This window comes from Meriones unguiculatus, chromosome 3 (genome assembly GCF_030254825.1).
Source record: "Meriones unguiculatus strain TT.TT164.6M chromosome 3, Bangor_MerUng_6.1, whole genome shotgun sequence".
NCBI lineage: Eukaryota > Metazoa > Chordata > Mammalia > Rodentia > Muridae > Meriones > Meriones unguiculatus.
In genome coordinates this window covers 167,028,452-167,172,630 of record NC_083351.1, presented here as the reverse complement: position 1 = coordinate 167,172,630, position 144,179 = coordinate 167,028,452, and the positions used below count along the sequence as shown (strand labels likewise).

At 40.9% G+C, this 144,179-nt stretch overlaps 4 protein-coding genes and 1 pseudogene across 4 annotated transcripts in view; 1 reads left to right on the top strand and 4 right to left on the bottom strand.

Moving 5' to 3' along the window:
* LOC110543893 (PRAME family member 12-like) overlaps positions 1-3,654 on the bottom strand; it is a 5,045-nt gene extending 1,391 nt beyond the window's left edge. The window contains exons 1-2 of the mRNA XM_060378843.1: positions 3,368-3,654; positions 2,338-2,931 (exon numbers count right to left, since the gene is read on the bottom strand). Of these exons, the coding sequence (XP_060234826.1) occupies positions 2,338-2,931; positions 3,368-3,654 (881 nt within the window). The remainder of the gene's footprint in view (positions 1-2,337; positions 2,932-3,367) is intronic.
* Positions 3,655-12,858: 9,204 nt separating this feature from the next.
* On the bottom strand, positions 12,859-30,946 carry LOC110543458 (PRAME family member 12-like). Its single transcript, XM_060378842.1, has 5 exons — positions 30,660-30,946; positions 25,937-26,503; positions 14,703-14,877; positions 13,662-14,251; positions 12,859-12,898 (listed from the first exon to the last, which is right to left on the bottom strand). Exons 1-5 carry the CDS (start codon positions 30,944-30,946, stop codon positions 12,859-12,861), a joined length of 1,659 nt encoding a protein of 552 aa, XP_060234825.1.
* Positions 30,947-55,568: 24,622 nt separating this feature from the next.
* LOC132652902 (PRAME family member 12-like) lies at positions 55,569-58,246 on the top strand. The gene is made up of 3 exons (XM_060378841.1): positions 55,569-55,855; positions 56,310-56,900; positions 57,670-58,246. The coding sequence occupies exons 1-3, from the start codon at positions 55,569-55,571 to the stop codon at positions 58,244-58,246; spliced, it is 1,455 nt and encodes a 484-aa protein (XP_060234824.1).
* Positions 58,247-64,515: 6,269 nt separating this feature from the next.
* On the bottom strand, positions 64,516-104,011 carry LOC132652901 (PRAME family member 12-like). Its single transcript, XM_060378840.1, is given in 6 exon segments — positions 64,516-64,644; positions 80,872-81,148; positions 94,467-95,033; positions 98,179-98,772; positions 99,208-99,503; positions 103,985-104,011. Coding segments are annotated over 6 exon segments (1,890 nt in total).
* Positions 104,012-108,140: 4,129 nt separating this feature from the next.
* Positions 108,141-110,784, bottom strand: LOC132652900 (PRAME family member 12-like; annotated as a pseudogene).
* Between the last annotated feature and the right edge of the window lie 33,395 nt (positions 110,785-144,179).

The window sequence follows — 144,179 nt, the reverse complement described above, 5'->3', positions numbered from 1 at the left end:
TTTTGACAAAGAAAAACCATACAATCGAAAAAAAGACAGCATCTTCAACAAATGATGCTGGTCTTACTGGATGTCTACATGTAGAAAAATGGAAATAGATTCATATTTATCACCCTGAACAAAACTCAAGTCTAAGTAGATCAAATACCTCAACATGAAACCAGACACACTAAATCTATAGGAAGGAATATTGGGGAAGAGCTTTGAACTCAATGACACAGGAGATATCTTCCTGAACAGAATACCAATAGCTCATGCTATAAGATCAACAATCAATAAATGGGATCTCATGAAACTAAAAAGTTCTGTAAGGCAAAGAACATTGTCAACAGAACAAACAGCAGACAACAGACAGGGAAACAATCTTCACCAACCCTACATCTTACCAAGGGCTAATGTCTAGAATCTATAAAGAACTTAAGAACTTAAGCACCAAGAATCCAAACAAAAAGTAGAAATGGGGTACAGGGCTAAGCAGAATTCTCAACAGAGAAATACTGAATGGTGGAGAAACATTTAAAGAAATGCTCCACATCTTTAGTAATCAGGAAAATGAAACTTCAAATGACTCTGAGATTTCATCTCATACATGTCATATATGGCTAAGATAAAAAACTCAAGTAACAGCACATGCTGGAGAGGATGTGGAGAATGGAGAACTCCCCTCCCCTCAATTGCTCATGAGAGCACAAATGTGTATATCCACTTTGGAAATCAATCTGGCACTGTCTTAGAAAAGTGAAAATAGCCCTTCCTCAAGAACCAGTGATACCACTCCTGGGCATACACCTGAAAGATGCTCCACCACACAAAGGCCTTTGATCAACTATGTCTATGTTTATAACAGCTTTATTTGTAATAAACACAATCTGCAAACAACCTAGATGTCCGCCAACCAAAGAATGGATAGAGAAATTACAAAATTTGCAAGCAAGTGGATGGACTGGAAAAGGTCATCCTGACTGGGGTAACCCAGAAGAAGAAAGACACTCATGGTATATACTCACTTATAAGCAGATATTAGCTATGTAATACAAATAAACATACTAAAATCTACAGACCTAAAGAAGATAAACAAGGAGGAACCTAGTGAGGATGCTTAAATCTCACCCAGAAGGGCAAAAAGATAGAGACTGGAAGCAGTTGAAGAAAGAAAGAGGAAGGGAGGCTACCATAAATGTCCTCTGAAAGACTCCACTCACCATAGGATCAAAGCAGATGTAGAAACACACAGCCTCTATTTGGGCAGACAGCAGGGAGTCTTTTGCAAGAAGATGGGATAGACTCAGATGGCACAGACGCCCAGGGAAGAAAACAACAAATCGCAAAACTGTTGGGCCAGGGGAGCCTACAGAGATTGATGCACTAGACAAGGACCATTCATAAAGAAGAACTAGACCCCCTGCTCAGATGTAGCCAACATACTGATCAGTCTCCAAGTGAGTCCACTAATAAGAAGAGCAGGAGCCGCCACTGACATGAACTTGGTTGCCTGTTGTTTGATCATTTTGCCCTGGCAGGGTGGCTTTACCAGGCCACAGAGGAAAAGGATCCATGCATTCCTGAGGAGACTTGATAAGCTAGGGTCTTATAGGAGGGGAGGAGTCCCTTTTTCAAGGTACTAGAAGAACGGGATGGTAAGAAAGAAAGATGGAGGGTGAGATTCAAGAGAGATGAGAGAGGATACTGCAAACAGGATACAAACTGAATGTATAAAGTGTAAATGATAATAATAATAATAATAATAATAATAATAATAATAATAATAATAATAATAATAGAAGATAAAGAGAGGAATTTCCAACCCATGAAAGTCCTGGCCGGCTCTAGGGATACTTTTTGTGAGCTCACTGCACTCTGCATTCCATCAATGCCTCTGCACAGTCACTCTTAATAACATTCAAATCCCACATTAGACACATTGTTCCATGCACTCAGCTCTACTTGAGCTCAAAGCATTTAAACCATGTGAAATTTGGGACAGACTGAGGCTGCTCTCACAGATCTGAGCACAAAGCTCGCTTCCACACTGTGTTGGTGAGTCCACTGAATCCTGACTACATTCTTCCCTTCCTGTTTCATTTCCATTGGATTGGTGGGCATGATTCCAATAAGAATTACAATCCATCCTTACTAGATCTGACCTTCAGGCCTTTGATTCATGACTGGGCATTTGACACCATGATTCATTATACATGGAAATAATACATGACCTTCATATTCTAATGTGGCCTAAATATTCTACCCAGTGACAGGCAGGCATCATGTACCACTAATCCTTAAAATTATGAAGAAATGTCTGCTCTGGCAGCTGACCCAGCCCTCATACTTACTTACCCAAGAACCTGTTTCAGGTGGTCTCTAAGAAAGTACATGCCATTCATGGAGAGGTACTGGAGACAGTTGAGTTGGGAAAACTGAGAAATGATATTCCTGACACATTTCTCTTCTCTGTATGTTGTTCTGTTGCCAATCAGGAACAAAATCTTGAAGATGGAGGCCAGCAAGAGTTTGCAAAGATTTCTCATTTGGCCCAGGTAGGGAGTAAGTTGTAACAGCTTTAACAAATCCCAACTGAGCATGTTCAGTTCCAATTCCTCAATGTACTCCGGATGGAAGACATTCAAGACCTCTCGGATAACATAGACAGGCAGAGCCCAGATCTTCATCTCCACACAGCAGAACTGTATGGAGCCCTTTCTCTGGTGGGCCCACTGAAAGAAGCATGCTTGCTTTTCATTCAAACAATACATAAGCCAAAGGTCAGCTACCACCTTCAGGCGCTGCCTCAGTGCATATCTGGGAAGGACCTTCACTACTTGCTGCTCAACCAGGGTCTCTGCTGAGCAGTCACCATCCTCTGCATCAGCCCATATGCTCCAGAATTCATGGTGCTTCTTCTGCATGTCAAGAACCCGAAGTTTTCCCCTCCTGTAAGAAGACATGAGAACTGTAGGCTACATGTCAAGATTGAACATTGACTCAGCATTTCCTCCTCTAAACTCAGCTCTAAATCTTCCACATTTATTGTGATTATCAGCAGACAGTGTCCAGCCTGCATTAACTTTCCCTGAGCTGCACAGGTAGTCCTGATAACTTTCTTTCCTCAAATTGACTCGATTTCTCCTTAGTCCCAGTACTAATGATTGTGGGAAGACCAGGGAAGCATCATTTCACTGTCTGAATGCATCTCCAAACTCTGATCATAGTCAACCTTCCTTAGGACAAGCGAAGAACAGCTTGCAAGGGCCCTGCATCTCTATCTAGTGGTCTATCAGAAGCCTCATGTCGAAGCCATATCCATAAACCCACAATCTCTTCCCTCTTATCTATGGGCTCCATTCTACAGTACTTGCTTATTGCTTACCTGGAGTGAAACTTTCTTTGCAGCCACGTGTCTACTCCTGCTAGAACTGCCTGCAAGGTTTCCAAGTCAGCAGTCTTCATCAATGCCCCCACAGGGAGACAGGGGAAAGGCCAGGCTGCCACCATTGCCTTCACAGTTGTAGTGTGTCTGCCAGTCAAGGCCTCCTTGAACAGTGCTGGCAAGAGCTCCATGGGCAGTTTGTCCAGAGCTGACATGTCCAAGGTCTCATCTCTCAGCAGAGCCTGCCTTGCCAGCTTCAGGAGTGTGGGTGGTTTCTGAGCACTCATCCTGGAAGGTCTTCAGTCAGAAGGATCCTGGGAAGGAATGTAGGGGAGAATATATTCTCAACATCAAGTTTAGAAAATCCCCTCACCATCACAGGAACCACTCAAGGTCAGAGTTACTGTTCTGGCAGTGGTGGAGACATCAGTTTAATCCATTGTCCTCAGTGGAGGTCTCACAACCAACTCCCTCACTGATAGCAACAGGAGCCTCTTACAAGGACACCCAGGGTTACACATTCCCCAGCGTTCCTTCCAACCCTAAACAAAGCCCCAGTCAATCCCATCACCACTGGGCAGCAGCAGTCTGAAAGATGAGTACCATCTTTGTGTGTCAATCACACATAGATTGTGTCACAAGTCCCCAAACTCAAAGCATGGGAAATTCACACACACAACCTACCCATAATTTTTCTAAAACATGGAACCTGTCTGGGAAAAACTGAGATGATCCTGGAAATTATGGTTAGTACTCCATCCTGTATTACATAAAGTAAAGTTAAAAACCTGATTTTAAATCCAATCTGTGTCTTCAGGAGTTTCATCTGAAGACACAGGAATGAACAATCCTGTCACAGAAAGCCATCAAAGGGAACTGTTAACATTATGATAAAGATGCAGAAGGGTAGAAGGGTAGCCCTCAGAAGGGTGGGGGGTGGGCGGCAGGTGGGAAAAGACTAATGTTTCTTTAAGAGGCTTGCCACTTGAAGTTTTATCATGTTCCAGTGAGAGTATGGGCCACAGAAAATGAATATTTTTTTGTTGGTGGTGTTGGTGGGACTTGGGGAGGTTGACCTGTGTGAACTGGGAAGTGAGTGTGCTCAGGGTTCAATGATGTGAAATTGCCCAATAATCAATAAAAATATTGCAAATTTAAAAATAGTTTTAAATACTATACATCCAGAAAAAAGCCTTTAGAAACTTAAGTAAGTAAAAAAAATAAACATATCAATAAATAAATGACTTTCCCATCTTGGACCTACCCTCTCTATTTCAGGGGTCCTGTGTCCTTTGGATTAATGTGACTTACCTCTTCTGAGCACTGATGAGCACAGGGTCTCTGGATCCCAATAGAGCCAGGCTGTCACCACAGTGTTCAAGTCCCTGAGGGAATGACTCCTCTGCCTCCACTGAAGCCTTTATATACCACCCTGCTCAGCCCCTCCCTATTGCAGCCCCACCTGTAAACCTCAAGCTGCCACCTGCTTGCACCTGCTTGGAGTCCAGACACTTAATCCCACCTTGGGTTTTTCCATTCTCTAGATTGAATCAAGCATTCAGTGTCAATGCAAACACAATAAAAACAGAACAGGATGAAAATCATGAGTCCATTTATTGACTATTTCACTCACCTTGAATTTTATGGTTTGATTGCTTATTCACTTACTACTTGTTCTTTTTGTATTTGGATTGTGTTCTGACAACATTGTTCTGTAGGTAAGGTTAATTTAGAATTCCAATTCATATGGACCCTCCTGCCTCAGCCTTCCTGCAGGGAGGATTACTATGTGAGCCAACTCTCCTGGCTGTGTTTACACATTTGTAACCACCATGGTTCAGTGTATGATGCTGTAGGGTGTAGGATTAACCTGTTCCTGAAAATATACACTTATTTGTCTATTCGGGAATCAAGAGCTGAGCTTCATGCTTTTCCAAACTTCTTGTATGGCAGATACTCACCGTTGAGGCAGGAGGATAGTGTACTTTCGTTAATAATGTTATTAATTCAGGAATAACACAGAGTAAGCATTACAACACCAGACTCAGATTAATAAAAGTTTGTTGAATAATGAACAAGATTCTAACCTGAACAAGGGCTATAATCCAGGCTCCAGAGCCACACTATGATGTCACTCTCTCTCTCTTAGGCAGTCATTTCATTAGAGAAAAGAAAAAAAAAGAAAAGAAAAGGAACCAGGTAATCAGGTGAATGAAGCAATTGGTGCACAGCATTACAGCATTTTGAGCAGTGAAAACTAATCTGTTTTGTTCCAAGTATATCTAGGAGGGTAGACAAAGCACTTTTAGCTAACTAGCAGGTATTTAGTATAGCTCTTGAGGGTTTTTCAACTTTCAGAGAGTAAGAAACATACCAGGCTGTTGTGATCTTTAACACAAGCAGAACATGCATTTGTCATCTATTTTTGATTCTAAACAGCAAGTAGGAACTGCTGAATTGTATTCTGGTGTCAGGCATGGAGTGCCTGAGAACGTGGTCTTAATTTCACCTTACAATCAAAATGGAGATTTAAAGACAACATGGCTTCTGATATGCTAAAGGTGACAGCAAGTGTTAACAGAGGAGACACAGTCATGCTATCAACGAGGGTAGGTTTCTAGAGAGGGGCTATAGAGTTCAAGCAGGTCATAACAATATTTGACAGAGCTTTCTATAGCTGGAACTCAGGTAGTGCAATCCTTGCTTGGCATTCACAAAACCATAGGTGACATCGAGACATGATCTATACTTGTTGGAACATGCCTGTATTCCCAGAATGTGAGAGTTTGAGTAGAAAATGGTTCAGAAGTTCAGTGTCAACTTCAGCTACAATACGAAGTTTGAAGCAGCCTGGATTGGACTATACTTTCTCACAACATTTCACAGGTGTATCAGGGAGGGAAATGCCACAGGACGTTTTCAGGAAGTTGGGTTTGATTTCATAAAGGGAGGATCACTGGACAGGGAGAGATGTTCAGAGGTTAGGGGAACACCCTGGTATTGCAGAATGCCCAAGATCAGTGTCCAGCACATATGGTGGTAAGTTGAAATTTCAACAACTTGAATGCTGACTTTTCCTGGATTTAATGAGCAATATTACATTCATGTGAACAGGCACACAAGCACACACACACACACATACAACACAAATGGAGAGAGAAAGATGAAGATAGAAAGAGGAAATCTTGACATACTCTGTAATAATTGGACATCTGTGTCAAATCCTCTCCTCAGGGATCAGGTAACCCTGTGGAAGAGGAGGAAGAAAGACTGTGAGAACCAGATGGAATGGAAGACACCAAGGAAACCAGGCCTTCTTAAACCCAGAAGAAGAATGCACATATGAATCCAGAGAGACTGAGGCAGCATGCACAGGGCCTGCATGGGTCTATACCACATGAGGTGTCAATGTGGAGAGGAGTGGACAGAAGCTCCCATCCCTAACCCAGAAGCTAGAGATAAGCTATTGCAAATGGGAATTGAGTTCCCTCAAATGGAGTCTCCCTGAGGATATAAACCCCACTCTGATCAACAGGCCCAGTGACCAAATATTGATGCCTACACAAAATGAACGCAATGGCATCGTTGGAGGTAGTTGGTCTCATAATGTTTTCTCAGAATTTTTCTTTACTTTTTATATTATTGGACCTTTGCTTGTTAGTTTGTCTACCAAGTCTGTGGGTGTTTTTTGTTGTTGTTGCTGTTGTTTTATTTTTTATTTCTTTATTTAGTTTGTTTTTGAGTAAGGAGTGGAAAGGGGAAGAAGAGTGAGAAGAAAGAAGAAATAGGAGCATGGCAGGTGGCCTCCTTAAAAAGAAATATCAGAGATGAAGGAAGGGGAAAAAAACTGAAGCAGAGAAAGCCAATTTTGTGTTATTTGGGGATTCATGGTGTGTGTGTGTGTGTGTGTGTGTGTGTGTGTGTCTGTGTGTAAGTGTCCTGCACCTACATGTATATGACTCATGCTTTTTTGTTTTCTTTGTTTTTCAAGACAGGGCTGCTTTTGTATACCCTTTTCTGTCCTGGACTCAGGCTGGCCTCAAACTCACAGAGAACTGCCTGGCTCTGCACCCCTGAGTGCTGGGATTACAGAAGAGTACCACCTCCTCGTGCTTTATCCTTGGATTATGTGTTTGTTGGTTTCTTCCTATTCTCCTATTCTGATTTGTTTTTGTTTTATTTTCTTATATTTCTATTCCTGTTAGTGTGTTTGTGTGTTGGTGTTTCAAGACATGGTTTCTCTGTGTAACTCTAGGTTTCCTGGAACTCACTTTGTAGACCATACTCCACTCAATTTACAGAGATCTCCTGAATCTGCATCCTAAGTGCTGGGATTAAAGGTGTGTACCACCAAACCTGATCTCTCTCTCTCTCCCTTTTTGAAGATTGAATTATTTTATGTATGTGAGTGCTCCTCTGCATGTACATCTGCATGAGAGAAGAGGACATCAGATCACCTTATACATGTGGTTGCTGGGAATTGAACCCAGGACCTCTGGAAGAACAAACAGTGCTCTTAACCACTGAGCCATCTCTCCAACCCCCTGGATCCTTCGTCTTCTTAGGGAAAAGAAGAGAGTATTGATTGGAATGAAAGAGAATGTAGGGAGAGTCACAGAAGAGCTGGTGGACAAAAAGCCATAACCAGAATGTAGTGTACTAAAAAATTATCTATTTCCAATAAATGAAGAGCAGTGAAAAAGGCCTGGAGCAATGACTAAGTGGTCTAGAGCACTGACAGCTATTACAGAGGAGCCAGGTCCATTTCCCAGCATCCACATGGCAGCTCTCAAATGACTGCAACCCCATTTTCTGAAGCTAAGTTTTCACCTCCAGAAGACACATATAATTCTCCATGGTGCACAGACAATAACTGTTTGTTTTGTCTTTTTTTTCCTCTAATTTTTTTGTGTTTTGTTTGACACAGGGTTTCCTCTGTAGACCAAGCTATTCTCAGTCTCACAGAAATCTGTTTACCTTTGCCTCTCCCAGTGCTGGGATTAAAGGCATGAGCCATCATACCAACTTAAAGCTGTTATAAAGAAATAGTTTAAACATTACAAAAATATGTTTTTGAATTTTTGATATAACTAATTACCTTGTATTTTGTGTGCATTGGTGTTTTGCCAGTATGTATGTCTCTGTGGAAGTGTTGGATCCCCTGGAACTGGATCACAGACAGTTCTGGGCTGTCTTCCTTGTGCTGGGAAGTGAACCCGGGGCCTCTAGAAGAGCAGCTAGTGCCCTTAAGTGCTGAGCTATTACTCCAGCCTCTACTATGTAAACCTTAAGAAGAAATTAGGAAGGACTAGCGTGGCACATTGTCTAGACATGATGCCACCAAGAATGGGAGCTTGACAGGGAGAAGCTTCATACTACAAAAGGAGACAGGAGGCTGGAGAGATGACTCAGTGGTTAAGAGCACTGAATGCTCTTGCAGAGGACCTGAGTTCAATTCACTGCACTCATAGGACAGCTGACAACTGTCTGTAACTCCTGTTCCAGAATCCAACACCTTCACACAGACATACATGCAGTCAAAACAGCAATCTCACAAAATAAACATAAATAACTTCTATGGAAAAAAAAAACGAAAAACATATTCTGCCTTGGCATGATTAACACAGTAAGAGTGGCCATCTTTCCAAAAGCAAACTAGAGATTCAATGCAATTCCCATCAAATTACCAACACAATTCTTTACAAACCTTGAAAGAAAAATTCTCAAATTGACATAGAATAGCAAGAAAAGCAGAATAAAAAAAAAAGTTCCTCTACAATAAAAGAGTGTCTGGAGGTATCTCTATCCATGATCCTGACCTATACTGTAGGACATAAGAAATAAAAACTGCATGGTGCTGACAGAGAAAGATTGGAGGATCAATGGAATGGAATAAAAGGCTCAGAGACAAACCCACATACTTATGGACACCTGATTTTTGACAAAGATGCAAAATCCATGCAAAGGAAAAAGACAGCGTCTTCAACACATGGTGCTGTCTTACCTGGATGTCTGCAGGCAGAAAAATAAAAATAGATCCATATATATCACCATGCACAAAACTAAAGTTGAAGTGGATCAAAGACTTCAACCTAAAACCAGACACACTAAATCAGTTACAAGAAAAGTGGGGAAGAGCCTAGAACTCATTGGCACAGGAGACAACTCCCTGAACAGAACACAAACAGCACAGGCTCTAAGACCAACAATCAATAAATGGGACCTCATGATATTGAAAAGCTGCTGTAAAGCAAAGGATACTGTCATCATAACAAAATGACAGCCTACAGATTGGGAAAAGATTTTCACCAACCTTAAATCTGACAGAGGGCTAGTATCCAGAATATATAAAGAACTCAAGAAGTTAAACAGCAAACAATCAAGTAATCCAATTATGAAATGGGGTACAGAGCTAAACAGAGAATTCTCAATAGAGGAATACCGAATGGCAGAGAAACACTTAAAGAAATGCTCGACATCCTTAGTCTTCAGGGAAATGCAAATCAAAACGACCCTGAGAGTTCACCTTACACCCATCAGAATAGTTCAGATGAAAAACTCAAGTGAGAACACATGCGGGAGACTTGTACAACCATTTTGGAAATCAACCTGGTGCTTTCTCAGACAATTGGGAATAGTGCTACCTGAAGGACATTTAGATTTATTTGTAATAGTCAGAATTTGGAAACAACCCCAATGCCCCTCAGTTGAGGAATGGATACAGATATTGTGGTATATTTACACAATGGAATACTACCCAGCAATTAAAAACAAGGAAATCAAGAAATATGGTGGGAACTAGAAAAGATCATCCTGAGTGAACTATCCCAGTAGCAGAAAGACACACATGGTATATACTTACTTATAAGTGGATAATAGACATATAATATAAGATAATCATACTAAAATCTGTACACCTAAAGAAGGTAACGAAGGAGGACCCTAGGAAAGATGATTAATCCTCATTTAGAAAGGCAAATTGGATTGAAATTGGAAGAGGGAGGAAAAAGGGAACAGGACAGGAGTGTTCCACAGAGGGCCTCTGAAAGATTCTACACAGCAGGGTATTAAAGAGATGCTGAGACTCATAGCCAAACTTTGGGCAGAGTGAATGGGATTTTATGAATGAAGGGGGAGATAGAAAGACCTGGAGGGGACTGGTGCTCCACAAGGAGAGCAACAGAACCACAAAATCTGGGCCCAGAGGGCTTTTCTGAGACTTATACTCCAACCACAAACCATTCATGGAGATAATCTTAGAACCCTTGCACAGATGTAGTCCATGGCATCTCATTCTTCAAATGGGCCTCCTAGTAAGAGGAACAAGGGCTGTCTCTGACATAAACTTAGTACCTAACTCTGTGAATACCTCCCTTTCTGGGTAGGGGGGCAGCCATACTAGGCCACAGAGGAAGAAAATGCTGGCAGTCCTGATGAGACCTAATAGGCTAGGGTCAGGTGGAAGGGGAGGCAGACCTCCCCTATCAGTGGACTAGGGAATGGGCAAGACAGGAGAAGAGGCAGGGAGGGCAGGATTGTGAGAGGACAAGGGGGAGGGCTACAGCTGGGATACAAAGTGAATAAATTGTAATAAATTAAAAAGTAATATAGAAAAGGGGGAAATATGGTTCCTATCATTCTGAGAAATAATCCATTGTATTTTGTTTGACTTTCTTCTATAAATTCTTATGGTTAACTATGGTAATAATTTTGAAAGGCATCCCTGACTCTGAAATAATTACAAACACATCATAGGTAAAACCACCTCAGAGTTCACTACCCACAATTCTTTTTCAACTATGGTTTTAATAAATGTTTGTTGCTGACAACAACAACAACAGAAAAAAAAAACATGTTCTAGGTGTTCAATAAATAATTCAATGGAGAAGAAAACAATTCAGAAATAAATCATTTTATTGATATCTTATTATACAGAAAAAGGGCATATAATGGCTAGGACAAGGGAGATTTTTCTTCTTATATACATCAATATAGAGACCACCACCGAAGACATAAAATAAACATCTTTTGTAAATAAAATATTTTCTGCAGGACAGGGACTTATGTGGTATCAGACACCTTTATATACACTATGGCTACTTCATAGAGTTTGGGAGTCCACAGGAATATGGTCCTAGAGACATGTGGCATGTGGGATGGATGTATTGGTTTATGGTTATAGTCTCACCCAAACAAGATCAAGGTTATCCCTGAGTACATGAGGCTTTCACCTAAAAAGGAAACTAGGTTTTAAGACTGGAAGGAAAATAAGCATTGAAAAGCCTGTTCACTCTTCCCTGTGTTGTCTTCTCCTTCTCTTCAGTCACCACTCATGGGTCCACGGTGCCTTGTGGCCTGAGTGTACTGGATATTAATTGTCTGTGATCCATTAATATCCCCTTCATATTCACAGGAGCTGTGTCTATGTTGCTCACTTTAGCTTTAAGTTTTAGAGCATGGGAAAGAACCACACAAGACATTTGTAACTATTGTGCAGGCAGGAAAAGGACATGAATGAAAGAAGTGTCACCAAAATTGTCATTTTTATGGATGCCAAATTGGCCAGGACCTTTGTCTCACTCAATATATATATCAGTGTTTTTCCATCCATTGTGTCATGGAACCCTCCAGATCATGGCAATGAGGGTGATAACTGAAACAATAGCCAGGAGGTAGAACATCCAGGTTTACAGTTGCAGGACAAGGCCGCTGGCTACCCTGTCCTGACAGAACTTACTTATAAAGGCAAAACTTTCTTTCTGACTCATCAAAACCCCTGTTCAGAAAGTCCCATTGTTCTCAATGTTACCTGCTGTCTCCTATATCCAACTCAGCAAACATCATTTGGATTCTAAACTTGAACAGACCCTGAAGCCACAAGCTCTGGACATCCAAAATGAGAGATGTGTCCCAAGCCTTCCATTGCTTCAAATGCCGAAGTTAGGTTTCTCTATTCACCGCTGCCTCCTCTGGCAAAGACACAGTCAGAATCCTACGCCATAGACACAGCACTCTCCACATCTAGGGCACATATGTGTAGCAAAGGAGATGCACTTGGGCTACCTTATGGCCCTGAGTCTATCTATTTGCTCACCACATAGTTGGGCAAATCTTTCTGTGGAGACATAACTGAACTCATCATAGCACTCAAGAGGGGCAGGGTACTTTTCCACATTCATCTTGCTCAAGTTGGATGTGTGCTGCAAAAGGTTCCTCAGGATGGGCATGGAGAAGTCATTGCAATAGGAATTGACCATGGCCAGCTGGGAGCTCTTCCTGAGGGCAGGTATGAGCAAAGTGAGATGAGAGTCCTTCATCCTACAACATTTCATGTCCAGGGACTGCGAAGTGTCTGCCACCTTCTCTAGGAAGACTCGGAGAGGCATAAGTTCCAAAGCCTTTAAGGGCACACCTTTCATGTCCAGATGTTTCAGCTCTAAGAGGTTTGAACACTCAGAGAAGTAGTTCAGGTCTACCTGTGAAATGTCACATTAAGTCATGGACAGGGTCTCCAACGGGGTCATCAGGCATCTAGGGATATAGACCAGGAGGTTAGTTCTGGAAAATGATGTTGGAGAGTATAGGATGGGATTTACAGAGGTAGAAGCAGCCCAGTGACCCAAGGTAGATTCAAGGGCATCATTTTAGATGCTTCCTGTTGGAATCTCCTCTATCAAAACAAACTGACATTTCTTCTCTTGGCCTTACTCTCAAGCACAAAACCATTTCAGCCCATAAGCCCTGAAAACACACATACGGAGTTCCAAACCATAAAAATCCTGGCAGGCTCTAGGGACACTTCTTGTGTGCTCACTGCACTCTATATTCCATCAATCTGCACAGTCACACTTGTAGTAATTTAACATCCTCACTATCCCCATTGTCCCAGGCACTCATCTCTACTTAAGCTCAAAACCTGTCACCCATGGGAAATTTGGGGAGGCTGATGCTGATCTTACAGACCTGAGTTCACAGCTCACCTCAACCACTGTGCTTGTGAGTCCACCAATTCCTCACTACATTCTCCCCTTCCTGTTCCCTTTCCATTGGATTGGGTGAGCACCATTCCAAGAATTACATCCCATCCTTACTGAAGCTGACCTTCAGTCTTCTGATTCTTGATAGCTTACTTGACACACTGATTCAATATACATAGAAACAACATGTATCTTGTGTATTCTAGAGGCCTAAGTGTTTGTTCCCACTGATGTGCAGGCCTCATAAATGACTAATCCTTAAAACTAAATAGAAAGGTCAGCTCTGGTAGCTGACACAGCTCTCTATCCTTCCTTACCTGAGGAGCTGATTGATGCGGTCTCTGAGAAAGTAGACACTCTTTAAGGAGAGGTGCTGAAGACAGTTGAATCTGGAGAACTGAGAAATGAACTTGTGGATACACTTGTCTTCCCTGTCTGTTGTCCTGTTGCTAATCTTGAAGACATTCTTGGAGATGGGTGCCAGTAAGAGTTTGTGAAGATTTCTCATCTGGCCCAGGCAAGGAGCAAAGTCTGCCAGCATAAACACATTCCAGTGTGTGTTCAGTTCGAATTCTCGGATATGCTCTGGATGAAAAACATTCAGGACCTCTTTAATAACGTGGATAGGCTGAGCCCAGATAGTCATTTGTGGACAGCAGAACTGGATGGAGTCCTTTCTCTGCTGGGCCCACTGCAAGAAGCATGTTTGTTCTTCATCTACACGTGGCCTGAGGCAAAGGTCAGCTACCACCTTCAGGCACCGCCTCAGTGCATATCTGGGAAGGACCTTCACTACTTGCTGCTCATCTGGGGTCTCTGCTGAGCAGTCACCATCCTCTTCACCAGTCCATATGCTCCAGAATTCGTGGTGCTTTTTCCTCAGGTCAAGAACCTGAAGTTTCCCCTCCTGTGGGTAAAACATGTCAAGTGTCAGCTACATTACAAGACCCCACACTGACTCAGCATTTCCTCCACATCACTAAACTCAGCTCTAACTCCTGCCAAGGTGGGTGCTTTTTCATCAGCCACTTCCCACCCTGCAGAAGCTTTCCCTTTGCTGCACAGATAGCCCTGGAAACTTTCCTTGCTAGAAGTAACTCAGTTTCCCCTTAGTCCCTTTATTACTGATTGGGGCAGGCCAGGAATTGCTCATTTTCCTGTGTGGCTACATCTGCTCCAAGCTCTGATATAGGCAACAGTACTTAGCACAAGCAAAGAACAGCTTCCAAAGGCCCTGTATCTCTATCCAATGATCAATCAGGGGCCTCTGATACTCTCAAGAAGCCATTCTCCCTGACCCCACAATATCTTCCCTCTTATCCATAGGCTCCATTCCACAGAACTTGCTTATTGCTTACCTGGGGTGAAACTTTCTTTGCAGCCATGTATCTACTCCTGATAGAACTGCCTTGAAGGTTTCCAAGTAAGGGGTCTTCATCAGTGCCCCCACAGGGAGACAGGGGAAAGGCCAGGCTGCCATCATTGCCTTCACAGTTGTAGTGTGTCTGCCAGTCAAGGCCTCCTTGCACAGTGCTGGCAAGAACACCATGGGCAGTTTGTCCAGAGCTGACATGTACAAGGTCTCATCTCTCAGCAGAGCCTGCCTTGCCACCTTCAGGAGTGTGGGTGGTGTCTGAGCACTCATCCTGGAAGGTCTTCAGTCAGAAGGATCCTGGGGAGGCATTTAGGGGAGAATACATTGTCACAATCCAGTTTAGAAAAGCCCCTCACCATTAGAAAAAACACTCAAAGTCACAGTTACTGCTTTGATAATGGTGGAGACATCAGCTTAAGCCATTGTCCTCATAGGAGGTCTCAAAGTGAAACTCCCTCACTAAGAAGCACACCCAAGATTACACATTACCCAGTGTTCCATCCAACCCTTACCAATGCCCCACTCAATCACATCCCCATTGGGCAGGGGTCCCCTGTAGTCAGAAAGCTGAATACCATCTTTGTGTGCAAAACAGACATAGATCATGTCTCAAGTCCTGGAACAACAGAACATGGGAAGTTGACACACCCATCCTACCCATAATTTTTCTAAAACATGGAAACTGCCTGTGAAAAAACTGAGAAGATCCTGGAAATGGGGTTGATACTCCATCCTGTATTAATTAAAGTTGTGTCAAGAACCTGAATTTAAATCTAAACCTTGTCTTTAGTAGGTTCATATGAGGAGACAGGAATGAAAAATACTATCACAAAAAGCCATCAAAGAGAACTTTTCAACATTGCATGGTAAGGATGCAGAAGTTTAACACTCTTCAGTGGATGGTTCCTGACTGGGGGCAGGTAGGGACGAACTTGTGATTCTTCAAGAGGCTGGCCACCTAAACTTTGAGCATGTTCCAGTGAGTGTATTGGCCACACAAAGGGATTTTTTTTGATTGGTGGGACTTGGGGAGGTTGACCTGTGTGAACTGGGAAGTGAGTGTGCTCAAGGTTCAATGATGTGATATTGCCCAATAATCAATAAAAATATTGCAAATTTTAAAAGTAGTTTTAAATCATATACATCCAGAAAAAAGGCTTTAGAAACTTAAGTAAGTAAATAAATAAACAAATGAATAAATAAATGACTTCCCCATCTTGGGCCTAACCTCTCTGTTTCAGGAGCCCTGGTCCTTTGGATCAAAGTGACTTACCTCTTCTGAGCACTGATAAGCATAGGGTCTCTGGATCCCAGCAGAGCCAGGCTGTCAGAACATTCTTCAAGTCACTGAGGGAATGACTCCTCTGTCTCCCATGAAGCCTTTATATACCACCCTGCCAGCCCCTCCCTATTTCAGCCCCACCTACCAACCACAAGCTGCCATCTGCTGGCATATTTGAGTCCACACACTTAATCCCACCTTGGGTTTTCCCATTCTCTAGATTGAATCAAGCATTCAGTGTCAATGCAAACACAACCAAGAATAGGATAAAAATTATGAGAACACTTACTAATTCCTGAACCTTGAATTTTGATTTGCTTGCTTATTCATTTACTCTTCTATTTGCTCTAGTTGTCCTTGTTTTTGAATTGTGTTCTGACAACATTGTTCTGTAGGTAAGGTTAATTTAGAATTCCAATTCACAGGGATCCTCCTGCCTCAGCCTTCCTGCTGGGAGAATTACTATATGAGCCAACTACCCTGGCTCTGTTTATACATTTGTGACCAGCATGGTTCAGAGTGGGAGTCAGCAGGGTGCAGGAAGTGTTAACCTGTTCCTAAAATATACACTTACTTGTCTACTCTGCAATCAAGAGCTGAGCTTCATGCTTTGCCAATCTTTTTGTTTGGTAGCTACTCAGAAACTTACATCAATTAATAATGTTATTATTTCAGAAATAGCCACACAGTGACCATTCCAACACCACACTCAGATTACATCATTTTAACCAGCTAAACATAATCAATTATGTTCCAAGTGTATGGCATTGTATCTAGGAGGCTAGGCAAATCACTTTAAGCTAATTGGCTAGGATTAGGGTAGGGAATCTCATAGGTGCTTTCCAGCTATGTGGAAATAAGGAATATAGCAAAATTTTGTGATCTTTAACACAAACAGAACATGCATTTGTCATCTATTGTTTGATTCTAAACAGCAAGTAGGAACTATTGAATTGTATTCTGGTGTCAAGCATGGAGGGATTGAGAATTTGGTTGTAATTTCACCTTACAATCAAAATGGAGACTTGAAGACAAAATGGCTCCTGATATGCTGAGAGACCAAAAGATTAAAAATTAGCAGCTATTATTAATATTTAAGACCTGAACTAAGTGGGTGGAGAGGTGTAGTAATACCTGCCTTACTGCATTCTTTTCCCACTCACTAGAGATACAATTGCTAGGAAAATGGCCCATCCCCCTAGGGAGGGACACCAGATCATTAATGGTTTGGGGACCTTCCTATAGCTAATCAATTCAAAATACAGCATTTTGACCAATAGATGCTTGCCAGACAAGAATCACCCCTGCCTTGGGCATTCTGGGAGGAACCAGAATCTTTAAATCACCCAACTATCCTGAGCCCAGACTCTTGGCTCTCACCACTATGGTGGTGGGGGGTGTGAGCCCAAGCTGAAGCTTGTAATGATTTGTAATTTAAAAGATCCTCATGTGGTATCAATGGACTCGGCTCCTGGTGGTGGTCTTACAGGATATCAAGATTCTGACAAAACAGTGTGAAAGGTGACAGCAAGAGTTAACTGAGGAGCCACAATCATGCTAAGGACTAAAGTAGGTCTCTGCAGAGGGGCTTTAGAGTGTAAGCAGGTCATAACAATATTTGGCAGGGCGTTCTGTGCCAGGAATTCAGGTAGCACAATCCTTGCTTGGCATTCACAAAACCATAGGTGATATCTCGACTTGAACTACACAGGTTGGAACAAGCCTATCCTCTGAGAATGTGAGAGTTTAAGTGTACAGGGCTCAAAAGTTCAATGGCTTCATTGACTATAATTGGAAATTTGGTGGTGCACTTCACTTTCTCACAACATTTCACAAAGTGAAACAGGGGGGGAGATGCCATCAGTGGTTCTGAGGAAGTTGGGTGCTATTTCAGAAAGGGAGGATCACTAGACATGGAGAGATGCTCCATGGTTAGGAGAGCACTCGGCCATTATAGAATGTCCAATTCAGTGCCCAGCATGTATGGTGGTGCCTTGAAATATACTATAACTTGAGTGCAAAGGAATCTTCTGCCTTTTCCTGGACTTAATGGGCACAATTATGTTCATGTGGACATGCACACAAGCACACACACACACACACATACAAACACAAATGGAAAGAGAATTATGAGCCTGGAAAGAGAGAGAGACTTTGACACACTCTGTACTAATTGGAACATCTCTGTCAAATCCTCCCCTCAGGGATCAGGGAACCCTGTGAAAGAGGAGGAAGAAAGACTGTGAGAACCAGATGGAATGGAGGACACCAAGGAAACTAGGCTTTCTTAAACCAAGAAGAAGAATGCACATATGAACCAAGAGAGAATGAGGCAGCATGCACAGGACCTGCAAGGGTCTGTACCACATGGGGTGTCTGTGTGGAGAGGAGTGGATGGCAGCTTCCATACCTAACCTAGAAGCAAGGGATAACCTATTGCAAATGGGAATTGAGTTCTTTCAAATGGAGTCTCCCCAAGAATACAAACCCCACTCTGACCAGCAGGCCCAGTGACAAACTATTGATGCCAACACAAAATGAACTAAGTGGCATCTTTGGAGTTTCTTGGTCTCATAATGGTTTATCAGGAATTTCCTTTAATTTTTATATTACATTCCTTGTATATTATGTCTACCAATTTTGTGGTTTTCTGTTATTGTTGTTTATTGTTATTTATTTATTTATTTATTGTTTTTGTATAAGGAGAAGAATTGGGAAGAAGAGTGAGTGGAGAGGAGAAATGGGAGAATGGTATGGTGCCCCACCCCCTGAGAGATAAACAACAAAGAGGAGGGAGGTGGAAAGAAACTGATGCAGAGAAAGCCAGTTTTATGTTTTCATGGGATTTGTTTATGTGCAAAAGTGTCCTCTATCTGCATCTATGTGACTCATACTTTTTTTTTGAAGACACGGTTTCTCTGTGTAGCCTTGACTGCCCTGGATCAGACTGGCTTTAAACTCACATGGATCTGCATGTCTCTTTCTCCCTAAGGGCTAGGATTACAAAAGAATATCACTGTGCCCACCTCCTCAAGCTCTATCCTAGAATTTTTTCCTTTGTTCGTTTGTTTATTTTCTCCTATTCCAATTTGTTTGTTTTTGTTTTATTTTCTTATAATTCTTTTTCTGTTTTTATGTTTTTTGTTGGACTTTCAAAACATGGTTTCTCTCTGTAACTCTGGCTTTCCTGGAACTCACTTTGTAGCACATGCTGGACTCAACTCAGAGATCTCCTGACTCTGCCTCCTGAGTGCTGGGATTAAAGGTGTGTATCACCACACCTGGCTCCCTCACTCTCTCTCCATTTTTTAAGATTTAATTATTGCATCTGTGAGTGCATCTCTGCATGTACAACTGCATGATAGAAGAGGACAGCAGATCACATTATACATGTGTTGGCTGGAAATTGAACCCAGGACCACTGGATAAACATACAGTGCTCTTAACCAGTGAGCCATCTCTCCTTTGACCTGGATCCTTATTATTATTCTTCAAATACCTGTTTTTCTACTTAGGGAAGAAAAGAGAGTGCAAATTGGGATGGAGGGAAGGTGGGGAAGATCACAGAGGACCTGGTTGACAAGAGGCCATAATCAGAATGTATTGTATGAAAAAAATCTATTTTCAATATATGAAGAGCACTGAAAATACCTGAGGCAATGACTGAGCAGTCAAGAGCACTGGCTTTCTTAACAATGAGCCATTTCCATTTCCCAGCATCCACATGGCAGCTCTCAAATAGCTTCAAATCCATTTTTTGAAGAAAACTTCTGACCTCCAGAAGACACATATAATACTCCAAGGTGTACAGACAAAATTTTTTTGTTTTGCTTTGTTTTCATTCTTTGTCTCTTTCTTTCTTTCTTTCTTTCTTTCTTTCTTTCTTTCTTTCTTTCTTTTTTTTTTTTTTTTAGACATGGTTTCTCTGTTTAGCCTCTGCAGACCAGGCTAGGCTCAAACTCTCAGAGATCTGTCCAGCTTTGCCTCCTCCACTGCTGGGATTAAAGGTACATGCCATCATGCCCAGCTTAAATTTGTCAAAAATGAACTAGTTTAATCATTACATAAATCTATTTTGGAATTCTTATGTAATTTCCTACCATGTACTTTATGTGCATTGGTGTTTTGCCTGTGTGTATGTTTGTGTGAAAGTGTTGGATCCCCTGGAACTGAATCACAGACATTTTTAGGCTATCATTTTTGTGTTGGATACTGAGCCTGGGTCCTCTGGAAGAGCAGCTAGTGCTTTTAAGTGCTGAGCCATGTCTTCAACCTCTAGTATGTAAATATTTTCTACTATGTAAAAATTGTCTAGAGATGATGCCACCAAGAAAGGGAACCAGACAGGGAGAAGCTTCATACTACAAGAGGAGGTAAAAGCTTTGATAGATTGCTGAGCAGTTAAAAGCACTGAATGTTCTTGCAGAGAACCCGAGTTCTATTCATCATACCCACATGGCAGCTCACAACTGTCTGTAACTCCTGTTCCAGAAAAACTGACATTCTCACACAGACATGCATGCAGTCAAAACACCAATGTATACAAAATAAAAATAAATAATTTCTTTAAATTAAAAAAAATGAAGTCAGAAACTGGATCATCTGTAGTTTGAGTCTAGCCTGGGTTATAGATTGAAACTATTTCATCTAGCAAGTATAAACACTCCTTCCTCGGTTCAATAACAGAGTATCAATATACAGCCTTGAGACTTGAGATAGTACAGGTCTAGAAATTTTGAAGGTGGGAGCCATAGTACCCTGAAGTGAAAGAGAGCAAGAAACATGGAGAAGCCCAGTGACTTATTAAATTCAGCCACATTCTTTTGGAAAGTTTGTTTTAGGTAAAGAATATCTTAGAGCCAGGTGTGGTGGTACAGGCTTTTAATACCGAACTATGATGGTAAAATATCGTGTAGAAGGAAACACCCACATTTAAAAGTGAAGTCTAACTAAGTGTCAAAATGAGGTGAAAATCAGAGAAGAATTTGAGGCAATAGAATATTCCCAACTCTCATGAGAAGAGAGAGGAAAGGGAAGCTCCTCAAGGGAGCAGCACAGAGAATGAGGGAGAGGAAGCAGTTTTACTGGGAAAGATTCACAGAGAAATGTTACAGACAATAACCTGGACACAGGTGATAACAGAACCAGCTAGGAAAGGAAAAGGAACTGGATTAGAAGAGATTGTAGAGGCCAAGAGAAAAAACAAAATGAACAGGTCAGATGTGGGAGGATTTTGAGCCAGAAAAGCTGAGTTGAACCAGCTAGGAAGGGTAAGCTTAGGCAGCAGTAAGTCTCCAAGGCTGAAAACATTCTAAGCCTAGATTAGATTGTACAGAGGCTATAAGCTTCCAGGCTGAGTTTAGTTTAGCAGATGGAGGCAGTGAGCCTCCAACTCTACAATGGCATCTGGTGAATTAAAGTTACATTTATAGTAGATAGATATATCATACGTAGGTAGGTAGGTATATAGATGATAGGTAGGTAGATAGATAGTTTCAGAATCAGGGTTTCTACTACTGAGATGAAACACAATGACCAAAGCACCAGTTGGGGAGGAAAGGCTTTATTTGGCTCCTACTTCCAGATCCATAGTCCATCACTGGATGAAGTCAAGACAGAAATTCAAGCAGGGTTGGAACCTAGAGGGAGGAGCTGATGTAGAGGCCATGGAAGAGTGCTGCTTACTGTTCCTCATGGCCTCTTCACCCTACCTTCTCATAGAACCCAGGACCATCACCTCAGGGATGGTACCACCCACAAAGCCCAGGTCCTCACCAGGCAATTGAACACTAATTGAGAAAATACATTACAGCTGAATCTCATGGAGGCATTCCCTCAAATGAAGTTCCTTCCTCTCTGAGGACTGTAGTTTCTGTCGACATGCAAAAGCAGCCAATACAGATAGATAGATAGATAGATAGATAGATAGATAGATAGATAGATACATTTGTACATACATATATATATACATACATACATATTTAATAGATGAAAGAAAAATTAAATAGGTAGGTAGATTGATAGATACATAGATACTTAGATAGATGATACATAGATAGAGATAGAACATGCATAGATAAAAAGATTGATGCTTAGATAGATAATACATAGATAAAATGGTGCAGACATACATATATAAACAGATAAAAAAGATAGATTAAATGGAAAAGTAGATTGATAGATACAAAGATAGTGCATACTTAGGTACATAGGTAGATAGATGATCCTTAGATAAAGAGAACATTCATAGATAAATACATAGATACATATGTACATACATAGATTGGTAGAGAGATGGTAGATAGAGATAGAGAAATAGAGAAAGAAAGACATACAAACATAGAGACATTAGATAAATATAGATACATTCATAGATAGATGATTAATACATACATATATACATACATAAAGATAGGTAGATTGATACAAAGATAGATCGATAGAAAGAGACATAGATAGATAGACAGACAAAGAAATGATAGACATAATAAATGTGAGGGAAAAACATTTCAGATCCAAATATTAGGCTGCAATTGTGTCTCTCTAGGTATAAGACTTTTTGTTCAATCTTAAGTGAACCTTTTCTTGGGAGACATGAATAAAATTCCTCCCACCCCAGAGAGAGTGCCAACAAAACACTACAGCTATGATTCCAACCTTGAATTAGCAATCAGACTTGCTAAATCCCTGGGTGTATTGGGCTTAAGCTTGCAGATAGTCCAGTTGTTAGAAAGCCTCAACTCAGCATAATAACTTCATGTCAGTCAAATTTCAACTGATGTGACAAAGGCCATGACCAAGAGTAACTAGAGAGGAGCAGGTTTGTTTTACCTCACAGCTTTTAAGTCCACTGAAGGAAGTCAATGTAGGAACTAGGGATAGGGACCTAGAGGCAGATACTGATAGAAAAGTCTTAAAGGAATATTGATTACTGGCTTCCTCCTCAGGTATCCTTAGCCTGCTTTGTGATACAGCATCTATAACCACCAGCTCATGCCTACCCCACCCACAATGGCCTGGGCCCTCCCATATCAACCACCAATTAAGAAAAAGCACCACAGGCTTGCACACAGGACAGTAGTGTAGGGCATGTTCTTAATTGAGTTTCCCTCTTCTCAAATGAGCCAGGCCTGTGTCAAATTGCAATAAAACTACCTAGTACAATTGACCCCTGTGGAGTCCATAGACACATTTACTGTTAAACCATGACTTTTCTTTCTTGTTTACTCCCTAGACCTCATATTAATATTGAAAGGAACATCACAATATAAAGCATTGCAGCTTGTAAAACTCCCTCAGTCTTTACAATTCTAAAAATGTAAACGTTCATTTTTCTTCACTTTTTATTCATTTCTTTCTTGTTTTACAGTTTTTATTCCATCACTGAGCAGAAATAAGATGAAATCAAAAGAGACTAGAATGAAAATTCTGAGGGACTCTGGCTCCACATTAAGAGGAGGTTTCTTGAATTCACAAAGTAGGTTTTCAAACTAAGTAACTAGGATGGTATAGAACTTCTGCTCTGTCATCTCTCCCCGAAGACTAGGGGGGCATACCATTTATGCATTCTTATACCCTGTTTATTGGGATTCACAGATTCAAGTAATGCATAGGTAAGCACTCTGTCAGGTGAAGTATATCCAGACCTGTTTGGGAGGGACACAGGACATTGTTACTCCTTGGTCAAATCTAAGCAGTCACTATCTGAAAAGAAAAAAAAATAAAAATAGAACACACACACAATACACTTAAAACCTAACACTTTAAAGATGATACCAAATGGGAAAGATTTTATATCAGGTAGGCACTGATTTACTTTGATTCTGTATCTACACATGCTTTCTATATTGAGGATCTTGTGTCTGGAGAAATGACTCACCTCTTAAGAGCAGTGGATATTCTTCCAGAGCAGCATGGCTCATAACCATCATAATGGGAACTGATGCACTCTTCATTCAGGCAGGCATGCATGCAAATAGAGCACTCACATACATAAAATACATACAAAACTAAATTGTCAACATTGACATACCAATGATATCCTTTTACTTCATCTAGGGTTCAGGAGCTCAGACCCTGGAGCCAAGGGCAAAGTAGGCTATTGCTCACCCCACACACTTGAAAAGTCCACATACTGTCTTCACTCTGCAGTGCCAGAATTAATGTCAGAGACACATACCAGTGAGGCAAGCAACCTGCTCCAGAACAACATCTCTGCTTTAATTAATTACTTCCTTTTTTATTTCCTTGTGAAACTGAGTTTTTATATCAAGAGGTTTAAAAATTCGGTGTCTACATATGTGTATTGTGTAAATTTGTGCATGTGAAAACAGGGACACACACAGGCCAGAAGAAGTTGGCCAATGACATGAAGCCTGAGGCCCACCTGATATGAGTACTGAAAGCAAAGTTTTTTCTTCTGAAAATGCAAGCTGTGCTCTTGAGCTATCAATCATTGCTCCAGTCTATAGGTTTTGTCTTTCCTTTTTAAGACAGTGCCTTACTCTGTACTCTAGGCTGGCCTAGATGTCTCTATGTGGCCCACCCTGGTGGAAAAACTTATCCACATTCCCCAGTGGTAGGAAAGTTGGCAATACTGTCATCAATCTGTTCATGTTTACTTCTGTCCAGAGAGCACCTGTTTAGTCATCCTCACCTCTATGGAATTTAGACAATTACATTTATACAAAGAACCTATCTTCTATGAGTACAACAAATATTCCAATGAAGAACAAAACAATAATAAATCATTTTGTTATTTTATTATACAGAAAAGAGGGCATATACTGGCTAAAACTAGGGAGAATTTTTTTTAATACTTTCATACAGAGACAACTGAAGATGTAAATCATTTTGTAAAGAAAATGTTTTCTGTAGCAGAGGGATTTACATATTATTGAAAACCTTTATGTGCTATGACTATTTCAAAGAGTTTGTGAATCCAAAGGAATACTACCCTATAGACATGTGGCATGCAAGCTGGATAGAGTGGTTTTTGGTGGTAGTTTCACCCAAACAAAAAGATCAAGAGTTCACTGCCAGGCTACAATACATTATTATTCATTGTTTTCAATAAAAATAGAAACTTCTTTTTTCTGAGCCAGAGATTCTCTGGGTAGCTGTGTCTGTCCTGGACTTACTTTATAGACCAGGTTGTCTTCAAACTCAGAGAGCCACCTGTCTCTGTCTCCCTGAGTGCTGGGATTGCAAGTGTGCACCACATTGCATGCAAGGAAACACAATTTTTAAGAGGAAAAAAATGTAAACCCTGTTCAATTTCCCCTGTGTTGTCTTCTCTTTCTCTTCACTCATCTCTCATGGGCCCATAGTGTCTAGTGGCTTGAGTGTACTGGATGTTAATTTTCTGTGATTCATTAAAGCCTTATTCATAAGATGTGTGCTATGTTGCTCACTTTACATTAAAATTTTTGTACACATAAATGAACAGCTACACAAGAAGGTTGAAACTTACACACAGGCAAAAGACAGGAATGAAAGAAGTTATCACCAAAACTTTAGTTTTATGGATGACCTGGACCTTTGCCTCACTCATTAAAGAGTGGTGTTTTTCCACTGGGGTTGTAGAGTAACTGACACCTCCTGACCCTGAATCTGGCAGTGAGGGTGATAACTGAAAAAGACCCCAGAGAGAAAGCATCCAGGTTTACAGCTGCAGGACAAAGCCACTGGTTATCCTGTCCTGACAGAAGCAACTTATAAATATAAAGTGGTCTTTCTCACTCCACAAGATCATTTGCTCTCACAATTGCATTGTTCTCCATGTCAATTCAGCCCCCGAATTCCAACTCACTAAACATCATTTTGTTTCCAAAATTATGAAGAGTGTCTGAAGTCCTGAGTCACCAGCATGAGAGATTTGTTCCAAGCCTTTAATTTCTTCCAATCCAGAAGTCCTGTTTGCCAATTACTGTCACCTCTGCTGGCAAACACAGAGTCTGAGTTCTTGGTCATAGACAGAACGCTCTCCACATCTAGCGCAAATAAGTGTAGCAAAGGAGATGCACTTGGGCTGTCTTATGGCCCTGAGTCTATCTATTAGCTCTGCACAGAGTTGGGTAAATCTCTCTATGGAGATATAACCTAACTCATCATGGCATTCCAGCGGAGCAGGGTACTGTTCCACATTCATCTTGCTCAAGTTAGCTGTGTGCTGCAAAAGGTTCGTCAGGTTGTGCATGGAGAAGTCATTGTCATAGAAACTGACATTGGCCAGCTGAGTGCACTTGCTGAGGGCAGGTATGAGCAGTTGGAGATGGGAGTCCATCATCCAACAAGACTCCAAGTTCAGGGATTGCAAAGTGTCTGCCACATTCTCTAGGAGGATTTGGAGAGGCCTAACATCCAAATCTGTTAAGCACACACGTTTCAGGTCCAGATGTTTCAGCTGAAAGAGCTTCGGGCACTCAGACAAGGAATTCAGGTCTGACTGTGAAAGGTTGCAGGAGGTGATGGACAGGGTCTCCAATGGGGCCATCAAGCACCTAGAAATTGACAAGGAGATTTTTTTCTGGAAAATGGTGTTGGAGAATATAGGTGGTATTTAAACAGAGGTAGAAAGAATTCGGTGCCCAAGGTCAGTTTGACCAAATAGCAAGGACACTCTCTAAGATGCTTCTTGTTGGAATCTGCTCAGTCAAGACAAACCCACCCTTCCTCTCTTTAGCCTCACTCTCAAGCAGAAAACTGTTCAGCTCATAAGCACATAAAACACTCATAAGAAATTCCAAACCACGAGTCTGAGAGATCTTTTCATCTTCTGCTATCTTCTACAATTTCTTTCTTCAGAGACTTGAAGTTTTTCATACAAGTCTTTCACTGGCATAGTTAGAGTTACACCAAGACAGTTTATGTTTTTTGGGGGTGATTGTGTTGTTTTCCTAATTTCTTTCTTAGCCTCTTAGCATTTTGAATACAGAGGAATACTGATTTTCTCTTTTAGTAAATTTTGTATCTAGCCACTTTCCTTATGGTGATTTTCAGCTATAGAATTTGCTGGAAGATTTTTGGGGTCACCCATGCATACTATCATATCATCTGTGAATAGATTCAATGCAGATCCTATCAAAATACCAACAAAATTCTCCAGGCCTTGAAAGAATTCTAAGCAAAACAAAAAACCCAGAATAGCTAAAACAATCATGTACAATAAAAGGTCATCTGGAGGTAGTTCTATTCCTGAATTCAGGCTGTACTATAGAGCAACAGTAATAAAAACTACATGGCAAAGGCATAGAATCAGACTGTGTGGTCAGTAGAATCAAATAGAAGATACATAAAAACCTATACACCTATAGGCATTTGAGTATTGACAAAGAAAAACCATACAATCGAAAAGAAGACAGCATCTTCAACAAATGGTGCTGGTCTTACTGGGTGTCTACATGTAGAAAAATGGAAATAGATTCACATTTATCACCCTGAACAAAACTCAAGTCTAAGTAGATCAAATACCTCAACATGAAACCAGACACACTAAATCTACAGAAAGAAAAATTGGGGAAGAGCTTTGAACTCAGTGACACAGGAGATAACTTCCTGAACAGAATATCAATAGCTCATGCTATAAGATCAACAATCAATAAATGGGACCTCATGAAACTGAAAAGTTCTGTAAGGCAAAGAACATTGTCAACAGAACAAACAGCAGACAACAGACAGGGAAACAATCTTCACCAACCCTACATCTCACAAATCGCTAATGTCTAGAATCTATAAAGAACTTAAGAAGTTAAGCAACAAGAAAGCAAATAAAAAGTAAAAATGGGGTACAGGGCTAAGCAGAATTCTCAACAGAGAAATACAGAATGGTGGAGAAACATTTAAAGAAATGTTCCACATCTTTAGTAATCAGGAAAATGAAACTCCAAATGACTCTGAGATTTCATCTCATACCCATCATATATGGCTAAGATCAAAAACTCAGGAAACAGCACATGCTGGAGAGGATGTGGAGAATGGAGAACCCCCTCGATTGCTGGTAGTAGCAAAAAAATATACAACCACTTTGGAAATCAATCTGGTACTTTCTTAGAAAAGATGAAGTAGCCCTTCCTCCAGAACCTGTTATACCACTCCTTGGCATATACCTGAAAGATGCTAAACCACACAAGGGCATTTGCTCAACTACAATTTATGAATCTAGCAGCTTTATTTGTAATAGACAGAATCTGCACACAACCTAGATGTCCCTCAATCAAAGAATTGATACAGAAATATTAAATTTGCAAGCAAGTGAATGTAACAGGAAAAGATCATCCTGACTGGAGTAACCTGGAAGAAGAAAGAAACTCATGGTATATACTCACTTATAAGCAGATATTAGCTATGTAATACAAATAAACATACAAAAATCTACAGACCTGAAGAAGCTAAACAAGGAGGAACCTAGTGAGGATGCTTAAATCTCACTCAGAAGGGCAAAAGGATGGAGACTAGAAGCAGCTGAAGACAGGAAACAGGATGGGAACAAATATAGATGTCCTCTGAAAGACTCCACTCACCATGGAATCAAAGCAAATGCAGAGACAGAGACCCACAATTTGGGCAGACAGCAGGGATCTTATGGAAGAAGGTGGGAAGAGAAGGATTCAGCAGGGACAGGAACCTCATGAGGAGAACAACAAAGCCCAAAAATTAGGGCACAGGGGGGCCTCCATAGATTAATGCACCAGCCAAGGGCCATTCAAGAAGACATAGACCCCTGCTGAGATGTAGCCTATAGACAGTTCAGTCTCCACATAAGTCGAATAATAAGGATAGCAGGGGCTGCCACTGACCAGAACTTTGTTGCCTGTTCTTTGAGCTCCTCTCCCAGGCAGGGAGGATTTACCAAGCCACAGAGGAAGAGAGGATCCAGGCATTCCTGAGGAGACTTGATAGGCAAGGATCAGATAGCAGTGGTGTAGGACTCCCCTTTTCAGAGTGCTAGAGAAAAGGAATGGTAAGGAAGATGGTGGGAGGTAAGACCGAGGGAAGATGAGAAAGGGAACTGCATTCAGGATACAAAATAAATTAATTGTATATGATAACAACAACAACAATAATAATAAAAGAAAAGGAAAAGAAGTTCCAACCCATGAAAGTCTTGGCAGGCTCTAGGGACACTTCCTGTGTGCTCATTGGACTCTGGATTCCATCAATGCCTTGCACAGTCACTATTGCTGTCATTTAACACCCACACTATCCCCATTGTGCCATGTACACTACTTGGGCTCAAAACATTTCACCCATAGCAAATTTGGGGTAGACTGAGTCTACTAACAGATCTGAGCACAGAGCTCACCTCCAAATTGTGCTGGTGAGTCTTCTGAACCTTCACTGCATTCTCCCTTTACTGTTCCCTTTCCATTGGATTGGGTGGGCATGATTCCAAGAAGAATTACATCCCATCCTTACTAGATCTGACCTTCAGTCCTCAGATTAAAGAGTGTGAATTTGACAACTTGATTCATTACACATGGAAACAACACATAACCTTCATATTCTAATGAGGCCTAAATATTGTACCCAGTGACTGGCAGGTCGCATGAACCACTAATCTTTAAAATTAAAGAAATGTCTGCTCTGGCAGCTGACCCAGCCCTCACCCTTACTTACCCAAGAACCAGATGCAGGTGGTCTCTAAGAAAGTAGATGCCATTCATGGAGAGATACTGAAGACAGTCGAGTTTGTAAAACTGAGAAATGAACTTCCTGATACACTTTTCCTCTCGGTCTGTTGTCCTGTTGCCAATGATGAAGACATTCTTGATGGTATTTGCCAGGAAGAATTTGCGAAGATTTCTCATCCGGCCCAGGAAAGGAGCAACTTGTGACAGTTTTAACATATCCCAACTGATCATCATCAGTTCCAAAGTCTCGATGTGCTCTGCACGGAAACCTTTGAAGACCCCTCCGTTAATATATGAAGACAGAGCCCAGATCTTCATCTCCATACAGCAGAACTCTACAGAGCCCTTTCTCAGCTGTGCCCATTTCAATAAACATGTTTGTTCTTCATCTATACATGGCCTGAGCCAAAGGTCAGCTACCACCTTCAGACGCCGCCTCAGTGCATATCGTGGAATGACCTTCACTACTTGCTGCTCATCTGGGGCCTCTGCTGAGCAGTCACCCTCCTCTGCACCAGCCCATATGCTCCAGAATTCATGGTGCTTCTTCCTCAGGTCAAGAACCTGAAGTTTTCTCCTCCTGTAAGGAAAATATGTGAAGTGTCAGCTATATGGCAAGACCCAACAGCAACCCAGCATTTCCTCCAAATCTCTAATCTCAACTCTAACTCCGGATGAGGTGTTATTTTTTTTTTCATTATTCAGTATGCAGCCTGCAGAAGTCTTCCGTGTGTTGCACATGTAGTCCTCATAACTTTCCTTCCTCTCAGTGACTCTATTACTCCTTAGTCCCATTACTAGTGATTGTGGGACTACAAGGAAGACTCATATCAATGGGTGGGTACACATACTCCCAGCTCTGACCACAGCCAACCTTTCTTAGGACTAGCAAAAACAGCTTCCAAGGCCCTTGCACCCCTATCTGATGATCCATCAAAAGCTTCATGAAGAAGCCATTTTCCATAACCCCACAAATGCTTCCCTTTTATCCATGGGCTCCATTCCAAACTATTGGCTTATTACTTACCTGGAGTGAATCTTTCTTTGCAGCTGCATGTCTACTCCTGCTAGAACTGCCTGCAAGGTTTCCAAGTCAGGGGTCTTCATCAATGCCCCCACAGGGAGACAGGGGAAAGGCCAGGCTGCCACCATTGCCTTCACAGTCATAGTATGTCTGCCAGTCAAGGCCTCCTTGAATAGTGCTGGCAAGAGCTCCATGGGCAGTTTGTCCAGAGCTGACATGACTAAGGTCTCATCTCTCAGCAGAGCCTGCCTTGCCAGCTTCAGGAGTGTGGGTGGAGTCTGAGCACTCATCCTGGAAGGTCTTCAGTCAGAAGGATCCTGGGGAGGCATTTAGAGAAAAATATATTGTCAGCATCAAGTTTAAAAAGACCCCTCACCATCACAGGAACCTTTCAAGGTCAGGCAAGGTTACTGCTCTGTCCTTGGTGGAGATGTCAACTTAATCCATTGTCCGCATTGTAAGTCTCAAACCAAACTCCATCATGGACAGCAGGAGGAGCCTCTGACAAGTACACCCAGGGTTTCACATTCTTCAGTCATTCTTCCAACCCTAACCGATGCCCCACTCAATCCCATCCCCACTGGGCAGGGCCCCAAGCAGTCTGAATGCTGAGTACTATCTTTGTGTGCCAACCAGACACAGATCATGTGACAAGTCCCTAAGCACAGAGCATGGAAGTTTACACACCCATCTTGAAAAATTTTTTTCTAAAATATAGAATCTGCCTGTGAAAAACTTTCATACTCCTAGAAATGGGGTTGATACTCCATCCTGCATTATATAAAGTTGAACTTAAATCCAATCTTCTTCAGTAGGTTCATCTGAATAGACAGGAAAGAACAATCTTGTCCTAAAAACAACTACTCAACATTGTGGAAAGGATGAAGAAAGGTAGCCACCCTCAGGGGATGGCACCTGGCTGATGGCAGGTGGGAAAAGAGTCATGTTTCTCTAAGAGGCTGGCCACCTGAAGTTTGCTCTCATTCAAGTGAGTATATTGGCCACACAAACTGAACATCCTTTATTATTATTACTATTATTATTATTATTTTGCTTGGTGGCAAGTGGGGAGGTAGACCTGGGTGGACTGGGAAGTGAGTGTGCTCAGGGTTCAATGATGTGAAATTCCCCAATAATAAATAAAATCATTACAAATTTAAAAGGTAGTTTTAAATTCTACACATTCAGAAATATAAAGCCTTTAGAAACATAAATAAATAAATAAATGAACAAATAAATAAATAACCGACTTTTCCTACTTTGGGCCAAACCTCTCTATTTTGAGGGACCCTGGCCTTTTTGATCAAAGTGACTTACCTGTTCTGAGCACTGATGAGCATAGGGTCTCTGGATCTCAGCAGAGCCAGGCTAAGACCACAGTCTTCAGGTCACTGAGGGAATGACTTTTGTCTCCCTGAAGCCTTTATATACTACCCTGCTCAGCCCCTCCCTATTGCAGCCCCACCTCCCAACCACAAACTGCCATCTGCTTGCATATTTGAGTCCAGACACTTAATCCCACCTTGGGTGTTCCCATTCTCTAGATTGACTCAAGCATTCAGTGTCAATGCAAACACAATAAAAACAGAATAGGATGAAAATCATGTGTCCACTTACTGACCAATTCCCTAACCTTCAATTTTTATGGTTTGGTGCTTATTTATTTACTCTTCTATTTGCTCTTGTTGTCCTTGCTTTTGGATTGTGTTCTGACAACATTGTTCTGTAGGTAAGGATAACTTGGAATTCCAATTCACAGGCATCTTCTTGCCTAAGGGTTCCTGCTGGGAGAATTACTATGTGAGCCAAAGCTCCTAGCTGTCCTGGCCTCAGGCTGGCCTCAAACTCACAGATCTGCCTGCCTCTGTCTCCCTGAGTGCTGGGGATACAGAAGAGTGCCACTAGGCCAACTCCTCATGCTTTATCTTTGGATTATTTTCTGTATTGGTTTGTCTATTTTCACTTATTCTGAATTGTTTGTTTTTGTTTTATTTTCTTATAATTCTATTTCTGGTATTGTTTTTTGTTTGTTTGTTTGTTTGTGGGTTAGTTTTTTGAGACAAGGTTTCTCTGTATAACTCTGCATGTCCTGGAACTCACTTTGTAGACCATGATGGACTCTACTCACAGAGATTTCCTGACTCTTTCTCCTGAGTGCTGGGATTAAAGGCATGTACCACCACAGCTGGCTCCCTCTCTCTCTTTCCCCTTTTTAAGATTTAATTATTTTATGTTTGTAAATGCTCCTCTGCATGTACATCAGCATGATAGAAGAGGGCATCAGATCACATTATGGTTGTGAGCCTCCTTGTGGATGCTGAGAATTGAACCCAGGACCTCTGGAAGAACAAACAGTGCTCTTAACAACTGTGCCATCTCTCCAACCCCCTGGCTCCTTCTTATAATTCTTTTGTGCCTGTTTGTCTTCTAAGGGATGAGAAGAGAGTGTGGATTGGGATGGAAGAGAATGTAGGGAGGATCACAGAGAAGCTGGTAAAGATGAAGCCATAATCAGAATGTGGTGTATGAAAAAGTATTCATTTTCAATAAATGAAGTGCAACGACAAAGGGCTGGAGAGATGACTGATGCGGCAGCTCTCAGATATCTGCAACCCCATTTTCTGAAGCTAACTTCTGACCTTGAGAAGACACACATAATACTCCATGGTACACACTGATTGTTTGGCTTTGTTTTGTTTTGTTTTGTTTTGTTTTTTGAGACACACTTTCTCTGTAGACCAGGCTATGCTCAATCTCACAGAGATCTACCTGAGCTTGCCTCACCCAGTATTGAGATTAAAGGCATGTGTCATTATGCCAAGGTTAAAGTTTTTAAAAAGAAATAGTTCAAACATTACAGAGATCTGTTTTTGAATTTTTATATAATTTATTACCTTGTATTTTATGTGTATTGGTGGTTTTTCTACATGTATGTTTCTGTGAAAGTGCTGGATCCCCTGGAACTGGAGTTCCAGATAGTTGTGGGCTGTCATATTTATGCTGGGAAATGAACCTGTGTCCTCTGGAAGAGCAGCTAGTGCTCTTAAGTGCCGAGCCATCTCTCCAACCTCTATCAGGTAAATCTTAAGAAGGAAATCAGGAAAGAGTAGCTTGGCACATTGTGTGGAGATGATGCCACCAAGAATGGGAGCTTGACAGGGAGAAGCTTCATACTACAAATGGAGGCAGAGGGCTGGAGATGTGGTGCAGCAGTTAAGAGCACTGAATGCTCTTGCAGAGGACCCAGGTTCTAGTCACTGCACCCACAGGGCAGCTCACAACTGTTTGTAACTACTGTTCCAGAATCCAACACCCTCACACAGACAAACATGCACTCAAAACAGCAATGCACACAAAATAAAAATAAATAACTTCTTTAAAAAAAAAACTATGTTCTGAAATACAAAGTTAAAAACTGTTACTAATATTAAAAAATAAAAATAAAAATACATGTTCTGAAGCAATATATAGATTTAATACATTCCTATCAAGTTACCAACATAGTTCTTTACAGAACTTGAAAGAAAAATTCTCAACTTCATAGGGAAAAACAAGAAACCCAGAATCACTAAAACAATCCTATACAATAATAGATCTTCTAGAGGTATCTCCATTCCTGATCTCAAGCTGTACTATAGAGCAACAGTAATAAAAATGGCATGGTACTGGCATAGAAACAGATTGGTAGATCAATGGAAATGAATAGAAGAACCAGTAACAAACCCACATGCTTGTGGACACCTGATTTTTGACAAAGATGTCAAAATCATACAATGGAAAAAATGTCAGCATCTTCAACAAATGGTGCTGGTTTAACTGGATGTCTCCATATAGAAAATGCAGCTAGATCCATACTTATCACCATACCCAAAATTCAAGGCCAAGTCGATCAAAGATCTCAACATAAAACAAGACACACTAAATCAATAGAAGAAAAAGTGGGGAAGAGCCTTGACCTTATTGGCACAGGAAACAACTTTCTGAACAGTTTGGCAACACACACTGAATTTCTTCTTTTGCATTTTTTGGTTGTTGATACTTGGGGTGGTTGACCTGAGTGAAATGAAATGTCAGTGTGCTCAGGGTTCAATGATATGAAATTGCCCAAATCAATAAAAATATTAAAAATTTTAAAAGTAGTTTTAAAAAAATATACATCCAGAAAAATTCCTTTAGAAACTTATGTAAATAAATAAATAAATGAATACACAAATGACTTTCCCATCTTAGGCCTACCCTCTCTATTTCAGGGCTCCTGGGCCCTTTGGATCAAAGTGACTTACCTGTTCTGAGCACTGATGAGCACACGGTCTCTGGATACCAGGAGAGCCAGGCTGTCACCACAGTGTTCACAGTGTTCATCCCTGAGGGAAAGACTCCTCTGCCTCCCCTGCAGCCTGTATATACCACCCTGCTAGGTCCCTCCCTTTTGCAGTCCCACCCACCAACCACAAGCTGCCATCTGCTTGTATATTTGAGTCCAGACATTTAATCCCACCTTGGATTTTCCCATTCCTAGATTAAATCAAGATTTCTGTGTCAATGCAAACAGCCAAAACATAACAGGAAGAAAATTATGAGTCCCTTTACTGACAAACAAACAAACAAACAAAAACAGAAAATGAGGGTTAGCGAGAGAGATGGCTCAGCAATTAAGAGCTCTGGCTTTTCTTTCAGGGTACTATACTTGAGTTCCTAGGATGCACTTGAGGCAATTCTAGCTCCAGGGGAATCTGTCATCCTCTGTTGCAGGATATTTGATCCCATTGTGATTCCCAAAATTGTGAACTGTAAAACCCTCTTTCTTTGGTGTGGTTGAGCCCTAGCACACACCTTTAATCCAAGAACTGTCTGTTTATTGTAAACAATTGATTTTGGTGTGGTTCACCCAGACTTTAATCCAAGAGCTCTCAGTATACTGGATCTAATAAAGTTAATACAAGGTCAAGAGGCAGAGCTAGAAACCAGCTGGCAGAGATTAAAGAGTAGGAGGGACTTTGAGTTGAGACAGCATGGAGAAGAAGAAAGGCAATTAGCTTAAGCTCTGGCTTTAGCTTAGTTAGCTCCCCAGCTCCCTGGCTTTTGGGCTTTTAGCTAACAAGCCATTGGCCTTGGGTGTTTTGTTTGTTTGTTTTGTTTTGTTTGCCTTTTGTTCTGGGGCTGTCAGCTGAGCTAATGAGCCATTTGGGTTTTTTCCATCAGACTGAACTTAGAAGGAAGGTTAGCTGGTTACTTTCTCTGCCTCTCTGAGCTAGCAGGTTTTTCTCCCCAGCGTCAGGCTCCTGAGTCTTTATTGGTAAAATACAGCGGTTGAGCTGTTCTTTCTAATAACATTTGAAGCCCAATTGGAGCTTAAAAAGTGTAAATAAAAGAGTTTTTAAAAACTAACGCCTACAACATTCTCTGGCCTCTCCTTGCTGTGATCAAATACCTAAGCAGTACAGCTTGCTGCTGGGTTGAACTTCATAAATTTATCTGGGAAGACACTTTCAGTCTTGCTGTTAGCTTAGAAGCTATAATTGGCCTTGTGGTGGTTTATACGGGCAGGATCTAGAATTGCTGTGGAGACAAAGGTCTACACATATCTGAGGAACTTTCTAGATAATACAGAGCTGAATAAGGTTCACCCTAATGTGGGAAATGCCATTCCATGTGCCTTCCCTGAAGTGCATAAAGAGGACGAAGCTATCTGAACAAGAGCTTCATTGCTTTGCCTCCTCACCGTGGATGAAATGTATCCAGTGGCTTCACTGTCCCTCTGCCATTCCTTCTTCACAGTGATAGCCTCCACTTAGACTAAAAAACAAATAGACCCTTAAGTGACATTTGTCAGGATTTTTGTCACACTGAGAAAAGTAAATGCATGTAGTCCTTAGGTGACTGACTGGAATTTGAGATAGTGGTATTTAACATGGGAACCAAAAGAGTGAATTTCTGTTTCACAGGGGTAGTCCTTGAACACTGCTCATACAATTATCTTTCAAGGTGAACTGATTCCACTGGCTTGGAGTTAGGAAGAGCTGGGCTGGATGCCCATGCAGACATCATTTTTCTAAGATGTGACCCAGGCTTATAAGGCTACCAGGACTCAGGTTCTGTCCCTAACGAATGGATGTTGCCCTGAATCTCAATGACTAATTAAAGAGACAAACAGTGTCAGACAGAGAAGAGACTGGTTAAGCATTCCCACCCCGGGATGGGAGACAGACAGTATGCACATCAAAGGTGTGCTGGTCATGTGTGACTCATCACTGCCTGTACTTCCAGTCAGTCCTGCAAGTTGACCTGACAGTTTCTCAGAAACCTGAATTCTGTTTGCCAGAGTAAAGTGTTCTTCCTGTGGCCAAAAGTCAATCTTTGGCCTCTCTCAGCTTAAAATTCCTGGACAAATGCCAATTGAAAGGAACCCATTGTTTCAAAACTCTGATAGCTAAAGGGGAGTATGTCTCTAGACCAGCTGTTCTCAACCTGTGTATTGAGATGCCTTTGGGGTCTCATATCAGATATTCTGAATTTCAGATGTTTACATTATGATCGATAACAGTAGCGAAATTGTATTATGAAGTAGCAATGGAGTAATCTTATGGTTGGGGTGTCACCCCAACACAAGCAACTTTACTAAAGGATCACAGCATTAGGAAGGTTGAGAATCACTGCTCTAGATAATCTTCATCTTTTAGGGATAGTCACAGAGAGGAAACTTCCAGTTTTGAGAGCCCAGGGCAGACAGATGAACAGAGTGTCAGTCCAGGGGATGGCATCAGAACTCTGGTGAGGTGAAGAGCAGGAGAAACACCAGGTTCTAGGACCAAACAGGGTCACAGTAATTAAGTTCATAGGGAAGCTAGGAAAGAAGTGCCATTCAAGAACAACAACTTGGTTCTCACTCTTACCTGAAGGACAGAGATAACACACACCAATTGGCTTACCTAGGAGGAAGGAAGTTCTTAAAATAAGAGTATTTTCTCTCCTTAGGAAACTCCCCCAGGAACTCCTGAGAAGGTAGACATAAGTTGGGAACAGAATGTGAGCCAATTTATTCAGGAAGCTGCTCTAGACACAAAGACTAATAGGAACATTTTACAGGGAGGTCTTGAGGTCACAGGCACTCACAGGCTTGAGGCAGCAAGTTGATGCTGGAGAATTTCTAGTCCTGGGGAATGAATCTTTGGTAAATTGAGGCTTATTCTTAAGTCATTAATTTTAATAGACAGAACTGGTGGAACTTTGTGTGTGAGGTGGAATGGGGCAGGAGCATTATTATGGCAGAGTTCAAGAAAAGGGAAAGATTTGTGGCATGCATGTGCAAGTTCCTCTTGTAGACTCATGCCAAGGCTCCTTCCAAAGGAACCCGGAAAGGATTACAGGGAGGGTAGTGCAGAACTCATGCAGCAGTGCCGAGGTCTTACTGGACCCTGTGAGGGACCAGGGCAATTTCAAACAGGAAAGAGATACATGTACACAGAACAGAAAGAGAGATGTAGAGTCATGAACCTCTCATTACATGGATATAAAATGCATTCTGCTTTCTAAAAACAATAGGGAAAAATCTAAAAAAGTGCATAAAAGGGATAGGGCAGTAGAGTGGTCATTTAGCATGTGGAAGGCTGTAGGTTAACTCCCAAGGACTGCAGAAGAATAGGGGTGAAAGCCAGTCAACAGATGCAAATTTCTCTGGTTTGTTTATTTGTTTTTTTTTTTTACACTGGCGATGGGAACCCAGGACCACATATAGGCACAACAAATAATAGACCGCACAATACACCTCCATTTTTTTCTCTCTCATTTTTCTTTCTTCCTCCTGCTCTTATTTTTGTTTTGTTTTTCTAGGCAGCGTTTCTCTGTGTAGCCCTGTCTGTCCTGAAACTCACTCTGTAAACTAGGCTGGCCTCAAACACATAGAGATCCACCTGTCACGGCCTCCTGAGTGCTGGGATTAAAGGCATCTGCCACTGTGCTCAGCAGTATCCTTGGCTTTAAATCATGGTCTCAGTAAATTCCTCCGGCTGGCCTTGAGTTTGAGACCCTCCTTTCTCAGTCTCCCTAGTAGATAGTCAGAGTCCTGTTCTAATCCTGGCTGTAGGCTATCAGAATCTGCCAACTTAATTTTAGGAAGAGCCTCTGCTACCCTAAAAGGCATCACCATTTTTCCCTTGATGGTAGATCATGATTACACGGGAGAAATAAAAATTTTGGCTAGTGGTTCACAGGGACCCCTTTTTATTAAACAAGGACAGCGATTGGCCCAGGCCCTTCCCCTACCTTTAGATTCATCCACCCCTTCATTCAAGCCTCATCAAGGAAGTTCTATTCCAGGGTCCTCAGATATCTATTGGATTCAAGAAATCACCCAAAAACGTCCCATTCTCAAACTTGAGCTCAATGGAAAAACTTTTGAGGGCATTCTAGATTCAGGGGCTGACTCCACCGTAATCTCACAAAATGCCTGGCCTACATCTTGGCCCCTCCAGCCCTCAATGACTCACTTACAGGGCATAGGTCAATCTACAAACACCCTTCAAAGTTCCCAGCTTTTAACATGGAAAGATGCTGAGGGAAACTCTGGACATGTTAAACCTTTCGTAGTCCCGGGCCTCCCAGTCAATCTCTGGGGGAGACATATTCTAACTCAGATGGGAGTCTTTATGTTTAGCCCCTCAGAAACCGTGACTCATCCAATGCTTGATCAAGGATTTATTCCTGGAAAAGAACTGGGCAAAAATAATCAGGGTGCCCTGGATCCTATTGCAGTCACCCCTAAAATGTCCAGGACAGGCCTTGGTTATGACTCCCATTTTTTCTAAGGGCCATTGCTCCTCCTGCACACCAGGCAGACAAAATAACCTGGAAGAGTGACGTCCCTGTCTGGGTAGATCAATGGCCCCTTCCACAAAATAAATTAACGGCTGCCATGCAGTTAGTGCAGGAACAGCTAATGGCTGGCCACATTGAACCATCCACCTCCCCTTGGAATACCCCCCCAAGAGGATTTACACAGCCTCTGACCCGCAACCATTAAACTCGCAATGCGGGTCTGATTCCAGGTTAAAAGGATAGTGTAATCCCCTCCTGATCCAATTTACTAAGCCAGGAAAACAAAAAGATTGGACAGGCCGAGGATATCAATGGGGACTTAGATTATATAAGGAGGGAAAAGATTTTGGTCTGAAGTTTAAGATAAGCTTAACTAAAAATATTCCAAATAGAGGCTCTGCAGCCATCGGGCCTAATAAAATATTACACCAGCCTGCTAAGCCTGCCCAAAAGAATAAGCCCACCATTCTGCCCACTATTACCATGCTTTCATTAATTGCTCCATTTCAACCTACCATCCCTGATGGCCCTCCCTCTTCCGCTGATCTTATTATCTCCTTGATTAATGCTTCTCTTGAAGCTATTCATAATACCAGCCTACCCGAATATCAAGAGTGCTGGATTTGCTTTTCCTCCACACCTCCCTTCTATAGGGGTATTGCCTCCTTTCCAAACCCCATCCCCACTAATGACGCTGATTCCTTTTCATGGGCCGCTGATACATCAGGAGGCCTTACTCTTAGCATGGTATCAGGCTTGGGACATTGCTTACTAGGACCAAATATGCTTCCCCCCGCTTCTTTATTACAAGTTTGCAATCAAACCTCTGTTGTAAATAATTCCTTCACCTATACTAAAGTTCCTGATAATACTTATTTGGCTTGCTCTCTTGGATTAACTACTTATATAGTTAATTCAGTTTTTCTTACAGCAAGGGATTTTTGTGTAGTTGTTTTCATTCTTCTTAGGCTTTTTATACATAATTCAGATAATTTTCTAAACTTTTGGGAGAGAAAAACCTATTCATCAAAAACCAAGAGAGAGCCTCTCACAGCAGTTACACTTACTGTCATCCTTGGCCTGAGTGCTGCTGGGGCCGGAACCAGCATTGCTTCTCTTGTTACTTCTCAACAGCATTATGCACAATTAACTGCTGCTGTTGATAAAGATATCCAAGAAGTCCACCAAGGAATGCAAAATCTTAAGGATTCTCTAGCCTCCTTATCGGAAGTGGTTCTTCAGAACCTGCGAGGCTTAGATTTGGTCTTCCTCAAAGAAGGGGGACTGTGTGTAGCTCTCAAGGAGGAATGTTGCTTTTATGGTGATAAGACCGGATTAGTACAAGACAGTCTTGATAGAGTTAAACATAGTTTGGAAGAAAGAAAAAGAAAGAGAGAACAACAAGAATGCTGGTATCAAAATTGGTTCTCTACTTCTCCCTGGATTACCACCCTGCTCCCAAGCCTTTTGGGACCTTTTGTTGGCATTCTTTTACTTCTCTCCTTTGGCCCTTGGGCCTTTAATAGATAACCAATTTTATTAAGTCACAGGTAGACTCAGCAATGAAACCCGTTGCAGTCGATTATCATCGCCTAAACACCAAGGAGGATCCCCCCGTGGACTCCACCATGGACAAGAGCAGCACAACACCTCAACGCCTTGACTTCTCGTCCCTCAAAACAACTGGGGGGAGGTCTTGGCTTCGCCTGTTAGTTAGGGACAAATAAGTGTGGAGCTTCCCTAATGGTTCCTGCAGCTTCCTAATTGGCTGTTATAATTGGCTAACGTTTACTGTGGTAAAATGTGATAAAAAATTAACCAAGATTGGCTTTCCAAATTCTCCATGGCCATTTTTCGGCGAGCTGTCTTATATCTTGTGGGTAGGCAATCTAAAAAAAGCATTACTTTCCACAAAGTGAGTGGTCTGGTAAGTCAGAGACAGAATGAACATATAAGCCGTGGTCCACCTAAGACAGGACGACCTCGCCTGGAGCAGGCCGCTCCCATGACAGGTAAGGCCCAAGCCTTGTCATTCTAGCAGGCTCAGACCCCGTTTGTGCCCCATGTTTGGACTGATGACTGGTGGTTGGGGACTTGGGCCCTCAAAGCAGGATCTGGGTGCTAGCCCCCAAATCGTCACTTCTGGGGGACGCAATCTGCCTTGCCCGCAGATCTCTAACGTTCAGCCCTCTGGTCTCATTACCACAGTTTCTATCCCCTATCATAAAATTAAAAATTTCATTTGGCAAATAAAAAACAATTGACCCCGATTTACAAAGTTCCCCATCTTATGAGCTGCAGCAAATCATTCCTTTCCTTCATTTTATTTAGACTAGAGAGGGGGAGATGTCAGGGACCACCTGAGGGAACTCGCCAACTTCAGAGACCACCTGAAGGAGCTCACCAACTTGCCTTAACTTGCTGTTCCCTTACTTGCAGTAAACATACTGCTTGGAGATGTCAGAGACCACCTGTGGAAACCCATCAACCTGCCTCAACTTGCCCGTTTCCTTACCTGCAGTAAACATACTGCTTGGTAACAGCAGAGATGTGCTCATAGAACCATGGCTTATCACAAGATGATTCAGGCCCCTGGCCGAGAAGAATCTGTAATTTTTCACCCACCCTACTTCCCCATCCTGAACCCTAAATAAAAGCTAATTCTGCTCAGTAAAGTTGGTCCTTGACCAGCACCTGTTTGCTCGGACTCATTTCTTTCTCTCAGCCCATCTTTTCACAGGATCGGATTCTCTTCTATCCCCCGCTAACAACAGGCTCCGCTGGCCCGAGCACTTTGCTTTACAGAACTTTTCAGTTTCAAGAGCTCCCATTTATTGATTGTTGATCTTATACCTGAGCTGTTGCTATTCTGTTCAGGAAGTTATCTCCTGTGTCATTGAGATCAAAGCTCTTCCCCAATTTTTCTTCTAATAGATTCATTGTGTCTAGTTTCATGCTGAGGTCTTTGATCTCATTAGACTTAAGTTTTGTTAAGGGTGATAAATGTGGATCTATTTCCATTTTTCTACATGTAGACATCAAGTAAGACCAGCACCATTTGTTGAAGATGTCTTTTTTTTCCATAGTATGACTTTTTTCGTCATCAAAAATCAAGTGTTTATAGGTGTGTGTGTGTGTGTGTGTATTTATGCATCTTCTATTCGATTGTACTGACCCCATAGTCTGTTTCTATGCCTGTACTATGCAGTTTTTATTACTGTTGCTCTATAGTACAGTATGAAATCAGGGATAGAACTACCTCCAGATGATCTTTTATTGTACAGGATTGTTTTAGCTATTCTGGGTTTTTGTTTTGTTGAGAATTATTCTTTCAAGGTCTATAAAGTACTGTGTTGGTGTTTTGATAGGAGGTGCATTGAATCTATTTACAGATGATATGATAGTATACATGAGTGACCCCAAAAATCTTCTAGGCAAAACCTATGGCTGACAAATACCATCAGCAACGTGACTGAATAAAAAATTAACTAAAAAAAAAAAAAAAAAACATACTCAGTAGTCCCCCTCTATACAAAAGAAAAAGAGGCTGAGAAATAAATTAAGAAACAGCCTTCACAATCACCAGGAAAATCGTAAACTGTCTTAGTGTAACTAACCGAGTAAGTGGAAGACTTGTATGAAGAAACTTCAAGTCTCTGAAGAAAGAAATTGAAGAAGATAGCAGAAAATGTAAAGATCTCCCATGCTTGTCGTTTGGAATTTTTTGTGTGTGCTTTCTGGGCTTATGGGCTGAACTGGTTTTCTGCTTGAGAGTGAGGCCAGGAGATGAAGTGCAGGTTTGTTTGAGCAGATTCCAACAGGAAGCATCTTAGAATATGTCCTTGCTATTTGGTAAAACTGACCTTGGTGCAGCAGGTTCCTCTACCTCTGTGTAAATACCACCCATATTCTCCAACACCATTTCCCAGAACTAATATCCTGGTCTATCCCTAGGTGCCTGATGACCCCACTGGAGACCCTGTCCATCACTTACTGTAACATTTCACAGTCAAACCTGAATTACTTGTCCAGGTTCTCAAAGCTCTTTCAGCTGAAACATCTGGACATGAAACATGTGGGCTTAAAGGCTTTGGATCTTATGCCTCTCTGAGTCCTCCTAGAGAATGTGGCAGACACTTTGCAGTCCCTGGACCTGAAGCTCTGTAGGATGAAGGACTCTCAGCTCACTTTGCTCATACCTGCCCTCAGCAAGTGCTCCCATCTGGCTAAGGTCAGTTTCTATGGCAATGACTTCTCCATGCCCATCCTGAGGAACCTTTTACAGCACACAGCCAACTTGAGCAAGATGAATGTGGAACAGTACCCTGCCCCTCTCGAGTGCTAGGATGACTCCTGTTATGTCTCCACAGAGAGATTTGCCCAACTCTGTGCAGAGCAAATATGCAGGCTCAGGGCCCTAAGACCGCCTAAGTACATCTCCTTTGCTACAAATATGTGCCCTAGATGTGGAGAGCCCTGTGTCTATGACCAGGAATTCAGACTCTGTCATTGCCAGCAGAGGTGACAGTAAATAGGGAAACAGGACTTCTGGATTGGAAGAAATGAAAGGCTTCGGACCCATCTCTCATGCTGGGGACTCAGAGCTTCAGACACTCTTCATATTTTTGGAAACAAAATGATGTACGTTGAGTTGGATTTTGCAGTTTGAAGTTGAGATGGAAGACAATGCAATTGTGGGAACAGAGGATCTTGTAGAGTGAGAAAGACCACTTTACATTTATAAGTGGCTTTTGTCAGGATAGAATAATCACTGGCTTTGTCCTGCAGTTGTAAACCTGGATGCTCTCCCTCTGGGGTCTTTTTCAGTTATCACCCTCACTGCCATGTTCAGGGTCAGGAGGGGTCAGTGACTCCCCGACCCCAGTTGAAAAATCCACTTTTTAATGAGTGAGGCAATGGTCCAGGTCATCAATAAAACTAAAATTTTGGTGATATGTCCTTCATTCCTGTCTTTTGTCTGTGTGTTAGTTACAACCTTCTTGTGTAGCCATTTATGTGTACAAATTTTGAAACTAAAGTGAGCAACATAGTATACATCTTATGAATAAGGTTTTAATGAATTACAGACAATTAATATCTAGTAAACTCAGGCCACTAGACACCATAGGCCCATGAGAGGTCACTGAAGGGAAGGAGAAGACAACACAGGGGAAATTGTTCAGGGTTTACAATTTTTTTTCTCTTAAAAATCATGTTCCCTGACATGCATGGTGGTGCACACTTGCAATCCCAGCACTCAGGGAAACAGAGACAGGTGGATGTCTGAGTTTGAAGACAACCTGGTCTATAACGTAAGTCCAGGACAGTCATGGCTATCCAGAAAAACTCTGTCTCAGAAAATAGACCGTTTTATTGAAAACAATAAATAAAAATGTACTGTAGCCCGGCATTGAACTTCTGATCTTTCTGTCTGGCTCAGACTACCACTGTAAACCACTCTATCCAGCTTCCTTGCCACATGTCTATATGGTAGTATTCATTTGGATTAAAAAACTCTTTGAAATAGCCATAGCTTATAAAGATTTCAATAATATGTAAATCCCTCTCATGCAGAAAACATTTACTTTACGAAATAACTATAATTTACACTTTCAGTTTTCTCTGTATGAATGTATTTAAGGAATAAAATAAATCTCCCTAGTTCTAGCCAGTATATGCCCCCTTTTCTGTATAGTAAAATAGCAAAATGATTATTGTTTTGTTCTTCATTGGAATATTTATTGAACCCATAGAAGATGGGTTCTTTGTATAACTGTAATTGTTGTTGTCTAAATTCCATAAAGAATCTAAATTTGAGGGCTCCTAAACAGGTGCTCTCTGGACAGAAGTAAACATGAACAGGTTGATGACAGTATTGCCAACTTTCCCAACACTGGGGAATATGGATAAGTTTTTCCACCAGGGAGGGCCACATAGAGACATCTAGGCCAGCCTAGAGTACAGAGTAAGGCACTGTCTTAAAAAGGAAAGACAAACTCATAGACTGGAGCAATGATTCACAGCTCAAGAGCACAGCTTGCATTTTCAGAAGACCAAACTTTGCTTTCAGTACTCATATAAGGTGGGTTCTCAACTGGGCCTCAGGCTTCATGTCATTGGCCCACTTCTCCTGGCGTGTGTGTCCCTCCTTTTCCATGCACAAATCTACACAATACACATATATAGACATCAAATTTTTAAACCTCTTGATATAAAAACTAAGTTTCACAAGGAAATAAAAGAGGAAGTAATTAAATAAAGCAGAGATGTTGTTCTGGAGCAGGTTGCTTGCCTCACTGATATGTGTCTCTGACATTAATTCTGGCACTGCAGAGTGAAGACAGTATGTGGACTTTTCAAGTATGTGGAGTGAGCAATAGCCTACTTTGCCCTTGGCTCTAGGGTCTGAGCTCCTGAACACTGGATGAAGTAAAAGGATATCATTGGCATGTCAATGTTGACAATTTAGTTTTGTATGTATTTTATGTATGTGAACACTCTATTTGCATGCATGCCTGCCTGAATGAAGAGTGCATCAGTTCCCATTATGATTGTTCTGAGACATGATGCTCTGGAAGAATATCCACTGCTCTTAAGAGATGAGTCATTTCTCCAGACACAAATTCCTCAATATAGAAAGCATGTGTAGATACAGAATCAAAGTAAATCAGTGCCTATCTGACATAAAATCTTACCCATTTGGTATCATCTTTAAAGCATTAGGTTTTAAGTATATTGTGTGTGTGTTCTATTTTTTTTTTCATTTCAGATAGTGACTGCTTAGATTTGACCAAGGAATAACAATGTCCTGTGTCCCTCCCAAACAGGTCTGGATATACTTCACCTGATAGAGTGCTTACCTATGCATTACTTGAATCTGTGAACCCCATTAAACAGGGTATAAGAATGCATAGATGGTATGCCCCCCTAGTCTTCGGGGAGAGATGACAGAGCAGAAATTCAATACCATCCTAGTTACTTAGTTTGAAAACCTACTTTGTGAATTCAAGAAACCTCCTCTTGATGTGGAGCCAGAGTCCCTCAGAATTTTCATACTAGTCTCTTTTGATTTCATCTTATTTCTGCTCAGTGATGGAATAAAAACTGTAAAACAAGAAAGAAATGAATAAAAAGTGAAGAAAAATGAACGTTTACATTTTTAGAATTGTAAAGACTGTGGGAGTTTTACAAGCTGCAATGCTTTATATTGTGATGTTCCTTTTAATATTAATATGAGGTCTAGGGAGTAAACAAGAAAGAAAAGTCATGGTTTAACACTAAATGTGTCTATGGACTCCACAGGGGTCAATTGTTCTAGGTAGTTTTATTGCAATTTGACACAGGCCTGGCTCATTTGAGAAGAGGGAAACTCAATTAAGAATATGCCCTACTCCACTGTCCTGTGTGCAAGCCTGTGGTGCTTTTTCTTAATTGGTGTTTGATATGGGAGGGCCCAGGCCATTGTGGGTGGGGTAGGCATGAGCTGGTGTTCATAGATGCTGTATCACAAAGCAGGCTAAGGATACCTGAGGAGCAAGCAAGTAATCAATATTCCTTTGAGGCTTTTCTATCAGTATCTGGCTCCAGGTCCCTATCCCTAGTTCCTACATTGACTTCCTTCAGTGGACTTAAAAGCTGTGAGGTAAAACAAACCTGCTCCTCTCTAGTTACTCTTGGTCATGGCCTTTGTCACATCAGTTGAAATTTGAGTGACATGAAGTTATTATGCTGAGTTGAGGCTTTCTACCAACTGGACTATCTGCAAGATTAAGCCCAATACACTAAGGGATTTAGCAAGCCTGATTGCTAATTCAAGGTTGGAATCATAGCTGCAGTGTTTTGTTGGCACTCTCTCTGGGGTGGGAGGAATTTTATTCATGTCTCCCAAGAAAATGTTCAAAAAGATTGAACAAAAAGTCTTATACCCAGAGAGACACAATTGCAGCCTAATATTTGGATCTGAAATGTTTTTACCTCACATTTATTATGTCTATCATTTATTTGTCTATCTATCTATCTATCTATCTATCTATCTATCTATCTATCTATCTATCTTTCTATCAATCTATCTTTATGTATGTATATATGTATATATGAATCATTTGTGTATGAATGTATCTATATATATATCTAATGTCTCTATGTCTGTATGTCTTTCGCTCTCTATTTCTCTATCTCTATCTACCATCTCTCTATCTATGTATGTACATACGTATGTATGTATCCACTATCTTTGTATATATCAATCTACTTTTCCATTTAATCTATCTTTTTTATCCGTTTATATATGTATCTCTGTACCATTTTATCTATGTATTATCTATCTAAGTATCAATCTTTTTATCTATGCATGTTCTATCTCTATGTATCATCTATATTAAGTATCTATGTACATATATATGTATGCATCATCTATGTATCTATCAATCTACCTACCTATTTAATTTTTCTTTCATCTCTTAAATATGTATGTATGTATAAATGTATGTATGTACACATGTATCTATCTATCTATCTATCTATCTATCTATCTATTTATCTATCTATATTGGCTGCTTTTGCGTGTTTACAGAAACTACAGTCCTCAGAGAGGAAGGAACTTCATTTGAGGGAATGCCTCCATGAGATCCAGCTGTAATGTATTTTCTCAATTAGTGAGCAATTGCTTGATGAGGACCAGGCTTTGTGGGTGGTGCCATCCCTGGGGTGATGGTCCTGGGTTCTTTAAGAAGGTAGATTGAAGAGGCCATGAAGAAGAGTAAGCAGCACTCTTCCATGGCCTCTACATCAGCTCCTCCCTCTAGGTTCCAACCCTGCTTGAGTTTCTGTCTTGACTTCATCCAGTGATGGACTATGGATCTGGAAGTAGGAGCCAAATAAAGCCTTTCCTCCCCAACTGGTGCTTTGGTCATTGTGTTTCATCTCAGTAGTAGAAACCCTGATTCTGAAACTATCTACCTACCTATCATCCATATTCCTACCTACCTACGTATGATATATCTATCTACTATAAATGTAACTTTAATTCACCAGATGCCATTGTAGAGTTGGAGGCATACTGCCTCCATCTGCTAAACTAGGCTCAGCCTGGAAGCTTATAGCCTCTGTACAATCTAATCTAGGCTTAGAATGTTTTCAGCCTTGGAGACTTACTGCTGCCTAAGCTTACCCTTCCTAGCTGGTTCAACTCAGCTTTTCTGGCTCAAAATCCTCCCACATCTGACTTGTTCATTCTGGTTTTTCTCTTGGCCTCTACAATCTCTTCTAATCCAGATCCTTTTCCTTTTCTGGCTGGTTCTGTTATCACCTGTAACAATCACCTGTATCCAGCTTATTGTCTGTAACGTTTCTCTGTGAATCTTTCCCAGTAAAACTGCTCCCTCTCCCTCATTCTCTGTGCTGCTCCCTTGAGGAGCTTCTCTTTCCTCTCACTTCTCATGAGAGTTGGGAATATTCTATGGCCTCAAATTCTTCTCTGATTCATCACCTCATTTTGACACTTAGTTAGACTTCACTTTTAAAGGTGGGTGTTTCCTTCTACACGATATTTTACCTTCATAGTTCAGGATTAAAAGCCTGTACCACTATTCATGGAGATAACCTAGAACCCCTGCACAGATATAGCCCAGGGAAGTTCAGAGTCCAATTGCATTACATAGTAATGTGAAGAGGGACTGCCTCTGACATAATCTGATTGGCCTGCTCTTTGATCACCTCCCTCTGGGGGGGAACAGCCTTACCAGGCCACAGTAGAGGACAATACAGCCACTTTGATGTGAACTGACAGACTAAGATCAGAAAGGAGAGGAGAACCTCCCCTATTAGTGGACTTGGGGAGTGGCATGCAAGCAGAGGGAGGAGGGAGGGTGGTATTGGGAGGGGAGGGAGGGGCTTATGGGGGGATGCAGAATGAATAAAGTGTAATTGATGAAAAATTAAAAAAAAAAAGCCTGTACCACCACAGCTGGGTCTAACATATTCTTTACTTGAAACAAACTTTCCAAAAGAATGTGGCTGAAGTTAAAAAGTCACTGGGCTTCTCCATGTTTCTTGCTCTCTTTTACTCCAGGGTACTATGGCTCCCACCTTCAAAAATTCTAGACTTGTACTATCTGAAGTCTCAAGGCTGTATATTGATTCTCTGTTATTGAACTGAGGACTGAGTGTTTATACTTGGCTAGATGAAATAGTTTCAATCTATAACCCAGGCTACAGTCAAACTACAGATGCTCCACTTTCTGACTCCTTTTTTTATTTTAAAGAAATTATTTATTTTTATTTTGTATACATTGGTGTTTTGACTGCATGCATGTCTGTGTGAGAATGTCAGATTCCCTGGAACAGGAGTTACAGACAGTTGTGAGCTGCCATGTTGATACGATAAATAGAACTGGGGTTCTCTGCAAGAGCATTCAGTGCTTTTAACTGCTCAGCCATCTCTCCAGGCTTTTGCCTCCTCTTGTAGTATGAAGCTTCTCCCTGTCTAGCTCCCATTCTTGGTGGCATCATCTCTAGATAATTTGTACATAGTAGACAATATTTACATACTAGAAGTTGAAGAGATGGCTCAGCACTTAAGAGAACTAGCTGCTATTCCAGAGGACCCAGGTTCAGTATCCAACACAAAATTGATATCCTAAAACTGTCTGTGATTCAGTTTCAGGGGATCCAACACTTTCACAGAAACATACACACAGGCAAAACACCAATGCACATAAAATACATGGTAATAAATTACATAAAAATTCAAAAATAGATTTATGTAATGTTTAAACTAGTTCTTTTTTAACAACTTTAAGCTGGACATGATGGCATGTACCTTTAATCCCAGCACTGGAGGAGGCAAAGGTGGACAGATCTCTGAATGTTTGAGCTTAGCCTGCTCTGCAGAGTCTAGACAGAGAAACCCTGTCTCAAAAAGATAAATAAATAAATGAAAGAGACAAAGAAAGAAAACAAAGCAAACCAAACAATTTTTGTCTGTATACCATGGAGTGTTATATGTGTCTTTTGGAGGTCAGAAGTTGGCATCAGAAAAAGGATTTGCAGATATTTGAGAGCTGCCATGTGGATGCTGGGAAATGGAAATGACTTCTTGTTAAGAGCAGACAGTGCTCTTGACTGCTCAATCATTTCCTCAGGTATTTTCAGTGCTCTTCATTTATTGAAAATAGATTTTTTTTTCCATACAATACATTCAGGTTATGGCCTCTTGTCATCCAGGTCCCCTGTGATCCTCCCCACCTTCTCTTCAATCCCAATCCACACTCTCTTCTATTCCCTAAGAAGACAAACAGGTATTTAAAGAATAATAAGAAGGTTCCAGGTCGTTGGAGAGATGACTCAGTGGTTAAGAGCACTGTTTGTTTATCCAGTGGTCCTGGGTTCAATTCCCAGCAACCTCATGTATAATGTGATCTGCTGTCCTCTTCTATCATGCAGATGTACATGAGATGCACTCACATACACAATAATTAAATCTTAAAAAATGGAGAGAGAGGGAGGGAGCCAGGTGTGGTGATACACACCTTTAATCACAGCACTCAGGAGGCAGAGTCAGGAGATCTTTGTGTTGATTCCAGCATGGTCTACAAAGTGAGTTCCAGGACAGCCAGAGTTACAGAGAGAAACCATGTTTTGAAAGTCCAACACAAAACATAGAAACAGAAATAGAATTATAAGAAGATAAAACAAAAACAAACTAATTGGAATAGGAGAAAATAAACAAACCAACAAAGGAAAAAAATTCTAAGATAGTCCTTGAGGAGGTGGGCACAGTGATACTTCTTTGTAATCCTAGCACTCAGGGAGACAGAGACATGAAGATCCCTGTGAGTTTAAAGCAAGTCTGATCCAGAGCAGTCAAGGCTACACAGAGAAGCCCTGTCTAAGAAAAAAAAAAAAAGTATGTGTCACTTAGATGGAGGACACTTTCACACATAAACAAATCCCATGAAAACATAAAACTGGCTTTCTCTGCCTCAGTTTCTTTCACCTTCCCTCATTGTCATTTTTCTTGGGTGGGGGCACCACACTATTCTCCCATTTCTCCTCTCCACTCACTCTTCTTCCCAATTCTTCTCCTTATACAAATAAATAAATAACAGTAAACAACAATAACAGAAAAACCACAAAATTGGTAGACATAATATACAAGCAAAGTAATATAAAAAGTAAAGAAAAGTCCTGATAAAACATTATGAGACCAAGAAACTCCAAGATGCCACTGAGTTCATTTTGTGTTGTCATCAATAGTTGGTCACTGGGCCTGCTGGTCAGAGTAGGGTTTGTATTCTTGGGGAGACTCCATTGAAGGAACTCAATTCCCATTTGCAATAGGTTATCCCTTGCTTCTAGGTTAGGTATGGGAGCTGCTGTCCATTCCTCTCCACACTGACACCCCATGTAGTACAGACCCATGCAGGCCTTGTGCATGCTTCCTCAGTCTCTCTGGGTTCATATATGCATTCTTCTGCTGGCTTTAAGAAGGCCTGGTTTCCTTGGTGTCCTCCATTCCTTCTGGTTCTCACAGTCATTCTTCCTCCTCTTCCACAGGGTTCCCTGACCCGTAAGAGGAGGATTTGACAGACATGTCCCAATTAGTACAGAGTGTGTCAAGGTCTCTGTCTTTCCAGACTCATCAATGTCTCTCCAATTTTGTTTGTATATGTCTGTGTGCTTGTGTGCAAGTCCACATGAACATAATTGTTTCCATTACATCCAGGAAAGGTCAGCAGATTCCTTTGCACTCAAGTTATAGGACATTTCAAGTCACTGCCATACATCCTGGGCACTGAACTTGGGCATGCTACTATAGCAGGGTGCTCTCCTAACCACCGAGCATCTGTCCATGTCCAGCGATCTTCCCTTTCTGAAATCACACCCAACTTCCTGAGAACCACAGGTGGCATCTCTCTCCCTGATAGACTTTGTGAAAAGTTGTGAGAAAGTGTAGTCCAATCCAGGCTGCTTTAAACTTCTTATTATAGCCGAAGATGACATGGAATTTCTGAGCCCTCTTCTGCTCAAACTCTCACATTCTGGGAAGATAGGCATGTTCCCTCAAGTGTAGATCAAGTCTAGATGTCACTTACAGTTTTGTGAATGCCATGCAAGGATTGCACTACCTGAGTTCGAGGCACAGAAAGCCATGTCAAATATTGTTATGACCCACTTAATCTCTAAAGCCCCTCTGTAGAGACCTACTTCAGTTCACAGCATGACTGTGGGTCATCTTTTAACACTTGCTGTCACACTTCACACATCTGAAGTCATTTTGTCTTCAAGTCTCCATTTTGATTGTAAGGTGAAATTAAGACCAAGTTCTCAGGCCCTCCATGCCTGAAACCAGAGCACAATTCAACAGTTCATACTTGCTGCTTAGAATCAAACAATAGATGACAAATGCATGTTCTGCTTGTGTTAAAGATCACAACAGCCTAGTATATTCCTTAAAGTTTGCATGCTTGCCAGAACATTCAGACTTTTACCAAGGATACAAAGTTTATATTTAAACACAGGGCAGCGCCCACAAGAAATCTTTGCCTAGAAACTTTCTGATCAACACAAACAAGAAACAAAAACCTCAAACTATGGTTTCATTATCACTGACTAGTGAAGAGGAAAGTCAAGAGCTGTAATAGTCCTTCGAGCCAAGTTGAATACCTGCCAAAGTCTAAACACACCTTTGTCAACCATCCTCCCTTATGTCCTGCTAAAGATTTATGATCTTCCCTAGGAACAAGACGATGAAGGGAGGGGTAAACTCGTGCCAGCTGTACTTCTCATGTTATTTTTTCTTAAGAAGGAGACCATTATTTCTTTTACTATTCCTATAATGCCTTTTGATACTGAATCTAATTTATTACTTTTCTTAAGTTTATTCTTTTTACATTTTATTCTTATTAAAGCCTTTAATAATTTATTAATGATAAATTTCTTTATAGAGTTAGTTGTGCTGTTTTAGGAGTAACAAAGAAAGATTAAAAAAAAACTTATTAATCCAGCCCCACAACCGCAAACAAAAAAGCGTAGAAAACTCAGAACTCGGTCTCTTTGCCAGGTAGGAGGGTGGGGGGGTCTGCCAGGGACCTGCCAGGGAGGGAATTTCTGAAGAAATTGTGTCTCCAGCCCTGTAGCACATGCTACTATAGCGACACTGGCTTGGGAGTGGCAGCCCACCATATGTTTTCTACACCTGGCTACCGGGTCCCTTTTTGTTCTTTACTTTTCCTAAATGAAATGGCTGTCTAAGAGAGAGAGAGTGACATCATAATCTGGCTCTGGAGCCTGGATTATAACCCTTGTTTAGGTTAGAATCTTGTCCTTTGTTCAACAAACTTTCATTAATCTGAGTCTGTGTTAGAATGGTAACTGTTAGGCTATTTCTGAAGTGATAACATTATTATTGAAAGTACATCATCCCCCTGCTTCAACTGTGAGTATCTACCATACAAGAAGAGTGGAAAGTATGAAGCTCATCTCTTGGTTCCAGAATAGACAAATAAGTGTATATTTTCAGGAACAGGTTAACCCTACACTCTACAGCATCCTACTCTAAAACATGCTGGTTACAAATGTATAAACACAGCTAGGAGAGTTGGCTCACATAGTAATCCTCCCTGCAGGAAGCCTTGAGGCAAAGGATCCCTGTGAATTGGAATTCTAAGTTAACCTTACTTACGGAACCATATTGTCAAAACATATTTCAAAACCAAGAACAACAAGAGCAAATAGAAGAATAAATAAATGAGCAAGCAAATAATAAAATTCAAGGTGAGGTCAGTAAATGGACTCATGATTTTCATCCTATTCTGTTTGGATGTGTTTGCATTGATTCAATCTAGAGAATGGGAAAACCCAACGTGGGATTAAGTGTGTGGACTCCAATATGCAAGCAGATGGCAGCTTGTGGTTGGTAGGTGGGGCTGAAATAGGGAGGGGCTGGCAGGGTGTTATATAAAGGCTTCAAGGAAGACAGAGGAGTCATTCCCTCTGGGACATGAAGTTTATGGTGACAGCCTGGTTCTACTGGGATCCAGAGATCCTGTGCTCATCAGTGCTCAGAACAAGTAAGTCACTTTCATCCAAAGGGCCAGGGCCCCTGAAACAGAGAGGTTAGGCCCAAGATGGGGAAGTCATTTATTTATTCATTTCTTTATTTATTTACTTACTTAAGTTTCTAAAGGCATTTTTCTGGATGTATAGTATTTAAAACTACTTTTAAAATTCGCAATATTTTTATGGATTTTTGGGCAATTTCACATCACTGAACCCTGAGCACACTCACTTCCCAGTTCACACAGGTCAAGGTCTCCATGTCCCACCAACCAAAAAAAAAATTCTGTTTGTGTGGCCAATAAACTTAATGGAATATGATCAAACTTCAAGTGGCCAGCCTCTTAAAGAAACAGGAGTCCTTTCCCACCTGCCCCTTCCCCACACCAGGAGACATCCCCTGAGAAGGCCTACACTTCTGCATCCTTACCACAATGTTGAATAGTTCCCTTGGATGGCTTTCTGTGACAGGATTGTTCATTCCTGTGTCTTCAGATGAAACTACTGAAGACACAGATTGGATTTCAATTCAGGTTTTTTACATAACTTTAAGTAATACAGGATGGAGTACCAACCATAGTTTCCAGGATCATCTCAGTTTTTCCCAGACAGGTTCCATGTTTTAGAAAAATAATTGTTAGGTTGTGTGTGTAAATTTCCCAAGCTTTGTGTTTGGGGACTTGTGACATGATCTATGTGTGGTTGGCACACAAAGATGGTACCCATCTTTCAGACTGCTGGGGACCCCTGCCCAGTGGGGATGGGATTGACTGGGGCTTTGGTTGGGGTTGGATGGAACACTGGGGAATGTGTAACACTGGGTGTCCTTGTAAGAGGCTCCTGGAGATATCAGTGAGGGAGGTTGTTTTGAGATCTCCACTGAGGACAATGGATTAAACTGATGTCTCTACCACTGCCAGAGCAGTAACACTGACCTTCAGTGGTTCCTGTGATAGTGAGGGGTTTTTCCAAAATTGATGTTGAGAATGTATTCTCCCCTAAATGCCTCCCCAGGATCCTTCTGACTGAAGACCTTCCAGGATGAGTGCTCAGACTCCACCCACACTCCTGAAGCTGGCAAGGCAGGCTCTGCTGAGAGATGAGACCTTGGACATGTCAGCTCTGGACAAACTGCCCATGGTGTTCTTCCCAGCACTGTTCAAGGAGGCCTTGACTGGCAGACACACTACAACTGTGAAGGCAATGGTGGCAGCCTGGCCTTTCCCCTGTCTCCCTGTGGGGGCATTGATGAAGACCCCTGACTTGGAAACCTTCCAGGCAGTTCTAGCAAGAGTAGACACGTGGCTGAAAAGAAAGTTTCACCCCAGGTAAGCAATAAGCAAGTACTGTGGAATGGAGCCTATGGATAAGAGGGAAGATATTGTGGGATCAGGGAGAATGGCTTCTTCTTGAGAGTATCAGAGTCTCCTGAGTGATCATCGGATAGAGATACAGGGCCTTTGGAAGCTGTTCTTTGCTTGTGCTAAGGACTGTTGCCTATATCAGAGCTTGGAGCAGATGTAGCCACACAGGAAAATGAGCTATCCCTGGCCTCCCCCAATCACTAGTAATGGGATTAAGGGGAAACTGAGTTACTTAGAGCAAGGAAACTTACCAGGACTACCTGTGCAGGTCAGGGAAAGCTTCTGCAGGGTGGGAAGTGGCTGCTGAAAAAACACCCACCTTGGCAGAAGTTAGAGCTAAATTTAGTGATGTGGAGGAAATGCTGAGTCAGTGTGGGGTCTTGCCATGTAGCTGACACTTGACATGTTTTACCCACAGGAGGGGAAAACTTCAAGTTCTTGACCTGAGGAAGAAGTACCATGAATTTTGGAGCATATGGAATGGTGTAGAGGATGGTGACTGCTCAGTAGAGAACCAAGATGAGCAGCAAGTAGTGAAGGTCCTTCCCAGATATGCACTGAGGCAGTGCCTGAAGGTGGTAGCTGACCTTTGCCTCAGGCCACGTATAGATGAAGAACAAACATGCTTCTTGCAGTGGGCCCAGCAGAGAAAGGGCTCCATCCAATTCTGCTGTATGAAAATGACCATCTGGATTCAGCCTGTCCATGTTATCAAAGAGGTCCTGAAGGTTTTTCATCCAGAGCACATCCGGGAATTTGAACTGAACACAGAGTGGAATATATTTATGCTGGCACGGTTTGCTCCCTGCCTGGGTCAGATGAAAAATCTTCACAAACTCTTACTGGCACCGGTCTCGAAGAACATCTTCAAGATTGGCAACAGGACAACAGACATGGAAGACAAGTGTATCAACAAGTTCATTTCTCAGTTCTCCAGATTCAACTGTCTCCAGCACCTCTCCTTCAGGAGGGTCTACTTTCTCAGAAACTGCATCAAAAGGGTCCTCAGGTAAGCAAGGATGGAGAGCTGGGTTAGCTACCAGAGCAGAACTTTCTCTTTAGTTTTAAGGGTTAGTAGTTCACAATGCCTGCCAGTCAGTGAGTACAAGCATTTAGCACCCCTTGAATACAGAATGCATGTCTTGATTCCATGTATAATGAATCATAGTGTCAAATGCACTAAAATGAATCATAAAACCGAAGGTCAGATTCGTTAAGGATTGGATGTAATTCTTCTTGGAATGATGCCCACCCAATCCAATGGAAAGGGAACAGGAAGGGGAGAGTGCAGTGAGGAATCGGTGGACTCACAAGCACAGTGTCGAGGGGAGCTCTGAAATCTGGTCTGTGAGAACAGCCTCAGTCTCTCCCAAATTTCCCATGTGTGACAGGTTTTGAGTTTAAGTACAGCTGAGTGCCTGGGACAATGGGGATAGTGAGGATGTTAAATTACTACAAGTGTGACTGTGCAGAGGCATTGATGGGATCCAGAGTGCAGTGAGTACAAAGGAAGTGTCCCTAGAGCCTGCCAGGACTTGCGTGTTTTGGAACTCTTTATGTGTGCTTCCTGAGCTCTTGAGCTGAACTGGCTTCTGCTTGAGATTGAGGCCAAGAGAAGAAGTGTCAGTTCATCTTAAGAGAGGAGATTTCTGCAGGAAGCATCTAAAATGATGCCCTTTGAATCCTTGGGAAACTGGGTTTCTTCTACCTCTATGTAAATGTCACCCCATACTCTCCAACACCATTTTACAGAAAGTAACCTACTGGTCTATCCCTAGGTGCCTGATGACCCCATTGGAGACCCTGTCCATCACACACTGTAACATTTCACAGTCAGACCTGAATTACTTCTCTGAGTGTCCGAAGCTCTTTCAGCTGAAACATCTGGACATGAAAGGTGTGGGCTTAAAGGCTTTGGATCTTATGCCTCTCCGAGTCTTCCTAGAGAAGGTGGCAGACACTTTGCAGTCCCTGGACATGAAGTGTTGTAGGATGAAGGACTCTCATCTCATTGTGCTCATACCTGCCCTCAGCAAGTGCTCCCAGCTGGCCAAGGTCAGTTTCTATTGCAATGACTTCTCCATGCCTATCCTGAGGAACCTTTTGCTGCACACAGCCAACTTGAACAAGATGAATGTGGAACAGTACCCTGCCCCTCTTGAGTGCTATGATGACTTCGGTTATGTCTCCACAGAGAGATTTACCCAACTCTGTGCAGAGCAAATAGATAGACTCAGGGCCATAAGGCAGCCCAAGCGCATCTTCTTTGCTACACATATGTGCCCTCGATGTGGAGAGCACTGTGTCTATGGCCGAAGATTCAGTCCTTGTCTTTGCCAGAGGAGGCGGCAGTAAATAGAGAAACCTAACTTCTGCATTTGAAGCAATGGAAGGCTTGGGACACATCTCTCATGCTGGGAACTCAGAAGTTGTGGCTTCAGACTCTGCTCAAATTGTTAGTATCCAAATGATCGGAGAGGTGGACCTAGGATTCTGAAGGTGACATGGAGAACAATGTAGGGACTGTAGGAACAGGGGTCTTGTGGAGTCAGAAAGACAGTTTTTCCTTTAAGTGTCCATCTGTCAGGACACTGTTGCCAGTGGCTTTGTCCTGCAGCTGTGAACCTGGATGTTCTCCCTCTGGGGTCTTTTTTGGTTATCACCCTCACTGCCAGGGTCTGGAGGGTTCCATGACACAATGAATGGGAAAACACTGGTCTCTAGGTGACACTGGGTGAGACAAAGGTCATGCCAAATTGGCATCCATAAAATGACAGTTTTGGTGACACTTCTTCCATTCTTGTCCTTTTCCTGCCTGTGCAATAGTTACAACTGTCTTTTGTGGTTGTTCTTTCACATGCTCTGAAAGTTGACACTAAAGTGAGCAACATAGACACAGCTCCTGTGAATATGAAGGCGGCTTTAATGGATCAGACTATTAACGTCCAGTACACTCAGGCCACAAGGCACCATGGACACATGAGAGGTGACTGAAGAGAAGGAGAAGTCAACACAGGGAAAAGTGAGCAGGCTTTTCAATGGTTATTTTCCTTCCAGTCTTAAAACCTTGTTTTCTTTTTCATTGAAAGACTTATGGACTCTGGGCTAGCCTTGGACTTTTGATCTTGTCTGGGTGAGACTACCACCATATACCAGTATATCCATCCCGCATTCCAAATGTCTCTAGGGCCGTATTCCTGTGGACTCCCAAACTCTGTGAAGCAGGCACAGTGTATATGAAGGTGTCCAATGCCACATAAGTCCCTGTCCTGCAGAAAACATTTTATTTATGGAAGAATTTTATTTTATGTCTTCAGTTGTGGTCTCTGTATTGATATATATAAGAAGAAAAATCTCCCTAGTCCTTGCCATTATATGCCCCTTTTCTGTATAATAAGATCAATAAAATGATTTATTTCTCAATTGTTTTCTTCTCCATTGAATTAATTATTGAACACCTAGAACAAGCTTTTTTTATGTTGTTGTTGTTATTGGTAACAGACATTGATTAAAACCTTATAGTTGAAAAAGAATTGTGGGTAGTGAACTCTGAGGTGGTTTCTGTATGATGTGTTTGTAATTATTTCAGAGTCAGGGGTGCCTTTCAAAATTATTACCATAGTTAACCATAAGAATTTATAGAAGAAAGTCAAATAAAATACAATGGTTTATTTCTCAGAATGATAGGAAGTATATTTCCCCTTTTTCAATTTTACTTTTTAATTTATTACAATTTATTCACTTTGTATCCCAGCTGTAGCCCTCCCACTTGTCCTCTCACAATCCTGCCCTCCCTGCCTCTTCTCCTCTCTTGCCCATCCCCCCCGACCACTGATAGGGACATCCTCCTCCCCGTCCATCTGACCCTAGGCTATTAGGTTTCATCAGGACTGCCAGCATTTTCTTCCTGTGTGGTCTAGTACAGTTGCTCCCCTGCCCTTCGGGGGTGGTAGTCACAGAGTCAGGTACTGAGTTTATGTCAGAGACAGCCCTTGTTCCTCTTACTAGGAAGCCCATTTGAAGACTGAAATGCCATGGACTAAAAATGTGCAGGGGTTCTAAGATTATCTCCATGAAGGGTCTATGGTTGGACTTTCACAAAAGACCCCCGAGCTCAGAGTTTTTGGTTCTGTTGTTCTTCTTGTGGAGCACCAGTCCCCTCCAGGTCTTTCTAGCTCCCACTTCTTTCATAAGGTTCCCTTCACTCTGCCCAAAATTTAGCTATGAGTATCAGCATCCCTTTAATACCCTGCTGGGTAGTGTCTTTTAGAGGCCTTCTGTGGTAGGCCCTCTGTGGTAGGCTCCTGTCCTGTTTCCTTTTTTCTCCCTCTTCCTGTGTCAGTCCCATTTGCCTTTCTAAATGAGGACTGATCATCTTTCCCAGGGTCTTCCTTCTTGCTTAGTTTTTTTTTAAATATAGTTTTTTATTTATTACAGTTTATGCAGTTCGTATCCCAGCTGTACCCCCCATCATCATCCCTCCCAATCCTGCCTGCTCTCTTTCCCTCATCTCCTCCCATGTTCCTTTTCCAGTCCACTGATAAGGGAGGACATTCTCCCCTTCCATCTGACCTTAGCCTATCAGGTCTCCTCAGGATTGTCTTTCCTAGTCTTCCTCTGTGGCCTGGTAAGGCAGTACACTGCCCTAGGGGAGAGGTGATCACAGAGTCAGCCACTGAGTTTATTTCAGAAACAGCCCCTATTTCCCTTACTAGGGGACCCATTTGGAGAATGAGCTGCCACGGGCAACAGCTGTGCAGGGGTTCTAGGTTATCCCGATGAATGGTCCTTGGTTGGAATATTAGTCTCAGAAAAGACCCCTGAGCCCAGATTTTTTGGTTCTGTTGTTCTTGTGAGCTCCAGACCCTTCCAGGTCTTTCTATATCTCACTTCCTTCATAAGATTCTCTGAACTCTGCCCAGTGTTTGGCTATAAGTCCCAGCATCTCTTGAATACCCTGCTGGGTAGAGTCTTTCAGAGGCCCTCTCTGGTAAGTTCCTGTCTCCTTCCTTATTTGCACCTTCTTCCAATGTCTATCCCATTTGCCTTTCTTAATAAGGATTGAGCATCTTACACAGGGTCCTCCTTCCTTAGCTTCTTTAGGTGTACAGATTTCAGTATGATTATCCTATATTATATGCCTATTATCCACTTATTAGTGAGTATATTCCATGTGTGTCTTTCTGCTACTGGGATAGCTCACTCAGGATGATCTTTTCTAGTTCCCACCATATGCCTGCAAATTTCTTGATTTCCTTGTTTTTAATTGCTGGGTAGTATTCCATTGTGTAAATGTACCACAATTCCTATATCCATTCTTCAATTGAGGGGCATCGGGGTTGTTTCCAGATCCTGGCTATTACGAATAAAGCTCAATGTCTTTGTTGTATACTTGAGCAATTTTTTTGATATATGTCTAAGAGTAGTATAGCTGTATCTTGAGGAAGCAGTATTTCCAATTGTCTGAGAAAGCCCTAGTGGAGAGCACTGTGTCTATGGCATGGGATTCTGACTGTGTCTTTGCCAGAGGAGGCCGTGGTGAATAGAGAAACCTAACTTCTGCATTTCAAGAAATGGAGGGCTTGGGACACATCTCTCATTTTGGATGCTTACAGCTTGTGGCTTCAGGCTCTGCTCAGTTTTAGTATCCAAATGATTTTTGCTGAGTAGGATATAGGAGACAGAAGTTAGCTTTGAAAACAATGGGACTTTGGGAACAGGGGTATTGTTGTGTCAGAAAGACGATTTTGCCTTTTGGTGTGGCTTCTGTCAGAACAGGATAGTCAGTGGCTTTGTCCTGCAGTTGTAAACGTTGATGTTCTCCCTCTGGGGTCTTTTTTGGTTATCACCCTCCCTGCCAGGTTCTGGAAGTTTCCTTGACACCATGAATGAAAAAGCACTGATATCTAATGAGTGAGACAAAGGTCCATGCCAAATTGGCATCCACAAAATGACAGTTTTGATGACACTCATTCTTGTCCTTTTCCTTCCTGCAAAACAGTTACAACTGTCTCAGTGGCTATTCTTTTATATATAGAAAACGTTGAAACTGAAGTGAGCAACATAGACACAGCTCCTGTGAATATGAAGGGGGCTTTTGTGGATCACAGACAGTTAACATCCAGTACACTCAGGCCACAAGGCACCATGGACCCATTAGAAGTGACTAAATGGAAGGAGAAGACAACACAGGGAAAAGTGAACAAGCTTTTTAATGGTCATTTCTTCCCGTCTTAAAACCTTGTTTTCTTTTTCGTTGAAATGCCCATGTACTCTGGGCTAGCCTTGGACTCTTGAACTTGTCTGGGTTAGACTACCACCATAAACCAGCATATCAATCCTGCATGCCACATGTCTCTAGGGCCATATTTCTGTGGACTCCCAAACTCTGAAGTAGCCATAGTGTATATACAGGTGTCCAATAATACATAAATCCTTGTGCTGCAGAAAACATTGTATTTATAAAATTACTGTATTTTGTGTCTTCACTTGTGGTCTCTGTATTAATGTAAGAAGAAAAATCTCCATTGTCCCAGCCATTATATGTCCTTTTTCTGTATAGTAAGATATAAATAAAATGATTTATTTCTGAATTGTTTTCTTCTTTATTGAAATAGTTATTGAACACTTAGATCATGTTTTTTTTTTTTTGTTTTGTTTTGTTTCGTTTTTAAGGATGTCATTTTATTTTGTGTACTTTGTTATTTTGACTGCTTGTATGTCTCTGTGAGGGTGTTTGATTCTGGAACAGGAGTTACAGACAGTTGTGAGCTTCCCTCTGGGTGCAGTGAATTGAACTCCGGTCTTCTGCAAGAGCATTCAGTGCTCTTAACCTCTGAATCATCTCTGAACCTCTCTGCTTTCTTTTGTAGTATGATACTTCCCCCTGTCTAGCTCAGTTGTGTTGCCATCATCCCTAGACAATGGGCCAATGGTCCTTCTTGGTTTTCTTCTTAAGATTTACAAGATAGAGGCTGGAGAGAGGACTCAGGATTAAAAGTACTAGCTAATGTTCAAGAGGACCCAGATTCATTTCCCAGTACAAACATGACAGCCCACAACTGTCTGTGATCCAGTTCCAGGGCATCCAACATGTTCACACAAAAAACATGTAAGCAAAACACAGCTGCAAGGTAAGAAATAATATAAAAGTTTAAAAACAGATTTATGCAATGTTTAAACTATTTCTTTTTCACAAGTTTAAACTGGGTATGATGGCACATGCCTTTAATCCCAGCATTGGGGGAGGCAAAGATTGATGGATCTCTGTGAGTTTGAGCATAGCTTGGTCTGCCTAGGCTACAAAGGGAAACCCTGTCTCAAAAAGGAAACGAACACAAAGTAAAACAAACAAATATTGTCTGTGCACCATGTAGTATTACATGTGTTTTCTGTGGTTCAAAAGTTGGCTTCAGAAAATGGGGTTGCAGCTATTTGTCAGATTCAATGTGGATGCTGGTAAATGGAACTGGCTCCTTGTTAAGTGCTGTCAGTGCTCTTGACTGCTCAGTCATTGCTCTAGCCCTTTTTCATTGCTAATCATTTAATGAAAATAGATAGTTCTTTCATACAATAAGTTCTGATTATTGCTTTTTGTCCACCAGCTCCTTTATGATCCTCCCTACCTTTTCTTCCATCCCAATCCACACTCTATTCTCTTCCCTAAAAAGACAAACAGGCATCTACAGAACAATTAAGAAGGAGCCAGGGGGTTGGAGAGATGGCTCATGGGTTAAAAGAACTGTTTGTTCTCCCAGAGGTCCTGGGTTCAATTCCCAGCAACCACATGGAGGCTCACAACCGTAATGTTGTCACTGGCAGGGACACCTGAATACCACCTGAGAGAGGGCTGGGGAGAGAGAGAGACAGGGTGACACAGAGAAGGACTCCTAGTCTACATGCTGATCAAAGTTTTGATTTAATGGACGTCAACTTAACACTTAAGTAGGCAGAAAAGGACAAGCAGTCTCTCAAGCAGGCAATTTTACTTAGCCAAAATATATGAGTGCTCACTCATGGTTACACAGAGCTTGCTGTCTGGTTACTATGGTTGCACAGAGTTTCTCAGGGTCAGAGCAATCTGCTGTAGGACCACCAAGGTCAGTCAGTCTATGAGACACTGGATTTTGGAAAATAGTCAGAGCCAAGAGACTGAGTTCCACTGTTGAGATGTGCATGCCAATTTACCAAAAACTCCAAATAGGCTGCCACAACTCCTCTCTTTCGATTTAAAACAAAGGGATCGTGCCTTTCTTAGGTGAGAGTGATTGCCAATAAGTATCTTACCTGTTATGGGAGAATCCCACTTATAGGGGGATTTCTGTGTCTTAGGTTGGTAAATATCTGATCACCCAGAACGCGTCATTGGCTAACCGGCCCATAACACAGGAAAGGAGAGGTTAAAGCTTACATTTGAGCTGGGCAAGCCCAGCCCCTACCTGGGGTGAGGGAGTCACAGGATGCTGCTCTTTCAATGGCATTAAATCTAGCTTGGCGCTATTGAGCTATGTGGACACATTTGGCAATTACAAAGATGAATAGTACCAGATCAGCCAAACAAAGGTGTGCTAACATGTACAAGAGGAACAAAAGGGGGTTTGGGCACTAAAGCCCAAAAGTGTAATTCAGACTTCAACGGATGAATCAGCTGCAGCAGGATCAGCAATATCATCACTTGGGGAATGATCTTGTTTCTTGATGTAATCCACTAGTTGCACCAGTCTCTCTGGCAGACATCGAGCAGCATCTTTAACCTACAAAAAGAACCACAAACATATCCTAGTGCCAAATCAAAATGGGGTTAAGTCCATGTCATGTATTATTCAAGGGGTCCCTCTATTTAACCATGGAGGTTTCAGGGTGCCAAAAATGTTTAGCTGCAGATTTGCCATGTTTGTCCAGGTTAAAAAATTTAAATTGAGCTCTGGATGATCAAGGAAGACATTATTTCCCCTTTTTTGTCTTTTGTAAATACATCTTAATGGTGGCATGGGCACGTTGAAACATGCCTTGACCCATAGGATTATAAGGAATACCTGTTACATACTTAATAAATAATTTTCTTTAGAAAACATTTGAAAGGGCTTATTGGTATAAGCTGCTTTATTGTCAGGTTTAATTTGGTGTGGCATGCCAAGAACAGCAAATGCAGCCAAACAATGATCTATAATGTGGCATGCAGCTTCTCCAGAATGTAAGGTAGCAAAAATAAATCTTGTACAGGTATTAATTTTTACATGAATAAATTTTAATTTCTTAAATATTATAAAATTGGGACCCAAGTCCTTTTCCTTGTTCCTAAAGAGGTCAATCTTGGGCTCTTACAGTCCATGGTCAGCTTCAAACTGGTGGTACTGGGTTCTCATTACAATCAACTGTATAGTTCCTTGTCTTTGCCTAATATATTCTAACAAGTTGTTAAGCAGCATGGTCCAAAAATGACCAAAAGCTTTCTACCTTAGAGCTGTTATAGTTCTGGCTTTGCATATCCAGTATTGCAATATTAGTTCCTATTCCAACTAAGCAGGTCCCCAAGAAAATAGCTAATGGCAGGGAGCCCCCTTTGACTTAGAATTTCAGCCTGTTAGGTGGGATTTTGGGCTGGTGGTCTCTTATTCTGAAACTGCTTCAATTATAACAATAGGACCATTGGCATCAGGGGTTAGAAAGGCTGAAATGCCACCCAAAGACTGGGCAGTGGGGCAGTCCTCAGGAGCGTCTGGTTAGCTGAGCCACCTGAAGAGGCAGTGAGCAATCATGTCAGCTTCCAGAAAGTCTAGATCTCAGGGTGTAGTCTATAGCTGATCCCAGATAGAATCAACCCAGTGAAAATCTGTCGAGAAAAACTGGAGACTAGAAACAGAGGGTTAAATTTGTCTACTAAATGGGAAAAGTGAGCAATCCCAATACCAAGGAAAAAACTCATCTGGGGTCCGTTTGAGCTATGTCAGATTCAGGTCTCAAGTACACTAAAGGCTTTAGTATTACACACTGGAAGTTTGGACTTTCCTTAACAAAGCAACTAGAAGGAATAGGTTTAAAATATTATTAAATCCTATTTCAAAGTCTACCTCGAAATGGCAGATATTCAAATTTACATCTCTAAATCTATTTCCAGAAGACAAGCAAGAGAAAGTTAAAATCTCAAGCTTGTGACTGGATAATAAGCAGTCAGTGTTTCATCAGCTTATCTCAATTCTATTATTCAATATTATAATACTGAACTTTTGAGATTTTATAAAAATATGAGCATATCAATAACAGAGAAGGGGATAAGTCTTAAATATTACCTTAAATATTTATTTAGACCCTTTAATTTTTTTAATTAACTCTGCAACATTTTTCCAGATCTTTAAATAATTTTTAAATTTTCATACTTAAAATTTTATAGCATCAAATCTTATGTAAATTCTATGTCTTTTTTCTAGCCATTTATCATAAAACATAGGCAATTAACATGAAGTCTATAGGAAAGGCACACCTGTTTGCCTTTTTAAATAGAAGAGCTAGTATCTAGTAATTTTAACTAATTAATAAACTAAACATTGAACTAAAAGTGTATTTAATTATCTGCTCTTTAAGTGCAAGGCTACCATTAGCTTAGCTTAGCCATCAATGTGATCAGAGACCTGATCCATGTACCAAAATGACAGTGACAAAGAGTCAGTCCATCAGCCTAGGCAGCTGTCACTGGCTCCTGTGGTATCATGGCATCATGAACACAGACAGTCCAGCAACCAGGCACAGAAAATGAGAGACATTTTCTGTGGAGAAAGAGATGAGTGCATGACCTCACCTCGCCCTTAGCAACATGAAACATTGACTCTCTAGGTGTCCACAGTTTTGTCCACAGTTTAGTCTGGGCCCTAGCAGTGTGCCAGTTGGGGCAGTGTTTCCCAGTGGTTAGTGTACTACAATCCAGAGTCACATACAACATAGAAGGGCTAGCAAATCTTGTGCATCCAATCACATTGTGTTGAGACTGAACAGGAAAAAAGTATAAAAGACAAAAGTTTTGTTTAGCTCTTAAGAGAACTAAACAAAGCTGGCAACCTTAGCTGGGATGGACAGTTCTGGCCATATCAAACCTATCAGCCAGAAACAACAACAACAAGAAACTAGCATTAAAGCAGGACCTTTGCTTGTATGTTTTGTCTACCAATTTTGTGAGTTTTCTATTGCTGTTATTTATTTCTTGAGTTACTTATTCATTTATTTATTTATTATTTTTTGATAAGGAGAGGAAGAGAGAAGAAGTGTGAGAAGATCAGAGAAATAGGAGCATGGCTGGGTGGCCCTGAAGAGTTTAAGTTAAATGACTCCATTTTGAAATGAGGAGCCATCTTGACCAGGAGCTGAAATCAGATACCAGGAAATATCACAGAATGTGCACTTGGCAGAAAACAAAGTTAAGTCTCCTAGCAACAGCCTCCAGGAAATACTACAGAATAAATATTGATAGAAAATAGAGACAGTCTCCCTGGCAATAATCAATGAGAATCAGTTGGGAAAAATCTCTCCAACATTCCAGATGTAGCTTAGAAGAATGACAATTGTGATTATGTAGATTATGTGATAATGTAGATTATGTGATTATGAAGGTCATCTCATCCCTATTGCTTTTACCCAATCCTGTAAGGTCAAGGCATGAATCCCTCCCCCCATAAGTTGTCATGCAAACCCCCTGCTGTGCTTTTTCCCTTTTAAAACCCTGCTCACCCAGGGCTCGGGGTCCCACTTCTCTACTGCTGTGTCACTGAGACTTGGGTCCTGAGTTTGATCGCTCTTGTAATATAGCTCTCTTGCTCTTACATCCAGTCGTCTCCTAGTGGTCTAGAAAGCATGGGGCACCCAGACCAAATGTCCTATATTGTAGTTTGGAAGGACCTAGTGATTCATCCACCTCCATGGATCAAGCCCTTTCTGATCCACATTAACAATCCTCCTTCCATAGGCTCTCCAAAACTAGAGGGTCTGGCTCACTTACCCCGCTTCCTCTGTTTTGCAGGATGGGATTCCCCAGGAAATAATTTTCCACCCCTCCATAAAGAGCTCCTCCTACTCCTCAGCTGGCTGTGGTCCCTTTATCCAGGTTGGAACCACCATTTGACTGAGCAACCCAGGACCTGGAGCTGCTGGGTGACCTCGGGGGAACAAGAGGCAGATTCTACAGTTCTTCCCTTGTGGACCACCGGACTGCCAATGTGCTAATATCAATCAATCTCATCATTACTGGCTTTTTGCCACATCGGATCTTTATAACTGGAGAACTCAGAATGTCAAGTTCTCTGACAATTCTTGGGATTTGATTGATTTCTTGAAACTGTTCTGTATACCTACCATCCCACCTGGGACGATTGTCAGCAGCTTTTAAAAGATTTGTCTGCCATAGAGGATCACAGACGTATTAATTCAGAAGCACGCCAAAATGTCCCAGACACTACAGCAGTCTCAACCACAGATCATGTCCATATTGATGATTACTTTCTCTACAAGAGGCCCAGGTGGGATTACAACATAGCTCCAGGTAAGGAATGTCTCCTAGTCTACCATGAGGCTCAGTTGGCAGGGCTCAAGGCTGCTGCAAGATGGCCTATTAATTTGGCCAAGGTGTATGATGTCAGACAGTGAACAGATGAAAGTCTAGCCACCTTTCTTGAAAGGATTAATGAAGTCTTCCACAGGTATACTCATGTTGATCCAGAGAAGCCTGAACATACAGGCACGGTTGCTTTAGCTTTCATTAATCAGACTGCTCCAGACATAAAAAAGAAATTACATAGAAGGGAGAGAATAGGACAAATGATGCTGTAAGATTTAGTTGAGGTAGAAGAGAGAGTGTACAATAACAGGGACAGTTCTGAGGAAAGCAGTTAAAGACAGGAAGGGCCTTAAACCGGGATCTGGCAAAGGTTCTATTGGCAAACAATGTTCTGGACCCTGGAGTAAGAAAGCACATAGCCAATGACATAAGGTCTGGAGGATGACATAGACCACCACTGGGTAAAAACCAATGTGCACATTGTATGGAGGAAGGTCACTGGTTTAGAGAATGCCCATGGAGGGCACCCAGGTCCCAGATTAAGGTACTGGGGTCCAAGAGACCATAAGTATGAGTGGGGCAAATTGGAGATTGCAATGTGCACATAGGCCCCAAAGTTCAGGACACATGGAGAAAATAAATGAAATATTAAAAGAAGCCTTAACTAAATTGACCTTGGAAACTTGCAATAACTGGGTGCTGCTCCTCCCCTTTGTCCTTCATAGGATTAGGAATTCCCCTTACCAGCTAGGGTTAATTCCCCTTTGAGATTTATGTATGGGATGCCAGCCAGCCCCTATAGTACCCAACCTTAAGACTGATTCTCTTGATGAAATGGATAAAAGAAGTTTTGAGAAATGTTTAAGACTTCTGTGCAAGCAGACAGCTCTTAAAGGGGCAAGAGCTGCTTCTCAGGTGAGAAAGCTGTAAGCCTCTATGGTCGTAAAAATTGGATTCAACAGGTAGCAAGATGTTCCTCCCTAGAAATTACAGCTAAAAGAAGTAAAAATGAGTTTTATAGTTTTGTCTGTTTGTTCGAATATGTAATTTTACTATGTTCTATAGACCTTGATGTCTGATTATTAGTTATTAAGTATATAAAGACTTTACATAATTTCTGTCACTTCTTAAAAACCAGGTTTATAAAAATAATAATGTTTGAAACTCTGTTTATATAAAACTTAAATGGCACCTCTGTATGTTTGGATAGAAGAACTTTTCTTGCTGGCAGCCAAAGTTTATAACATCAAAATTATACCCTTGATATGAATTTTAAAAATATTGAAGTGTTTGCATTGATAAAATTTGTTTTTGACTTTTAGAACTATGGTTATACTTAATAATTTTATTCTTTAAAAAGGTACTTCATTTTGATATTGCAAAGACATATTTTTTTCTAAAAATATGTTTATTTCAAAATTGCAAAAACAGATTTTAAGAAAATATGTTTAAGACTATGAAATGTTTTTAGGTTTATCAGGCATTTTAAACAATGACCTTGTGCAGTTTAACAGGGAATTTGAAATAGTTTCTCAATCCTTTGGGGAAGGACTAAAGACTTGGGTATTTATTTTGTTAATTTTACCAAATGCAACCGAGCCATACTGTTTGAGCCAATTAAGAAAATTGCAGTTTTTACAGTGTATCATATGAGGATAATTAAAATCCATGAAATAATGTAATAATAATAAATATATATACATAATAAAATTTTTAGGTTGTCTGAAAAGCTAGAGAAGTGTCTGGTTAAACCAGAAGAATGATTCCGGTAAAAGCGTAACCTGAAGACATACAGAATGATATAAAAGGTCAAAATATGTATGGAAAACCAGAGGGCACATGAACTGTATTAGTTTTTTTATTTTTTTATATCTTCAAATATGATTTGAAAAAGAGCTGTAAAATATGTTGCTCTTCATTCAAAAGGCTGATGTTTCTTTAATGCAATATGTTTTCTTATGTTCTTTAAAGGGAACTACAGGGGTACATTCATTGCTAACTATTATATAAAATATACACCTGGTTGCCAGTTCCCTTATAAATAATTTAATGCTGTTTCTTTCTGGTTGATAGGTTTGAGATGGCCAGAATTGTCCATCCCTGCTAAGGTTGCCAGCTGCATTTATTTCTCCATTTAGTGCTAAACAAAACTTTTTTCTGTTAAGCTTTTTTTTTTTTTTTTTTGCTGTTTAGTCTCAATGCAATGTGATAGGGTGAGTAAGATTTGCTAGTCCTTCTATGTATTGTATCTGATTGAAAGTTTTGCTTTGATTTTAGTTCAGAAAGATATTTAAAGATATTCTAATGACTGCAGTTGGTTATAAGAGTGAGCTTTAGCTAGTCTTTTGTTTATGTTTTTAAGGTAAAACCTGGGATGGATAACTATAAAGTTTGCCTGTGTAAATCTACTTGTGATAGATATGGTTTTAAAAAATTCATCTAAGAAATGTGCAAGAATTAGAGATTATGGCATTCTATTTTATAGGATGCAATTTAAAATAAATAACTAAAGATAGGTAAAAAATAATTCAGATATGCTGGCCCTTAAGCTTGTCAGAGATCTGATGAATATGACATTTTAAGAGGTGTAAGCTTATTATAACAGAGAGTTCCTAAATTCTGGCAGGAGCTACCCCAATGTCTCTGACAGAGGACTTTGACTCTGGATTATGATATTCAGGCAAGATTGCCTCAACTACATACTGCTAGGGCCCAGCCTAAACTGTGGACAAAACTGGGGCCACCTGGAGAGTCAATGTTTCATGTTGTTAAGGTTGAGGTAATGTCACTCTCCTCTCTTTCTCTACAGAAACAGACTCTCATTTTCTTAGCCTGGACGCTGGACCACCTTTGCTCATGATGCCATAAGACCACAGGTATCCCAACTAGTGGCACATCATCGGGTTCCTAAAGAGGGGGTGGAAGTAATGAGGGGGAGAACAAGAAACACAAGGAATGAAGCCAAGTCTGTTTGTCTGATCAAGGCCTGGTTTATTAGAAATTTTTACCCTACTTATATAGGGAGAAGGCAGGAAAATGGGGGAAGGTTAATTACCACTGCAGGAGATAGGAAGAGTGCTTTCATGGCTTAAATATTGCACCTGCAAGATACCATAAGGATATTTTCTTAAGATATCTCACGGATGCTCTAAAACATCCTCACAAATCTATCACCCATGATTTAGGGTCCTAGGTAACTTTTTCACTAAATAGCTTTAGGTCTCCACTAAATGACCTTTGCTCACTATTTGGCTTTGCCTTCAGTAAATAGCTTTGTCTCCACTAAATAGCTCTGGCTCACTATTTGACTTTGGCTTCAGTAAGTAGCATTGGCTCCCAGCACAGAGGAGCCAGGGACAACTTCATAGAGTAATGGGCTGATTAGTTGTCACTGACATTTTGATTGGTACATGGATTGGACCATATTTATCCTTCTAAGGTCTCTGATCACATTGATGGCTAAGCTAATCTAGTAATAACTTTGCAGCTAACGAAGCAGATAATGAGATCCATTGCTAGTTCATTGGTTAGTTTATTAGCTAGTTAGAACTACCGGGTACTAGGTTTATTATTTGCCTTTCCTACAGGCTTCATGTAAATTGTCTATGTTTTATAATAAATAGCTGGATAAAAAGATATATGATTCATATAAAATTTAAGGATATAAAACTTTAAGTTTTGAAAATTTAAAAATTATTATTTAAAGATCTGGAAAAATGTTTCAGAGTTAATAAAAAATTAAAGGGTCAAAATTAATACTTTATGATAATATTTCAGATTTCTACCCCTTCGCTGCTATTGATATGCTTATATTGTTATAAAATCTCAGAAGTTCAGCATTACAATATTGATTAATAAAAGTGGGATAGGCTGATAGAACACTGACTGCTTATTATTCAGTCACAAGCTTGAGCTTTTTATTTTCTCTTGAGGTAGACTTTGATATAAGATTTAGGAATATTTTAAGCCTATTCCTTTTAGTTGCTTTGTAAAGGAAAGTCCAAGCATCCAGAGTTTAATACTAAAGCCTTTAATGCACTTCTGCCTAACTTTCCAGTGTAGAAGAAATGGCATGATGGCTGATTACTAACAACTATACCCACAGTTAAAGTGTTAAACATTTAGACCATGGACACATTTAAATTGTTTATAAAGGTTACAAAACAAATGTCTAAGAAGAATTCTTTTGTCATCTTTGAATCAGATTCAGAAGAAGAGATATTCAGTCCAAAATTCTGCCTATTCATATAAAATACAAAGTAATAAATAACATAAAGTAATAAATAACACAAAGTAATAAATAACATAAAAATTCAAAAAAAGATTCATGTAATGTTTATACTGTTTCTTTTTAACAACTTTAAGCCGGTTTTGCTGGCACATGCCTTTAATCCCAGCTCTGTGGGAGGCAGAGGTGGACAGATCTCTGTGAGTTTGAGCCAAGCCTGGTCTGCAGAGCTACGAAGAAACTCTGTCTCAAAAATAAGTAAGGAATAACTAAAGTGTAATGCCAGGTTCACAGGACATCCAGAGACCACCATGAAGCTACTTGATGCAGTTGAAAGAGAGCTTTATTACAAGTGCATTGAACTCGGGACCCAAGTCTCTCTGATTCAGCAGTAGAGAAGTAGACCTGGAGAAGACAGGAGCCCCACAAGGAGAGCAACAGAACCAGAAAATATGAACACAGGGGTCTTCACAACGACCCATACTCCAATCAAGTACCAGGCATAGAGATAACCTAGAACCCCTGCGCAGATGTAAAACATGGCAGTTTAGTGTCTAAGTGGGTTACATATTAATGGCAAGAGGGACTGTTTCTGACAAATTCTGATTGGCCTGCTCTTTGATCACCTCCCCCTGAGGGGAGAGCAGTCTTATCAGGCCACAGAAGATGACAATGCAGCCACTCCTGATGTGATCTGATAGACTAAGATCAGAAGGAAGGAGAGGAGGACTTCCCTTATCAGTGGACTTGAGGAGGGGCATGTGTGAAGAAGGGAGAGAGAGGGTGGGATCAGGAGTGGCTTATGGGAGGATACAAAGTGAAAAAAGTGCAAAAAATTAAAAAAATTAATAATAAAAAAGATTAAATGCGTAAGTAAATAATTAAATAAATGACCATACAACGGAAAAAAATGTTTAAGGCAATAAAACATTTAAAGTTTATCAGGCATTTTAGACAATAACCTGGGGCATTCTAACAGGGAACTTGGAACAGTTTCTCAATCCTTTGGGGAAGAGAGAAGACTTTGGTATTTATTTTCTTAATTTTACAAAATGAAACCAAGCCATATTATTTGAGCCAATTAAGAAAATTGCAGTTTTTCAATATAGTATGTCAAAATGATAAAATAATAAAAAGGGTTCTGATGAAAACTTTTATATGGTTTAAAAACAAGATAATGTCTGGTTAAATAAAAAAAAAAACGGAGCTGGGAAAAACCTCTACTGAAGGTAAATACACTGTTATAAAGGGTATAAAATATGTTGCTCTTCATTTAAAAGCTGACATTTCTTCAATGTGAAATGGTTTTTTTATGCTCTTTAGGCCTGGTTTATATAGGGTTATATTTAAGTTATTGTTAATGATTATAAAAATATATGCCTGGTTGCCAGTTCCTATATAAATGATTTAATGCTGTTTATTTCTGGCCGATGGGTTTGAAATGGTCATAATTGTCCATCTCTAAGGTTGCCACTTGTGTTTAGTTCTCCGTTTAGTGCCAAATGAAACTTTTGTCCTTTATGCTTTTTTGCTGTTCAGTTTCAGTGCAATATGATAGGATGAGCAAGATCTTCTGACCCCTCTATGTAGTGTAATTCATTGAAATTTAGCTTTGATTTTAGTTCAGAAAGATATTTGATGTTATGCTAGTGAATGTTAGTTATAAGAATGGATTTTATCTGGTCCTTTGTTTATGTTTTTAAAGTTAAGCCTAGAATGGGTAATTAAAAAGTTGTCCTATGTAGATCTACTTCACATAAATATGGGTTTAAAATATTTATTGAAGGAATATGCCAGAATTAGATTATGATATTCTATTTCATAGGATGTAATTTAAAATTAAAAAAAAAACAAAAAGAGATGAAAAATAATTCAGATATGCTGGCCCTCAAGATTGTCAGAGATTTGATCGATATGGCATTTTAACGTGTGTAAGCTTATTATGACAGAGAGACCCAAAATCCTGGCAGTAGCTCCCCAAGGTCTCCAAGAAGATTTGGGCACAATGCAACTCTGGATTATGGTATGCTAACCACTGGGCGAGACGGCCCCAACTGGTCCACTACTAGCGTGCAGCCTAAACTGTCTACAAACCTGGATACCTGGAGAGTCAATGTTTCACATTGCTAAGGGTGAGGTGAGGTCATTCTCTCATTTCTTTCTCCACAGAAACATTTCTTTCTCTCATCTTCTGTGCCTAGTCACTGGACTATCCTGCTCATGATGCCATGAGACCACAGGAGGCAGGGACAGCTGCTTAGAGTAATGGACTGACTAGTTGTCACTGTCATTTGGATTGGTACATGGATTGGTACATACTTATCCTTCTCAGGTCTCTGATTACATTGATGGCTAAGGTAAGCTAATGGTAGCCTTGCAGCTAAAGAGCAGATAGTTAGATCCATTGTTAGGTTAATTCATTAATTAGTTAAAATTATCAGGTACTAGGTCTTCTATTTGAAAAAGGCAGGCAAGTTTGCCTTGCCTACAGGCTTCATGTCAATTATCTATGTCTTATGAAGAATGGCTGGAAAGAAAGATAACGGAGTTTCTATAGGGTCTGAGGATTTAGGAGTTTAGCTTCTGAGAATCTAGAGAATGTTGTTTGGTCTGGAAAAATATTTCAGAGTTTATAAACGTAAGAAAGATTTGAGAGTATAAGTAGATGTTTTAAGGTATATGAATATGAATTGTAATGATACAGAAAAGTGATTTCAGGCATATTGAAACTAGGAGATATTTCAGATTTCTGTCCTCACTCTGCTATTGTTGTGCTTATGTTGTTGTAAGATTTCAGAAGTCCAGAGTTTTGACATTGACCAATAGGTTTCTGATAAGTTGATGAAACACTGATTGATTATTCCCCAGTCACAAGCTTGAAATTTTCATTGCCTTTTCTTTGTCTTCTAGAGATAGATTTAGAAATCCATTTCATTATGATAAACACATCCATACAAGGTGTATATCTGACCCAAAAGCCAGAGCTTTTACTATGATATTTTTAATATCTGCCATATCTGAGATAGACTTTGATATAAGATTTTAAAATATTTTAAATCTATTTCTCTAGTTGCTTTGTTAAGGAAATTCTAAGCATTCAGAGTTTAATACTAAAGCCACTAATGTATTTCTGCCTAACTTTCCAATGTAACATGAAGATGGAAACTAAAAGTAAATGCTGAATGTACAAGAAATGGCATGATGGCTGATTACCAACTGCTGTACCCACAGTTAAAATGTCAGAGTTTCTTATCATGGACACACTTAAATTGTTGCTCACTCCATTGGATGCAGTTTTACCTGTTATTCACAAAAGGGTTGTTAATATATTATTTTTCTGAGTCTTTTTATGTATTTCCTTTTGTAAACTAAAAATTTATATGACGTTCAGGAAGCCAAAAATTCATGAGACCTGAATCTGACATAGCTCAAACAGACCCCAGATGAGTTTTTCTCTGGTCTTGGGATTCCTCATTTTTCCCATTTACTAGAAAAAAATTAATTTCTGTTTCTAGTTTAAATTTGTCTCAGCAGATTTTCACCTGTTTGAGACTGCAAGCTGAGATCTGAACTTGCTGAAAGCTGACATGGTTGCTCCCTTCCTCTTCAGGTGGATCACCTAACCAGATGTGTGGAGAGCCAAGCTCTGCTGGGCCCTAAAGATGGCGCTGCCTTCTGCCTCTGGTAGGTAAAAGCTCTCAGTAATCAACTCCTTAATTGGTTGTGTATGTGCATCGGCTCACTTCCACAGTTGTGGACTAATCTGCAGGAGCCTTGTAGCTTGTCAGGATTGGCTGGCCATAGGCTATTTAATTGGCCTGCTGGGTTTCCCGAGAGATAGAAGATTGTACAAGGTTCCTGAATAAACTGCATTGAGAAGAGTCCAGTGTTGCTTTTTCCTTGCTGGTTGAGGCAGTCGCGACACAGATGTTTCTAAGGACTGTCCATCCTTAGGCTGGCATTTCAGTCTTTCTAACCCCTCCTTATTACACCCCCACCTTCCAACCACAAGCTGCCATCTGCTTGCATATTTGAGTCCAAACACTTATCCCACCTTGGGTTTTCCCATTCTCTAGATTGACTCAAGCATTCAGTGTCAATACAAACACAATAAAAACAGAATAGGATGAAAATCATGTGTCCACTTACTAATTCCCTAACCTTCAATTTTTATGGTTTGGTGCTTATTTATTTACTCTTCTATTTGCTCTTGTTGTCCTTGCTTTTGGATTGTGTTCTGACAACATTGTTCTGTAGGTAAGGTTAACTTGGAATTCCAATTCACAAGGATCTTCTTGCCTAAGGGTTCCTGCTGGGAGAATTACTATGTGAGCCAAAGCTCCTAGCTGTCCTGGCCTCAGGCTGGCCTCAAACTCACCGATCTGCCTGCCTCTGTCTCCATGAGTTCTGGGGTTACAGAAGAGTGCCACCAGGCCAACTCCTCATGCTTTATCTTTGGATTAGTTTCTGTATTGGTTTGTCTATTTTCTCTTATCCTGAATTGTTTGTTTTTGTTTTATTTTCTTATAATTCTATTTCTGGTATTGTTTTTTGTTTGTTTGTTTGTTTCTTTGTGGGTTAGTTTTTTGAGACGAGGTTTCTCTGTATAACTCTGCCTGTCCTGGAACTCACTTTGTAGACCATGATGGACTCAACTCACAGAGATCTCCTGACTCTGTCTCCTGAGTGCTGGGATTAAAGGCATGTACCACCACAGCTGGCTCCCTCTCTCTCTTTCCCCTTTTTAAGATTTAATTATTTTATGTTTGTGAATGCTCCTCTGCATGTACATCAGCATGATAGAAGAGGGCATCAGATCACATTATGGTTGTGAGCCTCCTTGTGGATGCTGAGAATTGAACCCAGGACCTCTGGAAGAACAAACAGTGCTCTTAACAACTGTGCCATCTCTCCATCCCCCTGGCTCCTTATAATTCTTTTGTGCCTGTTTGTCTTCTAAGGGAAGAGAAGAGAGTGTGGATTGGGATGGAAGAGAATTTAGGGAGGATCACAGAGAAGCTGGTAAAGATGAAGCCATAATCAGAATATGCTGTATGAAAAAGTATTTATTTTCAATAAACGAAGTGCAAAGAGAAAGGGCTGGAGAGATGACTGATTCAGCAGCTCTCACATATCTGCAACCCCATTTTCTGAAGCTAACTTCTGACCTCGAGAAGACACACATAATACTCCATGGTACACACTGATTGTTTGGCTTTGTTTTGTCTTGTTTTTTTGAGACACACTTTCTCTGTAGACCAGGCTATGCTCAGTCTCACAGAGATCTACCTGAGCTTGCCTCCATCAGTATTGAGATTAAAGGCATGTGTCATTATGCCAAGGTTAAAGTTTTTAAACAGAAATAGTTCAAATATTACATAGATCTATTTTTGAATTTTTATATAATTTATTACCTTGTATTTTATGTGTGTTGGTGTTTTCTCTACCTGTATATTTCTGTGAAAGTGTTGAATCCCCTGGAACTGGAGTTGCAGATAGTTGTTTGCTGTCATATTTATGCTGGGAAATGAACCTCTGTTTACTGGAAGAGCAGCTAGTGCACTTAAGTGCTGAGCCATCTCTCCAACCTCTATTATGTTAATCTTAAGAAGCAAATCAGGAAAGAATAGCTTGGCACATTGTGTAGAGATGATGCCACCAAGAATGGGAGCTTGACAGGGAGAAGCTTCATACTACAAATGGAGGCAGAGGGCTGAGGATGTGGTGCCGCAGTTATGAGCACTGAATGCTCTTGCAGAGGACCCAGGTTCTAGTCACTGCACCCACAGGGCAGCTCACAACTGTTTGTAACTACTGTTCCAGAATCCAACACCCTTACACAGACATACATGCACTCAAAACAGCACTGCACACAAAATAAAAAGAAATAACTTCTTAAAAAAAAACTATGTTCTGAAATACAAAGTTAAAAACTGTTACTAATATTAAAAAATAAAAATAAAAATACATGTTCTGAAGCAATATATAGATTTAATACATTCCTATCAAGTTACCAACATAGTTCTTTACAGAACTTGAAAGAAAAATTCTCAACTTCATAGGGAAAAACAAGAAACCCAGAATCACTAAAACAATCCTATACAATAATAGATCTTCTAGAGGTATCTCCATTCCTGATCTCAAGCTGTACTATAGAGCAACAGTAATAAAAATGGCATGGTACTGGCATAGAAACAGATTGGTAGATCAATGGAAATGAATAGAAGAACCGGTAACAAACCCACATGCTTGTGGACACCTGATTTTTGACAAAGATGTCAAAATCATACAATGGAAAAAAAGACAGCATCTTCAACAAATGGTGCTGGTTTAACTGGATGTCTCCATATAGAAAATGCAGCTAGATCCATACTTATCACCATACCCAAAATTCAAGGCCAAGTCGATCAAAGATCTCAACATAAAACAAGACAAACTAAATCAGTAGAAGAAAAAGTGGGGAAGAGCCTTGACCTTATTGGCACAAGAGACAACTTCTGAACAGAACACCAACAGCACAGGCTCTAAGATCCACAATCAATAAATGGGACCTCATGAAACTAAAAAAGCTGCTGTAAAGCAAAAGACAAGGTCAACATTAACAAAATGTCAGCCTACAGATTGGGAAAAGTATTTCAGCAACCCTATATTTGACTGAGGGCTCATATCCAGAATATATAAAGAACTCAAGAAGTTAAACAGCAAACAATCAAGTAATCCAAATATAAAATGGGGTACAGAGCTAAACAGAAAATTCTCCATAGAGGAATATCGAATGGCAGAGGAACACTTAAGGAAATGCTTAACATCCTTAGTCATCAGGGAAAAGAAAATAAAAAAGACCCTGAGAATTTTACCTTACACCCATCATAATGGTTAAGATCAAAAACTCAAGTGACATCACATGCGGGAGAAAATATGGAGAGAGGGGAACACTCCTCCATTGCTGTTGAAAATGAAAATTCTACAAACACTTTGGAAAACAATCTGGTGCTTTCACAGACAATTGGGAATAATTGCTTCTTCAAGATCCAGCTATACCATTCCTAGGCATATATCCAAAATATGCTCAAGTATACAATAAGGTCAGTTGCTCAGCCATGTTTGTAGGAGGCTTCTTTGTAAGAGCCAGAATCTGGAAACAACCCCGATGTCCCTCAGTTGAGGAATGGATACAGAAATTGTAGTACAATTGTAGTACATTTACACAATTCATGTGGTAGTCCCACTAAGACAAAAAGATCAAAATTGCAAGGCTAGCTCAGAGTACATGAGGCTTTCAACTAAAAAGAAAGCAAAGTTTTAAAACTGGAAGGCTTAAGTGTACTGGATGTTAACTATCTGTGATCCATTAAAACCTCATTCACATTCACAGGATCTGTGTCTATGTTGCTCACTTTAGTTTCAACATTTTGTACCTGTAACAGAACAGCCACCAAGACAGTTGTAACTATTGCACAGGCAGGAAAAGGATAAGAATGGAATAAGTGTCACCAAAATCATCATTTTATGGATGCCAATTTGGACTGGACTTTTGCTTTACTCATAAGACACAGGTATTTTTCCATTCATTTTGTCATGAAACCCTCCAGACCCTAGCAATGAGGGTTATAACAAAAAAATACCCCATAGGGAGAACATCCAGGTTAACAGTTAGAGGACAAAGCCACTGGCTGTCCTGTTCTGACAGAAGGACGCTAAAAGGCAAAACTGTCTATCTGACTCCACAAGACCCCTGTTCCCACAGTCCCATTGTTCTCCATGTCACCTTCAGAATCCTAGATCCAGCTGTCCAATCATTTGGATTCTAAATATTTTCGCAGAGTCTGAATCCACAAGCTCTGAGCACACAAAAGGAGAATTTTGTCCTAAGCCATCCATTTCTTCAAATCAGAAGTCATGTTTCTTTAATTGCCACTGCCTCCTCTGGCAATGACACAGTCTGAATCTTCGGCCATAGACACAGTGCTCTCCACATTTAGGGCACATATGTGTAGCAAAGGAGATGCACTTGGATTGCCTTATGGCCCCGAGTCTCTCTATTTCCTCAGGACAGAGTTGGCCAAATCTCTCTGTGGAGACATAACCAAACTCATCATAGCACTCAAGAGGGGCAGGGTACTTTTCCACATTCATCTAGCTCAAGTTGGCTGTGTGCTGCAAAAGGTCCCTCAAAATGGGCTTGGAGAATTCATTGCGATAGAAACTGACTTTGGTCAGCTGGGAGCACTTGCTGAGGGCAGGTATGAGCACAGTGAGATGAGAGTCTTTCATCTTACACACTTCAAGTCCAGGGACTTTAAGGTGTCTGCCACATACTCCAGGAGGACTTTGGAGAGGCATAAGATCCAAAGCCTTTAAGCCCACACCTTTCATGTCCAGATATTTCAGCTGAATGAGCTTAGGACACCCAGAGAAGTAATTTAGGTCTGACTGTGAATTGTAGCAGTAAGTGATGGACAGGGTCGCCAATGGGGTCATCAAGCACCTAGAGATAGACCAGGAGGTTAGTTCTGGAAATGGTGTTGGAGGCTTTACACATAGGTAGAAGAATCCCAGTACCCAAGGTCAGTTTGACCAAATATCAAGGACATTCTCTAAAGTGCCTTCTGTCAGAATCTGCTCAGTCAGCACAAAATGACACTTCTTCTCCTGGCCTCATTCTCAAGCAGAAAGCCAGCTGGGATTCATGTGGATCTCGTCTTCAGAAACTGCTTCAGTGTTAACAATACAACGTTGGCATCAGGGGCTAGGAAGGCTGAAATGCCAGCCAAAGGCTGGGCAATGGGTAAGTCCTCAGAAGCATCTGGTTAGTTGATCCACCTGAAGAGGCAGGGAGCAATCATGTCAGCTTCCAGCAAGTTCAGATCTCAGCTTGCAGTTTCAAACAGGTGAAAATCTGCTGAGACAAATTTAAACTAGAAACAAAAATTAAATTTTGTCTAGTAAGTGGGAAAAATGAGGAATCCCAAGACCAGAGAAAAACTCATCTGGGGTCTGTTTGAGCTACGTCAGATTCAGGTCTCATGAATTTTTGGCTTCCTGAAAGTCATATAAATTTTTAGTTTACAAAAGGAAATACATAAAAAGACTCAGAAAAATAATATATTAACAACCTTTTGTGAATAACAGGTAAAACTGCATCCAATGGAGTGAACAACAATTTAAGTGTGTCCATGATATGGAACTCTAACATTTTAACTGTGGGTACAGCAGTTGGTAATCAGCCATCATGCCATTTCTTGTACATTCAGCATTTACTTTTAGTTTCCATCTTCATGTAACATTGGAAAGTTAGGCAGAAATACATTAGTGGCTTTAGTATTAAACTCTGAATGCTTAGACTTTCCTTAACAAAGCAACTAGAGAAATAGATTTAAAATACTTTAAAATCCTGTATCAAAGTCTATCTGAGGTATGGCAGATATTAAAAATATCATAGTAAAAGCTCTGGCTTTTGGGTCAGATATACACCTTGTATAGATGTGTTTATCATAATGAAATGCATTTCTGAATCTATCTCTAGAAGACAAAGAAAAGGCAATGAAAATTTCAAGCTTGGGACTGGGTAATAAGCAATCAGTGTTTCATCAACTTATCAGAACTCTATTGGTCAATGTCAAAACTGGACTTCTGAAATTTTACAGCAACATAAGCACAACAATAGTAGAGAGAGGAGAGAAATCTGAAATATCTCCCAGTTTAATATGCCTCAAATCACTTCTCTGTATCATTACAATTCATATTCATATACCTTAAAACATCTACTTATACTCTCAAATCTTTCTTACGTTTATAATCTCTGAAATATTCTTCCAGACCAAACAACATTCTCTAGATTCTCAGAAGCTAAACTCCTAAATCCTCAGACCCTATAGAAACTCCATTATCTTTCTACCACCCATTCTTCATAAGACATAGATAATTAACTTGAAGCCTGTAGGCAAGGCAAACTTGCCTGCCTTTTTCAAATAAAAGACTTAGTACCTAATAATTGTAACTAATTAATGAATTAACCAATAAACTAACAATAGATCTAACTATTTGCTCTTTAGCTTCAAGCCTATCACTAGCTTAGCTTAGTCATCAATGTAATCAGAGACCTGAGAAGGATAAGTATGTACCAATCCATGAACCAATCCAAATGACAGTGACAACTAGTCAGTCCATCACTCTAGGCAGCTGTCCCTGTCTCCTGTGGTCTCATGGCATCATGAGCAGGATGGTCCAGTGACCAGGCACAGATGAGAGACTGTGAAGAAAGAAATGAGAGAATGACCTCACCTCACCCTTAGCAACGTGAAACATGACTCTCCAGGTGACCAGTTTTGTCCACAGTTTAGGCTGCACCGTAGTAGTTTAGGCTGCACCCTAGTAGTGGACCAGTTGGGACAGTCTTGCCCAGTGGTTAGCATACCATAATCCAGAGTTGCATTGTGCCCAAATCTTCTTGGAGACCTTGGGGAGCTACTGCCAGGATTTTGGGACTGTCTGTCATAATAAGCTTACATATGTTAAAATGCCATATCCATCAGATCTCTGACAAGCTTGAGGGCCAGCATATCTGAATTATTTTTCATCTCTTTTTAAATTTTTTTTAATTTTAAATTACATCCTATGAAATAGAATGTCATAATCTAATTCTGGCATATTCCTTAAATAAATATTTTAAACCTGTATTTAGGTGAAGTAGATCTACATAGGACAACTTTTTAATTACCCATCCTAGGCTTAACTTTAAAAACATAAACAAAAGACCAAGTAAAATCCATTCTTATAACTAACATTCACTAGCATAACTTCAAATATCTTTCTGAACTAAAATCAAAGCAAAACTTTCAATGAAACACAATACATAGGAGGGCCAGAAAATTTTGTTCATCCTATCATATTGCATTACAACTGAACAGCAAAAAAGCATAAAGGACAAAAGTTTCATTTAGCACTAAACGAAGAACTAATCACAAGTGGCAACCTTAGAGATGGACAATTATGACCATTTCAAACCCATCGGCCAGAAATAAACAGCATTAAATCATTTATATAGGAACTTGCAACCAGGTATATATTTTTATAATAATTAACAATAACTTAAATATAACCCTATGTAAACCTGGGCTAAAGAGCATGAAAAAACATTTCACAGGGAAGAAACGTCAGCCTTTAAATGAAGAGCAACATATCTTATACCCTTATAACAGTGTATATACCTTCAGTAGAGGCTTTTCCCAGCTCCATTTTTTTTTATTTAACCAGACGTTTTCTTGATTTTTAGACCATATAAAAGATTTCATCAGAACTCTTTTTATTATTTTATCATTTTGACATAATATATTGAAAAACTGCAATTTTCTTAATTGGCTCAAATAATATGGCTTGGTTTCATTTTGTAAAATTAAGAAAATAAATACCAAAGTCTTTTGTCTTCCCCAAAGGATTGAGAAACTGTTCCAAGTTCCCTGTTAGAATGCCCCAGGTCATTGTCTAAAATGCCTGATAAACTTTAAATGTTTTATTGTCTTAAAATTTTTTTTCCATTGGATCGTCATTTATTTATTTATGTATGTATTATTTATCTTTTTATTAATTATTTTCTTCTTGTTACACTTTATTCACTTTACATCCCCCATAAGCCCCTCCCTCCTCCACTCCAAATCCCACCCTCCCTGCCCTTCTTCAGGCATGCCCCTCACCAAGTCCACTGATAAGGGAAGTCCTCCTCTCCTTCCTTCTCATCTTAGTCTATCAGATCACATCAGGAGTGGCTACATTGTCATATTCTGTGGCCTGGTAAGACTGCTCTCCCCTCAGGGGGAGGTGATCAAAGAGCAGGCCAATCTGATTGTGTTGGAGACTGTCCCTCTTCCCATTACTATGTAACCCACTTAGACATTAAACTGCCATGAATTACATCTGCACAGGAATTCTAGGTTATATCCATGCCTGGTACTTGATTGGAGTATGGGTCTCTGTGAAGACCTCTGTGTTCAAATTTTCTGGTTCTGTTGCTCTCCTTGTGGGTCTCCTGTCCTCTCCAGGTCCCACTTCTCTACTGCTGGGTCAGAGAGACTTGGGTCCCGAGTTCAATCACTCTCATAATAAAGCTCTCTTTCAGTTGCATCAAATAGCCTCCTGGTGGTCTCTGGAGTCCTGTGAAGCAGGCATTACACTTTAATTATTCCTTACTTTTTTTTTTTTGAGACAGGGTTTCTTTGTAGCCTCTGCAGACCAAGCTAGGCTCAAACTCAGAGAGATCTGTCCACCTTTGCCTCCCACAGAGCTGGGATTAAAGGCATGTGCCATCATGCCCAGCTTAAATTTGTTAAAAAGAAACAGTATAAACATTACATAAATGTTTTTTTTAATTTTTATGTTATTTATTACTTTGTATTTTATATGCATTGATGTTTTGCCTATGTGTATGCTTGTGTGAAACTGTTGGATCCCCTGGAACTGGATCACAAACATTTTTAGGCTGTCATGTTTGTGCTGGAAACTTAACCTGGGCCCTCTAGAAGAGCAGCTAGTGCTCTTAAGTGCTCTGCCATCTCTCCAACCTCTAGTATGTAAATATTGTCTCCTATGGAAAAATTGTCTAGGGATGATGCCACCAAGAACGGAAGCTAGAGAGGGAAAACCTTCATACTACAAGAGGAGGTAAAGGGCTGGAGAGATGGCTCAGCAGTTAAGAACACTGAATGCTTTTGCAGAGACCAAGAGTTCTATCAACTGTGCCCATATGGCAGCTCACAACGGTCTGTAACTCCTGTTCCAGGATATCTGACACTTGCACACAGACATACATGCAGTCAAAACACCAATGTATACAAAATAAAAACAAATAAATTTCTTTAAATAAAAAAGAGGCAGAAACTGGACCATCTGTAGTTTGAGTCTAGCCTGGGTTATAGATTGAAATTATTTCACCTAGCCAAGAATAAACACTCAGCACTGAGGTTCAGTAACAGAGAGTGTTATGCCAGGATCATGAGTCTCTCAAAGACCACCAGGAGATGACTCAATGCAAAAGCAACAGGACTTTATTATGAGAGCGATTTAACTTGGAACCCAATTCTCACTGACCCAGCAGTAGAGAGGTGGTTTCTGAGCACTGGGTGAGCAGGGTTTTTAATGTGAAAAACTGAAAGCAGGGGGTTTCCATTGACAGTAAGCAGGGCGGTTCATGATTTAGAGTTACCAGATTGCATAAGAGTCAGAGGGATGAGATGACCATCTAGCTGGAATCTAATTTACAATAATTATTCTTCTAAACTACATCTGGAACATTGGGGAGAATTTTCCCAACCAATTTTCATTGATGGATGCCAGGGTGAGTCTCTATTTTCTATCAAGTATTTGTTCTGTGATATCTCCTGGAGGCTGTTGCTAGGAAAATTAACTTTGTTTGTTGCGAAGAGCACGTTCTGTGATATTTCCTAGTGCTCAAGTTCAGCTCCCACTCAAGATTGCTCCTCATTTCAACATGGAGTCCCCCAGGCTAACTTAAAGTCTTCATTCCCCCCTTTCCTTGTTCATAAAGAAGCCTATTTTGGGCTCTTACATCCCATGGTCAGCTTTAAACTGCCAGGACTTGGTTTTCATTACCATCAACTCTATAGTCTCTAGTCTTTGCTGAATGTATCCTAAGAGCTTCTTAAGCAAGCATGGTCCAATAAATGATCAAAAGCAAAAGATATTGCCTTTGAGCTGTTATAATTCTGGCTTTATATATCCAGTGTTGCAATAGTAGTTCCTACTCCAGCTAAGCAGGTCTTGAAGAAAATAGCTAATGTCAGAGAGCCCCTTTTAACTTAGAATTTCAGCCTAATAGGTGGAATTTGGGACTGAATTTCTCTTCTTCTGAATCTGATTCAAAGGTGACAAAAGGACTCTTGGAATCGTGGGCTAGAAAAGCTGAAACGCCAACCAAAGGCTGGGCAATGCAGCAGTCCTCAGAAGAATCCGGTTAGTTGATCCACCTGAGGAGTCAGTGAGCAATCATGTCAGCTTCCAGCATGTTCAGATCTCAGCTTGCAGTTTCAAACAGGTGAAAAACTGCTGAGGCAAATTCAGACTAGAAACAGAAGTTTCCTAAGGGGAAAAGTGAGCAATCCCAAAATCAAGAAAATAACTCATCTGAGCGATACCATATCTGTTGTAATACCAGGTATTACAACTTTTTGATTTCCTAAAAGTCATATGAATTTTTAGTTTGCAAAAGGAAATCTATAAAAAGACTCAGAAAAATAATATATCAACATTTTGTGAATAACAGCTTAAACTGCATCCAACAGAATTCTTCTTAGAGACTTGTTTTATAACCTTTATGAACAATTTAAATGTGTCCATGGTCTGAAAGTTTAACACTTTAACTGTGGGTATAGTTGTTGGTAATCAGCCATCATGCCATTTCTTCCTCACTGGAAAGTTATGCAGAAGTTCATTAAAGGCTTTTGTATTAAACTCTAGATACTTGGACTTCCCTGAAGAAAGCAACTAGAGGTAAGCGGTGCTAGATGGTGGTGCCGGAAGGACTCTCATTCTGACCAGCAGCATAGCAGGATCAGCAGAGTGACCAACAATCAGACCTCACAGCCATAAAACACAGTGATTGTGTTTCCCAGGTGAGAAGATACCCCAGAGTGGGGGATTCAATCAGCTTTTAACTCACCCTGCTACACCTCAGAAGAGAACTCAGTTCTGCAAGTTGCTTGACTGCTGTCAGCCAGCCCCAGCCCCAGCCCCAGTCCACAGCCACAAGCCAGTGTCTCTGGTCATGGTCCCAGACTGAACCATGAGCACCACACTATCAGAGACTGGAATTTTCAGTCTAGATATAACCCCACGGTGCAGGAACTGATTGGGACCGACCTTAGGTCACCCTGACATCCCCTGGAAAAGACTCAGGTTCCACTGGTGCCCCAGGAGTCAGCCCGGAGCCAGTCTATATGCCACACAATTTGAAAATCTAAATGAAATGTACAATTTTCTTGATCGATTTGACTTACCAAAGCTGAATCAGGACCAGGTAAATCAACTAAATAGTCTTATATCCCCCAAAGAAATAGAAGCAGTCATCAAAAGTCTCCCAACCTAAAAAAGCCAAGGACCAGATGGCTTCAGCACAGAATTCTACCAGACCTTCAAAGAAGAGCTAACACCAAATCTCTTCAAAATATTCCACAAAATAGAAATAGAAGGAACATTACCAAACTCATTCTATGAAGCCACAGTCACCTTGGTACCTAAACCTCACAAAGACTCAACAAAGAAACAGAATTTCAGGTCAATCTCCCTTATGAACATTGATGCAAAAATACTTAACAAAATACTCGCAAACCGAATACAAGAACACATCAAAGATATTATCCACTATGACCAAGTAGGCTTCATCCCAGGTATGCAGGGGTGGTTCAATATACAGAAATCCATCAATGTGATCCACCATATTAACAAACTGAAAGAAAAAAAAAACCACATGATAATCTCCCTAGATGCTGAAAAAGCATTTGACAAATTCCAACATCCATTCATGTTTAAAGTATTGGAGAGATCAGGGATACAAGGCACATATCTAAACATAGTAAATGTGATATACAGCAAGCCTATAGCCAACATCAAACTAAACGGAGAGAAACTTAAAGCAATTCCACTAAAATCAGGAACAAGACAAGGCTGCCAACTCTCTCCATATCTGTTCAACATAGGGCTGGAAGTCCTTGCTAGAGCAATAAGACAGTTGAAGGATATCAAGAGGATACAGATTGGAAAAGAAGTCAAATTATCACTATTCATAGATGATATGATAGTATACATGAGTGACCCCAAAAACTCTGCCAGAGAACTCCTACAGCTGATAAATACTTTCAGTAAAGTGCCCGGATACAAAATTAACTGAAAAAAAAAAATCAGTAGCACTCCAGTATACAAAAGACAAAGGGGCTGAGACAGAAATTAGGAAAACAAGACTCTTCACAATAGCCACAAATGACATAAAGTACCTTGGTGTAACCCTAACCAAGCAAGTCAAAGACTTGTATGAAAAAAATTTCAAGTCTCTGAAGAAAGAATTAGAAGAAGGTATGAGAAGATAGAAAGATCTCCCATGCTCATGGCTTCACAGGATTAACATAGTAAAAATGGCCATCTTACCAAAAGCAATCTACAGATTTAATGCAATTCCCATCAAATTGCCAACAAAATTCTTTAAAGACCTGGAAAGAAAAATTCTCAACTTCTTATGGAATAAAAAGAAACCAAGAATTGCTAAAACGATCCTCTACAATAAAAGATCTTCTGGAGGTATCTCCATCCCTGATCTCAAGCTGTACTATAGAGCAAAAGTTACAAAAACTGCATGGTACTGGCATAGAAACAAAATGGTGGATCAATGGAACCAAACAGAAGACCCAGAAACAAACCCACACAATTATGGACACCTGATCTTTGACAAAGATGCCAAAACCACACAATAGAAAAAAGATAGCATTTTCAACAAATGGTGTGGGTCTAACTGGATGTCTACATGTAGAAAAATGAAAATAGATCCATACGTATCACCCTGCACAAAACTGAAGTCCAAGTGGATCAAAGACCTCACCATAAAACGAGACACATTAAATCAGCAGCTTTATTTGTAATAGCCAGAAGCTGGAAACAGCCCAGATGCCCCTCAACTGAAGAATGGATGCAGAAATGTGGTACATCTATATAATGGAGTATTACTCAGCAATGAAAAATAAGGAAATCATGAAATTTGCGGGTAAATGGTGGGACCTGGAAAAGATCATCCTGAGTGAGTTGTCCTAGAAGTAAAAAGACACACACGGTATATACTCACTCATATAAACATACAACATAGGATAAACCCACTAAAATCCGTACATCTAAACAAACTAAGCAAAAGAGAGGACCCTAACTAAAACGCTCAATCCCCATCCTGAAAGGCAAAGAGGATGGACATCAGAAGAAGAAGAAAACAGGAAACAACATAGGAACCTGCTACAGAGGTCCTCTGCAAGCCTCTGCCCTGCAGACTATCAAAGCAGATGCTGAGCCTGATGGTCAACTGGCAGGCAGAGTGAATGGAATTTTATGTAAGAAGTGCGAAATAGCAAGAGCTGGAGAGGACAGGAACTCCACAAGGAGAGCAACAGAACAAGAAAATTTGAACACAGGAACTTCCCAGAGACTCACACTCCAACCAAGGACTATTCATGGGGATAACCTAGAATCCCTGCAGACATGTAGCCCATGGCAGTTCAGTGTCCAAGTGGGTTCCATAGTAATGGGAAGAGGGACTGCCTCTGACATAAACTGATTGGCCTGCTCTTTGATCACTTCCCCCTGATGGGGGAGCAGCCTTACCAGGCCACAGAAGAAGACAATGCAGCCATTCCCAATGTGATCTGATAGACTAATATCAGAAGGAAGGAGAGGAAGACCTCCCCTATCAGCGGACTTGGGGAGGAGCATGCATGCAGAAAGGGGAGGAAGGGTGGAATCGGGAGGAGAGGAGGGAGGGGCTTATGGGGGGATACAAAATGAATAAAGTGTAATTAATAATAAGAAGAAAAAAAGAAAGCAACTAGAAGGAATAGGCTTAAAATATTCTTAAATCCTATATCAAAGTCTACCTCAAAAAGTGGCAGATATTCAAATACACATTGAACATTGAACAGATGTTCTTAGCATGATGACAAGCATCTCTAGATCTATTTCCAAAAGACACCCAAGAGAAAATAAAAATCTCAAGCTTGTTACTGGATAATAAGCAGTCAGTGTTCCATCAGCCTATCCCAATTTTATTAATCAATATTGTATTGATGGACTTATGAGATTTTACAACAATGTAAGCATATCAATAACAGAGAATTGGGAGAAATTTGAAATATTATCTTAAAGTATTTATTTTGACCCTTTAATTTTTATTAATTCTGAACGATTTTTCCAGATCTTTAAATAATAATTTTTAAAATTTCATAACTTAAATTTTTATATCCTTAAATTTTGTATAAATTCTATATCTTTTTATCCAGCTATTTATCATAAAATATAGACAATTAACATGAAGCCTGTAGGAAAGGCAAATAAAAGACCTAGTACCTGGTAGTTCTAACTAGCTAATACACTAACCAATGAACTAACAATGGATTTTATTATCTGCTTTTTAGCTGCAAAGCTACCATTAGTTTAGCTTAGCCATTGATGTGATAAGAGACCTGAGAAGGATAAATATGGACCAATCAAAATGAGAGTGACAACTAGTCAGTCAATTACTCTAGGTAGCTGTCCCTGGCTCCTGTGGTCTCATGGCATCATGAGCATAGGTGGTTCAGCATCAGGCCTCAGAAAATGAGAGTCTGTTTTGTGGAAAAAGAGACAAGAGAATGATCTTACCTCAACCTTAGCAACATGAAACATTGACTCTCCAGGTGTCCACAGTTTTGTCTACAGTTTAGGCTGGGTGCTAGCAGTAGGCAGTTGAGGCAATCAGGCCTGGTGGTTAGTATACCATAATCCAGAGTCGAAGTCATCTGTCATTATGCTCAAATCTTCGCAGAAACTTTGTGGGAGCTACTGCCAGGATTTGGGGCCTCTATCATAATAAGCTTACACATGTTAAAATGCCATATTCATCAGATCTCTGACAAGCTTAAGGGCCAGCATATCTGAATTATTTTTTATCTATCTTTAGTTATTTTTTGGCCATTAAAAATCAGTTTTATTTATCATCATTCTGGACATTGCAAGCAATCAAGGGAGATGTAAAAAAAAATGATATTCAAACATTGGAAAGAACGTATACACAGTCTGTGGAAACAAAAGAGCTGAGAAATTGAATGGGTCATTTACAAAGGAAGCAATATGGGTTACCAAAAAGTCACCCCCTAAACACACCATCTTATTGTTAACTAAAACAATAACAGAATAATAAATTTTATTTGTGAAGCTAGTGAAAGCGGCAATGATGGTGCCATTTTTGTCATTTTCTTGTTGAAAAGTGTCTGGTACCTGGAAAGACCTTCAGATATAGTTATGGGATATGGCATGGATTAGTTGTACCTAAAGGGCAATTAAATATACATATCAAAATTCTTAAGCATTTTCATGTTCATTTCTGGAGCAACATTGCCCCTAGGAGTTTGCCATAGGCTGAGTGTTGCTTTGTGTCGCTAAATGCTTTCCTTAGGACGCAATTTTACCTGTGGGATCTATCGAATATGGATTTACCCAGATTTTTGGCTGTATGGATCTCTTGCTGTTGTCAAAGTAAGAGCACTTGGGGTGCTAGAAACAATGAAAAGTAAGGCATGTCCCATGAAGAATTATCATTTTACTGGAGTTTGACAAGTACCTCACAGCATGAGAAATTAAATGAGGAGTTGGTTGCATCATGTGCTTGAATTTTTCCAAGAGAGGATTAATCAGTTTCATTAGAATCTCAAAGTGTTTAGTTATTTATTTTAAATTGCATCCTATAAAACAGAATGCCATAATCTCTAATTCTGGCATATTCCTTAGATAAATGGTTTAAAACCATGTCTATCCCAAGTAGATTTACATAGGCAAACTTCATAGTTATCCATCCCAGGTTTAACCTTAAAAACAAAACAAAAGACTAACTAAAGCTCACTCTTATAACCTACTGAAGTCATTAGCATATCTTTAAATATCTTTCTGAACTAAAATCAAAGCAAAACTTTCAATCACCTACAATACATAGAAGGTCTAGCAGATCTTGCTCATCCTATCACATTGCTTTGAGACTAAGCAGAAAAAGCTTAAAAGACGAAAGTTTTGTTTAGCACTAAATGGAGAACTAAACACAGCTGGCAACCTTAGCAGGAATGGACAATTTGGGCATATCAAGCTTCTCAGCCAGAAAGAAACAACATTAAATTATATATATAGGAACTGGCAACCAGGCATATATTTTATATAATAGTTAACAATGATTTGAATGTAACCCTGAATTTCCCTTTAAAGAGCATAAGAAGACATATTGCATTAAAGAAACAGCAGCCTTTTAAATGAAAAGCAACATATTTTACAACTCTTTTTTAAATCATATTTGAAGATATAAAAAAAATCAAAGCAAATATAGCTCATGCATGCTCTGGTTTCCCATACACATACAGGCCAGGATACGGGGGCCTATGACATGAAGCCTGTGTCCCAGTTGAGAACCACCTGATATGAGTACTGAAAGCAAAGTTTTGTCCTCTGAAAAATCAGCCTGTGCTCCTGAGCAGTGAACCATCGCTCTCAGTCTATAGGATGGGTTGTGTTTGTTTGTTTGTTTATTTGTTTGTTTGTTTGTTTTTGTTTCTTTTTTTAAGACATTGACTTTCTCTGTACTCTTGACTGGGCTAGATGTCTCTATGTGGCCCACCTGGTTGGAGAAATTTATCCACCTACAGCACTGTTTGGAAAGTTGGCAATACTATCATCAATTTGTTCATTTTTATTCTGTCTAGAGAGCATCTGTGAGGAGTCCTCAAATTTACATACTTTATAAATTTAGACAACAGCAATGACAGCTAAACAAACAAAAAACCCCCATGTTCTATGTGTTCTATAAATATTCCAATAAAGAATGAAACAATAATACAGCATTTTGCTATCTTACTATACAAAAAAGGCGGCATATAACTGCTAGGCCCAGGGAATTTTTCCCTTAAATATATTTGTACAGACAACTGAAGATGTAAAATACAGTTATTTTGGAAAATAGATGTTTTCTGCAGCAGAGAGAATTACATGTTATTGGAAAACTTTATATACTATGGCTATTTTAGTGAGTTTTTGACTCACAAGTAAAACGGCCCTAAAGACATGTGGCATGCAGGCTGGATAGAGTGGTTTATGGTGGTAGTCTCACCCAGACAAAAAGATCAAGAGTTCAATGCCAGGCTACATATATTTGTATTTATTCTAGTAAATACAAATAAAAACATTTTTTTTTTGTGAGACACAGTTTTTCTGGGTAGCCGTGACTGTCCTGGACTTACTTTATAGACAAGAATTTCTTCAAACTCATATCTGCCTGTCTCTGTCTCCCCGAGTGCTGGGATAGCAAGTGTGCACAACATTGCATGCCAGGAAACACAATTTTTAAAAGAAAAAAATTGTACATCCTGTTCATTTTCCCTTGTGTTGTCTTCTCCTGCCCTTCAGTCATCTCTCATGAGCCCATAGTGTCTAGTGGCCTGAGTGTACTGGATGTTAATTTTCTGTGATTCATTAAAACCTTATTCATAAGATGTGTGCTATGTTGCTCACTTTACATTAAAATTTTTGTACACGTAAATGAACAGCTACACAAGAAGGTTGTAACTAACACACAGGCAAAAGACAGGAATGAAAGAAGTTATCACCAAAACTTTAGTTTTATGGATGACCTGAACCTTTGCCTCACTCATTAAATAGTGGTGTTTTTCCACTGGGGTTGTGGAGTCACTCATCCACCCTGACCATGAACCTGGCAGTGAGGATGATAACTGAAAAAGACCCCAGAGGGAGAGCATCCAGGTTTACAGCTGCAGGACAAAGCCACTGGTTATCCTGTCCTGACAGAAGTGACTTATAAATATAAAGTGCACTTTCTCACTCCACAAGATCCTCTGCTCCCACAATTGCATTGTTCTCCATGTCAATTCAGCCTCCTAAATCCAACTCACTAAACATGTATTGTTTCCAAAAATATAAAGAGTGTCTGAAGTCTAAGTCCCCAGCATGAGAGAAGGGCCCGAAGCCTTTCATTTCTTCTGATCCAGAAATCCTGTTTACCTATTTACTCTCACCTCTGTTGGCAAAGACAGAGTCTGAATCCTTGGCCATAGACACAATGTTCTTCACATCTAGGGCACATATTTGTAGCAAAGGAGATGTACGTGGGCTGTCTTATGGCCCTGAGTCTATCTACTTGCTCAGCACAGAGTTGGGTAAATCTCTCTGTGGAGATATAACCCAACTCATCATAGCACTCCAGCGGGGCAGGGTACTGTTCCACATTCATCTTGCTCATGTTGGCTTTGTGCTGAAAAAGGTTCCTCAGGTTGTGCATGGAGAAGTCATTGTCATAGAAACTGACCTTGGCCAGCTGGGAGCACTTGCTGAGGGCAGGTATGAGCACAGCGAGATGAGAGTCCTTCATCCTACAAACCTTCAAGTCCAGGGATTGCAAAGTGTCTGCTACATTCTCTAGGAGGACTTAGAGAAGCATAAGATCCAAAGCCTTTAAGCGCACACCTTTCATGTCCAGAAGTTTCAGCTGAAAAAGCTTCGGACACCCAGAGAAGTAATTCAGGTCTGACTGTGAAATGCTGCAGTAGGTGATGGACAGGGTCTCCAATGGAGTCATAAGGCACCTAGGGATATAGACCGGGAGGATAATTCTGGAAAATGGTGTTGTGGATTTTGGGGTAGCATTTACACAAAGGTAGAAGGAACCCAGTGTCCTAAGGTCAGTTTGAACAAATACCAAGGTTATTCTCTAATATGCTTCCTGTTGGAATCTGCTCACTCAAGACAAGCTGACACTTCATCTCCTGGCCTCTCTCTCAAGCAGAAAACCAGTTCAGCCCATAAGCCAAGAAAGCACTCACAAGAAATTCCAAACCATGAGTATGAGAGATCTTTCCTTTTTTTTTTTTTTTTTTGATATCTTCTTCAATTTCTTTCTTCAGAGACTTAAAGTTTTTCATATAAGTCTTCAAATTGCTTGGTTAGAGTTACACCAAGACGCTTTATATTCTTTTTTTCTGGCTATTGTGAAGGGTGTTGCTTCACTAATTTCTGTCTCTTTCTGTTTGTCTTTTGTATATGGCAAGGCTACTGATTTTCTTTTTTAGTTAATTTTGTATCCAGCCACTTTGCTGATGGTGTTATCAGCTACAGGATTATGGAAGATTTTTGGGGTCACTCATGTATACTATCATAGCATCTGTGAGTAGATTCAATGCAATTCCTATCAAAATACCAACACAATTCTTCAGACCTTGAAAGAATAAGTCTCAACAAAACAAAAACCCAGAATAGCTAAAACAATCCTGTACAATAAAAGATCATCTGGAGGTAACTCTATCCCTGATCTCATGCTGTACTATAGAGCAACATTAATAAAACCTGCCCGGGACAGGCATAGAAACAGACTGGTGGATCAATGGAATTGAATGGAAGACTCAGAAATAAACCCACACACCAATAGATGCTTGATTTTTGACAAAGAAAAAAAAACCTACAATGGAAAAAAGACAGCATCTTCCACAGATGGTACTGATCCAACTGGATGACTAAATATAGAAAAATGCAAATAGATCCATAAAGTCCAGGTGGATCAAAGATCTCAACATAAAACCAGACAAACTAAATCTACTAGAAGAAAAATTGGGGAAGAGCTTTGAACTAATTGACACAAAAGATAATTTCCTGAACAGAATACCAACAGCTCAGGCTATAAGATCAACAATCAATAAACAGGACCTCATGAAACTGAAAAGTTCTGTAAGGCAAAGGACACTGTCAATAGAATAAACAGTAGACAACAGACTGGGAAATAATCTTCACCAGCCGTACATCTGACAGAGGCCTAATATGTAGAATATATAAAGAACTTAAGAAGAAGAATACCAAGAAATCAAATAAGAATGTAAAATGGGGTACAGAGCTAAACAGAGAATTCTCAACAGAGAAATACTGAATGGCGGAGAAACACTTAAAGAAATGCTTCACATCTTTAGTAATCAGGAAAATGCAAATCAAAATGACTCTGAGATTCCATCTCATACTTGTCAGATATGGCTAAGATCAAAAACTCAAGTAACAGCACATGCTGGAGAGATGTGGAGAATGGAGAACTCCCCTCATCTCGATTGCTCGTGGGAGAACAAACCTGTACAACCACTTTGGAAATCAATCTGGCACTGTCTTAGAAAAGTGAAAATAGCCCTTCCTCAAGAACCAGTGATACCACTCCTGGGCATACATCTGAAAGATGCTCCACCACACAAAGGCCTTTGATCAACTATGTTTATGTTTATAACAGCTTTATTTGTAATAAACACAATTTGCAAACAACCTAGATATCCCCCAACCAAAGAATGGATAGAGAAATTACAAAATTTGCAAGCAAGTGGATGGACTGGAAAAGGTCATCCTGACTGGGGTAACCCAGAAGAAGATAAGTGGTATATACTCACTTATAAGCAGATATTATTTATGTAATACAAATAAACATACTAAAATCTATAGATCTGAAGAAGCTAAACAAGGAGGAACCTAGTGAGGATGCTTAAATCTCACCCAGAAGGGCAAAAATACAGAGACTGGAAGCAGTTGAAGAAAGGAAAGAGGAAGGGAGGCTACCATAGATGTCCTCTGAAAGACTCCACTCACCATGGGATCAAAGCAGATATAGAAACACACAGCCACTATTTGGGCAGACAACAGGGAGTCTTTTGCAAGATGGTGGGATAGACTCAGATTGCACAGGAGCCCCGAGAGGAAAACAACAGAACCCAAAACTCTTGGCCCAGGGGAGCCTACAGAGATTGATGCACTAGCCAAGGACCATTCATGGAGAAGACCTAGACCCCCTGCTCAGATGTAGCCCACAGACAGATCAGTCCCAAGTGAGTCCACTAATAAGAAGAGCAGGAGCTGCCACTGACATGAACGTGGTTGCCTGTTGTTTAATCATTTTTCCCTGGCAGGGTGGCTTTACCAAGCCACAGAGGAAGAGGATCCAGGCATTCCTGAGGAGACTTGATAGGCTAGGGTCTTATAGGAGGGGAGGAGTCCCTTTTTCAAGGTACTAGAAGAAGGGGATGGTAAGAAAGAAAGATGGAGGGTGAGATTCAGGAGAGATGAGAGAGGATACTGCAAACAGGATACAAACTGAATGAATAAGCTGTCAATGATAATGATAATAATAATAATAATAATAATAATAATAATAGAAGATAAAGAGAGGAATTTCCAACCCATGAAAGCCCTGGCAGGCTCTAGGGATACTTTTTGTGAGCTCACTGAACTCTGCATTCCATCAATGCCTCCACACAGTCACTCTTAATAACATTTAAAACCCACACTACCCACAATGTTCCATGCACTCAGCTCTACTTGGGCTCAAAGCATTTAAACCATGTGAAATTCGGGACAGACTGAGGCTGCTCTCACAGATCAGAGCACAGAGCTCACTTCCACACTGTGTTGGTGAGTCCCCTGAATCCTGACTACATTCTCCCCTTCCTGTTTCCTTTCCATTGGATTGGTGGGCATGATTCCAAGAAGAATTACAACCCATCCTTACCAAATCTGACCTTCAGGCCTTTGATTCATGACTGGGCATTTGACACCATGATTCATTATACATGGAAATAATACATGACCTTCATATTCTAAAGCGGCCTAAATATTCTACCCAGTGACAGGCAGGCATCATGTACCACTAATCCTTAAAATTATGAAGAAATGTCTGCTCTGGCAGCTGACCCAGCCCTCACACTTACTTACCCAAGAACCTGTTTCAGGTGGTCTCTAAGAAAGTACATGCCATTCATGGAGAGGTGCTGGAGACAGTTGAGTTTGGAAAACTGAGAAATGAAATTCCTGAAACACTTCTCTTCTCTGTCTGTTGTTCTGTTTCCAATCATGAACACAGTCTTGAAGATGTAGGCCAGCAATAGTTTGCGAAGATTTCTCATCTGGGCCAGGTAGGGAGCAAGTTGTAACAGCTTTAACAAATCCCAACTGAGCATGTTCAGTTCCAATTCCTCAATGTACTCCGGATGGAAGACATTGAAGACCTCTTGGATAACATAGACAGGCAGAGCCCAGATCTTCATCTCCATACAACAGAACTGTATGGAACCCTTTCTCTGGTGGGCCCACTGCAAGAAGAATGCTTGCTTTTCATTCAAACAATACATAAGCCAAAGGTCAGCTACCACCTTCAGGCGCTGCCTCAGTGCATATCTGGGAAGGACCTTCACTACTTGCTGCTCATCCAGGGTCTCTGCTGAGCAGTCACCATCCTCTGCATCAGCCCATATGCTCCAGAATTCATGGTGCTTCTTCCGCAGGTCAAGAACCTGAAGTTTTCCCCTCCTGTAGGAAGACATGAGAACTGTAGGCTACATGTCAAAATTGAATACTGACTCAGCATTTCCTCCTCTAAACTCAGCTCTAAATCCTCCACATTCTTTGTGTTTTTCAGCAGCAAGTGTCCAGCCTGCATTAACTTTCCCTGAGTTGCACAGGTAGTCCTGATAACTTTCCTTCCTCTAAATGACTCGATTTCTCCTTAGTCCCAGTACTAGTGATTGTGGGAACACCAGGGAAGCCTCATTTCACTGTCTGCATGCATCTCCAAACTCTGATCATAGTCAAACTCCTTAAGAAAAGCAAAGAACAGCTTCCAAGGGCCCTGCATCTCTATCCAGTGATCTTTCAGAAGCCTCATGTGGAAGCCATATCCCTAAACCCACAATCTCTTCCCTCTTATCTATGGGCTCCATTCTACAGTACTTGCTTATTACTTACCTGGGGTAAAACTTTCTTTGCAGCCATGTGTCTACTCCTGCTAGAACTGCCTAGAAGGTTTCCAAGTCAGCAGTCTTCATCAATGACCCCACAGGGAGACAGGGGAAAGGCCAGGCTGCCACCATTGCCTTCACAGTTGTAGTGTGTCTGCCAGTCAAGGCCTCCTTGATCAGTGCTGGCAAGAGCTCCATGGGCAGTTTGTCCAGAGCTGACATGTCCAAGGTCTCATCTCTCAGCAGAGCCTGCCTTGCCAGCTTCAGGAGTGTGGTGGTATCTGAGCACTCATCCTGGAAGGTCTTCAGTCAGAAGGATCCTGGGAAGGAATGTAGGAGAGAATACATTCTCAACATCAAGTTTAGAAAATCCCCTTACCATCACAAGAACCACTCAAGGTCAGAGTTACTGCTCTGGCAGTGGTGGAGACATCAGTTTAATCCATTGTCCTCAGTGGAGGTCTCAAAACCAACTCCCTCACTGATAGCACCAGGAGCCTCCTACAAGCACACCCAGGGTTAAACATTCCCCAGCGTTCCTTCCAACCCTAAACAAACCCCAGTCAATCCCATCACCACTGGGCAGGGGTCCTCAGCATTCTGAAAGATGAGTACCATCTTTGTGTGCCAATCACACATAGATTGTGTCACAAGTCCCCAAACACAAAGCATGGGAAATTTACACACACAACCTACCCATAAGTTTTCTAAAACATGGAACCTGTCTGGAAAAAAATGAGATGATCCTGGAAATTATGGTTAGTACTCCATCCTGTATTACTTAAAGTTATGTCAAAAACCTGAATTTAAATCCAATCTGTGTTTTCAGTACGTTCATCTGAAGACACAGGTATGAACAATCCTGTCACAGAAAGCCATCAAACGGAACTGATAACATTATGATAAGGATGCAGAAGGGTAGAAGGGTAGTCCTTAGAAGGGTGGGGGGAGGAGGGCAGGTGGGAAAGGACTCCTGTTTCTTTAAGAGGTTGGCCACTTTAAGTTTGATCATGTTCCAGTGAGAGTATTGGCCACAGAAACTGAATTTTTTTGCTGGTGGTGGTGGTGGGACTTCGGGAAGTTGACCTGTGTGAACTGGGAAGTGAGTGTGCTCAGGGTTCAATGATGTGAAATTGCCCAATAACCAATAAAAATATTGCAAATTTAAAAAGTAGTTTTAAATACTATACATCCAGAAAAAAGCCTTTAGAAACTTAAGTAAATGAAAAATAAACATATCAATAAATAAATGACTTTCCCATCTTGGGCCTACCCTCTCGATTTCAGGGGTCCTGGGCCCTTTGGATCAAAGTGACTTACCTCTTCTGAGCACTGATAAACACAGGGTCTCTGGATCCCAATAGAGCCAGGCTGTCACCACAGTGTTCAAGTCCCTGAGGGAATGACTCCTCTGCCTCCCCAGAAGCCTTTCTATACCACCCTGCTCAGCCCCTCCCTATTGCAGCCCCACCTGTAAACCACAAGCTGCCACCTGCTTGCATATTGGAGTCCAGACACTTAATCCCACCTTGGGTTTTCCCATTCTCTAGATTGAATCAAGCACTCTGTGTCAATGCAAACACAATAAAAACAGAACAGGATGAAAATCATGAGTCCATTTACTAACTATTTCACTCACCTTGAATTTTATGGTTTGATTGCTTATTCATTTACTCTTGTTGTTCTTGTTTTTGGATTGTGTTCTGACCACATTGTTCTGTAGGTAAGGTTAATTTAGAATTCCAATTCATATGGATCCTCCTGCCTCAGCCTTCCTGGAGGGAGGATTACTATGTGAGCCAACTCCCCTGGCTGTGTTTACACATTTGTAAGCACCATGGTTCAGAGTATGATGCTGTAGGGTGTAGGATTAACCTGTTCCTGAAAATATACACTTATTTGTCTATTTGGGAATCAAGAGCTGAGCTTCATGCTTTTCCAATCTTCTTGTATGGCAGATACTCACCGTTGAGGCAGGAGGATAGTGTACTTTCATTAATAATGTTATTAATTCAGGAATAACACAGAGTAGCCATTACAACACCAGACTCAGATTAATAAAAGTTTGTTGAATAATGAACAAGATGTCACTCTCTCTCTCTTAGGCAGCCATTTCATTAGAGAAAAAAAAAAAGAAAAGAAAAGGAACTAGGTAATCAGGTGAATGAAGCAAACGGTGCACAGCATTACATCATTTTGAGCAGCGAAAACTAATCTGTTTTGTTCCAAGTATATCTAGGAGGGCAGACAAAGCACTTTTAGCTAACTGGCTGGGATTTAGTATAGCTCTTGAGGGTTTTTCAGCTTTCAGAGTGTAAGAAACATACCAGGCTGTTGTGATCTTTAACACAAGCAGAATATGCATTTGTCATCTATTGTTTGATTCTAAACAGTAAGTAGGAACTGCTGAATTGTACTCTGGTGTCAGGCATGGAGGGCCTGAGAACCTGGTCTTAATTTCACCTTACAATCCAAATGGAGATTTAAAGACAACATGGCTTCTGATATGCTAAAGGTGACAGCAAGTGTTAACAGAGGAGACACAGTCATGCTATCAACGAGGGTAGGTTTCTAGAGAGGGGCTATAGAGTTCAAGCAGGTCATAACAATATTTGACAGAGCTTTCTATAGCTGGAACTCAGGTAGTGCAATCCTTGCTTGGCATTCACAAAACCATAGGTGACATCAAGACACAATCTATACTTGTTGGAACATGCCTGTATTCCCAGAATGTGAGAGTTTGAGTAGAAAAGGGTTCAGAAGTTCAGTGTCACCTTCGGCTACAATACGAAGTTTAAAGCAGCCTGGATTGGACTACACTTTCTCACAATATTTCACAGGTGTATCAGGGAGGGAAATGCCACAGGACATTTTCAGGAAGTTGGGTTTCATTTCAGAAAGGGAGGATCACTGGACAGGGAGAGATGTTCAGTGGTTAGGGGAACACCCTGGTATTGCAGAATGCCCAAGATCAGTGTCCAGCACATATGGTGGTAAGTTGAAATTTCAACAACAACTTGAATGCTGACCTTTCCTGGATTTAATGAGCACAATTACATTCATGTGAACAGGCACACAAGCACACACACACACACACACATACAACACAATGGAGAGAGAAAGATGAGGATAGAAAGAGGAAATCTTGACATACTCTGTAATAATTGAACATCTGTGTCAAATCCTCTCCTCAGGGATCAGGGAACCCTGTGGAAGAGGAGGAAGAAAGACTGTGAGAACCAGATGGAATGGAAGACAACAAGGAAACCAGGCCTTCTTAAACCCAGAAGAAGAATGCACATATGAATCCAGAGAGACTGAGGCAGCATGCACAGGGCCTGCATGGGTCTATACCACATGAGGTGTCAATGTGGAGAGGAGTGGACAGAAGCTCCCATCCCTAACCCAGAAGCCAGAGATAAGCTATTGCAAATGGGAATTGAGTTCCCTCAAATGGAGTCTCCCTGAGGATACAAATCCCACTCTGATCAACAGGCCCAGTGACCAAATATTGATGCCTACACAAAATGAACACAGTGGCATCGTTGGAGGTTGTTGGTCTCATAATGTTTTCTCAGAATTTTTCTTCACTTTTTATATTATTGGACATTTGCTTGTTATTTTGTTTACCAAGTCTTTGGGGGGTTTTTTTGTTGATGTTGTTGTTTTATTTTTTTATTTCTTTATTTAGATTTGTTTTTGAGTAAGGAGTGGAAAGGGGAAGAAGAGTGAGAAGAAAGAAGAAATAGGATGGCAGGTGGCCTCCTTAAAAAGAAATATCAGAGATGAAGGAAGGGGAAAAAAACTGAAGCAGAGAAAGCCAATTTTGTGTTATTTGGGGATTCATGGTGTGTGTGTGTGTGTGTGTGTGTGTGTGTGTGTGTGTGTAAGTGTCCTGCACCTACATGTATATGACTCATGCTTTTTTGTTTTCTTTGTTTTTCATGACAGGGCTGCTTTTGTATACCCTTTTCTGTCCTGGACTCATGCTGGCCTCAAACTCACAGAGAACTGCCTGGCTCTGCACCCCTGAGTGCTGGGATTACAGAAGAGTACCATCTCCTCGTGCTTTATCCTTGGATTATGTGTTTGTTGGTTTCTTCGTATTCTCCTATTCTGATTTGTTTTTGTTTTATTTTCTTATATTTCTATTCCTGTTAGTGTGTTTGTGTGTTGGTGTTTCAAGACATGGTTTCTCTGTGTAACTCTAGCTGTCCTGGAACTCACTTTGTAGACCATGCTCTGCTCAACTTACAGAGATCTCCTGAATCTGCCTCCTGAGTGCTGGGATTAAAGGTGTGTACCCCCAAACCTGGTCTCTCTCCCTCCCTTTTTGAAGATTGAATTATTTTATGTATGTGAGTGCTCCTCTGCATGTACATCTGCATGAGAGAAGAGGACATCAGATCACCTTATACATGTGGTTGCTGGGAATTGAACCCAGGACCTCTGGAAGAACAAACAGTGCTCTTAACCACTGAGCCATCTCTCCAACCCCCTGGATCCTTCCTCTTCTTAGGGAAAAGAAGAGAGTGTTGATTGGAATGAAAGAGAATGTAGGGAGAGTCACAGAAGAGCTGGTGGAGAAAAAGCCATGACCAGAATGTCGTGTACAAAAAAATTATCTATTTCCAATAAATGAAGAGCAGTGAAAAAGGCCTGGAGCAATGACTAAGTGGTCCAGAGCACTGACAGCTCTTACAAAGGAGCCAGGTCCATTTCCCAGCATCCACATGGCAGCTCTCAAATGACTGCAACCCCATTTTCTGAAGCTAAGTTCTCACCTCAAGAAGACACATATAATTCTCCATGGTGCACAGACAATAATTGTTTGTATTGCCTTTTTTTCCCTGTATGTTTTTGTGTTTTATTTGAGACAGGGTTTCCTCTGTAGACCAAGCTATGCTCAGTCTCACAGAAATCTGTCTACCTTTGCCTCTCTCAGTGCTGGGATTAAAGGCATGCATCATCATACCAACTTAAAGCTGTTAAAAAGAAATAGTTTAAACATTACATAAATATGTTTTTGAATTTTTGATATAACTAATTACCTTGTATTTTATGTGCATTGGTGTTTTGCCAGTATGTATGTCTCTGTGGAAGTGTTGGATCCCCTGGAACTGGATCACAGACAGATCTGGGCTGTCTTTGTTGTGCTGGGAAGTGAACCCGGGTCCTCTGGAAGAACAGCTAGTGCCCTTAAGTGCTGAGCCATTACTCCAGCCTCTAATATGTAAATCTTAAGAAGAAATTAGGAAGGACTAGCGTGGCACATTGTGTGGAGATGATGCCACCAAGAATGGGAGCTTGACTGGGAGAAGCTTCATACTACAAAAGGAGGCAGGAGGCTGGAGTGATGACTCAGTGGTTAAGAGCACTGAATGCTCTTGCAGAGGACCTGAGTTCAATTCACTGCACTCATAGGACAGCTCACAACTGTTTTTAACTCCTGTTCCAGAATCCAACACCTTCACACAGACATATATGCAATCAAAACTGCAATCTCACAAAATAAATATAAAAAACTTCTATTAAAAAAAAAGACGAAAATCATGTTCTGCCTTGGCATGATTAACACAGTAAGAGTGGCCATCTTTTCAAAAGCAAACTAGAGATTCAATGCAATTCCCATCAAATTACCAACACAATTCTTTACAAACCTTGAAAGAAAAATTCTCAAATTGATATAGAATAGCAAGAAAAGCAGAATAAAAAAAAAAGTTCCTCTACAATAAAAGAGTGTCTGGAGGTATCTCTATCCATGATCCTGACCTATACTGTAGGGCATCAGTAATAAAAACTGCATGGTGCTGACAGAGAAAGATTGGAGGATCAATGGAATGGAATAAAAGGCTCAGAGACAAACCCACATACTTATGGACACCTGATTTTTGACAAAGATGCAAAATCCATGCACAGGAAAAAAAGACAGCATCTTCAACACATGGTGCTGGCTTACCTGGATGTCTGCAGGCAGAAAAATAAAAATAGATCCATATATATCACCATGCACAAAACTAAAGTTGAAGTGGATCAAAGACTTCAACCTAAAACCAGACACAGTAAATCAGTTACAAGAAAAGTGGGGAAGAGCCTAGAACTCATTGGCACAGGAGACAACTCCCTGAACAGAACACAAACAGCACAGGCTCTAAGACCAACAATCAATAAATGGGATCTCATGATATTGAAAAGCTGCTGTAAAGCAAAGGATACTGTCATCATAACAAAATGACAGCCTACAGATTGGGAAAAGATTTTCACCAACCTTAAATCTGACAGAGGGCTAGTATCCAGAATATATAAAGAACTCAAGAAGTTAAACAGCAAACAATCAAGTAATCCAATTATGAAATGGGGTACAGAGCTAAACAGAGAATTCTCAATAGAGGAATACCGAATGGCAGAGAAACACTTAAAGAAATGCTCGACATCCTTTGTCTTCAGGAAAATGCAAATCAAAACGACCCTGAGAGTTCACCTTACACCCATCAGAATAGTTAAGATGAAAAACTCAAGTGAGAACACATGCGGGAGACTTGTACAACCATTTTGGAAATCAACCTGGTGCTTTCTCAGACAATTGAGAATAGTGCTACCTGAAGGACATTTAGATTTATTTGTAATAGTCAGAATCTGTAAATAACCCCAATGCCCCTCAGCTGAGGAATGGATACAGATATTGTGGTACATTTACACAATGGAATACTACCCAGCAATTGAACACAAGGAAATCAAGAAATTTGCAGGCATATGGTGGGTACTAGGAAAGATCATCCTCAGTGAGCTATCCCAGTAGCAGAAAGACACACATGGTATATACTTACTTATAAGTGGATAATAGACATATAATATAAGATAATCATACTAAAATCTGTACACCTAAAGAAGCTAAGGAAGGAGGACCCTAGGAAAGATGATTAATCCTCATTTAGAAAGGCAAATTGGATTGACATTGGAAGAGGGAGCAAAAAGGGAACAGGACAGGAGCATTCCACAGAAGGCCTCTGAAAGATTCTACATAGCAGGGTATTAAAGAGATGCTGAGACTCATAGCCAAACTTTGGGCAGAGTGAAGGGGATTTTATGAAAGAAGGGGGAGATAGAAAGACCTGGAGGGGACTGGTGCTCCACAAGGAGAGCAACAGAACCACAAAATCTGGGCCCAGAGGGCTTTTCTGAGACTTATACTCCAACCACAAACCATTCATGGAGATAATCTTAGAACCCTTGCACAGATGTAGTCCATGGCATCTCATTCTTCAAATTGGCCCTCCTAGTAAGAGGAACAAGGGCTCTCTCTGACATAAACTCAGTACCTGACTCTGTGACTACCTCCCCTGCTGGGTAGGGGGGCAGCCATACTAGGCCACATAGGAAGAAAATGCTGGCAGTCCTGATGAGACCTAATAGGCTAGGGTCAGGTGGAAGGGGAGGCAGACTTCCCCTATCAGTGGACTAGGGAATGGGCAAGACAGGAGAAGAGGCAGGGAGGGCAGGACTGTGAGAGGACAAGGGGGAGGGCTACAGCTGGGATACAAAGTGAATAAATTGTAATAAATTAAAAAGTAATATTGAAAAGGGGGAAATATGGTTCCTATCATTCTGAGAAATAATCCATTATAGTTTGTTTGACTTTCTTCTATAAATTCTTATGGTTAACTATGGTAATAATTTTGAAATGGCACCCCTGATTCTGAAATAATTACAAGCAAATCATAGGTAAAACCACCTCAGAGTTCACTACCCACAATTCTTTTTCAACTATGGTTTTAATAAATGTTTGTTGCTGACAACAACAACAACAACAACAACAAAAAACATGTTCTAGGTGTTCAATAAATAATTCATTGGAGAAGAAAACAATTGAGAAATATATCATTTTATTGATATCTTATTATACAGAAAAAAGGCATATAATGGCTAGGACAAGGGAGATTTTTCTTCTTATATACATCAATATAGAGACCACAACTGAAGACATAAAATAAACATCTTTTGTAAATAAAATATTTTCTGCAGGACAGGGACTTATGTGGTATCAGACACCTTTATATACACTATGGCTACTTCATAGAGTTTGGGAGTCCACAGGAATATGGTCCTAGAGACATGTGGCATGACGGATGGATGTATAGGTTTATGGTTATAGTCTCACCCAAACAAGATCAAGGTTAGCCCAGAGTACATGAGGCTTTCAACTAAAAAGGAAACTAGGTTTTAAGACTGGAAGGAAAATAAGCATTGAAAAGCCTGTTCACTCTTCCCTGTGTTGTCTTCTCCTTCTCTTCAGTCCATGGTGCCTTGTGGCCTGAGTGTACTGGATATTAATTGTCTGTGATCCATTAATACCCCCTTCATATTCACAGGAGCTGTGTCTATGTTGCTCACTTTAGCTTTAAGTTTTAGAGCATGTGAAAGAACCACACAAGAGATTTGTAACTATTGTGCAGGCAGGAAAAGGACATGAATGAAAGAAGTGTCACCAAAATTTTCATTTTCATGGATGCCAAATTGGCCAGGACCTTTGTCTCACTCAATATATATATCAGTGTTTTTCCATCCATTGTGTCATGGAACCCTCCAGATCATGGCAATGAGGGTGATAACTGAAACAATAGCCAGGAGGTAGAACATCCAGGTTTACAGTTGCAGGACAAGGCCGCTGGCTACCCTGTCCTGACAGAACTTACTTATAAAGGCAAAACTTTCTTTCTGACTCATCAAAACCCCTGTTCAGAAAGTCCCATTGTTCTCAATGTTACCTGCTGTCTCCTATATCCAACTCAGCAAACATCATTTGGATTCTAAACTTGAACAGAGCCTGAAGCCACAAGCTCTGGACATCCAAAATGAGAGATGTGTCCCAAGCCTTCCACTGCTTCAAATGCAGAAGTTAGGTTTCTCTATTCACCGCTGCCTCCTCTGGCAAAGACACAGTCAGAATCCCACACCATAGACACAGCGCTCTCCACATCTAGGGCACATATGTGTAGCAAAGGAGATGCACTTGGGCTGCCGTATGGCCCTGATTCTATCTATTTGCTCACCACATAGTTGGGTAAATCTTTCTGTGGAGACATAACCAAAGTCATCATAGCACTCAAGAGGGGCAGGGTACTTTTCCACATTCATCTTGCTCAAGTTGGATGTGTGCTGCAAAAGGTTCTTCAGGATGGGCATGGAGAAGTCATTGCAATAGAAATTGACCTTGGCTAGCTGGGAGCTCTTGCTGAGGGCAGGTATGAGCACAGTGAGATGAGAGTCCTTCATCTTACAACATTTCAAGGCCAGGGACTGCAAAGTGTCTGCCACCTTCTCTAGGAGGACTCAGAGAGGCATAAGTTCCAAAGCCTTTAAGGGCACACCTTTCATGTCCAGATGTTTCAGCTCAAAGAGCTTTGAACACTCAGAGAAGTAGTTCAGGTCTACCTCTGAAATGTCACATTAAGTCATGAACAGGGTCTCCAACGGGGTCATCAGGCATCTAGGGATATAGACCAGGAGGTTAGTTCTGGAAAATGATGTTGGAGAGTATAGGATGGGATTTACACAGAGGTAGAAGCAGCCCAGTGACCCAAGGTAGATTCAAGGGCATCATTTTAGATGCTTCCTGTTGGAATCTCCTCTATCAAAACAAACTGACATTTCTTCTCTTGGCCTTACTCTCAAGCACAAAACCATTTCAGCCCATAAGCCCTGAAAACACACATACGGAGTTCCAAACCATGAAAGTCCTGGCAGGCTCTAGGGACACTTCTTGTGTGCTCACTGCACTCTATATTCCATCAATCTGCACAGTCACACTTGTAGTAATTTAACATCCTCACTATCCCCATTGTCCCAGGCTCTCATCTCTACTTAAGCTCAAAACCTGTCACCCATGGGAAATTTGGGGAGGCTGATGCTGCTCTCACAGACCTGAGTTCAGAGCTCGCCTCAACCACTGTGCTTGTGAGTCCACCAATTCCTCACTACACTCTCCCCTTCCTGTTCCCTTTCCATTGGATTGGGTGGGCACCATTCCAAGAATTACATCCCATCCTTACTGAAGCTGACCTTCAGTCTTCTGATTCTTGATAGCTTACTTGACACACTGATTCAATATACATAGAAACAACATATAACTTGTGTATTCTAGAGGCCTAAGTGTTTGTTCCCACTGATGTGCAGGCCTCATAAATAACTAATCCTTAAAACTAAATAGAAAGGTCAGCTCTGGTAGCTGACACAGCTCTCTATCCTTCCTTACCTGAGGAGCTAATTGATGCGGTCTCTGAGAAAGTAGACACTCTTTAAGGAGAGGTGCTGAAGACAGTTGAATCTGGAGAACTGAGAAATGAACCTGTTGATACACTTGTCTTCCCTGTCTGTTGTCCTGTTGCTAATCTTGAAGACATTCTTGGAGATGGGTGCCAGTAAGAGTTTGTGAAGATTTCTCATCTGGCCCAGGCAAGGAGCAAAGTCTGCCAGCATAAACACATTCTAGTGTGTGTTCAGTTCGAATTCTCGGATATGCTCTGGATGAAAAACATTCAGGACCTCTTTAATAATGTGGATAGGCTGAGCCCAGATAGTCATTTGTGGACAGCAGAACTGGATGGAGTCCTTTCTCTGCTGGGCCCACTGCAAGAAGCATGTTTGTTCTTCATCTACATGTGGCCTGAGGCAAAGGTCAGCTACCACCTTCAGGCGCCGCCTTAGTGCATATCTGGGAAGGACCTTCACTACTTGCTGCTCATCTGTGGTCTCTGCTGAGCAACCACCATCCTCCACACCAGCCCATATGCTCCAGAATTCATGGTGCTTCTTCCTCAGGTCAAGAACCTGAAGTTTTCCCCTCCTGTGGGTAAAACATGTCAAGTGTCAGCTACATGGCAAGACCCCACACTGACTCAGCATTTCCTCCACATCTCTAAACTCAGCTCTAACTCCTGCCAAGGTGGGTGTTTTTTCATCAGCCACTTGCCACCCTGCAGAAGCTTTCCCTTTGCTGCACAGATAGCCCTGGTAACTTTCCTTGATCTAAGTAACTCAGTTTCCCCTTAGTCCCATTACTCCTGATTGGGGCAGGCCAGGGATTGCTCATTTTCCTGTGTGGCTACATCTGCTCCAAGCTCTGATATAGGCAACAGTCCTTAGCACAAGCAAAGAACAGCTTCCAAAGGCCCTGTATCTCTATCCAATGATCAATCAGGAGCCTCTGATACTCTCAAGAAGAAGCCATTCTCCCTGACCCCACAATATCTTCCCTCTTATCCATAGGCTCCATTCCACAGAACTTGCTTATTGCTTACCTGGGGTGAAACTTTCTTTGCAGCCATGTATCTACTCCTGATAAAACTGCCTTGAAGGTTTCCAAGTAAGGGGTCTTCATCAATGCCCCCACAGGGAGACAGGGGAAAGGCCAGGCTGCCACCATTGCCTTCACAGTCGTAGTGTGTCTGCCAGTCAAGCCCTCCTTGAATAGTGCTGGCAAGAGCTCCATGGGCAGTTTGTCCAGAGCTGACATGTCCAAGGTCTCATCTCTCAGCAGAGCCTGCCTTGCCAGCTTCAGAAGTGTGGGTGGTGTCTGAGCACTCATTCTGGAAGGTCTTCAGTCAGAACGATCCTGGGGAGGCATTTAGGTTAGAATACATTGTCACAATCCAGTTTAGAGAAGCCCCTCACCATTAGAAAAAACACTCAAGGTCAGAGTTACTGCTTTGATGATGGTGGAGACATCAGCTTAAGCCATTGTCCTCATAGGAGGTCTCAAAGTGAAACTCCCTCACTGAGAAACACACCCAAGATTATACATTTCCCAGTGTTCCATCCAACCCTTACCAATGCCCCACTCAATCACATCCCCATTGGGCAGGGATCCCCTGTAGTCTGAAAGCTGAATACCATCTTTGTGTGCAAACCAGACATAGATCATGTCTCAAGTCCTGGGACAACAGAACATGGGAAGTTGACACACCCATCCTACCCATAATTTTTCTAAAACATGGAAACCGCCTGTGAAAAAACTGAGAAGATCCTGGAAATGGGGTTGATACTCCATCCTGTATTAATTAAAGTTGTTTCAAGAATCTGAATTTAAATCTAAACCTTGTCTTTACCAGGTTCATATGAGGAGACAGGAATGAAAAATACTTTCACAGAAAGCCATCAAAGAGAACTTTTCAACATTGCATGGTAAGGATACAGGAGTTTAACACTCTTCAGTAGATGGTTCCTGACTGGGGGCAGGTAGGGAAGAACTTGTGATTCTTCAAGAGGCTGGGCACCTGAACTTTGAGCATGTTCCAGTGAGTGTATTGGCCACACAAAGTGATTTTTTTTTGATTGGTGGGACTTGGGGAGGTTGACCTGTGTGAACTGGGAAGTGAGTGTGCTCAGGGTTCAATGACGTGAAATTGCCCAATAATCAATAAAAATATTTCAAATTTTAAAAGTAGTTTTAAATCATATACATCCAGAAAAAAGGCTTTAGAAACTTAAGTAAGTAAATAAATAAACAAATGAATAAATAAATTACTTCCCCATCTTGGGCCTAACCTCTCTGTTTCAGGAGCCCTGGTCCTTTGGATCAAAGTGACTTACCTCTTCTGAGCACTGATAAGCACAGGGTCTCTGGATCCCTTTCTTAAACCAAGAAGAAGAAGGCACATATGAACCAAGAGAGAATGAGGAAGCATGTACAGGACCTGCTAGGGTCTGTACCACATGGGGTGTTAGTGTGGAGAGGAGTGGACAGCAGCTTCCATACCTAACCTAGAAGCAAGGGATAACCTATTGCAAATGGGAATTGAGTTCCTTCAATGGAGTCTCCCCAAGAATACAGACCCCACTCTGACCAGCAGGCCCAGTCACCAACTATTGATGCCAACACAAAATGAACTCAGTGGCATCTTTGGAGTTTCTTGGTCTCATAATGTTTTATCAGGACTTTTCTTTACTTTTTATATTACTTTGCTTGTATATTATGTCTACCAATTTTGTGGTTTTTCTGTTATTGTTGTTTATTGTTATTTATTTATTTGTATAAGGAGAATAATTGGGAAGAAGAGTGAGTGGAGAGGAGAAATGGGAGAATAGTGTGGTGCCCCCCCCAGAGATAAACGACAATGAGGGAAGGTGAAAGAAACTGAGGCAGAGAAAGCCAGTTTTATGTTTTCATGGGATTTGTTTATGTGCAAAAGTGTCCTCTATCTGCATCTATGTGACTCATACTTTTTTTAAGACACAGCCTCTCTGTGTAGCCTTGACTGCCCTGGATCAGACTGGCTTTAAACTCACAGGGATCTGCATGTCTCTGTCTCCCTGAGGGCTAGGATTACAAAAGAGTATCACTGTGCCCACCTCCTCAAAATCCATTCTAGAATTTTTTTCCTTTGTTGGTTTGTTTATTTTCTCCTATTCCAATTTGTTTGTTTTTGTTTTATTTTCTTATAATTCTTTTTCTGTTTCTATGTTTTTTGTTGGACTTTCAAAACATGGTTTCTCTCTGTAACTCTGGCTTTCCTGGAACTCACTTTGTAGCACATGCTTGACTCAACTCAGAGATCTCCTGACTCTGCCTCCTGAGTGCTGGGATTAAAGGTGTGTATCACCACACCTGGCTCCCTCCCTCTCTCTCTCCACTTTTTAAGATTTAATTATTGTGTATGTGAGTGCATCTCTGCATGTACATCTGCAGGATAGAAGAGGACAGCAGATCACATTATACATATGTTGGCTGGAAATTGAACCCAGGACTACTGGATAAACAAACAGTGCTCTTAACCAGTGAGCCATCTCTCCTTTGACCTGGATTCTTATTATTATTCTTCAAATACCTGTTTTTCTACTTAGGGAAGAAAAGAGAGTGTAAATTGGGATGGAGGGAAGGTGGGGAAGATCACAGAGGACCTGGTTGACAAGAGGCCATAATCAGAATGTATTGTATGAAAAAAAATCTATTTTCAATATATGAAGAGCACTAAAAATACCTGAGGCAATGACTGAGCAGTTAAGAGCACTGGCTTTCTTAACAATGAGCCATTTCCATTTCCCAGCATCCACATGGCAGCTCTCAAATATCTTCAAATCCATTTTTTGAAGAAAACTTCTGACCTCCAGAAGACACATATAATACTCCAAGGTGTACAGACTGTACAGACAAAATTTTTTTGTTTTGCTTTGTTTTCATTCTTTTCTCTTTCTTTCTTTCTCTTTTCTTTCTTTTTTTTTTTTTTTTTTTTTTTTTTTTTTTTTTTTTTTTTGAGACACGGTTTCTCTTTTTAGCCTCTGCACACCAGGCTAGGCTCAAACTCTCAGAGATCTGTCCAGCTTTGCCTCCTCCACTGCTGGGATTAAAGGTACATGCCATCACGCCCAGCTTAAAGTTGTTAAAAAAGAACTAGTTTAAACATTACATAAATCTATTTTTGAATTTTTATGTAATTTATTACCATGTATTTTATGTGCATTGGTGTTTTGCCTGTGTGTATGTTTGTGTGAAAGTGTAGGATCCCCTGGAACTGAATCACAGACAATTTTAGGCTATGAATTTTGTGTTGGATACTGAACCTGGGTCCTCTGGAATAGCAGCTAGTGCTCTGAAGTGCTGAGCCATCTCTTCAACTTCTAGTATGTAAATATTGTCTACTATGTAAAAATTGTCTAGAGATGACAATTTCTAGCACCAAGAATGGGAGCTAGACAGGGACAAGCTTCATACTACATGAGGAGGCAAAAGCCTGGAGAGATGGCTGAGCAGTTAAAAGCACTGAATGCTCTTGCAGAGAACCCGAGTTCTATTCATCATACCCACATGGCAGCTCACAACTGTATGTTACTCCTGTTCCAGGGGATCTGATATTCTCACACAGACATGCATGCAGTCAAAACACCAATGTATACAAAATAAAAATAAATAATTTCTTTAAATTAAAAAAAAAGGAGTCAGAAACTGGATCATCTCTAGTTTGAGTGTAGCCTGGGTTATAGATTGAAACTATTTCATCTAGCCAAGTATAAACACTCAGTCCTCAGTTCAATAACAGAGAATCAATATACAGCCTTGAGACTTGAGATAGTACAAGTCTAGAATTTTTGAAGGTGGGAGCCATAGTACCCTGGAGTAAAGAGAGTAAGAAACATGGATAAGGCCAGTGACAATTTAAATTCAGCCACATTCTTTGGGAAATTTGTTTCAGGTAAAGAATATCTTAGACCCACCTGTGGTGGTACAGGCTTTTAATCCCGAACTATGAAGGTAAAATATCGTGTAGAACGAAACACCCACGTTTAAAAGTGAAGTCTCACTAAGTGTCAAAATGACGTGATGAATCAGAGAAGAATTTGAGGCAATAAAATATTCCCAACTCTCATGAGAACTGATAGGAAAGAGAAGCTCCTCAAGGGAGCAGCACAGAGAATGAGGAAGAGGAAGCAGTTTTACTGGGAAAGATTCACAGAGAAATGTTACAGACAATAACCTGGAGACAGGTGATAACAGAACCAGCCGGAAAAGGGAAAGGATCTGGATTAGAAGAGATTGTAGAGGCCAAGAGAAAAAACAAAATGAACAAGTCAGATGTGGGAGGATTTTGAGCCAGAAAAGCTAAGTTGAACCAGCTAGGAATGGTAAGCTTAGGCAGCAGTAAGTCTCCAAAGCTGAAAACATTCTAAGCCTAGATTAGATTGTACAGAGGCTATAAGCTTCCAGGCTGAGCCTAGTTTAGCAGATGGAGGAAGTAAGCCTCCAACTCTACAATGGCATCTGGTGAATTAAAGTTACATTTATAGTAGATAGATATATCATAGGTAGGTAGGTAAGTATATAGATAATAGGTAGGTGGATAGATAGTTTCAGAATCAGGGTTTCTACTACTGAGATGAAACACAATGACCAAAACACCAGTTGGGGAGGAAAGGCTTTATTTGGCTCCTACTTCCACATCCATAGTCAATCACTGGATGAAGTCAAGACAGAAACTCAATCAGGGTTGGAACCTAGAGGGAGGAGCTGATGTAGAGGCCATGGAAGAGTGCTGCTTCCTGTTCCTCATGGCCTCTTCACCCTACCTTCTCATAGAACCCAGGACCATCACCCCAGGGATGGCACCACCCACAAAGCCTGGGTCCTCATCAGGCAATTGCTCACAAATTGAGAAAATACATTACAGCTGAATCTCATGGAGGCATTCCCTCAAATGAAGTTCCTTCCTCTCTGAGGACTGTAGTTTCTGTCGACATGCAAAAGCAGCCAATACAGATAGATAGATAGATAGATACATTTGTACATACATACATATATACATACATACATATTTAATAGATGAAAGAAAAATTAAATAGGTAGGTAGATTGATAGATACATAGATACTTAGATAGATGATACATAGATAGAGATAGAACATGCATAGATAAAAAGATTGATGCTTAGATAAATAATACATAGATAAAATGGTGCAGACATACATATATAAACAGATAAAAAAGATAGATTAAATGGAACAGTAGATTGATAGATACAAAGATAGTGCATACTTAGGTACATAGGTAGATAGATGATCCTTAGATAAAGAGAACATTCATAGATAAATACATACATACATATGTATGTACATAGATTGGTAGAGAGATGGTAGATATAGAGAAATAGAGAAAGAAAGACATACAAACATAGAGACATTAGATAAATATAGATACATTCATAGATAGATGATTCATACATACATATATACAAACATAAAGATAGATAGATAGATTGATACAAAGATAGATCAATAGAAAGAGACATAGATAGATAGACAGACAAAGAAATGATAGACATAATAAATGTGAGGGAAAAACATTTCAGATCCAAATATTAGGCTGCAATTGTGTCTCTCTGGGTATAAGACTTTTTGTTCAATCTTTTTGAACATTTTCTTGGGAGACATGAATAAAATTCCTCCCACGCCAGATAGAGTGCCAACAAAACACTACAGCTATGATTCCAACCTTGAATTAGCAATCAGGCTTGCTAAATCCTTTGGTGTATTGGGCTTAAGCTTGCAGATAGTCCAGTTGGTAGAAAGCCTCAACTCAGCATAATAACTTCATGTCACTCAAATTTCAACTGATGTGACAAAGGCCATGACCAAGAGTAACTAGAGAGGAGCAGGTTAGTTTTACCTCACAGCTTTTAAGTCCACTGAAGGAAGTCAATGTAGGAACTAGGGATAGGGACCTAGAGGCAGATACTGATAGAAAAGCCTTAAAGGAATATTGATTACTGGCTTGCTCCTCAGGTATCCTTAGCCTGCTTTGTGATACAGCATCTATGACCACCAGCTCATGCCTACCCCACCCACAATGGCCTGGGCCCTCCCATATCAACCACCAATTAAGAAAAAGCAGCACAGGCTTGCACACAGGACAGTAGTGTAGGGCATGTTCTTAATTGAGTTTCCCTCTTCTCAAATGAACCAGGCCTGTGTCAAATTGCAATAAAACTACCTAGTACAATTGACCCCTGTGGAGTCCATAGACACATTTACTGTTAAACCATGACTTTTCTTTCTTGTTTACTCCCTAGACCTCATATTAATATTGAAAGGAACATCACAATATAAAGCATTGCAGCTTGTAAAACTCCCACAGTCTTTACAATTCTAAAAATGTAAACGTTCATTTTTCTTCACTTTTTATTCATTTCTTTCTTGTTTTACAGTTTTTATTCCATCACTGAGCAGAAATAAGATGAAATCAAAAGAGACTAGAATGAAAAATCTGAGGGACTCTGGCTCCACATCAAGAGGAAGTTTCTTGAATTCACAAAGTAGGTTTTCAAACTAAGTAACTAGGATGGTATAGAATTTCTGCTCTGTCATTTCTCCCCGAAGACTAGGGGGGCATACCATCTATGCATTCTTATACCCTGTTTAATGGGGTTCACAGATTCAAGTAATGCATAGGTAAGCACTCTATCAGGTGAAGTATATCCAGACCTGTTTGAGAGGGACACAGGACATTGTTATTCCTTGGTGAAATCTAAGCAGTCACTATCTGAAATGAAAAAATAAAAATAAAAATAGAACACACACACAACACACTTAAAACCTAACGCTTTAAAAATGATAACAAATGGGTAAGATTTTATGTCAGATAGGCACTGATTTACTTTGATTCTGTATCTACACATGCTTTCTATATTGAAGATCTTGTGTCTGGAGAAATGACTCATCTCTTAAGAGCAGTGGATGTTCTTCAAGAGCAGCATGGCTCAGAACCATCCAATGGGAACTGATGCACTCTTCATTCAGGCAGGCATGCATGCAAATAGAGTGTTCACATACATAAAATACGTACAAAACTAAATTGTCAACATTGACATACCAATGATATTCTTTTACTTCATCCAGGGTTCAGGAGCTCAGACCCTGGAGCCAAGGGCAAAGTAGACCATTGCTCACCCCACACACTTGAAAAGTCCACATACTGTCTTCACTCTGCAGTGCCAGAATTAATGTCAGAGACACATACCAGTGAGGCAAGCAACCTGCTCCAGAACAACATCTCTGCTTTAATTAATTACTTCCTTTTTTATTTCTTTGTGAAACTGAGTTTTTATATCAAGAGGTTTAAAAATTCGGTGTCTACATATGTGTATTGTGTAGATTTGTGCATGTGAAAGGAGGGACACACACAGGCCAGAAGAAGTGGGCCAATGACATGAAGCCTGAGGCCCACCTGATATGAGTACTGAAAGCAAAGTTTTTTCATCTGAAAATGCAAGCTGTGCTCTTGAGCTATCAATCATTGCTCCAGTCTATAGGTTTTGTCTTTCCTTTTTAAGACAGTGCCTTACTCTGTACTCTAGGCTGGCCTAGATGTCTCTATGTGGCCCACCCTGGTGGAAAAACTTATCCACATTCCCCAGTGGTGGGAAAGTTGGCAATACTGTCATCAATCTGTTCATGTTTACTTCTGTCCAGAGAGCACCTGTTTAGACGTCCTCACCTCTATGGAATTTAGACAACAATTACATTTATACAAAGAACCTATCTTCTATGAGTACAACAAATATTCCAATGAAGAACAAAACAATAATAAATCATTTTGTTACTTTATTATACAGAAAAGAGGGCATATACTGGCTAAAACTAGGGAGAATTTTTTTTTAATACTTTCATACAGAGACAACTGAAGATGTAAATCATTTTGTAAAGAAAATGTTTTCTGTAGCAGAGGGATTTACATATTATTGAAAACCTTTATGTGCTATGACTATTTCAAAGAGTTTGTGAATCCAAAGGAATACTACCCTATAGACATGTGGCATGAAAGCTGGATAGAGTGGTTTATGGTGGTAGTCTCACCCAAACAAAAAGATCAAGAGTTCACTGCCAGGCTACATTATATTTTTATTTATTGTTTTCAATAAAAATAAAAAATTCTTTTTTCTGAGACAGAGATTCTCTGGGTAGCTGTGTCTGTCCTGGACTTACTTTATAGACCAGGTTGTCTTCAAACTCAGAGATCCACCTGTCTCTGTCTCCCTGAGTGCTGGGATTGCAAGTGTGCACCACATTGCATGCAAGGACACAAAAGTTTTAAGAGAAAAAAATTGTAAACCCTGTTCAATTTACCCCGTGTTGTCTTCTCTTTCTCTTCACTCATCTCTCATGGGCCCATAGTGTCTAGTGGCTTGAGTGTACTGGATGTTAATTTTCTGTGATTCATTAAAGCCTTATTCATAAGATGTGTGCTATGTTGCTCACTTTACATTAAAATTTTTGTACACGTAAATGAACAGCTACACAAGAAGGTTGTAACTTACACACAGGCAAAAGACAGGAATGAAAGAAGTTATCACCAAAACTTTAGTTTTATGGATGACCTGGACCTTTGCCTCACTCATTAAAGAGTGGTGTTTTTCCACTGGGGTTGTAGAGTAACTGACACCTCCTGACCCCGAACCTGGCAGTGAGGTTGATAACTGAAAAAGACCACAGAGGAAGAGCATCCAGGTTTACAGCTGCAGGACAAAGCCACTGGTTATCCTGTCCTGACAGAAGCAACTTATAAATATAAAGTGGTCTTTCTCACTCCACAAGATCATCTGCTCTCACAATTGCATTGTTCTCCATGTCAATTCAGCCTCCGAATTCCAACTCACTAAACATCATTTTGTTTCCAAAATTATGAAGAGTGTCTGAAGTCCTGAGTCACCAGCATGAGAGATTGGTCCCAAGCCTTTAATTTCTTCCAATCCAGAAGTCCTGTTTGCCAATGACTGTCACCTCTGCTGGCAAACACAGAGTCTGAGTTCTTGGTCATAGACAGAACGCTCTCCACATCTAGAGCAAATAAGTGTAGCAAAGGACATGCACTTGGGCTGTCTTATGGCCCTGAGTCTATCTATTTGCTCTGCACAGAGTTGGGTAAATCTCTCTATGGAGATATAACCTAACTCATCATGGCATTCCAGCGGAGCAGGGTACTGTTCCACATTCATCTTGCTCAAGTTAGCTGTGTTCTGCAAAAGGTTCGTCAGGTTGTGCATGGAGAAGTCATTGTCATAGAAACTGACATTGGCCAGCTGAGAGCACTTGCTGAGGGAAGGTATGAGCACAGTGAGATGGGAGTCCATCATCCAACAAGACTCCAAGTCCAGGGATTGCAAAGTGTCTGCCACATTCTCTAGGAGGATTTGGAGAGGCGTAACATCCAAATCCGTTAAGCACACACATTTCAGGTCCAGATGTTTCAGCTGAAAGAGCTTCGGGCACTCAGACAAGGAATTCAGGTCTGACTGTGAAAGGTTGCAGGAGGTGATGGACAGGGTCTCCAACGGGGCCATCAGGCACCTAGAAATTGACAAGGAGATTTTTTCTGGAAAATGGTGTTGGAGAATATAGGTGGTATTTAAACAGAGGTAGAAAGAATTCGGTGCCCAAGGTCAGTTTGACCAAATAGCAAGGACACTTTCTAAGATGTTTCTTGTTGGAATCTGCTCAGTCAAGACAAACCCACCCTTCCTCTCTTTAGCCTCACTCTCAAGCAGAAAACTGTTCAGCCCATAAGCACAGAAAACACTCATAAGAAATTCCAAACCACGAGTCTGAGAGATCTTTTCATCTTCTGCTATCTTCTTCAATTTCTTTCTTCAGAGACTTGAAGTTTTTCATACAAGTCTTTCACTGGCACAGTTAGAGTTACACCAAGACAGTTTATGTTTTTTGGGGGCGATAGTGTTGTTTTCCTAATTTCTTTCTTAGCCTCTTAGCATTTTGAATACAGAGGAATACTGATTTTCTCTTTTAGTAAATTTTGTATCTAGCCACTTTCCTTATGGTGATTTTCAGCTATAGAATTTGCTGGAAGATTTTTGGGGTCACCCATGCATACTATCATATCATCTGTGAATAGATTCAATGCAAATCCTTTCAAAATACCAACAAAATTCTTCAGACCTTGAAAGAATAATTCTCAGCAAAACAAAAACCCCGGAATAGCTAAAACAATCTTGTACAATAAAAGATCATCTGGAGGTAGTTCTATTCCTGAATTCAGGCTGTACTATAGAGCAACAGTAATAAATAAAAACTGCATGGCAAAGGCATAGAATCAGGCTGTGTGGTCAGTAGAATCAAATAGAAGATGCATAAAAACCTACACACCTATAGGCATTTGAGTTTTGACAAAGAAAAACCATACAATCGAAAAAAAGACAGCATCTTCAACAAATGGTGCTGGTCTTACTGGGTGTCTACATGTAGAAAAATGGAAATAGATTCACATTCATCACCCTGAACAAAACTCAAGTCTAAGTAGATCAAATACCTCAACATGAAACCAGACACACTAAATCTACAGGAAGAAAAATTGGTGAAGAGCTTTGAACACAATGACACAGGAGATAACTTCCTGAACAGAATATCAATAGCTCATGCTATAAGATCAACAATCAATAAATGGGACCTCATGAAACTGAAAAGTTCTGTAAGGCAAAGAACATTGTCAACAGAACAAACAGCAGACAACAGACAGGGAAACAATCTTCACCAACCCTACATCTCACAAATCGCTAATGTCTAGAATCTATAAAGAACTTAAGAAGTTAAGCACCAAGAAACCAAACAAAATGTAAAAATGGGGTACAGGGCTAAGCAGAATTCTCAACAGAGAAATACAGAATGGTGGCGAAACATTTAAAGAAATGCTCCACATCTTTAGATATCAGGAAAATGAAACTCCAAATGACTCTGAGATGTCATCTCATACCCATCATATATGGCTAAGATCAAAAACTCAAGTAACAGCACATGCTGGAGAGGATGTGGAGAATGGAGAACCCCCTCCATTGCTGGTACTAGCACAAAAATATACAACCACTTTGGAAATCAATCTGGCACTTTCTTAGAAAAGAGGAAGTAGCCCTTCCTCCAGAACCTGTTGTACCACTCCTTGGCATATACCTGAAAGATGCTAAACCACACAAGGGCATTTGCTCAACTACAATTTATGATTCTAGCAGCTTTATTTGTAATAGACAGAATCTGCACACAACCTAGATGTCCCTCAATCAAAGAATTGATACAGAAATATTAAATTTGCAAGCAAGTGGATGTAACAGGAAAAGATCATCCTGACTGGAGTAACCTGGAAGAAGAAAGACACTCATGGTATATACTCACTTATAAGCAGATATTAGGTATGTAATACAAATAAACATACAAAAATCTACAGACCTGAAGAAGCTAAACAAGGAGGAACCTAGTGAGGATGTTTAAATCCCACTCAGAAGGGCAAAAGGATGGAGACTAGAAGCAGCTGAAGACAGGAAACAGGATGGGAACAAATATAGATGTCCTCTGAAAGACTCCACTCACCATGGAATCAAAGCAAATGCAGAGACAGAGACCCACAATTTGGGCAGACAGCAGGGATCTTATGGAAGAAGGTGGGAAGAGAAGGAATCAGCAGGGACAGGAACCTCATGAGGAGAACAACAAAGCCCAAAAATTAGGGCACAGGGGGGCCTCCATAGATTAATGCACCAGCCAAGGACCATTCAAGAAGACCTAGACCCCTGCTGAGATGTAGCCTATAGACAGTTCAGTCTCCACATAAGTCGAATAATAAGGATAGCAGGGGCTGCCACTGACCAGAACTTGGTTGCCTGTTTTTTGAGCTCCTCTCCCAGGCAGGGTGGGTTTACCAAGCCACAGAGGAAGAGAGGATCCAGGCATTCCTGATGAGACTTGATAGGCAAGGGTCAGATAGCAGTGGTGTAGGACTCCCCTTTTCAGAGTGCTAGAGAAAAGGAATGGTAAGGAAGATGGTGGGAGGTAAGACCGAGGGAAGATGAGAAAGGGAACTGCATTCAGGATACAAAATGAATTAATTGTATATGATAACAACAACAACAATAATAATAAAAGAAAAAGAAAAGAAGTTCCAACCCATGAAAGTCCTGGCAGGCTCTAGGGACACTTCCTGTGTGCTCATTGGACTCTGGATTCCATCAATGCCTTGCACAGTCACTATTGCTGTCATTTAACACCCACACTATCCCCATTGTGCCATGTACACTACTTGGGCTCAAAACATTTCACCCATAGCAAATTTGGGGTAGACTGAGTCTACTAACAGATCTGAGCACAGAGCTCACCTCCAAATTGTGCTGGTGAGTCTTCTGAACCTTCACTGCATTCTCCCTTTACTGTTCCCTTTCCATTGGATTGGGTGGGCATGATTCCAAGAAGAATTACAGCCCATCTTTACTAGATCTGACCTTCAGTCCTCAGATTAAAGAGTGTGAATTTGACAACTTGATTCATTACACATGGAAACAACACATAACCTTCATATTCTAATGAGGCCTAAATATTGTACCCAGTGACTGGCAGGTCGCATGATCCAGTAATCTTTAAAATTAAAGAAATGTCTGCTCTGGCAGCTGACCCAGCCCTCACCCTTACTTACCCAAGAACCAGATGCAGGTGGTCTCTAAGAAAGTAGATGCCATTCATGGAGAGATACTGAAGACAGTCGAGTTTGTAAAACTGAGAAATGAACTTCCTGATACACTTCTCTTCTCGGTCTGTTGTCCTGTTGCCAATGATGAAGACATTCTTGACGGTATTTGCCAGGAAGAATTTGCGAAGATTTCTCATCCGGCCCAGGAAAGGAGCAACTTGTGACAGTTTTAACATATCCCAACTGATCATCATCAGTTCCAAAGTCTCGATGTACTCTGCACGGAAACCTTTGAAGACCCCTCGGTTAATATATGAAGACAGAGCCCAGATCTTCATCTCCATACAGCAGAACTCTACAGAGCCCTTTCTCAGCTGGGCCCATTTCAATAAACATGTTTGTTCTTCATCTATACATGCCCTGAGCCAAAGGTCAGCTACCACTTCAGGCGCCGCCTCAGTGCATATCGTGGAAGGAACTTCACTACTTGCTGCTCATCTCGGGCCTCTGCTGAGCAGTCACCCTCCTCTGCACCAGCCAATATGCTCCAGAATTCATGGTGCTTCTTCCTCAGGTCAAGAACCTGAAGTTTTCTCCTCCTGTGAGGAAAATATATGAAGTGTCAGCTATATGGCAAGACCCAACAGCAACCCAGCATTTCCTCCAAATCTCTAATCTCAACTCTAACTCCGGATGAGGTGTTATTTTTTTTTTCATTATTCAGTATGCAGCCTGCAGAAGTCTTCCGTGTGTTGCACATGTAGTCCTCATAACTTTCCTTCCTCTCAGTGACTCTATTACTCCTTAGTCCCATTACTAGTTATTGTGGGACTACATGGAAGACTCATATCAATGTGTGGGTACACCTACTCCCAACTCTGACCACAGCCAACCTTTCTTAGGACAAGCAAAAACAGCTTCCAAGGCCCTTGCACCCCTATCTGATGATCCATCAAAAGCTTCATGAAGAAGCCATTTTCCATAACCCCACAAATGCTTCCCTTTTATCCATGGGCTCCATTCCAAACTACTGGCTTATTACTTACCTGGAGTGAATCTTTCTTTGCAGCTGCATGTCTACTCCTGCTAGAACTGCCTGCAAGGTTTCCAAGTCAGGGGTCTTCATCAATGCCCCCACAGGGAGACAGGGGAAAGGCCAGGCTGCCACCATTGCTTTCACAGTCATAGTATGTCTGCCAGTCAAGGCCTCCTTGAATAGTGCTGGCAAGAGCTCCATGGGCAGTTTGTCCAGAGCTGACATGTCCAAGGTCTCATCTCTCAGCAGAGCCTGCCTTGCCAGCTTCAGGAGTGTGGGTGGAGTCTGAGCACTCATCCTGGAAGGTCTTCAGTCAGAAGGATCCTGGGGAGGCATTTAGAGAAAAATATATTGTCAGCATCAAGTTTAAAAGACCCCTCACCATCACAGGAACCTTTCAAGGTCAGGCAAGGTTACTGCTCTGTCCTTGGTGGAGACATCAACTTAATCCATTGTCCTCACTTTAAGTCTCAAACCAAACTCCGTCATGGACAGCACGAGGAGCCTCTGACAGGTACACCCAGGGTTACACATTCCTCAGTCATCCTTCCAACCCTAACCAATGCCCCAGTCAATCCCATCCCCACTGGGCAGGGCCCCTAGAAGTCTGAATGCTGAGTACTATCTTTGTATGCCGACCAGACACAGATCATATGACAAGTCCCTAAGCACAGAGCATGGAAGTTTACACACCCATCTTGAAAAATTTTTTTCTAAAATATAGAATCTGCCTGTGAAAAACTTTCATACTCCTAGAAATGGGGTTGATACTCCATCCTGCATTATATAAAGTTGAACTTAAATCCAATCTTCTTCAGTAGGTTCATCTGAATAGACAGGAAAGAACAATCTTGTCCTAAAAACAACTACTCAACATTGTGGAAAGGATGAAGAAAGGTAGCCACCCTCAGGGGATGGCACTTAGCTGATGGCAGGTGGGAAAGGAGTCATGTTTCTCTAAGAGGCTGGCCACCCGAAGTTTGCTCACATTCAAGTGAGTATATTGGCCACACAAACTGAACATCCTTTATTATTATTATTATTATTATTATTATTATTATTATTATTACTATTACTATTATTATTATTATTTTGGTTGGTGGCAACTGGGGAGGTTGACCTGGGTGGACTGGGAAGTGAGTGTGCTCAGGGTTCAATGATGTGAATTTCCCCAATAATAAATAAAATCATTACAAATTTAAAAGGTAGTTTTAAATTCTACACATTCAGAAATATAAAGCCTTTAGAAACATAAATAAATAAATAAATGAACAAATAAATAAATAACCGACTTTTCCTACTTTGGGCCAAACCTCTCTATTTTGAGGGACCCTGGCCTTTTGGATCAAAGTGACTTACCTGTTCTGAGCACTGATGAGCATAGGGTCTCTGGATCTTAGCAGAGCCAGGCTAAGACCACAGTCTTCACATCCCTGAGGGAATGACTCCTGTCTCCCTGAAGCCTTTATATACCATCCTGCTCAGCCCCTCCCTATTGCAGCCCCACCTCCCAACCACAAGCTGCCATCTGCTTGCATATTTGAGTCCAGACACTTAATCCCACCTTGGGTGTTCCCATTCTCTAGATTGACTCAAGCATTCAGTGTCAATGCAAACACAATAAAAACAGAATAGGATGAAAATCATGTGTCCACTTACTGACTAATTCCCTAACCTTCAATTTTTATGGTTTGGTGCTTATTTATTTACTCTTCTATTTGCTCTTGTTGTCCTTGCTTTTGGGTTGTGTTCTGACAACATTGTTCTGTAGGTAAGGATAACTTGGAATTCCAATTCACAGGCATCTTCTTGCCTAAGGGTTCCTGCTGGGAGAATTATTATGTGAGCCAAAGCTGCTAGCTGCCCTGGCCTCAGGCTGGCCTCAAACTCACAGATCTGCCTGCCTCTGTCTCCCTGAGTGCTGGGTTACAAAAGAGTGCCACCAGGCCAACTCCTCATGCTTTATCTTTGGATTATTTTCTGTATTGTTTTGTCTATTTTCACTTATTCTGAATTGTTTGTTTTTGTTTTATTTTCTTATAATTCTATTTCTGGTATTGTTTTTTGTTTGTTTGTTTGTTTCTTTGTGGGTTAGTTTTTTGAGACAAGGTTTCTCTGTATAACTCTGCATGTCCTAGAACTCACTTTGTAGACCATGATGGACTCTACTCCCAGAGATCTCCTGACTCTTTCTCCTGAGTGCTGGGATTAAAGGCATATACCACCACAGCTGGCTCCCTCTCTCTCTTTCCCCTTTTTAAGATTTAATTATTTTATATTTGTGAATGCTCCTCTGCATGTACATCAGCATGATAGAAGAGGGCATCAGATCACATTATGGTTGTGAGCCTCCTTGGGGATGCTGAGAATTGAACCCAGGACCTCTGGAAGAACAAACAGTGCTCTTAACAACTGTGCCATCTCTCCAAACCCCTGGCTCCTTCTTATTACTCTTTGGTGCCTGTTTGTCTTCTAAGGGAAGAGAAGAGATTGTGGATTGGGATGGAAGAGAATGTAGGCAGGATCACAGAGAAGCTGGTAGAGAAGAAGCCATAATGAGAATGTACTGTATGAAAAAATATATATTTTCAATAAACAAAGTGCAACGAGAAAGGGCTGGAGAGATGACTGATGCGGCAGCTCTCAGATATCTGCAACCCCATTTTCTGAAGCTAACTTCTGACCTCAAGAAGACACACATAATACTCCATGGTACACACTGATTGTTTGGCTTTGTTTTGTTTTGTTTTGTTTTGTTTTTTTGAGACACACTTTCTCTGTAGACCAGGCTATGCTCAATCTCACAGAGATCTACCTCAGCTTGCCTCACCCAGTATTGAGATTAAAGGTATGTGTCATTATGCCAAGGTTAAAGTTTTTAAAAAGAAATAGTTCAAACATTACAGAGATCTGTTTTTGAATTTTTATATAATTTATTACCTTGTATTTTATGTGCATTGGTGGTTTTTCTACATGTATGTTTCTGTGAAAGTGTTGGATCCCCTGGAACTGGAGTTACAGATAGTTGTGGGCTGTCATATTCATGCTGGGAAATGAACCTGTGTCCTCTGGAAGAGCAGCTAGTGCTCTTAAGTGCTGAGCCATCTCTCCAACATCTATCATGTAAATCTTAAGAAGGAAATCAGGAAAGACTAGGTTGGCACATTGTGTGGAGATGATGCCACCAAGAATGGGAGCTTGACAGGGAGAAGTTTCATACTACAAATGGAGGCAGAGGGCTGGAGATGTGGTGCAGCAGTTAAGAGCACTGAATGCTCTTGCAGAGGACCCAGGTTCTAGTCACTGCACCCACAGGGCAGCTCACAACTCTTTGTAACTATTGTTCCAGAATCCAACACCCTCACACAGACAAACATGCAGTCCAAACAGCAATGCACACAAAATAAAAAGAAATAACTTCTTTAAAAAAAAAACTATGTTCTGAAATACAAAGTTAAAAACTGTTACTAATATTAAAATATAAAAATAAAAATACATGTTCTGAAGCAATATATAGATTTAATACATTCCTATCAAGTTACCAACATAGTTCTTTACAAAACTTGAAAGAAAAATTCTCAACTTCATAGGGAAAAACAAGAAACCCAGAATCACTAAAACAATCCTATACAATCATAGATCTTCTAGAGGTATCTCCATTCCTGATCTCAAGCTGTACTATAGAGCAACAGTAATAAAAATGGCATGGTACTGGCATAGAAACAGATTGGTAGATCAATGGAAATGAATAGAAGAACCAGAAACAAACCCACATGCTTCTGGACAACTGAATTTGACAAAGATGTCAAAATCATACAATGGAAAAAATGTCAGCATCTTCAACAAATGGTGCGTGTTTAACTGGATGTCTACATATAGAAAATGCAGCTAGATCCATACTTATCACCATACCCAAAATTCAAGGCCAAGTCGATCAAAGATCTCAACATAAAACAAGACACACTAAATCAATAGAAGAAAAAGTGGGGAAGAGCCTTGACCTTATTGGCACAGGAGACAACTTTCTGAACAGTTTGGCAACACACACTGAATTTCTTCTTTTGCATTTTTTGGTTGTTGATACTTGGGGTGGTTGACCTGACTGAAATGAAATGTCAGTGTGCTCAGGGTTCAATGATATGAAATTGCCCAAATCAATAAAAATATTAACAATTTTAAAAGTAGTTTTAAAAAATATACATCCAGAAAAATTCCTTTAGAAACTTATGTAAATAAATAAACAAATGAATACATGAATGACTTTCTCATCTTGGGCCTACCCTCTCTATTTCAGGGCTCCTGGGCCCTTTGGATCAAAGTGACTTACCTGTTCTGAGCACTGATGAGCACACGGTCTCTGGATACCAGGAGAGCCAGGCTGTCACCACAGTGATCACAGTGTTTATCCCTGAGGGAATGCCTCCTCTGCCTTCCCTGCAGCCTGTATATACCACCCTGCTAGGTCCCTCCCTTTTGCAGTCCCACCCACCAACCACAAGCTGCCATCTGCTTGTATATTTGAGTCCAGACATTTAATCCCACCTTGGATTTTCCCATTCCTAGATTGAATCAAGATTTCTGTGTCAATGCAAACAACCAAAACATAACAGGAAGAAAATTATGAGTCCGTTTACTGACTAGTTCCCTCACCTTGAATTTTACGATATGCTTGCTTGTTTATTTACTCTTCTATTTGCTCTTGTTCTCCTTGGTTTTGAATTGTGTTCTGACAACTTTGCTATGTAGGTAAGGTTAATTTGGAATTCCAATTCACAGGGATCCTCCTGCTTCAGCCTTCCTGTAGGGAGGATTACTATGTGAATCAACTACCCTGGCAGTGTTTATATATTTGTGACCAGCATGGTTCAGGGTGTGAGTCAGCAGAGTGGGGGAGTGTTAACTTAATCTTGAAAATATAAACTTATTTGTCTATTCTAGAAGCAAGAGCTGAGCTTGATGCTTTGCCAATCTTCCTGTTTGGTAGCTACTCAGAGGCTGAGGCAGGAGGATAGCTTACATCCATTAATAATGTTAATACTTCAGGAATAGCCACACAGTGACCATTCCAACACCACACTCAGATTACATCATTTTGACCAGCTAAACATAATCAATTATGTTCCAAGTGTATGGCATTTTATCTAGGAGGCTAGACAAAGCACTTTAAGCTAATTGGCTAGGATTAGGGTAGGGGATGTCATGAGTGCTTTCCAGCCATCTGGAAATAAGGAATATACCAGGCTGTTGTGATCCTTAACACAAGCAGAACATGCATTTGCCATCTATTGTTTGATCCTAAGCAGCAAGTACAAATTACTGAATTGTATTCTAGTGTCAGGCATGGAGGGATTGAGAATTTGGTCTTAATTTCACCTTACAATCAAAATGGAGACTTGAAGACAAAATGGCCTCTGATATGCTAAAGGTGACAGCAAGAGTTAACTGAGGAGCCACAGTCATGCTAAGGACTAAAGTAGGTCTCTGCAGAGGGGCTTTAGAGTGTAAGCAGGTCATAACAATATTTGGCAGGGCTTTCTGTGCCAGGAATTTAGGTAGTAAAATCCTTGCTTGACATTCACAAAACAATAGGTGACATCTAGACCTGATCTAGACTTGTTGGAACATGCCTATCCTCTGAGAATGTGAGAGTTTAAGTATACAGGGCTCAAAAGTTCAATGTCTTCATTGGCTATAATTGGAAATTGGGGTTGCACTTTACTTTCTCACAACATTTCACAAAGTGTATCAGGGAGGGAGATTTCACTGGTTTTTCTCAGGAAGTTCAGTAAAATTTCAGAAAAGGAGGATCACCTGACATGGAGAGATGTTCAGTGTCTAGGAGAACATCCTGCTATTGCAAAATGCTGAAGTTCACTGCCCAGCATGAATGGCGGTGATGTGAAATGTTCTATAACTTGAGTGCAAAGGAATCTATTGACCATTCCTGGATTTAACGGGCACAATTATGTTCATGTGGATATGCACACAAGCACTCACACACACAAATGGAGAGAGAATGATGAGGCTGGAAAAGAGAGAGAGATCATGAACACACTATCCTATTTGGGACTTCTCTGTCAAATCCTCCCCTCAGGGATCAGGGAACCCAGTGAAAAAGGAGGAAGAAAGACTGTGAGAACCAGATGGAATGGAGTACACCAAGGAAAACAGGCTTTCTTAAACCCAGCAGAAGACTGCACATATGAATCAAGAGAGACTGAGGCAGCATGCACAGGGCCTGCAAGGGTCTGTACCACATGAGGTGTCAATGTGGAGAGGAGTGGACACAAGCTCCCATCCCTTACCCAGAAGCTAGGGATATGCTATTGCAAATGGGAATGGAGTTCCCTCAAATGGAGTCTCCCCAAGAGTACAAATGTCACTCTGTACAACAGGCCCAGTGACCAACACAAAATGAACTCAGTGGCATCTTTGGAGGTTCTTGGTCTCATAATGTTTTCTCAGGATTTTTCTTTACTTTTTATATTACTTTTATATTACTTTGCTTGTATATTATGTCTACCAATTTTGTGGTTTTTTCTGTTATTGTTGTTTCTTCTTATTTATTTATTTAATTATTGTTTTTGTATAAGGAGAGGAAATGGGAAGAAGAGTGAATGGAGAGAAGAAATAGGAGAATGGTATGGTGTCCCTCCACCCCCCCTCCCCAGAGGTAAATGACAAAAATGAGTGAAAGGGAAAGAACATGAGGCAGAGAAAGCCAGTTTTGTTTTCATGGGATTCGTTTATGAGCCAAAGTGTCCTCCTTCTGCATCTAAATGATTCATTTTTTTTATTTTTAAGACAGGGCTCCTCTGTGTAGCCTTGACTGCCCTGGATCAGACTGGCTTTAAACTCACAGGGATCTGAGTGTCTCTGTCTCCCTGAGTGCTGGGATTACAAAAGAGTGTCACTGTGCCCACCTCCTCATGATCTATCCTTGATTTTTTTTTCTCTGTTCATGTATTTATTTCTCCTACTCAATTTGTTTGTTTTTGTTTTATTTTCTTATAATTCTATTCTGTTTCTATGTTTTGTGTTGGACTTTCAAAACACGGTTTCTCTCTGTACCTCTGGCTATCCTGCAATTCACTTTGTAGTCCATGCTGGAATCAACTCAGAGATCTCCTGACTCTGCCTCCTGAGTGCTGGGATTAAAGGTGTGTGTCACCACACCTGGCTCCCTCCCTCTCTTTCCATTTTTTAAGATTTAATTATTTTGTGTATGTGAGTGCATTTCTGCATGGACATCTGCCTGATAGAAGAGGAAATCAGATCACATTATACATGTGGTTGCTGAAAATTGAACCCAGGACTACTGGAAGAACAAACAGTGCTCTTAACCACTGAGCCATCTCTCCAACCACTTGGATCCTTCTTATTATTCTTTAGTTGCCTGTTTGTCTTCTTAGGGAAGAGATGACAGTGGGAATGGGGATGGAAGAGAAGGTGGGGAGGATTACAGAGGAGCTGGTTGACAAGAGGCCATAATCAGAATGTATTGTATGAAAAACATCTATTGTCAATAAATGAAGAGCAAAGAAAATACCTGAGGCAATGATTGAGCAGTCAAGAGAACTGGCTGCTCTTAACAAGGAGCCATTTCCATTTCCCAGCATCCACATGGCAGCTCTAAAATATCTGCAAATCCATTTTCACAGGGTTTACAATTTTTTTCTCTTAAAAATTTTGTTTCCTCGCATGCAATGTGGTGCACACTTGCAATCCCAACACTCAGGGAGACAGAGACAGGTGGATCTCTGAGTTTGAAGACAACCTGGTCTATAAAGTAAGTCCAGGACAGACACAGCTACCCAGAGAATCTCTGTCTCCCAAAAAAGAAGTTTTTATTTTACTTGAAAACAATAAATAAAAATGTATTGTAGCCTGGCAGTGAACTCTTGATCTTTTTGTTTGGGTGAAACTACCACCATAAAGCACTCTATCCAGCTTGCATACCACAAGTATATAGGGTAGTGTTCCTTTGGATCCACAAACTCTTTGAAATAGTCATAGCACATAAAGGTTTTCAATAATATGTAAATCCCTCTGCTACAGAAAACATTTACTTTACAAAATAATTTACATCTTCAGTTGTCTCTGTATGAAAGTATTTAAAAAAAATCTCCAAGGCCTGGCCAGTGTATTCCCCCTTTTCTGTATAGTAAAATAGCAAAATGATTTATTATTGTTTTGTTTTTCTTTGGAACATTTATTGAACCCATAGAATTGGGTTCTTTGTTTAACTAATTGTTGTTGTCTAAATTCCATAAAAAATCTGAATTTTAGGACTCCTCAACAGGTTCTTTGTGGACAGAAGTAAACACAAGAAAATTGATGACAGTATTGCCAACTTTCCCAGCACAGGGGAAGATGCATAAATTTTTCCACCAAGGTGGGCCACATCTAGGCCAGCCTAGAGTACAGAGTAAGACACTTAAAGAAAAAAGACAAAACCGATAGACTGGAACAATCATTCACAGCTCAAGAGCACAGCTTGCATTTTCAAAGACCAAACTTTGCTTTCAGTACTCATAACAGGTGGTTCTCAACTGGGCCTCAGGATTCATGTCATAGGCCCAGTTATCCTTGCTTGTGTGTGTCCCTCCTTTCACATGCATAGATCAACACAATACACCTACATAGACACCTAATTTTTAAACCTCTTTTTTTATTGTTTGTTATTATTTCTTACATTTTATTAACTCTGTATCCCTGCTGTATCCACTCCCTTATCCCCTCCCAATTCCACCCTCTCCCTCAGCTTCTCCCTGCCACTTTCCAAGTCCAATTTTTAAAGCTCTTGATATAAAAACTCAGTTTCTCAAGGAAATAAAAAAGGAACTGGTTAATTAAAGCAGAGATGTTGTTCAGGAGCAGGGTGCTTGCCTCACTGGTGTGTCTCTGACATTAATTCTGGCACTGCAGAGTAAAGAGAGTATGTGGATGTTTCAGGTGTGTGGGGTGAGCAATAGCCTACTTTGCCCTTGGATTCAGGATCTGACCTCCTGCACAATAGATGAAGTGAAAGGACAACACTGGAATGTCAATGTTGAAAATTTAGTTTTGTGTGTATTTTATGTATATGAGTGCTCTATTTGCATGCATGCCTGCTTGACCAAAGAGGGCATCAGATGCCATTATGGTTGAGTCAGGATGCTTTGGAAGAGCATCCACTGCTCTCAATGCTGATGCATTTTTCCGGCGACAAGATCCTCAATGTAGAAAGCACATGTTGATACAGAATCACAAGTAATTAAGTATCTATTTTACATAAAATCTTACCCATTTGTTATCATGTTTTTTTTTTAATTTTTTGTTATTTTATTTCATTCGTTTTTTATTTTTTTAATATTCATCATACATTATTTATTTATTTTCCCAGCTGTAGACCCCTCCCTCTTTTCCTCCCCATTCTACCCTCCCTCCCTCATCTCCTCCTTGTGCCTTTCCAAGTGCACTGCTTAGGGAGGTCCTTCTCCTCTTCCATCTGACCCTAACTTATTAGGTATCTTCTGTACTGGCTGTAATGTCCTCTTCTGTGGCCTAGCAAGGCTGTTCCTCCCTAGGGGGTGGGGTGAGGTAAAGGAGACAGTCCTTGAGTTCATTTCAGAAATAGACACACACACAGGTAAATTTTAATCTACCGTGTTTTTTCTCTTAATGGCAATACAGGAAAAGTACCTCTTCAAGAAATTTTAAAGTATTTCTATCTTTAAATTTCCCTTATCCATGAGAACTTCTGATTTTTCTTTAGTGAATCGATATTCACTGAAAATTAACAAGAAATAAAAGAAACAGAACTTTAACACTAGATACAGGTGACACAGGTGAGTTGCTGGAGGATTTGCCTAGCATGCACTGATCCCTGGGCCCTCTCCAACAACACAGTGTGTTAAGAGGCCACAGTGCTTGTATTCCATGTCCTTACACTCAGGAGGTAGAGGCAGAAGGGTCACTGTTCAAGGTCATTTAGGATACACATGCAGTACTCCTGGGCTACAACAATCGGGTTTCATAGTAGCGAAACCAACCAAACAAGCAAATTAGCAAGGAGTACTAAGATGAAATGAATAACATTAGAAGATGCTTGAGAAACAGCCTGTGAGGTCAGCAGCTGGGAGCTGAGGCTGGGTTTGATGACACATGCTAATGACTCCAGCATTCAGGAGATACATTCAGGAGGCCTGCAGACTCTGGCCAGCCTGAGCTACATGGCCAGTTTCATCCCAATCTGGGCAACATAGCCAAACGTTGTCTCAAAAATTAACAGAATCACAAATTATCAACGGAAAATACTTTCGGTTAAAGGCAAAACCACATTTGGGTTTAAAAACTAATCTCCACTCTGCAAATCTGGATACAGAAATTTTAATGCCCTGTGCTGTCTTGGGTCTAATGTCGTTAGCCTGGAGTGGCTGGGTGATGATGGTGTGTGACAGTGGTGCCAGCAATCCAACTCCAAGCAGGGCCAGGCAGTGGCTCTGGGCTCTGCAACTCTGGGTGTCTTCTCAGGCTCCTCTGAAGCTCTTATCCACATTTCTCCCTACTCCTCTCCTTTGCCACCCCAGCTCCACCCACAAGCTGCAATTTGATTCCATGGGAAGGGATAAGTCTCATAGAGCCACTCCCCTAACTAAAAACTGCAGCTAAGTAAGGATTGCCAAGAGAGGGAGAACTGGTCATACAGAATCCCCAGCCTGCTCATCCATAGGCAATGCCAGGTGGTCAGAACTAAAATCACACACACACAAGTAATGCTAAATAGACTCAGCAGGTTGAATATAAATATTTGGCATCTATACACACACTCACATGTGTCTGTGTAATATATGTGTATGTGTACACACACACACACACACACACACACACACATGTTTTTTCAACACAGGATTTTTCTGTGAAGCCTTTGCTGTCCTGGACTCACTTTGTAGACCAGGCTGAACTTGAACTCACAGAGATCTGCCTACCTCTACCTCTCCGATTGCTGGGATAACAGGTGTATGCCACTGACCTGGCTATTTATATATTTATAAGAAAGAAAAAAAAATCAATGATGTCGAGATGGAGTGAGGGTACATACATGGAAAGGGCTTGACTGAGAAAAGGAAAATGCTATGATTATATTTAATTGAAAATATTTTTTAAAATAACAAAATCAGGGGTTAAAACGAGGCTCAGCAGCTGCCTGGTTCCTGGTCCAGGTCAGCCAAGGCTACACAGAGAAAGCCTGTCTAAAACAAACAAACAAACAAACAAAAACAGAAAATGAGAGGTAGAGAGAGAGATGGCTCAGCAATTAAGAGCTCTTGCTGCTCTTTCAGGGTACTATACTTGAGTTCCTAGGATCCACTTGAGGCAACTCTAGCTCCAGGGGAATCTGTCATCCTCTGTTGCAGGATATTTGATCCCATTGTGATTCCCAAAATTGTGAACTGTAAAACCCTCTTTCTTTGGTGTGGTTGAGCCCTAGCACACACCTTTAATCCAAGAACTGTCTGTTTATTGTAAACAGGTGATTTTGGTGTGGTTCACCCAGACTTTAATCCAAGAGCTCTCAGTATACTGGATCTAATAAAGTTAATACTAGGTCAAGAGGCAGAGCTAGAAACCAGCTGGCAGAGATTAAAGAGTAGGAGGGACTTTGAGTTGAGACAGCATGGAGAAGAAGAAAGGCAATTAGCTCAAGCTCTGGCTTTAGCTTAGTTAGCTCCCCAGCTCCCTGGCTTTTGGGCTTTTAGCTAACAAGCCATTGGCCTTGGGTGTTTTGTTTGTTTGTTTTGTTTTGTTTGCCTTTTGCTCTGGGGCTGTCAGCTGAGCTAATGAGCCTTTTGGGTTTTTTCCATCAGACTGAAGGTTAGCTGGTTACTTTCTCTGCCTCTCTGAGCTAGCAGGTTTTTCTCCCCAGCATCTGGCTCCTGAGTCTTTATTGGTAAAATACAGCGGTTGAGCTGTTCTTTCTAATAACATTTGAAGCCCAATGTGGAGCTTAAAAAGTGTAAATAAAAGAGTTTTTAAAAACTAACGCCTACAACATTCTCTGGCCTCTCCTTGCTGTGATCAAATACCTAAGCAGTACAGCTTGCTGTTCAGTTGAACTTCATAAATTTATCTGGGAAGACACTTTCAGTCTTGCTGTTAGCTTAGAAGCTATAATTGGCCTTGTGGTGGTTTATACGGGCAGGATCTAGAATTGCTGTGGAGACAAAGGTCTGCACATGTCTGAGGGACTTTCTAGATTAGACAGAGGTGAATAAGGTTCACCCTAATGTGGGAAATGCCATTCCATGTGCCTTCCCTGAAGTGCATAAAGAGGACTAAGCTATCTGAACAAGAGCTTCATTGCTTTGCCTCCTCACAGTGGATGAAATGTATCCAGTGGCTTCACTGTCCCTCTGCCATTCCTTCTTCACAGTGATAGCCTCCACTTAGACTAAAAGACAAATAGACCCTTAAGTGACATTTGTCAGGATTTTTGTCACACTGAGAAAAGTAAATGCATGTAGTCCTTAGGTGACTGACTGGAATTTGAGATAGTGGTATTTAACATGGGAAACTAAAGAGTGAATTTCTGTTTCACAGGGGTAGTCCTTGAGCACTGCTCATACAATTATCTTTCAAGGTGAACTGATTCCACTGGCTTGAAGTTAGGAAGAGCTGGGCTGGATCCCCATGCAGACATCATTTTTCTAAGATGTGACCCAGGCTTATAAGGCTACCAGGACTCAGGTTCTGACCCTAACGAATGGATGTTGCCCTGAATCTCAATGGCTAATTAAAGAGACAAACAGTGTCAGACAGAGAAGAGACTGGTTCAGCATTCCCACCCCGGGATGGGAGACAGACAGTATGCACATCAAAGGTGTGCTGGTCATGTGTGACTCATCACTGCCTGTACTTCCAGTCAGTCCTGCAAGTTGACCTGACAGTTTCTCAGAAACCTGAATTCTCTTTGCCAGAGTAAAGTGTTCTTCCTGTGGCCAAAAGTCAATCTTTGGCCTCTCTCAGCTTAAAATTCCTGGACAAATGCCAATTGAAAGAAACCGATTGTTTCAAAACTCTGATAGCTAAAGGGGAGTATGTCTCTAGACCAGCTGTTCTCAACCTGTGTATTGAGATGCCTTTGGGGTCTCATATCAGATATTCTGAATTTCAGATGTTTACATTATGATCGATAACAGTAGCGAAATTGTATTATGAAGTAGCAATGGAGTAATCTTATGGTTGGGGTGTCACCCCAACACAAGCAACTTTACTAAAGGATCACAGCATTAGGAAGGTTGAGAATCACTGCTCTAGATAATCTTCATCTTTTAGGGATAGTCACAGAGAGGAAACTTCCAGTTTTGAGAGCCCAGGGCAGACAGATGAACAGAGTGTCAGTCCAGGGGATGTCATCAGAACTCTGGTGAGGTGAAGAGCAGGAGAAACACCAGGTTCTAGGACCAAACAGGGTCACAGTAATTGAGTTCATAGGGAAGCTAAGAAAGAAGTGCCATTCAAGAACAACAACTTGGTTCTCACTCTTACCTGAAGGATAGAGATAACACACACAGGAGGAAGGAAGTTCTTAAAATAAGAGTATTTTCTCTCCTTAGGAAACTCCCCCAGGAACTCCTGAGAAGGTAGACATAAGTTGGGAACAGAATGTGAGCCAATTTATTCAGGAAGCTGCTCTAGACACAAAGACTAATAGGAACATTTTACAGGGAGGTCTTGAGGTAACAGGCACTCACAGGCTTGAGGCAGCAAGTTGATGCTGGAGAATTTCTAGTCCTGGGGAATGAATCTTTGGTAAATTGAGGCTTATTCTTAAGTCATTAATTTTAATAGACAGAACTGGTGGAACTTTGTGTGTGAGGTGGAGTGGGGCAGGAGCATTATTATGGCAGAGTTCAAGAAAAGGGAAAGATTTGTGGCATGCATGTGCAAGTTCCTCTTGTAGACTCATGCCAAGGCTCCTTCCAAAGGAACCCGGAAAGGATTACACGGAGGGTAGTGCAGAACTCATGCAGCAGTGCCGAGGTCTTACTGGACCCTGTGAGGGACCAGGGCAATTTCAAACAGGAAAGAGATACATGTACACAGAACAGAAAGAGAGATGTAGAGTCATGAACCTCTCATTACATGGATATAAAATGCATTCTGCTTTCTAAAAACAATAGGGAAAAATCTAAAAAAGTGCATAAAAGGGATAGGGCAGTAGAGTGGTCATTTAGCATGTGGAAGGCTGTAGGTTAACTCCCAAGGACTGCAAAAGAATAGGGGTGAAAGCCAGTCAACAGATGCAATTTTCTCTTGTTTGTTTATTTGTTTTTTTTTTACACTGGCAATGGGAACCCAGGACCACATATAGGCACAACAAATAATAGACCGCACAATACACCTCCATTTTTTTCTCTCTCATTTTTCTTTCTTCCTCCTGCTCTTATTTTTGTTTTGTTTTTCTAGACAGCATTTCTCTGTGTAGCCCTGTCTGTCCTGAAACTCACTCTGTAAACTCACTCTGTAAACTAGGCTGGCCTCAAACACATAGAGATCCACCTGTCACGGCCTCCTGAGTTCTGGGATTAAAGGCATCTGCCACTGTGCTCAGCAGTATCCTTGGCTTTAAATCATGGTCTCAGTAAATTCCTCTGGCTGGCCTTGAATTTGAGACCCTCCTTTCTCAGTCTCCCTAGTAGATAGTCAGAGTCCTGTTCTAATCCTGGCTGTAGGCTATCAGAATCTGCCAACTTAATTTTAGGAAGAGCCTCTGCTACCCTAAAAGGCATCACCATTTTTCCATTGGTGGTAGATCATGATTACACGGGAGAAATAAAAATTTTGGCTAGTAGTTCACAGGGACCCCTTTTTATTAAACAAGGACAGCGATTGGCCCAGGCCCTTCCCCTACCTTTAGATTCATCCACCCCTTCATTCAAGCCTCATCAAGGAAGTTCTATTCCAGGGTCCTCAGATATCTATTGGATTCAAGAAATCACCCAAAAACGTCCCATTCTCAAACTTGAGCTCAATGGAAAAACTTTTGAGGGCATTCTAGATTCAGGGGCTGACTCCACCGTAATCTCACAAAATGCCTGGCCTACATCTTGGCCCCTCCAGCCCTCAATGACTCACTTACAGGGCATAGGTCAATCTACAAACACCCTTCAAAGTTCCCAGCTTTTAACATGGAAAGATGCTGAGGGAAACTCTGGACATGTTAAACCTTTCGTAGTCCCGGGCCTCCCAGTCAATCTCTGGGGGAGACATATTCTAACTCAGATGGGAGTCTTTATGTTTAGCCCCTCAGAAACCGTGACTCATCCAATGCTTGATCAAGGATTTATTCCTGGAAAAGAACTGGGCAAAAATAATCAGGGTGCCCTGGATCCTATTGCAGTCACCCCTAAAATGTCCAGGACAGGCCTTGGTTATGACTCCCATTTTTTCTAAGGGCCATTGCTCCTCCTGCACACCAGGCAGACAAAATAACCTGGAAGAGTGACGTCCCTGTCTGGGTAGATCAATGGCCCCTTCCACAAAATAAATTAATGGCTGCCATGCAGTTAGTGCAGGAACAGCTAATGGCTGGCTACATTGAACCATCCACCTCCCCTTGGAATACCCCCCCCCAAGAGGATTTACACAGCCTCTGACCCGCAACCATTAAACTCGCAATGCAGGTCTGATTCCAGGTTAAAAGGATGGTGTAATCCCCTCCTGATCCAATTTACTAAGCCAGGAAAACAAAAAGATTGGACAGGCCAAGGATATCAATGGGGACTTAGATTATATAAGGAGGGAAAAGATTTTGGTCTGAAGTTTAAGATAAGCTTAACTAAAAATATTCCAAATAGAGGCTCTGCTGCCATCGGGCCTAATAAAATATTACACCAGCCTGCTAAGCCTGCCCAAAAGAATAAGCCCACCATTCTGCCCACTATTACCATGCCTTCATTAATTGCTCCATTTCAACCTACCATCCCTGATGGCCCTCCCTCTTCCGCTGATCTTATTATCTCCTTGATTAATGCTTCTCTTGAAGCTATTCATAATACCAGCCTACCCGAATATCAAGAGTGCTGGATTTGATTTTCCTCCACACCTCCCTTCTATGGGGGTATTGCCTCCTTTCCAAACCCCATCCCCACTAATGACGCTGATTGCTTTTCATGGGCTACTGATACATCAGGAGGCCTTACTCTTAGCATGGTATCAGGCTTGGGACATTGCTTACTAGGACCAAATATGCTTCCCCCCGCTTCTTTATTACAAGTTTGCAATCAAACCTCTGTTGTAAATAATTCCTTCACCTATACTAAAGTTCCTGATAATACTTATTTGGCTTGCTCTCTTGGATTAACTACTTATATAGTTAATTCAGTTTTTCTTACAGAAAGGGATTTTTGTGTAGTTGTTTTCATTCTTCCTAGGCTTTTTATACATAATTCAGATAATTTTCTAAACTTTTGGGAGAGAAAAACCTATTCATCAAAAACCAAGAGAGAGCCTCTCACAGCAGTTACACTTAATGTCATCCTTGGCCTGAGTGCTGCTGGGGCCAGAACCGGCATGGCTTCTCTTGTTACTTCTCAACAGCATTATGCACAATTAACTGCTACTGTTGATAAAGATATCCAAGAAGTCCACCAAGGAATGCAAAATCTTAAGGATTCTCTAGCCTCCTTATCGGAAGTCGTTCTTCAGAACCTGCGAGGCTTAGATTTGGTCTTCCTCAAAGAAGGGGGACTGTGTGTAGCTCTCAAGGAGGAATGTTGCTTTTATGCTGATAAGACCGGATTAGTACAAGACAGTCTTGATAGAGTTAAACATAGTTTGGAAGAAAGACAAAGAAAGAGAGAACAACAAGAATGCTGGTATCAAAATTGGTTCTCTACTTCTCCCTGGATTACCACCCTGCTCCCAAGCCTTTTGGGACCTTTTGTTGGCATTCTTTTACTTCTCTCCTTTGGCCCTTGGGCCTTTAATAGATTAACCAGTTTTATTAAGTCACAGGTAGACTCAGCAATGAAACCCGTTGCAGTCGATTATCATCGCCTAAACACCACAGAGGATCCCCCCGTGGACTCCACCATGGACAAGAGCAGCACAACACCTCCACGCCTTGACTTCTCGTCCCTCAAAACAACTGGGGGGAGGTCTTGGCTTCGCCTGTTAGTTAGGGACAAATAAGTGTGGAGCTTCCCTAATGGTTCCTGCAGCTTCCTAATTGGCTGTTATAATTGGCTAACGTTTACTGTGGTAAAATGTGATAAAAAATTAACCAAGATTGGCTTTCCAAATTCTCCATGGCCATTTTTGGGCGAGCTGTCTTATATCTTGTGGGTAGGCAATCTAAAAAAAGCGTTACTTTCCACAAAGTGAGTGGTCTCGTAAGTCAGAGACGGAATGAACATATAAGCCTTGGTCCACCTAAGACAGGACGACCTCGCCTGGAGGAGGCCGCTCCCATGACAGGTAAGGCCCAAGCCTTGTCATTCTAGCAGGCTCAGACCCCGTTTGTGCCCCATGTTTGGACTGATGACTGGTGGTTGGGGACTTGGGCCCTCAAAGCAGGATCTGGGTGCTAGCCCCCAAATCGTCACTTCTGGGGGACGCAATCTGCCTTGCCCGCAGATCTCTAACGTTCAGCCCTCTGGTCTCATTACCACAGTTTCTATCCCCTATCATAAAATTAAAAATTTCATTTGGCAAATAAAAAACAATTGACCCCGATTTACAAAGTTCCCCATCTTATGAGCTGCAGCAAATCATTCCTTTCCTTCATTTTATTTAGACTAGAGAGGGGGAGATGTCAGGGACCACCTGAGGGAACTTGCCAACTTCAGAGACCACCTGAAGGAGCTCACCAACTTGCCTTAACTTGCTGTTCCCTTACTTGCAGTAAACATACTGCTTGGAGATGTCAGAGACCACCTGTGGAAACCCATCAACCTGCCTCAACTTGCCCGTTTCCTTACCTGCAGTAAACATACTGCTTGGTAACAGCAGAGATGTGCTCATAGAACCATGGCTTATCACAAGATGATTCATGCCCCTGGCCGAGAAGAATCTGTAATTTTTCACCCACCCTACTTCCTCATCCTGAACCCTATATAAAAGCTAATTCTGCTCAGTAAAGTTGGTCCTTGACAAGCACCTGTTTGCTCGGACTCATTTCTTTCTCTCAGCCCATCTTTTCACAGGATTGGATTCTCTTCTATCCCCCGCTAATAACAGGCTCCGCTGGCCGGAGCACTTTGCTTTACAGAACTTTTCAGTTTCAAGAGCTCCCATTTATTGATTGTTGATCTTATACCTGAGCTGTTGCTATTCTGTTCAGGAAGTTATCTCCTGTGTCATTGAGATCAAAGCTCTTCCCCAATTTTTCTTCTAATAGATTCATTGTGTCTAGTTTCATGCTGCGGTCCTTGATCTCATTAGACTTAAGTTTTGTTCAGGGTGATAAATGTGGATCTATTTTCATTTTTCTACATGTAGACATCCAGTAAGACCAGCACCATTTGTTGAAGATGTCTTTTTTTTCCATGGTATGACTTTTTTCGTCGTCAAAAATCAAGTGTTTATAGGTGTGTGTGTGTGTGTGTGTGTGTGTGTATTTATGCATCTTCTATTCAATTGTACTGACCCCATAGTCTGTTTTTATGCCTGTACTATGCAGTTTTTATTACTGTTGCTCTATAGTACAGTATGAAATCAGGGATAGAACTACCTCCATATGATCTTTTATTGTACAGGATTGTTTTAGCTATTCTGGGTTTTTGTTTTGTTGAGAATTACACTTTCAAGGTCTATAAAGTACTGTGTTGGTGTTTTGATAGGAGGTGCATTGAATCTATTTACAGATGATATGATAGTATACATGAGTGACCCCAAAAATCTTCCAGGCAAAACCTATGGCTGACAAACACCATCAGCAACGTGACTGGATAAAAAATTAACTAAAAAAAAAAAAAACATAATCAGTAGTTCCCCTCTATACAAAACGAAAAGAGGCTGAGAAATAAATTAGGAAACAGCCTTCACAATCACCAGAAAAATCATAAACTGTCTTAGTGTAACTAACCGAGTAAGTGGAAGACTTGTATGAAGAAACTTCAAGTCTCTGAAGAAAGAAATTGAAGAAGACAGCAGAAAATGTAAAGATCTCCCATGCTTGTCATTTGGAATTTTTTGTGTGTGCTTTCTGGGCTTATGGGCTGAACTGGTTTTCTGCTTGAGAGTGAGGCCAGGAGATGAAGTGCAGGTTTGTTTGACTGAGCAGATTCCAACAGGAAGCATCTTAGAGAATGTCCTTGCTATTTGGTAAAACTTACCTTGGTGCACCAGGTTCCTCTACCTCTGTGTAAATACCACCCATATTCTCCAACACCATTTCCCAGAACTAATATCTTGGTCTATCCCTAGGTGCCTGATGACCCCACTGGAGACCCTGTCCATCACTTACTGTAACATTTCACAGTCAGACCTGAATTACTTGTCCAGGTTCTCAAAGCTCTTTCAGCTGAAACATCTGGACATGAAACATGTGGGCTTAAAGGCTTTGGATCTTATGCCTCTCTGAGTCCTCCTAGAGAATGTGGCAGACACTTTGCAGTCCCTGGACCTGAAGCTCTGTAGGATGAAGGACTCTCAGCTCACTTTGCTCATACCTGCCCTCAGCAAGTGCTCCCATCTGGCTAAGGTCAGTTTCTATGGCAATGACTTCTTCATGCCCATCCTGAGGAACCTTTTACAGCACACAGCCAACTTGAGCAAGATGAATGTGGAACAGTACCCTGCCCCTCTCTAGTGCTAGGATGACTTCCGACATGTCTCCACAGAGAGATTTGCCCAACTCTGTGCAGAGCAAATAGGCAGGCTCAGGGCCCTAAGACAGCCTAAGTACATCTCCTTTGCTACAAATATGTGCCCTAGATGTGGAGAGCCCTGTGTCTATGACCAGGAATTCAGACTCTGTCATTGCCAGCAGAGGTGACAGTAAATAGGGAAAC

Excerpts from the sequence above, each read along its gene's own strand:
- LOC132652902 (XM_060378841.1), top strand. The coding sequence starts at position 55,569 with ATGAGTGCTCAGACTCCACCCACACTCCTGAAGCTGGCAAGGCAGGCT. Across the intron at positions 55,856-56,309 it reads AAAAGAAAGTTTCACCCCAG|GAGGGGAAAACTTCAAGTTC; the intron begins GTAAGCAATAAG and ends TTTTACCCACAG. Across the intron at positions 56,901-57,669 it reads TGCATCAAAAGGGTCCTCAG|GTGCCTGATGACCCCATTGG; the intron begins GTAAGCAAGGAT and ends GTCTATCCCTAG.
- LOC110543458 (XM_060378842.1), bottom strand. The coding sequence starts at position 30,946 with ATGAGTGCTCAGACTCCACCCACACTCCTGAAGCTGGCAAGGCAGGCT. Across the intron at positions 14,252-14,702 it reads CAAAGAAAGTTTCACCCCAG|GAGGGGAAACTTCAGGTTCT; the intron begins GTAAGCAATAAG and ends TTTTACCCACAG. Across the intron at positions 12,899-13,661 it reads CGCATCAATCAGCTCCTCAG|ATGCCTGATGACCCCGTTGG; the intron begins GTAAGGAAGGAT and ends CTATATCCCTAG.